Source organism: Lathamus discolor, chromosome 3 (genome assembly GCF_037157495.1).
Source record: "Lathamus discolor isolate bLatDis1 chromosome 3, bLatDis1.hap1, whole genome shotgun sequence".
Taxonomy (NCBI): Eukaryota; Metazoa; Chordata; class Aves; order Psittaciformes; family Psittacidae; genus Lathamus; species Lathamus discolor.
The window spans coordinates 111,028,981-111,171,497 of NC_088886.1; the positions used below are offsets into that span (position 1 = coordinate 111,028,981).

Here is a 142,517-nt window from a genome sequence, read left to right on the forward strand (position 1 = left end):
CTATTTTTTCTGACCCCCAGGATCTGCAAGCCGTGCCAAGGCAGGACTGGTCAAGGTGGACTACAATGAGCAGACAGATGAGGCATCTCTGCTGGGGATGTGGGTGACTCTGTGCCTTTGCCAAGCAATTTCAGATCTCTTCTCCAGCGCTGACCATTTCTGAAGTGATACAGTATTTTTCAATTGCACATAGCTATCATTCTTATAGAATATTTCACTTTGCTCCTAAAATTACTGGGAATTTCGTCTGATGGCAAGATGAGGTATCACAAGAGCAAAAAAAAAAAAGGTGAGGGAGATCTTTACCAAGAAAACAGTCCAAGCACTTTGAAATGTGTGTGAAACATGCTGTCCTTTTGGGCATGGCAGGGCAGCTAGAAGGATGTGGGGATAGATGCGGATCCTGCTTCTGTGGGAGGAGCAGCTGGTGGCTCTCCTGTGTGGGTGCTGTCATGGGACGTGTGCTGACCAGTGGTGCGGGGAGCGAGGGAGAAGGCAGCTCCTCCCTGAAGAGGGGACGCAGTAAGGGCTGGGTGAGTGGTAGTAAGAAAATAAACTTAGTGAGTCAGAAATAGGATTAAAATCAGCTGTGCAAAAAACAAAAAGGCAAACAAAAAACCTCTGTGTTATATAACTCCTAGGAGTTAAATTTTATGTTCCTTTTAGTTGAATGTCCCATCCCACTGTGTTCATTGTTTGACTAACGCTGAGTTTCTGCCAAGGTCGTGATGTGATCTATAGTGCTCTGCAGTCCAAAACCAGACTTGTTTCCAACATAAGAGGAGACACAGGTTTCTTTTTTAAAATTATGCTAATTTTACAGACTTGTTCTGCTTTCCACAGTCCCTTACATAGAAGCTGTTATCTTTCCTGTGGGTGAGCACTCTTGGTCACAGCTGGACACCCATCCCTGCACCTCCTCCATCACCACTTGTAGGGGCAGAGCACTCTAAAAGGCATGCGAATCACCTCTGAATTAATCTGTTGTGACAGCACACAACAGACTGCATTGGCATTCCACAAGGTTAGCAGAGACAAAACTGAACTGCCCTCTCCCCACGGTGCCCCTCTCTCTGGGAGGTGGGTCTCCTACTACTGCGTGTAGCAATACTTCATAAAGGTGCAAAAAAAGTCTCTACTGAGAAAAAGGAATGTAACTTGTATGTTTTTATTACTTTTCTGTTTTGGCAGCAATAGCCACGCTTTTCCCTTGCGAAGGTTCAAATGCCGGCTAAGGTTAGTTGTGAAAAACTCTGGTTCCTTTGTAGAGTCCTCAGTATTTGTCCAGCTGACCCAACAAAATATGTCAGTGTGTTTCAGATGAGTTCCATCAGGATGTCCAGCCTCTCTCAGTGGCTGCTCCTGGCCACTGACAGCAGGCAAGGCTGTCAGACGATAACCGGAATGAAAAAGCAACCCAGCAAAAAATCCTCAATGTGATGAAACCTCCCAAATGAGTTTGCTGCTGGGACAAAATCCTTTGGAAGAGAGGAACCCCCTGTAAGAAAACTTGGTTTTAGAGCAACAGCTTGCCACATGTGTCAGTCCATGCTCTGGCGTGTGCAGACCAGGGCAAGATCCCGGTTGGGATCGCTCTGCTCCAGGGGGCTGGACGGCTCAGCTCCCTGGCTGCTGGCACAGCATGCCAAGCAGGTGTGCAAATGAGGTGTGCATCAGAAGGTCCCTGGGGTGTCACCGGTGTCCCTGGGGTGTCACCCCACCTGCCTGCCCCGATGGCCTCAGTGCATGCGCCTGGCCAGGCACAGTGCAGCTGCCTTCCTGCAGCTCCCATCATCCTCCCCTAGCCCTGGCCAGCCAAGGGAGATGCAAGGATGACATTTAGGCAAGGCTCCCCCTGGCACCATGCCTGTCCATGGCTGTTCTGTGGCAGCTCCTCATGTTCAGATCCTCATGTTCAGACCCAGATTCTTCAGACCCTGCACTTACTTTGGTGTTTGCTCCCAAAACTGCTTTGTTGAGTAAGCCATTGCTCCCTACCAAAATGCAAGCTGCAGACATTGCTCTGCCCTTGCTCTGCAGTGTTTTCAGCTCCTGCTCTCAGTCTGTGGCTTTCAGTTCTTGCTTTCCTCTCTGTGGCTGGAAAGTCATGCACTAACACCATTATCCAAAGAAAGCATTATTTTCCCATCTTTCACAAAGGTAATTTGAGCAATGCAGGCGATGCCAAGCAAGTGGGAGAATGAACAACTGGAATGCAGGCAAGTGTCTGAAGCAAGTAATGCTTTAAGGACAAATCATTGCAGAGAGAAGAAGCTGTTTGGTGAGAACTGTGTGCAAGAATGGAAAAACTAAGCAGATTTCTTTAACTGCCAAACCTAATTCTTAACTCTCCTATGAGCACAACACATACCAAGTGCCCTGGTGACTTGCTCAAAGAGATTTATGTAACATGCACCTAAACCACAAGTCACGTGGCTGGCTTTCCGGTCTTATACTTTTTGATCACGGAGGGGTGAGTGTATTTTAGTTTCCTCAGCCATGCTGCAGCATTTAGCAATGCTGTTTTAAATGACCTTCCACCAACATGGCTCTAAGGTGGCTCAATCAGCAAAACCATAACGCCAACTTCATAGGCTTCAGTGCTGACCCTGCTGGGGGGGAGCAGGCTCTGCCAATGGACAACAGGAGGATCCAGCTCCTGGCCAACACAGTGGGGACACTGCCCCGCGGGCGCAAGCAGGTACGGGGTTGTTCCCATGTGCTGGGAGGGTGGTGGCTCCTTCCAGCCTGGAAAGCCGCTTTCTGCCTGTGCCTGCAGGTACCAGCAGAAAAGTGCCAGTTTCCCCAAGTGACAGCACAGGTTCACAGTGGCTCCTGGTGTCAGGGTGCTAGAAGGATCACCACCAGACACCTTTAGCCTAGCTGGTTTGGGGATTGCAAAAAAATCTTTTCAGCTTCGGCAGTGTGGGAAGCTCTTGAGAGGAGCAAGCAAAGAAGTGTTCTGCCCGCAGGGGCTTGGGCGCATGAAACGCTTTTGCCGCTGAGATCTGCCCTGGCTGTATTTCTTCTCTGTTTACAACAGCACTGCGAGTCAAAATAGGCTCTTGCTGTCCAGGAGTTCCTTTAAACTGCATTTACTTCAGTATAGCAGCCTGGCTGGACTGCCCTTTGTGCTGCAGTGCTGACAGAAAGCACCTGAGTTATTTCCATCTGGCTTTTGGAGTATTTTGCTACAACGGTTGGACTGGTTGGGCTGTCTCTGGCATCCGGGCTTTTCCTCCAGAACAGTATATTTCTGTTTGCAGCTGGAGTTCCACTAAACTCTCTCTTGCTGTTGCTCTAAATTGCCAGGTGAGCAATTCCATCTTTGGTCTATTTGTCTAGCACGAAGGAACCTAAATAGGAAACGTTTGAGACACATTGTAATCTGGAAGTACTATTAGAAAACTGGTACATAGTATCTGTGCACTTAAGGCTTTGTTCAGTAAAGGAAACACACTTAATCCTTTTCTTTGTACAAGTGTGGGGAGATAAAGGAAAGCCAGAGCCAAACTAACCTTGGGAACGCCACTGCTGGGTAGCATCCAGCCCCCACAGCTGCAAAGGAGTAGCCCTTTGTGCAGCAATTGCTGCTGGTGCAAGGGGAAGCTGGCAGTAATGGCTGTGACACTGCTGTGTTTGCTAAAGATGACTTACAACACGGGTATCAGGCCTGACAACTGGTCTGCACAGACCATATGTACCTAATGCTCGCTGGCCTGCAATTAGCTGTTTCACCTGGTGTGCAGTTTATATTACACATGTGGTCTCTCCCTCCTCTTCTTTTCTTTCAACAAGTGAACATATGTTTCTATAGGTGGTCATGCTGTGGCATCATTTTATACTGCTGAAGCCCAAGATGTGTGGCTGCATAGACTACAATCATTTCGGGGATAATGTAATTCCTTATTCGTGTTTCATTTTTATGGGAAAAATCAATGTTTAACACTGATCCTCGCTTTCTCCAGAGAATTCTTCAGGCACAGATCTACCTTCCTTGAAGCAGGAATCCTAGATACTTGTTGCCATGACCATGCACCAATTGGCTCAGAAATGCTGTGCAACTGCCACAAGAAACTGCAGAGAAAATTGTCTGCAGCTACGTTAATTTCTGTGTGCTTTCTGCCTTTTCTGACAAGTGATAACTTTATAAATGCCCACAGATTTTTAGTGGGAAGGTATAAAAGGAAGGTGAGGTCCTAGTATAATAGAGATGTGATTTGGGCGCTTTAGAGATAATAGTTATAGCAGTAATGGGAATGACGGCAATCCCTGCTTTCCAGAATCTTGGAGCCTCACCCATTTCAGCGTTTTGCAGGGCTCCTACTGTTGGAAAGATGCTCTGGTGCTGTGTGCCCATCAGCCTGCCCCAAGAGCAAGAGTGCCTGTGCACCCCTGAGGAGGTAGCAGCCCATGGCACAGGATGGCCACATGCCATGCTGCAGCGCTGGCTGACCCCTTACTCCATGTGGTGCACTGCAGTACAACAAGCTGAATTGTGAAGAAGGAATATTCCTTCTGTTATTTGAAAACACGGGGCTGCTATATAGTGTGTTTTGGGTTGGGTTTTTTTGTATTATTTATTTTTCTTCCTGTTCATTTTGTTTGTTTGTTTTTTTAAGTGTGCAAAATAAGACAAGAGCATTGTTGACATTGCTAGAACCAGTGGAAGGTCCATCTCTGATGCCCTGTTGGATGCAGGGGTTTCTTGAGTGGTTGTGCCTCTTGTCTGCCCCAATTCTGGAGTCCTCAGAAATTACATCTCCAGCACTCCGGGGAAGAGTTTTCTGCTCCAAGCATTTTTGATGTCAGATTCAACCTGAAATTATCACCACTGCACGAGAAAAGCCTTGTGTTTCTTTACTTTATGTTGCCTGGTGGTAGGGCAGCTGTCAATTTTAACTTATTGCAGGGAAGATTGGATAGCTAGTGAGCAGTTTTCTAATGAAGTTGGAACAGGTACTGCATTACCATCTGCCAGTGAGGATGCCCAGATGTTTTCTGGAGGTGAACAACTGAAACAATATCCTGATTTACTAAGAGTACCCATGTTCGTTTTGTTTTAGCTTTATTTTTGGAAACACTAAATTTTGTATTTAAAAAGTTCAGGAAAATAAGAAAAACTGAGCTATAGCCAGTTTTTCAGGGCTTAATTTCCAACATAATAAAAACAAACATGAATTCCTTAATCTTCCTCGTGCCAGTTAATGCAATCCTTCACATCAGAATGTGTTGCAGTTAATACTTTGTCTTACAGCAATATTAGTTAAACATCCTCCGTGGACATTTATGTCAGACCTGTTATGGCTTGAAATTGTTCTCTAACTCACTTGGAAAGGAATGGTAGGGTGAAGGAAGTCTTCTTGGGCAGGAGGGAGCACCTTTTTCCAAGGTTTGTGGACCTGGAGGTCGTTGCTGTTGGCTGCTGAATCCCTGCTGTGCTCGGCTGAGCTTGCCATCAGCATCTAACAGGTGGCTTTGAGCATGATGAGAAGCTGTCTTGAATCCTGGACCATGCTGCTTTTCCTCCCTATCTCAAAGTTTAAGTTCTCATTTGACCGAGGGGGAGGCTGTGTTGGTACAAGCTGGGGGTGGGAAGCCAGCAGCTAGTTTTAGTTTTCTTCTAAACTACTGATTTTAGCCATGTGCCTCAAAGAACCATGAGCCTACTGACCCCTTTTTATTCCCATTTCTAATTACAGCTTGCCTTAGCCAGATCCAGCTCTTTGGGTGACTCCTCCAGGCCACAAAGGTATGATGATATTCCTCTATAATCACTGTTATTTACTTATTCTACATGAAATGTGTGTTTTGGGAATCTTCCCATTTAGCTGCCCTAGTGGGATAAGGGCACAGGGCAAAGAGTGGTACCAGCACCTGGGATGTGCAAGTCAAACTGTTGACATTTAGTCTGAGTAAGGAAAGAGCAAGCACCACCACTGCAACATCTGAAGAAAGGTATGATGACACCCTGCTAGCACAAGGGTGGGCAATGTTTATTTTGGTTGGAAATATGGAGTGCATGAAGTGGCAACCTGGCATTCATTTGGAATTCTGTTCATTCTTCTTACAGACACCTTGTTGCTATATTGAAAAACGATAAAGAGGCATTTGGGTTTGAAATCCAGGTAAGACTTAAATGATAAGCTAATTCATCTAAAAATAAAATATGCTGCAAACTCTCAAGTGTCACATCCTCAAAATTAGGTTAAGACAGCATAAAGCAGAGAAAGGTATCTGCCAGCTCCTCATGAAATCTGAAGAGCTTACAGCAACAACACAGAACTAGGATGCATTTCCAAGTTCGGTTTTGTTTTCACAGCAAAGGTCACAGATGAGGATTTCTGGCCTTCTCACAAGTCAAAGTGTTGAATGTAGGAGAAATCTCATCCAAATCCAAGTATGAGGCAACGGCAATGACTTCTTAGTTCCATAAATGAGTATTTTTAGAAGAATTGTATATGAGACTATTTTAATATAAAGAGACATCCAAAAACCTCTCTCTTAAAAAAATACCTTCTAGTAGCTTTTTACTACCTCCTTTAAGATATATAGGCATACTTATTTTCAAAGTAGATGTATGGTATTGGTATGTTTTTTAATAAATAACTGCTAAGCATCAGTTTTTGAGTGCCAAGTCATATAGGAAGGAGTTCTGTTAGATGTAGAAGTCAGTAAATCATTGCACAGGAAAACCAGAATCTTATCAGGAGCACTGCTAATGGGAGATTTTTGTTCTGTAGATTTTTGTGAGAAAGGTAACTCTCAGATCAGTAAACCTGATAAAATCCTGGTTATGAATAAAAGATAACCTCAGGAATAAAACGATGAAGTTTTGGGAGCAGCGGGTAGTAGCAATGCCAAAGAGCTCTGCCTGCCGGTGGGACCTGCAGGCAGGAGCACGTTTGGAGAGATCCTCCTATGTCACCTCTGTGTTTTGATCACCGTGGCAGCAGGGCATCTTCGGAGTGCTTGCCTGTATCTGTGCACAAAGAGAAAACAGTATTTTTAGTGAAATTAGTGTATTAGGAAAAGCTTAACTTTTTCAAATTTGTTTCTGTGACTAATGAGTGGGTAAGCGTTCAGCTCGTGAACAGTGGAGAGCTTTCAGAAGGGAGGATAATTGAGTCAATTATTGGGCTTTTGTATAAATTGTCAGGGCAGATTTTCATTATATGTGACATTCTGATTAAAAATAATTGTTCTTGGCACATTTTCTTCCTGAACATTCAGCATGAGCAGTTCTCTGGAAAGTCCAGGCTATGCAAAGGCAGCGTTTGTCTGATACTAAGGATTAGCCATTATTTAGAGGCTGTAATTTCATTACTACAAGTTAAAATTAGGCAAACCACAATAAGATGATGTGAAACTTTAGGTCTACCATCTGCAGGGAGCTCATGAGAACTGCAGTGATGGCCAAATGCCAGAGTTTCTCGCGTGTTATCACTTCTTCTACTTCCCACTTGTGGATCAGCGCCTGGGTGCGGCTCCCAAAACACCCAAAGTGCTTGCAGAGTGGACACTCTGGTAGCTGGTCTCTCCCCTCCTCTGCAGCCGTTTAAAAGTTAGGTGTGCCATCCAAAACCACAGCCCAGCCAGCTTCTGCAGTCTAAGAGGAGAAGGCACACATGGGAGGGAAGTCCATTCTCCTGGAGTGCTTCTCTTAGGGCCATCAATCACACCCCAGAGATGCCCGCCTCTCCTGGTGGCTCTTGTGGGGACATCCTGACACCTCTGTCCAGACTCTCCAATTAGGTGTGATGAATCCCACCCTGCTCGTCCCCTCGTATCGCTCAAGCTGGCCCAATCTTTCAGACTGGTAGGTGAGGGTGACCTGCAGCTGCATGTCCTCCGAGACCCTCATGTTTGACTTGGTGTTCTTAATTTATCCAAAAGTTTAATTATTGGTCCAAGGGCTGATATCACTGTGATGGTGTGATTTGGGCAGATAAGCTCTGAACTCAGCCAGCCTTCGTCCCTATTTGTTCCGTACTGATTGAGTAATTTGGGAATCTGACATGACTTCTTATATTGGGGTTAGATGTGGCTGTCAGGTTTTCAGGAAGTTGAGCTTCACTCTTAAATTTTGGTAAGAAGATGTGGCTAAATACTGATACCTGCATGTAACCAAGAAGACATTTCCTGTCTGCAAGATCTGGTCAGGTTGCATTGCCTACTTCTGCATTTTTCTAAATACGTCAGCACTGATAATCGCATGATAGATTTATACTTAGGATTACTTGATGTATATTGAAATGCATAAGTCAATAACAAAAAGCACTTTTGAGACGGTGTGGTGATGTGGGTAATGACTTTAAGAGGCCGAAAGAGCAAAAGTAGGTTCAACTTTTCCTGGTTTTCAGTTGCCCTATTGTGAATAGATCGATCTGGAAGGACCAGTTGGCTTCATGCAGCATTCACAATGAGTAGGAGTCGATCACTTGAAAGCCCGAGTCACATCCTGCCATGCTGTGGCTGAGAACATGAAATATCCTTCCAGAAAGCAATCTGCATCTATGCTAACAGATATTCTTGACTGAAGTTACTGAGTTTTTGATACTGAATAACCAGCTTGCTTTAAAAGCTTGGGGTTTTTTTTTTGCAAAGTCACTCAGGTATCTTTCAGGTGTCTGCTGTTCTCTACCGTAATAATGCAATTTCTAATTGTTAGGTTATAACATTCTGCTGTTTGCACTTGCATGATAATACAGCCTGCTCATCGCAGACTTCTCATTTCAAAAACGTGTAAAAAAGAATATTGATTTTTAAGTTATTTTCATGGCTTTTATATTGGTAACTGTCACTTTGGTATTAACAGACTATAAGATTTCCAAACCAAAATGATTACTCCCTGGAGGTGTGCACTTGTGTCTGCAAAATTCAAGAAGAAAGTCCTGCCTATCTTTCTGGCCTTCAAACTGGTAACTATTCATGTTGTTTTCCTGCTGTGGTGGCCTTACCTTGCTTCCCTCCCACTTAACTTTTGTTGTAGAGCATGTGGAAGGCATGCATGTGCTAATTTTTCTTCTGTGCATCTCTAACAGGTGATATCCTTGCCAGTATCAACGGTGTGAACACTGATGGCTACAGTCACAAGCAAATAGTGGACTTGATAAAGTCTTCAGGGAACTATTTAAGGTAAGCATCTCTCCTTCAAATGGTTTTTAGCTTAAAAGACTCTCCAGCTGCAAGGCAAGAAAGCTTCTGGTGCCCCCCTGCAGTCCTCTGCTGTCTCAGAGGCTGCAGTCGCTGTGAGTCTGTTTGTGCAGAGCCACACTTCTGTTGCATGTGAGGGCTGAAGACAGCCACAGAGGAGAGGGTTCAGCATGTGGGGTGCTCCCTGTCCCCACGTGCAGCTGCTTCCTGAGCACCCCATGGCCCCATGCTCTGCAGTGCGTGGTGGTACATGGCTCAATGCTCCTCTCCACTTCAGTGCCAACATTGCCTGCTCTTCACAGGTTAGAGACTGTCAATGGGGCCATGTTTGTGCGGAAGATGGAGCTCGAGACCAAGCTGCAGCTACTGAAGGTAATGTAATTAATTAGTTGATCTGTTGTTGAATGCAGAGGCCTGTTGTGTTTCACTGCTAATAGAGGTAGGTCCATGGGGCTAGGTGTCCTGGCAGGGGACAAACACCCATGTGTCCCCTGTCACCAGCACCCCAAGCCACAGTCCCTATAGTATTTTCTGTATAGTTTTTTGGTAATATTTTCCCTGACAGTAATTTCTGTAGCTCTCTAAATATTTCCATTTCTGCCTGTGTCTCAGCTGTGCCCAGCTGGTAGGCAAGCTTCCTCCGTAAGAACAGAACAGCGTGTTTTAATATCCTCTGTACTTAGCAGAAAGGGAAGGCAGGCTTTCCCAAGCAGAGCCCAGGCTCTTCAGGGACAGCATGCTGATGGCACCTCTGACTTGTAGAACCTCTCTTCTCCCAGCTGAGTCTGAGGCAGCCAGGCTGGCAATAGGTTTTTGGGTGCCAGTGACCCAGCATGCCTCTCTGCTCACCCCACTGCAGCCACAGCACTGCAGGGGCCAAGGGCTTTCCAAAGCTGGGACTTGGTTGACCTGAGTGAGGGATTTTTCCTTATGGTGACTCTATGCCAAACTCTGCACACAGGAGTATGGTACTTTAAAAAGTTCATTAAAAATTACTCTGGCTAGAATAAGCCTCGTGCCAAATGGGCTAGGCTTGCCAGAGCTGAGCAGCAGGGACAGTTTGCCATGTGTGCCATTGTCTATAAAATGTAAGTCCTGCCACGGGGGCAATTTCATATTTAGCATTTAGCATGTTTAAAACAATGTCTATTTAATTGTCTATTTAATTGGTTTGCACTGCATTTATAACAGTACAGCACCATGTGTTGTAATTCGCTGCATGACACTGATGCTGCAGATGAGCAAGCATTAGTTGTGGGGCTGGAGGGTGAGGAAAGGATGGATTCTTCCCAGCCTTCACTAGTCTGTGGCTGGGGGATGCTGAGGTCAGTGTCTGGCTGTCCAGGCAATATCTTGGTCGTCATCACATCAGCCCAGATGATGGGCAGGGGTGAGGAGATCCGGGTGAGACCTCAATGAGCTCAGTTTCCCCTCCAAGGCTTGTTAAACTGATGGGCACTATGGAGGATGCTTTTGGAAATGGCTACAATGGTTTTAGGCATTGCTCCTTGGCAGACAGCTGTTATTTTCTCTCTGAAGGAGGTAAAACTGACCAGTGGGAGGTAGGGGGCTCTGGGGTCTTGGCTGGTGTGAACAGCTGGGAGAGCTGAGCTTGGAGGCAGTGCTGCTGCTCCCTGTGGGGCTGGGACAAACCCCTGCATGCCCAGTGTGTCCGGTGAGGTGGGAGGCATTGGGAGGCTGGTGTGACTGCAGGCGCCATGCTGGCCTTGCGTGGAACTCTATGTGGCCACATCCCTGGAGCCTGGAGGTGTTTGGAGATGCTGGGACTGACCAGCTGGATGGCTAGTCCAGACATGGCAAGAAAGAACCCAGAGCCAGAGCATTCATCACTGTGCTAATAAGAACACAGCAGCAGGATGCTTCCAACCTGGCCATGGTCAGTACTCCATGGCAAGTCGTTAAGTCTGGTCCCTTGTAAATCTGGATGAAATATCCAGTAAAGTCACCAGAAATTGGCCATTCCTGCCCATACATTTACAGGGAAATCATAAAGCCAAAATCTCAAAATCTGCTGTGAATGGTTCTATTTCAAGAAGGAAGCTTTTACAAAACATCTGGTTCCCAGAAATGCCAAACCTCTGCAACAAGTGTTGCTACGGAGTAAAATAGGGCGTGAGCCTGACCCTGTGCTCTTACATCGGTGTGCTGCAGTGGAAAGGATCTAATTCTGTTTGTCACTGTCTCTAGTGCCTTACTGAAGGGTGTGCCCTGTTGTTGCAAACCCCTGTAACCGCAGTGAGACGGCGATGTGCCTGTGAGTACAAGGCATCACCATAGGCTTGGACATGCAGTTGCACAAGCATCTCTTACATGCAATTTCCTAGGTCTCTGAATTACAAACTTCTAAAACCTACTGTATTCAACATTGTGTAGAGATTGTAAGAGCAGACCTTGGACTAGTTCCCCTCAAAAGCGGTCACTGCTCCTGTTTTGCAGGCTTTCCCACAGGGCATCCCAGTACATTACCACCCTGGTGCTGGGCTGGGGTTTTCATTGTGTGTTTGATTTTTCCAAAGTGAGGGAAAAAAAAAGTGAAAGTGCTGACAGGATTCCCCATGCAGGTCTGGTCAGTTTGGGTGTACAAGTGTGTGATTTGGCAGCCTGTCCGGCTGAACGTCTGAGGTGCAGCAGGTTCAGGCAGGTTACTGGGGAAGTACCTACTGCGACTGTCTCCAGGCAGAGAGGCTCATCAGTTGTTGTTATTTCTTTAACTATTCAATAGTTTGGTTTTACATCAAAAGTTGATCTGCAACAGAGGGAAGGAAAAATATTACTGTGTTGGATGGCATTAGGTTGGATATGCACAGGGTGGTGTTACCCTAACACGAGGCTGGGATGGTTAGCTGGGCTATCCCCACGCTGCACTGCAGGATCCAGGAATGAGGAGCGGGGCGCCCGTTCGTGGCTAGTGGGTTCCAGAGCTGTAGAGGGCTAGAGGAGGGTGGGCTGCAGAGCCTGTCCTGTGCTGGCTGAAGGCAAGCATCACGCTCTACAGATTTCAGACTGCTTCTTTTCGAATCAGATGTGTACAGCACCTCACTGAGCACCCAGGATATGAGTGGACTGTGGAGAAATTTGTTAAACTCCGGGAAAGTTGTCTCTGTGAAAAAAGGGACATAACAAGTGCTGCCTGTAGCACCTGTACTTTCTAAATCGTTTTCTTTACAAGTGTTTTATGCTTGTGCAAACATGTATGAATGACAGAGCCCTCTTCCTCCTCCACAGCAAAGTCTGCAGCAGAAATGGGTGGAGTTGCGCTCTCTGCTCTTACAGGAACAACGCTTGCTGCACGGTACGTCCTTGTTTCCGGGTAGAAAACCGCAGGGCTGATGAGTTCTTCTGTGGAAACAGTGTCTCATCTGTAAAAAGCAATTCTTTAACCTGATTTTCATTTGCTTTCGTTTTCCCCTGCAAACGAAGGCATGGGGCTGCCCCTGGGAAAGCTTTTTTTCTGGGAGTGATAAATTTGGATGTTGCTTGACTAATGCAGACCAAAGGCTCTTTCACATGAGTTCTGGGTTGCAAATATTTTATCCATTCTTATTTGGACTTATCAAGGTTTTTTTTGCTTGTGTTTTTTATGGGTTGTCTAGAGAGTGACTTTGATTCTACATGTGGGGGATGGCAGGGGCAGAGAGCACCCCACAGCTGGGAAACAGCTTCCCTTGAGGGAAAGGGGCTGCTCCCTGCACTGAGATGCTGGGCATGACATTTCCCTGCGCCACTATGGCACATGCATCCTGCTCTCCAGCATTGAGCAGACACCGGTAAATAATGCTCCTCTTTGGCTTCTGCTTTCAGGGGAGGTGAATGACAACGCGCTGCTGGGTGCACTGGAGCTGGAAGAGGCCAGCTTGCTCAGTGGCGGCAGCACGGGAGGACGCCTCTTTCCGGTGAAGCCTCGCTTCTCCAGTGAGAGCAGCTCCCACAGCCGGCTGAGCTCAATGACCGTGGACAGTGAAGACAGCTTCTACCAGAGCTGTGCCTTTGAGGATTCAGCTGCAGAGAGCCTGAGCCGCAAGTCGAGCGTGGATGATGACTGCTTCTTCCCCAGGGATGGAGATGGTGCTCCTGGGAGGTCGTCACTGAGGAGGATCCGCAGTATCAGCCTGGCCAGCAGCGGGTCCATGTCTCCACTCTGGGAGGGCAGCAGCTGCACCAGTACTTTTGGGACCCTCCCGAGGAAAAGCAGGAAACCCAGTGTCCGAAAGAATATTTTGAAGTTCATTCCAGGCCTTCACCGGGCGGTGGAAGAGGAAGAAAGTCGAGTCTGACATTGCGTGTCCATCTTTGATGCTCAGGGCTCTGCACATGGGACTGCTACATGGCCTGGGACCGCAGGCAGCAGCTCAGTGGAGGCACGCAGTGGGTGATGCGTGGTGGCACTGCATGGCAGTCCTCGAGACAACAGTACTGATGATATTTAAAAAGCTCCGGGATTTTTAAGTATTTTAATTCTTAATCAGAGCACACTGTCGACCTCTTCATTAACGTGAAAAATGACTCTGAAATGTGAGAAACCTTTGCAGAACTTCCTCAGCATAGTTTAGTGTTAATAACAGTTTTTAATTGAATGCAACATTGATTGATAGCTATTTATTTCCTGTTACCAAAGTCATAGTCTTCCAAAGGTCTTTAATAAAGCAAATGCTTCTACTAAAACGAGTGACAGGCTCCCCTTAGAAAGAGGCCAGAGGCCAGAGCATATGGCAGAGACAGACCCTGGGCAGTAACATTTTGAAACGAAGGGCAGAGATTTACCCATGGTAAAAAGAAAAAGAAAGGGTGAGCTCCACAACTCAGTTCCCAGTCTCCAAAGCAGGGATCGGTTCTGCTGGACAGCTGAGCTGACAGCACTGATAGATTTACAGAGTAAATGCTGGCTACTGTCAGTTTCTCACTCTTAGCAGCCACTGTATAAACCCTGCAATAAACTGGTTTATTGGTTGTGATTGGACCAGCTGCAATCTCTGCCAGTAGCTGGTTTGGCATGTCTTGCCAAACTTGTCTTGCTCCAGGGATTTGAAGTAGAAAGGAGTCTGCTGAGCATGCACACAGCCCAGGCTCTGTGCATAAGGAGCTGGTGATGTTCATGTGCTTGCTGGTTTGAGCAGCTCCACGTGTTTAGAGCAGGGTGCATCAGTCACTAATGCACCCCTTATAAGCTCTGATGTTGAACGAGTGTAGTGGGGAGCACCAGCAGCATTGAGCAGAGGTGCCAACAGGCTGGTAGCTCTGTGGAGAGAGCACTCCCCAGGGAAAAGCGGTGAGGTGCATATGTCTGTGTGATCTGGGAGGGAGGTAAGGGGGCCGTGGCAGTGACTGCTGTGGGAGGCCGCAGGATGGGCAGCGAGGAGCCAGCAAAGGGTGATGGGTCTCTGCATCTCCTACTTCCCAGCACAGCTCTGCGGTGCCAGCCTTGCTAGAAATAGAGCTTTCTGCAAGGTGTTGGACTGGCAAGAGTCACCGGAGTGTCGGGGTCTCCCTGCACCCCTGGAGGGCATGGTGCTCTGGTTGCCTGGCTGGAATTTTACTGGATTTGAGGACATACTTGTCCACTTATCATGATGTAACGATATAGCTCAGATTGATCTCACCTCTTCAAGGTGAGAGAAGTAAAGGCAGATGATTTTCCCTCAGGGATGAGCAGGATTGCCATGTGCCTGGAGACAGTTGCAGGTTGTACCCTGGGGACCTCCTTAGAGGGTTGTGCCTGGGACATGATCCCTCTGAGGTCCAGGGACCGCAGGAGATGGCCCTGGGGCTGGTGCTTCCACTGCATTGGCAGGAAGGTCATTAGGTGTTCACATTTCTTCACGAGCAGAGACTTCGTCAGTAAGAGTGACTTGATAGCTCATATAAAGTGATTTAATAAATAAGCGCTTAAATGTGAAGAAAAAGAAAAATTGCATTTCCCCCTGAGGCAGCAGGGAAATAGGCTGTTTGCTCAGCCCAAGCAACCTGATTATGTTTTTCAAATACAATTTAAAGAATTTTAAATATAATTTAAATACCTTGTATGAATCATTCATCTTTTGACCCAGCAGACCATGCAGCTGTTTACCACTCGGGTACTGCTGTGGCAGGATTTCCTGGTCTTTTCATAAATCTCAGGCTAAATCCAATAGTTTCCCTCTGAGATGAACCCCAAATAAAAACAACCTGTTCCCAATAGTTCTCTAATTAATGAATGTTGCTAAGCCAGCAGAATCCGTATTGGCGTCTGTAATTTCTCTTAAAAGGATTAAATAGCTGGTAATGCGGCAAGTATCCGGGAAAGCTGAAGGGCAATCAGGAGAACCGCTCACGAGGTTTATACATATGGGAATGATGTTCTGTCTGGGCTGCTGAACCAAACACCTGCAGTTCAGCCTGCGAGCCCTCTGCTATCATTCATCCCCCAGCCCCTGGGCCTGGAGGTGGGCTTTGGTCTGACACCTGCAGGGAGCCAGAGCCAACCTGTCAGCCCAGGCTGGAGCATTTCAGGTGCTGGCCTGGGCTCTGGGGCTCATTTGCTAGACATCATGTTTGTTGCCTGTGATTTTGCTGTCTCAAGATAGAGTTTTACATTTCTTTGCCAGTAACACCAGCTGAAATGAGAGAAAAAATAGGAAATATTATTTTTATTTGGACAAACTGTGGAATTAAATGCAGATGTATGTGTGATCGAAAGCAACTGTGGGCAGAATAACCAGAAAATCTGGTGAAGGCTGTCAAAGGCCCCCAAAGAGAACAAATAGCTTCAGCACTTAGAAAGGAACCTTGAACTTAGTCTCACGTGCAGTTGGGTCGCTTGGCTTCAGGTGCCAGACTGCACTGAGGGAAGAGTGCTCTCCATCACCTGCATGGGGATGTTTCCAGCCAGCCAGAGTCGGCACGCTGCTGCATGTGGCTGTGAGTGGCTGATGGTGGCTTGCTCCTCTCCAGCAGAAGCACTCCTCTCTCTCTACCTGGCCAAGCAGTATTTGGACCCAGGACTGTTGTATGTATTTGTGTCAAAAGACAAAATATCCCTAGCCCAGTATGTCTGATCAGAGGGTTGAAGCTTTCTTCAGTGGTGCTATGGACTCTTCACCTGGGTGAAAGTCAGGGCACTACCAGAGCCAGGCCAGAGCTTTTTCTTTGTTGTGGAGAGCATGGGCTGACTGGTCTGCAGAGACCAATGGAAGCGTGTCAGCCTGACCGGCGCCTGCTTTGCTTTCCCCACCCCCCCCCCCCCCCAGCTCCTGAATTAATGTCTTCTTTTGCTTATTGCAGCTAGTTTGTAGGGATGAAGTGGTAGAGGTGGGGCTTGACAGGGTGCCTTGGTCACAGCCTACATCCTCTGCCTTGATTCATAGAGGAAGGAAAAAAAGGTATTTAAAACACTGTATGAACTCTACTTTCTTAGGCTGCATCTAGAAATTAGTGCAGCTTTGTGGTCCAAAGCAAGATTCCTTTTGGTTTGGAAAGTTGTCCTATCTCAGGAGATACATGCTTGCTTTTAGTGTGGAAAGGCTGAATGAGCCTGGGCATTCAACAAGATTAAGACTGAATAAATGACGATTTTCCAGCAGTTGGAAGAGCACACTTTGGTCACTACAAGACGACAACATGATGTTCATGGCCACAATCAAAAACAGGATGTGGGTGACAGGCGGGCTCCGTGGGGTTGCTGCAGTGGCATCAAGAACAATGGTGCCTCAGCCTTCTGAGGGGAGGAAGGAGCTCACAGGCAAGCCAAATAGCTCAGAGAGCAAAACAAAGGAGAAAGTTCTTTTAAAATGGCATATCTCCTAGCGTGGAGCAGTCTGAAAGGATCCCCGCTCAGCCTCACAGGAGTCATGAGCATAGGAGGGTGAGCATACAGGAAATGAGGTGTGGTGGCACTGGTTCAAGGGCTGGGGCTCCAACCAATGTGTGCAGAAGTGCTCTGGACCTTCAGCAGAGGAGGTATGCTCACTGATCATGGATGGGGTCATTGAAGGGTTTGCTTGATTTCCTAACAGCCAAGGGATTACCTTTTCCCTTCTTATCCCTGTGGATATAAGGGTGTGAGTTTACTGCTGAAAGCAGTGTGGCTGCTCTAAAGAATTCAATTCCTTCGTAAACTTAAAACTTCAATTAATTTGCTGAATGCTACTGAGCCTGACCCTGTAAGGGTTCTTAACTGCTTAACCTGGTCTTGCCCAGATCTAGCCAGCCTTGCCCTTTTTATATGACCTTTGCAATATCTCTTTCCTTTTTTCTCCCCCGGGCTCTCTTGGCCTGAATTTCTACTGTGGAAGTTTTTTTCCACAAAACCATGAAGCACATTGTGGCTTCTGTTGGAAGCATTTCAAATCCAGAGGAAAATTATCCTGGCTTGAAGGCTGTACTATCCTGCAAAAACTCTCCCCCCACGCATTAAAGGTCCAGCCCTGGAAGCTGCTGAAACATGTGAGGAGTTGCTGTGTTTCCCTGTCTGAGCCATATTTCTGCATGTCCTGGGTTTTGTTCCTTTTCAGTTGTGCTCAGAGCAGGTGGCTATCCCTTCAGCGACCACTTTTCCACATGCCTCTTAGGGCTGTGTTTCTGCCTTCCCACACGCGGTTCTGCTCTGCTGATTTCTGCTTTTGCACCTCACATTTCCTTTCTCGTGCAGCTGGTTTAGAAGTTTTCATGCATAGCAGCTGTTTGTACCCAGCTATTGTAGCATTGAAAAGAAGATCACAGCATGTAGTTATTGCAGGTGACTGAGTTTGTCCTTCCTGCCACTTATACATATATAAACCCAAGAATTTATTGCTATGCTCTCAGCACAGAGCTGCTGCTTGTTACTGCTGTCTGCGTAGAGCTATGGTTGTGCTACACACAGATAAGCAAAAGTAAATCAAACTCACCATAGGCACCTGGTCAGCCGCAGAAATCACCGTCACAGTGAGAACAAGCCAGTGAAACCCAGGCAGAGCCCATCCAACAAGCCCCAGTGCTGAGGCCTTGCAAAACTGATGCAAAGCAGATGGCCCGTGACAGAGGATGGCAATGCCACACTGCTGCCATTGGCCATGCTGGTCTGCACAGACAAGAGATGCACCGGTGGCACCTGTGGGCTGGAGCCAAGAGCTTCTCCAGTGCAGATAGAAGTGTCGGGGAGAGCGGAGGGCTGGGATGTTCAGGCAATGCTCTGCTTGGGGAAAGGTCCGCAGCCTGAATTGGTTCTGTGAAGTTTGGCTCTTTTCAGTACAGGCTTCTGCTTTTTCAAAAGCTTGGAGGCAGAAATGACACCACCTCAGGTTTGTGCAAATTGAATGTTTTCATAGCCCTGAGAGCTGGCTTTGCCCAGCTTTGACTATAAATAGCTGCCTGTGGTGGGAAGAACCCACAGCTACTTTTTCCTTTTTCCGAGTCCAGCTGTATTTTTAAGCAGGAACTCTGCCTGCTTAAAAACACTGCTGGGGATGCTGCGGCCTCCAAGCGGCGTCCATGATCTCAGTCACTGAGATGACCTGGGGGTGACAGGTGACCCTGAGCTCCTGGGGGCAGACAGAGGAGAACAACCTGCATTGGCAAACGCCTTCCATCAGGCAGGAGCTGCTCTCCCCTCACCATAAATCCCTTCGGGCTGCTTGCGCAGTGTTTGCCAGGAAGAAAGCAGCAGCTGCCTATTTTTAACACTCTCAAAACTTGAATTACTCTGCCTGTGCCCATTGTTTGTAACTAGCGTACCCTTGTTGCATCACTCTGGCATGTATTCCTGTTTTTCAGAGGAAACATGCTGCTCCTTCTGCAACTCCCCTCTGAAGCCAAGCATGGCCAGTGGGAGCAGCGGGAAAGCAGGAGCATGTGTGAGGGCTGGCTAGTGCCTGACACAGCTCCAGCAGGGGAACACCCCTGCTTCTGCCTTTCCTTTCATTCCTCTGCTGGATGAAAAGTTAAATCCTGAAACTCGCTATAGAAGGGAAATGCCAAGGTATGTTTCTCTTTTCATAAACATAAGGTATTTATCTTGCTGACAAAATGGAAATGCTTGATTGCGTTTTGTTGACACGATTCACAGGAGTTTTTCTCAGGGGGGGTTCAAGTGAAATGCAATCCTTCCCGGCTGTGCTCCGCTGTGGGAACATTTGTCTCCGGTGCCACCACGCCTGTCATCTTGCCTTGGCTTTGGGTGGCACTGCATCTCCCATGGTGACCCCGGCTCATGTGGCTTCTGCTCTAGAGCTGCTCCAGTGACCACGTGTGGTGCATGTGCTCCCCAGGCAGCCATGCGTGTGCGTGAGATGCTCCTGGAAGCTTGGAGCAGAAACTGGGCAGCAGAGAGTTAATGACAGAGGAGACTGCAGAGCTCTGCAAACACCCTGCCATGGCGGCCTCTTCCTATTTTTGGCATGAATTGGAATTACTGGGGCTCAGCGATGATTTACCTCACCGACTCTCAAATCCCTGTTGTGCCTCAGAAATCCCAGGTGCTGTTTCTGAAATTTTAGTAAAGCATAGCTGGAACGGAAACTTCCTGCGCTAAAGGTCACACGGAAAATGATTTATAATAGATTCATGCAAATCGCGCTTCGACCACGAGGTGCTCATTTGGGAAAATGTGAGTTGTTGAGAATCGATTGTGTAACCAATAGATGGCACCAGGAAACACCTAAAATTGTTTCAACATCTTCCTGCAATCAAGAAGTCAGGCAGGCAGGTTCCTGGGGACATGAAGACAGGATCTGTCCCCATTCCCATGGGGGTTGATGTGGCTCCAAGGTTAGCAGGCTGCTTGCTTGCCAACCCTGGTGCCATGTTTTCAGCTTTGTGTGACTTCAAATTAGGAGCCTGGCTGGGAGGCTGTCCCATGCTCAAGCCAGGATTTGTTCTGGCTGCACCAATGCAGACACTGCCCCTTCACCCTGTGAGATGATCACATGCCCACTCAGCCCTTGAGATCATGGTGCAGCAGGGATGCTCCCAGGCATGCTAAGTCCCAGTCATGAAACCATTTTCAGTGGTGTTTCCACACTGGGGGAAACCCTGGGGACAGGACCTGTCAAATGAGAAATCATAGAATCATAGAATAGTTAGGGTTGGAAAGCACCTTAAGATCACCTAGTTCCAACCCCCCTGCTATGGGCAGGGACATCTCACACTAAACCATATCATCCAAGGCTCTGTCCAACCTGGCCTTGAACACTGCCAGGGATGGAGCATTCACAACCTCCCTGGGCAACCCATTCCAGTGCCTCACCACCCTCACAGTAAAGAATTTCTTCCTTATATCCAATCTAAACTTCCCCTGTTTAAGTTTTAACCCATTACCCCTTGTCCTGTCACTACAGTCACTAATGAAGAGTCCCTCCCCAGCATCCCTATAGGCCCCCTTCAGATACTGGAAGGCTGCTCTGAGGACCCCACGCAGCCTTCTCTTCTCCAGGCTGAACAGCCCCAACTTCCTCAGCCTGTCTTCATATGGGAGGTGCTCCAGTTCCCTGATCATCCTCGTGGCCCTCCTCTGGACTTGTTCCAGCAGTTCCATGTCCTTTTTATGCTGAGGACACCAGAATTGCACACAATACTCCAGGTGAGGTCTCACGAGAGCAGAGTAGAGGGGCAGGATCACCTCCTTCGACCTGCTGGTCATGCTAAATCACCTGCAGGGCCCCTTAGATTATGTCAGAGTTATAGAAACAGCTTGATAAGAAGAGAAGGTATTCTTCTTCTCCCCAGCCACCAGTCTGTGCTGGGTACCCAGTCTCTTCTGAAGGTACCTGCTGTTGCATGTTGTCAATTCACTCTCAATCCTCGTTATCTGTTTTCCTGGACACATTTTTTTCCAGCATACGATTGATTTTATAAAGCAATTACACCAAGCTCATTTTCATAACAATGATGAAAAGTTGTTGATTTCAGGATGCTAACTCACAGATGAACAAAACCAGTGGAAAGGTTTTGGGTTCATTTCTAATCAAGGTCAAAACTTGAGAAGTCCTAAAGCACAGAGATGTCAAAAATGTGGTTTTGTACCAACACAAAAAGTCATTCACAACAGGAGATTATACTCTTATGTAAACCTGGTTTTGGGCACAGAGTTGAGACAAGTTCAGCTGCGGTCAGAAAATGCCCCGGTGCTGCTTGGGCAGTCTTCCTACTTCACTTTGTGAAACGTCCCTGTATCACTCCTGCTAGCTTTAGGTCTGACTGATAATTACTGTGTAAGTGCTAATCTCATCCCTCGTCCCATTTATATTCCTCTAAAGAGAGTTTCTACTGCTGTTGCCAGAAGATGCTTCTGCAAAAGGGGGTTGTGTGGTGGATGTGGAAGGGGAAGCACAGCACTGACCTGCCTCGGCACTGGTGGAGCAGCAAGCATCTCATTGCCTGTCTGGCTTGGCCCTGGGGACCTGCCACCTCAGTTCTCATCTTGTCACAAAACATCACATGGGCTTGTGCTTTTGGTTCTCATCTTCTAGTTCTGTCCTTGAGGGCTGATCCCTTGAAGATGCATTTCACTGAGTATGTAATTGCAGCTGCTCAGCATCTGGCAGGACATGGCCCTGCCTGTAAACACGTGTGGTGGCAGAGGAGTGTGGTGTTGTGCCATATGCAGGGCATGTGTCCTTCCAACCAGCCGGTTTGTTCTCCAACAAGTGCAAAATGCTTTCATTGTCTGGCCAGCGGCACGGCAAGGTTTATCAGCACACAAACCCGATGGGGAATGCTAAGCGGGTTAGGTGGCAGCAGCTCTGTGGAAGGTGGTCACCCTCCAGGGATTAGAGGTCAGAACAATCGTCGTCCCTGTGACCAGGCGGAGACACAAAGGGCCATTGTGCCAAGAGTACAAAATCCCTGTTTATTACCGCAGGGCTGACATGCTGAAAGACCCGCTCTCCATGCCAGCACAAAAGCTTCCTTGCCTCAGATTGTTTGTTTATGTAAATTAAAATGGTGCATTTAATTATGCAATGGGACGAGCCTCAGCAACAAGTGAGGTGCTGATTGGATTGCCCCGTGGCCAGAGCCCACTGGCAAGTCCTTGGCACATCTGATGGTGTGACCGTGGACCCTGCTCTGCTGCAGCACCCACAGGAGAGAAGACAGACGTTGACCATTTGCACAGGGGAGCAAAATCCCTGTGGAGAAGGGGTGAACAGTATCGCTCCCCACCCCGGGGCGCAGGACCGGGGCCCCCGGAAGTGCACGGCCCCGGTCTGCTGGCACGCCACAGCCCTAAGCATGACAGAAGAAGTCCCATCAGCATCTGGCATGCCCGAGTGCAACGGGAGTGTAACCCTGGAGAAAGGCCCACTCCAGGTCATTGGTGAAATAGCAAAATCTGTTGGAATGGTCCCTTGCACAAATGCAGAAATGAGCCCTGATGATGCTCCACCTGCAGAAGAAAACCAGGGGGAAAATAGAAACTCGCTGGCAGAGGACACAGTTCATGGGGATTTTGATGAAGAGAAGCAATGCAAAGGTAAGGTACAAGGCTGCCTTTCTCTAAGTGCTTGGAAAGAAAAGCTCTATTTTATGTATAGTCTTATGAATAATGATACGCACTATGTGTGTGAGTCAAAGTTCCTAACCTATGGTAGTTGTTAATGATGAATCAGAATGATTCAAAGTTAGGGACAAATTTGAGCTAGCAGTTATACAGGATGCAATGAAAAGCATGTAACTACAGAAACAAGCAATTTTTTAATCTGCTCTGAAAAACTGCTGCCAATCTGCAACCATTAAAACCTAATTATTCTCACTAACCGCTCCATCAGTCCATTTCTTGTGCTTTGTATTTCCTAAAGAAAAGCGAGTGGAAAACGATGGGACAGTACAGCAGGGATCAGCTGATATCCAGGACACGGGGACTGATGGCCAGGAATCAGAGGAAGGTAATGGAAAAAGCTGTGGGACAGAGGTTTTCCCATAGCATAACAATGAGTGCCCGTCAGAGACAATCACATACAGGTGGTTCTTGGTTTTGTTTCATTCAGTCAGACCCTTATGTCCTGGAGAGCAGTGACTCATTTCTCATCCGCAGAGTTGCTGTACTTTAAGAACACGTTGGGTATCTTTTTCTTCCTGGGGTTTGCATGTGTTTCCTTGACTATAGGATATTGAAACAAAGTGGGGTCATCAGCCAGGAGGTCTCCCAACAGCCTTGTGAGGTTGGGAGATGCTTTATCTTCTGCTTTGGGAAGGGGAATTCAGAGGATAACCTCAGGAGGCTGTCAGTCAAAAATATGTGGCCAAAACCCAACCACATTCCTGCCTGATTCACCAAATGTCTAAATCCCCCTGACACCCAAGCATCTAGCAGAAAATTCCTCTCTTAAACATCAACTCCTGGGTCCCTCTCTATTCATTCCTAGGTGAAAACGGTAAAAATCAGTTGGAGCCAAGTCTGGATCTCACACCTGCCTCCTGCAGTGAGTGGGGAGGCAGGGGGCACTTGTTCCCCACACCCTGTTACAACTTAAAATGTATTGCATATAAATATATACGTAGATAAATCTGTTCAATTAGACCATGCAAAATGCAGCCACTCCTCCAGAAAGGAGGAGTATTTTATTGAGTGTTATTAAAAGAAAGCTACATCTCTCTCTAGGTGGGCTTTCAGCATTGCTGTCCTTCCATGTTTCCTATGTCTTGCTGGTTTTGGCAGTGTGAGATGAGGGGATAACAGTGAGATACTGATAACAGTGGTCTCCCCACCCTGCAGACCCAGCCATAGCTGGGGGCAGAGGGCTGGTGGCTCTATCCCACTCCCCAGCACCCAGCCATGCTGGATCTCTCTTGTCATTTACACATCTACCTGGCTGCAGTAAATTGGTATTTTCTGTATGTCAGCTGCCACATAAATATGAAGCCCCTCCTTGGAGAAGAGGAGATTAACAACTCAGGGCAGCTGTTGCAGTCCTGGCAAAGCTACTGTTATTGAATGTGGCTCTAAAAGATGTATGGGCCATGCCCTGTAAACAGAAACTTTGATTAAGAAAAGGAAAAAATAGGAACATTTGTCATGGGTACAATAATATTTTATAGCAACTGTGAGGAGGTGAATCATGATGGAGGCTTTCCCACTTAGAGCTGACATCCATATTCCAGCTGTGTTGCTTTATGAGAGCACAATAAAACCTATTAAGCACAGCCCTCCCCCCCTGCACCTTTTCCCTCCCCAGCCACAAGCACTTTATCTCTAAATTGCAGGCAGCTTTTTAGTACCTAACCAATTTAGTCTAATTAATACTCAGGACCCCACAGGCAAAATGTTGAATAGACCATTTGTTGTGACACTAAAGCATCATTTAACACAAAGACAAATGCCAAACAGGACAAATACGAAATAGCCATCTCAGCCTGGTGGGCCACCTCGGAAGGAAGGACTATCCCAGGAGGGCTGTTCTGGGGTCCTGCTTCATCATGGGCATAGCTGGGCATTGGGTGCAGAGCAGCCTCTTTCTTTTCCTTTTTCCCTTTTCCCTTTTCCCATCTCTGTATTTCATTTTTCCTTTTCCCTTTTTGCTTTCCCCCTTTTTTTTCCCCTTTCCCTTTCCTTTTCTGTTTCCATTTTCCTTTTCCCTTTCGCTTTTCCACCATATCAGTCAGACCCAGCACTGAGCACTGTAGGAAGATGGGACCCTTGGTCCCATGGTGGGTTCTGCAGGGAAGGGGCAGCAACTCCAGAACAGGGAGTTTGTCTAATTGAGCCCAGCGCCTGCCCAAGGCACTTACCAGAGAGCTTTGGGAAAGTCGGAAGGAAGTTTGGAAGGGCACAGCAGCAGGGCCCTGCGTTGGGATGTTTACCAGCTGTGGATCCCACAGGGAGGAAGCAGATCTAGTGCATGCAGGGAGGCACAGTGCCTCTGGTCCTGGGGTTCAGGGGGGGATGCTATACTGCTCTTCCCTCTTCGAGGCTAGGCCATGGACTTCTCATCACCTCCCCCTTTAAAAGACAGTAGTGGGGAGAGCTCAGTGGGAAAGGTGGTAGAGATGGGCATTAAAAAATGCAAAGGCTGGTGGCCTTAAGGGATAAGTTTGGGAATGTACAATGCCTTTCTCAAGCATGTGCAAGCACCCGTGGTGAGGGGGTTCAGCTTGGAGATGTGGGGCACCACCAGGCAGTCTCTGGAAGATGGGTGCTTTGGTGGCAGGAGCTGGTAAGACACCAACTATGATGATATATCAAAAGCATGTAGGATGGGGGCATGAAGGCAATGCTGAGCCTGTCCTTACCAACACCCCCTCTGTGTTGCTGCAGGGCCAGGCAGCAAAGGGCTGCCTGCGGGCAGCAGGGAGCCAGTGATGGGGATGGCAGCCAGCACTGTCGTGGAGGCAGCAGAGACGCTCGCAGCCAGCACCGATGGGAGGGGAAATGCCACTGAGGAGGAGGAGGAGGAGGTGGAGGACGAGGAGGATGAGGAGGAGGAGGAGGACACTGAAGAGGATGAAGTTCAGGTGATCGAAATCAAGAAGGAGAACAGCAAGGCATCCCATCTAAAGCAGTATGACAGTGGCAAGGAGACATCTCCCCTGACCACCCCTGGCTGCAACTCCCCAGTGGAGAAACCGGGGGAGCAGCTCAGCCTGGGGAAAAAAAATGATATCTCCAGGCACAGCTATTCTAGGTACAACACAATCTCCTACCGGAGGATTAGAAAAGGAAACACCAAACAGCGAATTGATGAATTTGAATCCATGATGCACTTATAAACTGAAGTGGAGAATGCTTAACGAGCCGAGTGTTCACTCTGGTTTTGATTTTCTTGTTTGTTTCCCCCAAGGCATGTCTCTTCACACAGCATGAGGTCACTGCTCTTTTCCTTTTTGTATATGATTTCACAATACACTTAAAATTTAACATCTTTGCTTTGGCAGTGGGCAGAGGCATCCATAACACAGGAAAATAAATAATCAGTTTGCTAAATATAATACCATTTGATTTTAAGTTTATCCTCTTATTTTCTATCCAACTTTTGTAACCATATTCAAACAATAGAATGTCTTGAACTGGCTGGGGTTTCTCTAGCTGCCGACACACACGTGATCCATGCTGTCAGCTGTGCTGGTAATGAGTTGGCAGCAGCAGCTCACTGGCACTGGCCAGGGCAGGGTGAGTAATAAAAGAGACAACTGTTTGCAGCCCCAGCACACTCTGTTTTGCTGTCCGTCCATGCTGGTGTCTCACGGTGCACTGTCAGACACCTCTTGCTAGCAACCATCCATTCCTACCTTGTGCTGGTGGGATAGAGGGATATTTGCGTTCATGGGCAGATGCTGATGTGCAGGAATTACAAAAGATGAGAAGGCATCACAGCCCCTGTTCCCGCACTCCCATACCTAAGGCCTCCAGTGGGTAGCTGGATTCCTTATACAGCACTGTAGTCAGTACCAGATAGGATTGGTACTGTCTGCTGGCCCCTGCCTGCTGGGGTGAGAGTTGTCCATGTGGATGTGTTTAGACATGATGTTGCCCACCCACTGCAGCCCCCACCATGGCCACCACCAGCTCCTTCAGTGCTCCATTCTCGCTCGCCTGCTCTGGGTGCTAGCATGAAACCATGGGTGCAGCCAGCTGGAACAACAGCTGGCGATGAAGCAGCTCCTCTTCCCCACCGCCCTCCCTCCACGCTGCGGTGGCTCCCAGCCCCAGTGCCGTGGATCCCATCAGTGGTGGACAACTGTGGTGCCTGACCCCTCCTGCCTGGGGCAGAGGTGCCTTTGGGGAGGTGGTACTGGTGGCTGGTGCCATCCGCAGTGGCACAGCTGGGCTCTGGGACACCCTGGGGGGCAGTGGCTTGCACAGTGTGTATGCAGGGCATGGCACACGTCTGTGCATGCTTCACCTGGCAAAACTGACCGCCACCAGAAACCTGAACTTTCCCAATGCCACCAGTTCAGACTCTCTTACATGTCTTCTTGATTTCATGCTTAGTTTAGGTGCAAAATTTTAAAGACTTTTTTGTCGAAGCCAGGCAAGTTTTCTGCACTCATTGTTTCTGTGTCATCTGAACACAACATTTTTCCGTTTTTACAATTCTTGGTGTAACTGCAATAACATTGATGCAGTCTTTTTTAACTGTTTTACAGACAGATTTGTCTTGAGTTGGGACTAAGCTTTGCAAATGTCATCCCAGAAATCATCTGGGAAAGTTGAGAGCAGCTGACAAAGGGAGAGGAGGTAAGAATGAGGTTAGACACTGGCTTCAGCTGCAGTGGCCTTCTTCAGCCATAAGTGCTTTTGTAATGATTAGTTTTACGTCTCCAGCAGCACTGAATATCGTTTTGACTTTTCTTGTGCTACATAGAGGCAATTATTTATTGGCAATGTGAAAATAATAAATGGCAATTCTGTATTGTACAAACCAGACACAGCCCTCATTGTGCTATTCAGACTTGTTTATTCGCTCTTCGGGTTGTGGAAGTTCAGAGGTTTGCTTGTATGAACTTATACTGTGGGTTTGTTTGTGTGCTGACAGCTGCCCCCCATCGCTCCTCTTGCAGTGGCTCCTCTAAGAGCGACACATTTCTCTTGAAGACGCGGCCACTGCCTGGGCTGTCGCTGACTTGCCGAGGCTGTGGGTGCCAAAGAGCTGCTCTGAGCTGGCCAAGCTCAGCTTCAAGTACTGGCACAGTGGTTGAGGTGGGGCTAGTGGCCAGTACCTCCCTGCCATGCCATGAGGACTGATTTGCACTGCGGAATGTGAGTGACAAATTTGCTTTACTGCAATCCACAAGTGCAATAGGGAACAAAACAACAAAACCCCACAGCAAAATAAACATCAGAGCTAAAGTGCGCACCTTTGTTCGTTGCTGAGAAGCTGGTGTTTTAAAGGGATGATGTTCCAGCAAGGCCAGGGGCTGATGGGCAGGATCTGCCTGTGACCATCGGGATCGACAGCACATACAGGCGCTTGTGCCTGGCTCTGGAAAAGCTGCTGAGGCTGGATGGGTGGGATGTGAGGCCCTGGTTCGTGCTGATGACCCAGGTGCCTTTCAGCAGTGTGAGACACCAGGAAAAGCCATCTGCACCATAGCAAAAGGCACGGCCGCTGTAGTAGGTACTCTTCAAGGAGGGTGGAGAGATCAGCACTGGGGCTGAGAGAGGGAAAGCCGCAGAACAGGCAGACACCCAGAGGGATGGAAAGCCGGAGTTCAAATACTTCACACAATCCTCAGTGAGGAGAGTGGAAGGAGAGACAGTAGCATTTTGTTGCCCAGGCCTTTGCTGTCGTGATTCCCATCTCCTCCAGGGAATTGTCTGGATAAGCCGGACACCCTCCTGGTCCCTCACACGGCTGCACAGGCTGGCTGGGCCCCCTGCTTGCTTTAGCAACAGGTGGGTATTTTTTCTTTCTATCACACATCTGTCTGTAACAGTTTTAACATCTGGCTTATACCCTAGGTGACAGTTAAAACAGTTTCCAGACATTTTGGGCAAGTGCAGGGGTGAGATGCCTTGGTAAACTGATTGTGGGCTCGGGTTCCAGCAGAGTGTGAGGTCTTGCTGAAACTGTCAAGAAACTTGGACTAGTTTTTTACCTTGGAAAGCAGCATTTGATCAGCTGAGAACTGCAACTCCTTCATTTTGCTTTGCTCAGTAGCTTGAGTCCCGGGATGCTTTAGGGGCCTAAAGGCCTCTCCTGCAAACACTCCCCCTCCCACCTAACCCTCAGGGTGGGTGGGTGCAGTATGCTGATCAAGGGGTTACAGGCGTTTTGCGGTTCAGCCTGGCAGTAAGTTGGGCAGGAGGAAGATGCTTCATCTAATTTTTTCCCTTTTTTTAATCTTCTTTTTTTTCTACTTCTTTTAACAAACCAAATGGGGCCTCCAACCATGCCGCTTTGTTTCAGGGTACTTACGGACAGAAGCACAGCATGATATGCAGTGTCCCTCCCTGCCACAGCATTTGTTCTTGTTCAGAAAAGCTGTGTCTGTTTCCCATTGCCGACATGGGGGAGGACGGTGGTGCCTGTCCCCAGCATGAGTAGTGGTCCTTCCCACCCATGGTACCTTCCTCCTTCCCTCCATGGTCCCAAAGCCTCCTCATGCCCCCCGAGGTGTGATACACACCCAGGTGCCATCAGTGGAGATGGTAAAAGGAGCGGGCAGCTCACTGGGTAGAAGGAGACTCCTGTTGCCACATCCGCTGAGTGTGCTGGGAAAAATGCTCTTGTTTCTGGAAGACTAGGCTGACTGGTGCAATCTGAATGCTTCTTAATATTGTGTAGCAGCAGGGCCACTGCTCACTGCCAGCAGCCCCTAAGGCATGCTCCGGTCTTTAAGCAAAAGATACCAACATGGAAGTGAGCATCTACACAAACAGGGCATCAGAATGCAAGTGACAGGCCTGGCAATGGAATGTGACCATGACATATGACCATTTGGTGCCTACTTGGTGACAAATGATTGAATGTCAGCAAACAGAATTTGATGAAATTCATGCTCCTGATAAAAGATGACTGCACAAACAACATCTGTGTCATTTTTTCTGATGGTGACTGCAGGCTATCTGCACTAAAAGAGGGAGAAAATCAGGAAGACAGTTGGAATAGAAGCCAATAGGGAAAATCTGCTGGGCCAGTCAATATTTTGGCAGACTCAGCCTGTCAGATGCTGTCAGCATTAATCCACCATGTGAGAGGTAACATGAAAAATCAAAGGAAAGGTACAAGGGTTTTGTGAATGCAGGTGGAGCCTCAGCTGTGGTCAACAGCGGCATGAGAACCAAGTGCGATGCTCAGCCCCATGGATCCCCAGCGGTTTGTGCTCCTCACCCCAGCGCAGGACAGCAAGGCATAAGGAGAAGCATGAGCTTCTCCAGTGACCATCAATGTACCACAAGTATGTATCGATGTACAAGGATGTACCACATCCCTGTACATCCCTGTACCACATCTGTACAGGGAGCAGCCTCCCACAGCAGGAACTTCCTGATGGAAATGGGGAAGAAATCCAGTCAGGCACACATTAGCACTAGCCAGGGACACATCACTGTGCTGTCACAGCAGAATTTAGTCTCCTATCAAATCTGTCCCTTCAAAAACTGTATGCCTTTTGGGGATAAAAAGCTTCACAGTAAGAAAAAAACTGCCCTTAACAGTAAGTTCAGAGGGACTTCTGGTGTGCAGAGCCTGGCCATCCTGTGTGGCTCGGGCTGTGCAGCAGCTCATCCCACTGTATTAACCTCTGCAGAGGTCCCTCTGAAATGCGTGTACATACACACGTATATGTGCACACACTCGTGTTCTGCAACCCTTTTTGAATGAAAGCCCTCACTGCGTTCCTCCATCCCAAGAGTCTACAGGTAGAAGTTTCAGGTTGTGAGACGTCCTGGCAGAGGTCTCTGCCCTCCCTCCATTTCCCTCCATTGCGGGAGGATGCCACGATGGGGAGAGCTGCCTGGCTCATGCTGCTGGCAGGTAAAGCTTCCCTTAGGATGGCCCTGGCAGGAGCAGGGTGAGCCACCCTGCTTGGGGCTGCACCGAGCATCACCAGACTCTAGTACAGGCACCAATGCAACACAGTACGCTGGCCAGGGGCCAAGTAAAGTGGCAGTGGTGCTGGGGGAGCCACTAAAAAGCCATCGGGGCTCAAAGACACAGCTGGCCTCTGCTGCATGTCACTGGCAAAAAGCAGGACAAACCCCTGATTTGCCTCCCCAACAGCTCCTTTCACCTCCAAGCAGAGCAAGACAACCACATCCACACTGGGGGTGTGGGCAAGGCATACTCACTGCCTCTTCCACAGTCCCATTTACCTCAGCTGCTGGGCAGCTTATTGACCCATACTTGCCCCCCATTATTAAAAGAAGGCTTTTTCGATAAGCAATCAATTCCTAATGGAACCCTGATACTCATCTGTCAGAGGCAACGCGTCCCACAGGGCAGGATCCTGCAGCCAGACCCAGCACGGGCATGTCAGATGGATTTTTTTTAATGCGTTGGTCAATAAACTTCCATTTTCTGTGGAAGAATAAGCAGCCCCGTTCGCTGTTTACAGACTACTGAACCCTGGAAGTATTCCTGTAGCTTATGCTGTTGTCCGGAGGGAACTGCTGAAGGTTTGCTTACAGTAGGATGGGGGACTTTAGAAAATATTTCCATTTAATAATACAGAAAATTATTTGAGCTTTTGCCGAAGTCTCTCACAGTGAAGGAAAAACACGCCTATGTTGCCGACATCGTTAAAGCAGATGTGCTGCTCTCGGTATTCTGATCTCTCAATATGCTGGTTTAAATTACAGATTTCAATTATCATTTGGAAATGAACTTTCAGTTTTGTAATTGCTGTCACAAGTCACACAGATGTCCTCGCTGAATTCGCAAGATGAAAACACAGTGTTTCTGGTCCAACTGTGCTCCCTTCAGTCTGCATAGTAATTGCCAAACTGCCACTTTTGATAAGGATTTGCAGAGTCACAGGCATTTACCCTCAGGGCTTTGTGAGAGGGATCCACTTCCAAGCAAGCCGGCTGCTGGAGATGCTCCGAGATGATGTGGTCTGTCTGCAGGGGAGAGAAAGAGGGCTTTAGGTAAGCTTCAGCTTTAGGACTCATGTGGCAGCAGCTCTATTTTTCCACTGAGAAAGATTGATTCTTGATGGTGTGCCCTTTTTTCACGTTTCCCTAATACGTAAGATCTCTTTGCCGACTTACAGGAACTTCTGGGTGGGATCCAAAGCTGGCGCCTGTTGCCAAGCCAAGATCATACTACACCTCCTGAGCTTTCATTCACTGGGAAGGGAAAGATTAGTTCTCTCACTGTCCGAGCAGAAATTACCATGCAAAGGAAATCACTCCAGATGGTACATGCTATATAGGGGTACATACAGCAGGAGACTGTTTTTCATATTTTGGAGTTTCTTAGCTGGTGAACTTCAAGCATATTTACTGAATTGAAAAGAATACTAGATAATTCAGTGCTGAAGTTCAAACGCTGGGGCAGTAAATTGGATTGTGAAAGAATGATGAGTCTCAGTGATATCCATTTTCTTGCTTTTCACATCTGCTTGGCTTTATCTGCTTAACCCACATGGCCAGGAAGACAATGCTGCAAGTGCTGCGAAAGGTGAGGACACTTCTACGTCACCGCCTAGCATTGCAGTGTTACTTATGATCAGTTGGTTAATACCTAGATTAAATACTCCTGAAACGACATACAGAGTGCTGTCTGGGCAAAAGTTGGATCTTCGTGCATATAGGAAAGGCACTTCACAACTTTAGTAAGACACAATGACTGTGACATCAGAAGATAAAGCACACTAATTCCTTCAGTCAACATCACCAGGCACTGAGCTGCTCCTCAGACTTCCTACTGCTGGCACCAGTAAAGGCTGATGCAATCACACAGACCGAGGCTGCCTGTCCTGGGGAGGATGGTGGTGCCTGTGCCTTTGGGTGGCCAGACCCATCCCCTGCCACAGCTGGGAGCATCTGCTCATGCCCAGCCCCCTGCTCCGGCTGGGACCACCAAGTACACCCAACTCACGGCTTGAAGGGAGGTCGGCTGAAACAGGACACAAAAGTGTCTGTGCACTGGTACTGCTGCCTGGACTCCTAAGCAGATGACAATTTTAATGTATTTTTCACAAAACACCCAAGGCGAGCCTTGGCACTGCGGCACTCTGGCTTTTAAAGTTTCGGCTGTTCAGACTAAAAAGGAATGGGAACTTTGCAATATATGGTGAGTGTATAATTTAGCTATATTTTTTATTTTAAATTAAAAGTATTTCTTTCCTAAAGTATGCCATTTCATAGCATTTTGGACAACTACTTACACCAGGCTGACTGAGATTCAGTCCTGACTCACTTGCTCTTTTACAAGTGCAGGCAATGAATGTAAGTATCCATTCTTCTCCTTTTCATAAATGCTTTCTTTTAAAAAAGCACTGGTGAGCTGAACACCAATAAATATCAAGTAATATTCCAGAAAGTGCTATCAATGATTTCTACGTAAAACAGGGATGTTTCATTACTGCCATGTCAGAGTGAATCATAGAATCACAGAATGGTTTGGGTTGGAAAGGACCTTAATAAGATCATCTAGTTACAACCCCCCTTCTGTGGGCAAGGACACCTCCCACTAGACCAGGTTGCTCAAGGTCCTCTCCAGCCTGGCCTTGAACACTGCCAGTGATGCAGGATTCACAACTTCCTTGGGGAATGTTTTCCAGTACCTCACCACTCTCACAGTAAAGCATTTCTTCCTCGCATGGCCAGCGCCTCCCCAGCCCCCAGGCACCCAATGTTGAAGCACGCGTCACTTGGATAAGATGCAACCCAACGGCAGCACGTGCATCTCTATCCCATTGAGGAAACGCTCTGGTGCTGGGGGACCAATACCTAACTCCAGGTGAAAAGAGAAGACTTTGGCAAAGCCAGGACCAGAGGGCCAGGGCATATCCTGCTCCTTGCACTGGGCTACAGCTGCCCATCAGTTTGCACACCAGCACCCTAACACAACCCAGGGGCCACAGGCCATGGTGTGGCTGCCCTCACCAGTGCAGCACTTACCAGCTCTGGCTGGAAGGCTGCCAGTGACCTGTGCAGCCATGCCAGGCTGCGACTCCTGCCCTCGCAGCGGCCCAGGCCCAGTGCTCCCTCAGTGCCAGCGTGAGCGATGCAGAGCTCTCCGTGCTGGATCAGCCTCAGCCAGGTGTAGTTGAACTTCTGGTTCTGTGGGGAGAGACCAGGAAGAGCTGTGACCCCACTTACCTTCCATCAGCAGGGCTGGCTGCATGGGGATGGCAGCTGGCAGAGGCTCCCCAGCAGACTCTCTTCTCTCCTTTCTCCTGTCTTCACCCAGAACCAGGGGATAAGAAAAGCTGTGATCCATGGGAAGACCTTTCCTATGGATTTGCAGAGCAAGAAAGCTCAGAACAGCCCTGGTGCAGGCTCTGAGAGTGACTCCTGGCACAGCAGCCTTGACCCCAAAAGTGACTGCTGTGTGCTTCTCTGCCCTGCCATCTGCCCTGGCTGCACCCCAGCACCGAGATGCAAACAAACCCCTGTACATGATAAGCCCAACACACAAGCCAGCCTGTGACAGAGCAGAGAGCAATTAGCAGGGACCTGCCTAAGAAACACTACCTGTAGAGGAAGGGAAAGATTGTCCACAGCGGCGGCTTCCCCCATCGAGCAACAGAGTGCAGCTGGATGTTTTGCAGCAGCACAGAAAGCATAGGCTTGCATTTAAATGTTTCTCCCTATTTTCACATGCAGGCTCATGGCTTTATCAAACTTTCCTATTCCAGATGAATTTGCTGGTTCTGGGGTTGTGGGCTGGCTACAGACTTTGCAAACAGGGAAGTCCTGCCCCTTGCTGTCTGCAGCCATGTGCCCTATGGGAAGGAGTGCTTTAGCTCCTGAGGGAGGGGCAGGTCACCACAGGAAGGTACAGGAGCTCTATGCCACGCACAAAAGATAGTATTACATACTCAGTATGCAGGGTATCCTTACCTTGTTGTTAACGTCACATGCCTCAAAAGCTAGAGTCGTGTTTTCCACAGTGATGCATCTTGCCATGGCTTTGTTAACAAGCTGGAAAACAGAACAAAATTCAAATTCAGACATAAATTCCCAAGAAAGAGGAGAGGCTGCTATACTGCAGTTAACCTCCTGGATTCAGAGACACTGATTGATACTATGCACTTAAGTAAGTAAAGCAGAGATGATGTGTTGGAGAGGTACGTAAATACGTATCAGGTCCATTACACATGTTCTCTACCAATAAAACCTTGAAACTAGCCCTTACTAGAAACATTAAAGGCTGGATGAAACATGCTCTTTTCTGGGTTTGTTTTTTTTTTTGACATAGCTCATGTTCCTGTTGTGCAAATCACCAATCAACAGCTCCCAGCAGTAACAACTGCAGAATCTCTTCCCACTGCTACCCTGTGAAGGAGGGGAGCAACCAACACGTGCAGCTGACACAAATGCCTGGTGGTCCCATCCCTGCCCCAGCTGGTCCCCTCCCAGCTAGGGCACAGACCCCACAGCTGGCCCCAGGGAACAACTCTATCGCTGTATGTGATGTGCTTGATGCCCTACCTCAAGGCAACTCTTCCTGTTTTCCATCCAGGTTGGTTGTCTTGGTACCCACCATCAATGGAGAAACGGAGACACAGTCCCCTAGAGCGGGAACCCTGGCAGGAACATCATCATTAACTGTAACTGAACTGCTGTTACCTTGCCCCGGTGGGTGTAAGAGAGGACAGGTAAGCACTGCACTCTGGGTAGCGCAGAGTTTCCCTCAGCATGTGTATTCAGCCCCCAACTTGCTGCAAGTGAGCATCAGGCTCTGCTCCCTTCCCTGGCTTCTCTTTGCTTTTTCTCCCTGCAACCATCCCTCATGGGTGAGCCAGCACCCAGCAACTGCCCAGCACCAGCATCTGCACAGAGTGAGGTCCGCAAAGGAGCACTTCCTTCACGCTGTTTGTATGGCATGTTCAGAGGTTGCTCAGGAGTACGGTAAGTAATATGGGAAAGCTGAAAACACTGGACTGAGCTCTGCCAGCCCACTCCAGTTCCTGGGCTGAAGTCTACCACGCTGCAGGGATTCATGGCCATAAGAGGACTTGGTCGGCTGCAGTCTGCAGGCACCATCACCAGCTCCTCAAATAACTCCGTGGGGCCACTCACATCTCTAATTCCTTGCAAACGTCATTCCTTCTCTTTCAGAATTTCTGAAGAACTTATGAATTAATCCCCATAAATAAATAGGCTATTTGGAAAACAGTTCTCAAGTAACTTTGGACAGTGTTCAGCACAGCTGGAATTTGCAGAGCTAGCTGAAAAACAGATTTTCTGCCCTATTAAATTTTGAGAATGAAGATAAAAGAGGTGGCCTGAATCAGGACAAAGCAAGGCAGTATCTTGAAAGTTTTCACAAACACCTCTGACAAACTGAGGTTTTGGTTCAGGTGATACATGGTCTCACTGCATTGCACTGAATTTGACATTGTTTTACTGCTCTGATTAAAAAAAAAAGAGCAGAAAAAGTGAATACTTCTCAAAAAATGGGTGGGGGTTTATGTTCTCGGATTATGACTACTAATTCTTTTTCAAAAATGCCACTTAAGCCCATGTTTCACTGAATCCTTCAGTCTAATCCAAACAGTGATTTCTGAAAAATGCACAGACATACAAGTTTTGGAGCCAGAGAGACAGCCCTTGGCTCTTCTGCTTGCAGCCACTGTCACACTGAGATGGATGGATGCGTCTGAATGGATGCACTGCTCATAATCTGCTGAAGCACCCCAAACCTGCAGTTTCCTACAGCTTTTTTGTGAGAGCTGAGAGGTCACCAGAGGAAGCATGGCATCCCTCCCCATGCTCTACCCTCCCACACCTTCATGGCTTGATCATTAAAGCAACACACTGCAGCTGGCAGAGAGCCTGACCTGATCCCTAGGGATCCCTGTGATGGTGAACCTTCACATTAAGCCCTTGGCCCATAGACAAGCCTGAAACACAGCCGAATGGCTGATGTGCTGTTTCCTGGCTCCCAGAAGGGCTGGTGCAGTAACTGTGCCTTGGCAGGGATGGAGGGGACAGGCCATTCTAGTTCTCACTGTCCCAGCCGTGCCAGACCTGTGGTCACCGGCTTCTGGCCACCTCCTCTCAGCAAGTATTGCTCCTGCCATGGCACTGGCAGACGGCAATGGCTAGGACAGGCAGAAAACCCTTTAGCTTTCATTCCTGGAATCATTGAAATTCTTCTGACAGACCAAATATTTTACTTTTGTAATTGCCATTATAAGTATTTGCAATCAAAGCTGTATCTTTTCTGGGCAGAATGTCTGAGGTTTCTGAATGTCCAAAGCAGCAGCTAATATTCAGCTTAGGCTCAAGCCTGGGCCAAATTCAGAACCCATATTTTATTCTTGGCTAATTGACCTTTTAATGTTGGTAAAGTGACACTGAACACCTGAGGAATAGCTACACAAGGAGGACTTGGTGCCAGAGATCTACAGGAGTCTCCCAAAGCAGAGATGGAGAGAAGGCGGAACAGAAATGGAGCCTGACCCACTTATCAGCCAGCAAGAGCCTTGTGGAAGCAGGACTTAACATTTAAGGTGTTTTCTGCCCACTTAGCCTTCCCGAAGCACAGGCTTCTTGTGCGCTGCAAAGATGGGATCTGGCTCTCTCAGGCTGCAGGCATTGCATGGGAAAAGCGGATTTCTGCTGCACTCTGCTGGCAGCAGAGCACCGGTACAAACCTTGCCTGCTCCAGGCCCCCGGGGCAGCCCGATAAACCACTTCCCTTTCCTGCCGCGGCCAAAATGCTGTGCAGGTAGGGAGGATACTGGCTCCTCACCCTGGAGCACATCCCTGAACGTGTCTGCCACACGGGCAGCTCATCTAGGGTTGAAACTCTCAAATGGCTTTTTATAGGGAAATTGTCTCCTGGAACTGTGACCTATTTCTTCATAAAAACACTAGGGAATCCAGACCACCATGACATATTAAATATTCAGTAATGTTACCAAATGCCAGGGAAACAACTCAGCGTACTGGCAGTGTGTAGCTAGCCACTGAAAACATGTTCAAATGAAGGGCAGGAAGTCATCTGGCTACATACCAGACCACTGGCTTTAACCAGGGGAGCTTCCAGGTCTGGGTAGACATTCTCCAGGTACCATCGGAAACTTTTGCACTGAAGCTTCTTTCGCAGTTGGATTTGTTGAGTGAGGTCACCGACATCCACGTTTTTCAAGACTAGATGGTAAGCGTGGCCATAGAATAACTCCTTGTACTCATCCAGCCAGACCTCTGCAACGCGGGCCAAGTTCCTCTCCACTGTTCTCACACGATCTTTTGGGAAGGAATAAGGATTGTCGTTCCTGAAAATGTGCCCAACTCTGGAGCATGGAACAATCTCAATCTCTCCTCCGCACATCCAGACCTGAGAAACAGAGGTTGCTTTGACAGAAACACATGCAAATGTTGGGTGCTGGCATTGTGCAAGCCAGAAGAGAAATAGAAAACTAAGTAAACTGCCAGGCCAAATGGCGTCTCCCATGTGGGAGACCCTGGCTGAGCCCCACCACCAGAGCCAGGGTGGCAGTGATGCAGGTGTATGACAGTGACATACCTTGAATGAAATCTCCATATTTTCACCTCCCCAGACATCCAGCCCTGGGTCATACATTCCCAGCTCAAAAAAGTACTTCTTATTGATGGAGAACAGGCCACCTGCCATGACCGGGCACCTGGGAACAGAGAGCCCACACGGTGGGTCAGCTGGTCAGGGAATGCCCATCCCCTTCCCTTTGCCTTGACAAGGGTATCATTGAGAAGAGGGGCTACTAAATGCTGGGGGACGGTACCTGAGGCTGCACTTACAGAGACAGCAAGACACTACCTGATCAGTCACTTTGCTGATTCTATGATATTTGAGTGACTTTACCCAGCCTGAAAACCATAATGGCACATGGAAGGGAAAAATGCAATGATACGTTCCCCCAGCCCCAGCAGCCCCAGCAAAATTCCAGCAGTGCCACACGAGGTGAGAAAGGCTTGTTGGGCTTTGCCCGTCTCTGGTGATGTGACTGCCCACAGCATACAAAGTGCCTGCCTCGTATCCTTGAAGGCAAAGGAACAACGTTTGGCATTGAAGGAGCCTTTGGCACTAAGTTATTAACAAAGGAACAGGTCGGACGACAAAGCTCTCGCGTTTGCTTTTTTTTTACCTTATTATATCAGTTTCCTGGATTTTATTTTTCTCGATGATCTCTTGCGGAATCTGCTTCCATCCAAAATTCATTGGCCAAGTAAAAATCCCACGCTGAAAATTGTCCACGGTCATGTAACTAAACAGAGAAAAGATTGGGATGACTAATTCTGAGTCACATTCCTGATTGAAATGTCACCCTTAATGAGTGAAGATGAATATCTGTACATAATTAAAACAGGATTTTAACAAATTTCATCAGGAATCCTCTTCATGTACTAAAAGTTATGAAAAAGGGAAAAGGTGTGTGGGATAAATGAAGGGGCTAAGTCCACTGCTGATGTTAAGACCTGGTGCACAGCAACATGACATATCCCTTGTGAGATGCTGCTGAAGGTCAGTTAGGAGGTCTGGACCTGCGTCTTCCTGTAATTAGTATGTTGGTGATCCCAGTAAGAGGTTTCACTCAAGCCACTGGCATGGATTTTGGATATCCCAAGGCCACAGGCCACATTACCTCATGTCCTTGTCACTGATGACCTCGATGACAGGGCAGGCGACCTTGGTCCGGCTCAGGCGGACCCTCTCCAGCAGCGGCTCCAGCCACCCCACATTGCACTCCACATGTGAGTCCAGGAACGTCAGGATGGTGCCTGTGGCAGAGGCCAGGGTAGGATCAGGCCCCGGGTGCCCCTTCCCTGTTCCCATCCTATGCTGGATGGACACCCTGCGAGCTCACGGTAGTGCTGATGGTGCCATGACAGAGCCATAGCTCCCGAAACCCTCCCAGCCATAGCTCAGAGCATGTTTTTGCTACTCAGCCATGGAGGCCAGCAGAGTGAAGTGGGATGGCTCCTAGCAGAAATGGCTATTTCAATGCCAAGACAGCCTGGCCTGTGCAGGCAATGGAGGCAAGGCGGCACGGCTGGAGATCCCAGCTGTGGCTTGCTAGGGCTGTGCTGAGGTGCTGGACAAGACATAGCTCTACTACTTGTCAGATCCTTGTGCTTTACATACCAAAGAGATGCCATTATCTTACTGGGAGGAGACTAAAACTCAGTGCTCAAGATGGCTTATCAGCACCTGTGGGGGTTCCAGCCAAGACTGTGAAATGGCTTTCATCCTACCTTTGGCAATCTCTGCTCCTGCCAGTCTGGCCCGTATTAGACCATGCCTCTCCTTGAGATGGAGAATCTTCACTTTTGGGAACCGCGACATGTATTTGTCCAGCTTCTCCTTGAGGTACTCTGCAGGGAAGGAGGAGAAGGTGAGGTTGACTTAACCAATTTCGCACCCACTTCCAAGGTGAAAAGCAGTGGGCAGAACGTCCCTGGGAGCATCTCCAGACACACCAGGATCCTCTGGGCTGGGGTGTGAACATCTGGGCACAGCTGCAGGGCTTCTGGTGTCACAGACTGAGCCTGCTCTCTGGTGAAACTCCCAGCCACATCAGTGCCAGCAGGTTTCAGCTGGAGTTTAAAAATCTCTTCTGGAGACGTGTGTCCCCAGTACTCTGTGGTGGGCATGCTACTTGGTCCTGGGGACTCACCATGGGCTGTCTGGCTGCTTTGGATATGCCCTTCCAAAGGATGGGCTGCAGGTGGTGGTATCGTCTCCTGCTCCAAGGCACGGACTTGGCTTCTGCACAAGCCCAGTACATGCAGCAAAGGCAGGCATAGCCAGTGTGGGTGAGTGCAGTGTCTTGCTGCACACACAGCACATGGACAGTGGAGAGCAGCAAGTGCAGGGGTTTTGGTGATAGGCCATGAGCAAAATCTCAGTGGCATCACTTGAGTAGCTCATCATCCAAACCAGGTGTTGAGCCGTTGCTCAAAAACTCCAAAATGACTTTATTTTTCTCCCTTGTGCTATAATCGCAAATAAAATCTGGTTCTAAATACTTCTCCTTTGCCTATTTTTTTTTTATGCTCTACACATTTCTTGCTAGCAAGCACCGTATTTAAAGACTTTGCCTGGGTTTAAACTGCACAAGGATTTGCTGTAATGTATCTCCACTTCTCAGGGTGCTTCAGTGATGGTTTCCTGTGGCTGTGGAGGTAGCTGGTGGTGAACTCTCACAAATAAGAGTGTGAGACGTTGGTGAGAAAACTGCTTTGTTCGGAGCCAGACATCACCCACTTACACTGTTCACTCTGTGGGAAGGACCCCCAATCGCTGCCATAGATGGGCTTTATTAGTGCTCTCTAGGTTTTTTTCAGGAGAATCTAACTGTTTGCATTTCAAAACCAGTTAAAAGCTTTGAAAGTCTCCAAAGGTGAAACATCTGTGGACACGTTTGCTGTAGGTTATTGCTGCTGCTACTCGAATTACAGCAATGCTGAGCACAGAAGAACCAGCAGCTGGAAAATTACATTATTCCTACATTTTTAAGGGCTTAAGTCAGCAGAGAGCCAAAGCATTACAAAACAGAGGTTCAATATCATACAAAATGCCTGACTGCATATGCAAAGCTGCTGTGCATGTGCAGATGTCTGGCTCACCACTGCTTTTACTGCAACTATCATGTTCTCTGAGCAACTGGAGAAGTGCAGCACTGAAAACGTGGGGCACTCATCTGGAAGGTGCACAGAGAAGGATGACTGCATCTTCATGAACGTACAAGTCCTTGGCCCAGGATGCCCCAAAGATGGTGCTCCTGGACTGCAGTGCGTCTACCAGCCTCCCGCACATGTGCAAAGCCACGCACATGTGTAAACTTAGTGATGCAGAGCTGTAAACGTAGCAGCTGTTTAACTGAATGGACTAGGATGGGAGAGACGTGAATGATAAAGGCTGGCAGACGGCTTGGCAAGAACTGCAGCTTGATCCACCACAGCCACTCCCAGTGCCCATCTGACCTCTGATCCCCCTCATCTGGAAAGAACAGCGCAGGCTGGGGATGCACTTCAATATAGCGAAAGGAGAAAATGTGATTTCTCTCTACTATTCAGAATTGAATTACAGAGAACAAATTGCATTTTGGCCTCAAGTTATATTAGTTTCATAAAGGCAGAAGAAGCTTCACCTACTTTTAGTGCTGAAGTCGTCCACCAAAATGACTTCTTCAATCAGGTGTGGAGGAGACCTGCTGAGAACGCTGTGAACTGAGCGGAGGAGGGTGGACCACACTTCATCCACGAAGCACATGATGATGCTGGTGTTTGGGAGGTCATCATGAACACGCTGCTCAGAGCACCTGTAATGGCAACACAGGCTCACAGGTGATGGCCATTCACACTCCTGAAAGTCTCCAGGCTTACTGCTTTCTGGGAAAACATGCAGGGAGAGGGGAGATGCCAAATGTGAAATAGATAGGCAATGCCCTGCAACAGGATTTTGTTGGGAGAGGGAGCAGAAGGCTGAGTGGGGGGAACTCCCCATACAGTCCCACAGGGCCCTTCTTGTGGGCAGCCTCATGGGATAAGTTGTGCTCACTCCTTTCTAACAGGGACTTCTTTTAACTCCCTACCCGCAGTGACTATTTCTCCTCTCAATGAGCAAGATGGTTGAAAGGCCCCAAAAGTGAGGCTGATTGCAGCACTGCACCACTGGTCTCGGGGGCTCCTGCATGAAAAGGGTCCTGGTATGCTCCGAACACCCACAGTACTTGGCATCCTGCGCTGCGCGGGGTAGCCCCGTTGAAAGTAAAGAATTGGTGTTATGTTCAAAATGCAGGGAAACAGTCATTTATTTCCATGAAGGGTTACTCAGCACACCAACTCATCAAACATGCAGACAGTGAGGAAGAGTTTCCCAGTCCAACTGCTGCACATCACTCAGGGCATCCTGGAGAAAGGTAAAACACTCAAGCGTACAAATTTTATGTACAATGGTACTGGCAGGTCTGTTCCCTGAGCACCCTGTATCTCACGCCCTGAGCACCCATGCCTTCCCTGGGACACCCAGCCTGGCTGGGCCGAGCCCGCATGCAGCACCTGCTCCCCTCACAAACAGCCAGTGATACACATCGGTGGGTTTGAGGCGTGATGAAATTTCTCCTGTGCTCATGTGTTTGTCACTTCATTCTGCAACAGCCAAAACCTCAACGGCTGGATCAGGCCTGTGTCTTCCATGTTTGAACAAAAGGTCAGTGAGCAGCTTTTCTCATCTTCCATTTGCAAGTTGAGCACTGCTGTGCTGCGCGCCTTGGGGAGCAGGGCTTCCTCACCTCTGCTATCTCCAAGTGGATCTCCAGGCCTGCAGAATGCCTGGCAGAGCACTCCTCTCCGCCAGACTGCTCCTCTTCCTAAGACTGACAGTTTATCCCAGAATATCCATGAATTGCTGGGACTTGCTTTCTCTCTCTTGTCAATGAGCTGAAGGCTGATAGCAGGTTTTTCTCTCTTCCAGAGCAGACCTCTGCAGACAGGACAGACACCAGCCAATCTGCAGATGTGGACAATTTCTCAGTGATGAATCAAAACCACTGTCTATTCTGCTGTTAACAACAGAGAGAAAATAGACAGGTACATGGGAGCATATGGAAAACTGACTTCTTCCATCCCAGTGAACAGTCCCTCGGGTTTGGCTGGTGCTGGCTTGGATGATGACATGCAGCTCAGACCATGTGGTGTTTTGAAGGAAATTCAGAGGCATTTCAGGGCTTCACAGCTAATCAGAATTGCGCCGGTAAGTGAAAATATCCCCAGAATTACTCTCTGTCACAATCCCTGGGATGTGTCTTTCCTTCTCTTTCTGTAGCCTGGCTCACCTCAGACAGCAGCCAAGGCTGGCTCAGCCAGGAGGGGATGTGCTGCCTGATTATGGTTTGGTTGCAAATGTTAAGGGTGTTGGCCCGTGGTGATGTGACCCCTCTGCAGTATGGGGAGGGAGAGTGGTTTGGGCATGCTGGTAGGACTTGCAGGGTTCAATGGAGAGAAGGCAGGGGCTGAACCAGGAAGGTCACTTGCAAGAAGGAGACAGGACAACAAGGGACAGCTAAACTAGGAGAAAATAGATGAATTGTAGTTGCTCCTACAGCGAACCCAAGGAGGCAGCTTGTGGTGGGAGGAGGTACAAGCCCACAGATAAGGTGGCAGCTGCTGAACACAACAGCTTTCATTGCACGGAGAGAGGGATGTGAAAGCAGCTGAGAAAACACAGCCGAGACCCAAGCTACAAAGTCTGCATGCAGTCAGGCAGGACCTGCTATGAGGACATCTCTCTTAGCTCCTTCATCAGCAACAAACAGGCCTTTGGCCAAAGCCTGCACGTACCCTTGGCAGCTGGAAAGCGCCCGTGTGAGAATGAGGAGAAACCTCAAATGGAGGAACATCTTTTCCTCCATTCTTGCCTAGAAAAGTAGGATTTCTGGGCAGAGAGCACTGTGTTTGTTATTGCTGACCCCCAGCTAAAGAAATTTCATCATGTCCTGTGTGAGTTTGGGCTCTGTTTCTTTGCTAAGTATACACATATATATACGTAACTATATATTTTTTAGATATGTATATATAATTAATATATATAACTAAAGGGAAATAGATGTCAAATCCTTTTGAAATTTCTCTCCTAAACAGGCTTTTAAACAAAAATAGCCCACAGCCTTTACATTCTGTTGATACCACTCTGAAAGTCAACAAAATGTAGGCTCTGAAGTTGCTGAAGTTGCTTTGGGAAAGCATTACCTTCGATCTGCTGCCCCTGAGCTTAGAAGCAGCCTGGCCCTGAAGACCTGACCTGCAGGGGTGCCCAGCCCATCTTTTCCCAGCTCAGTCAGGCACAGCTAGGGTCCTTCCCCATGCCTGCCAGCATGGGTGCCAGCTTACCCAGGCTATACTCCGGTATGCGGTGTGCAACATTTTTTTTCCCAGGCCAGGAAATCTTGGTCCTTGTCTAAACCTGGATGACTCAATTGTCCCAGAGAAGCTATGTCAGTAGCCTGGGGAGGGGTCAGAGGCATATGGGGACCTTCACTCACAGCACTGCAGTGTTGGGCTCAAATGGGGTCCAGCTCCTCCTTGGTGGGACTCTTCCTGCATGCACTTCTGCAGAAGCTGAGCAAGCACCACCACGGTAAGAAAATTCAGAAAACAGCAAGCATTGCACACTGGTAGGCATATTGAAGGCTGTGACAGGGCACAGCCAAATTGCTGGCCAAATTTCAGCGGCCTAGTTCCGCACTCCAGCTAGGATCAGAAGAGGAACTGCAGTCTAAACTGGGACAGACTGGAAGCAAAAGCAGCAACATGCTGTTTCATCCCTGAGAGCTGCCAACAGCCATTGGAGTGAGCTGGCCCATAAGGCCTGATATCTGCCATGCCAACCAGCCAAGGGCAGAGCCTGCACAGGCTCCTGCCAGCGCCAGGGCACCCAGGGCAGCTTCCCATGGCCGTGTGCCCCAGCGCAGCAGCATGCATCCCCAGGCAGTGCTGTCAGTGACGTGCCCTGTTTGGCCAAGGCGTTCCCCGAAACGCCCAGACAGCAATGCTGTTTCCTTCTGGGCAGGTGTGTGGCACCCGTGGCATGCAGGCTGCACTTACAAGCATTTCTGGGTTCTGCTCCACAGCTTTCAGGACTTTTGGTCAAAGACCAAAACACAGTGCTTTGAGCCACCATGGCTCCATTTCTCTGCACAGGTGGCTCCTGTAGCTGGCATCCTCCACTCACCATAAACAGTGAGCACGAGCAGTGCCATGGGAAAGTCTGTGCATTGGCCTGTGGGATGGGAGACAAACCATGGCACAACTCCCCTTCCACCACATCCATACACTGCAAGTGTGGGAACAGAGACATGGGAGAAGAGGGTCTCTGTGTGAGGCAGGTCTCTCACTTGCCAAGGGGCTGAGAGACGTCTGCAGTAGGAAAAACTGAGTATAAAGAGATGAACCTGCCATTCATCTGAAGCAGCACCTTCCCTGGACCCTCCCCACAGTGGCTCAGAAGAGAGCCTGACCCCTTCCATCAGTGGGCAAGGCGCTGCCCACATCTCACCCTTTTCCTTTCTATGGGCACTACAGGGAGGGAGTGTCTTTTAAATACAATACTGAGATTTGCAGAATTAGCTATGCATTTCACCAGAACAGCTGTAGCTCAACAATTTTCCAGCTCAAACCTCTGCATTCTCCCTATGTATGCCCACAAACTCGAGTTCCTGAGCCGCCTCCACAGAGTGGGTACCGATGGCAGTGCTCTGTAGCACAATGGCAGCAGACCTGCTGGCCTGCATAAAGGATCGCTCTGAGGCATGTCCCCTGGACCACCTTGACTGCTGGCCAGTGTGTGCCCCTTTTGACCACATCAGCGCTCAGCCCGTGGCTTTGCTTTTAGGGCTCCAGCAGTCCCTCCAGGCAGAGGTGGCTGTTGTGGTGCCTCTACCTTGAAGGAAGGGCAGCGGCTGCTTGGAGGAGCGAGAGCACCTCCAGGCAGGGGGCTTCTACAACCAAGAGAAATCAACTGGTGCAGGGGTGCTCTGGGAGGAAAATGCACAAATACTGAAACCAAACAGTGCTCAGTGTTGCACCTGAGAAACCAGATAAAGTGTTTTAAGGCACAAAGAGGCCTGCGCCACACTGCCCACCTAATGTGCCCCAGCCTCTTTGGATGGCAGGGCTCACGGTTAAGACGATCTGCAAACTTTACTCAGTTTTAGTAAGAGGCTGCTCCTACGTGGAAAGGCAAAAGTGGTCTCACAGCTAGAAGCACAAAAAGAAGGTCACAGTGCACCCTGCAGCCCTCCCCAGGAGCCACTGAGCGCAGCACAGGTACTTGTGCAAGGGAAGATCTTACCCGGCAGGCCTGGTGTCCACTATGGCTCGGTCTACGGGAATCAAATCGCTGAGGTAGACATTAAAGTTTCCTTCTTTCCATCTACTTTTTGCTTCTTCTTGCTTGTCAGCAGGGACTGAAACAGGGTGTCCAAACTGGCCAGGAGCTTGGGGGTCTCTTGGGGAAAGCGTTGCATCCATGGACAAGACCCTGTGGGTCCCCGGGCTGCCGGTGCCCGTCTGTTCCTGTCCGCCCTTGCCAGCGGCACGCGCCCTGGGAGCTGCTCCTTGCGTTGCACCCCATGTCCGGCCACCCAGTGCTGCAGCCCCAGTGGTGGTGTTCGCAGCATGGGTGCTGTCCCCATTTTTGTTAGCAAGCTGCCGCTCTTTGTGCGTTTCTTGTCTCTCTGTGATGTTCCTCGCAGAGTCAGATCCCAGGCGTGAGGCTGCTGGGCTGTCCAGTTTTATCCCCTCTTTGCCAATGAGGATGAAGTGGTTTTCGGAGGAAGTTTCTTTCTTTCCCACTTTCACTCGCTCCCTCCCAGTCAGGGCTCCCAGCTCCGCTGACCGAGGTGGCAGGCCGCCCTTCACCAGCGTGCCCGCGGGCTGCTGCAGGCTCTGTTCAGCGGCATGCCCGGGCCCCTGCCCCGCCGGCCCCCTGACCCCGACCAGCCGTGCAGGCTCGGAGAGCCCCGCGCCCGGCAGGGCTGGGGAAGGGGGCTCGGCGGGGGAGCCTGGCCGGGACGGTGATGCCTTCAGCGACCCAGCTCTGCTCCCGGTGGGCTCCACTACGAACTCCGCCGCTGCCTTCGACCGGGGTCCGCTCGCTGCCGGTGCCGCCACGGCCCCTGCACCGCCCCGCAAGTTTACAACCGACCCCGGCGGGGTGGGCCTGGTCCCCGGGGGAGCGGCGGGGTGCCCCTCGGCGGGCCGCCCCCTGCCCCCGGCGGCCGAGGCCGGGGGGCTGGGCGCCCGGGGAGGCTCCCGGAGGGCTGCCCGGGAGCCCGGCGTCCCTGCGCCCCGGCGTCGCCCGCGGCGGAGCCCAGCGGGGTCGGCCTGGCTGCTGCCCGCCGGCGCTTCGGGGCCGCGCCAGGGGCGCGCTCGCTCCTGCCCGCGGTCCGCTGCCTCCTTCAGCAGCCGCCCGCCGGCGTCGCCGAGGGAGAGGCGGAGCGCGGCCATGTCGAGGAGCAGCCAGACGACGGAGGCGGCGAAGACGAACGCCAGCGCTCGCCCGCTACCGCGGAACAGCCGCCGCAGCCCGCTCATCCCCGGAGGCCGCTCCGGGCGGGCGGGCGGACGGAGCACCCGGACCGGCGCACCCCGTGCCCGCAGAGAGCAGAGAGGCGGGCCGGGCTGGGGCGCCTCTCGCCCCACCCAGCGCCGGGGGCCAGCGCTGTAACCCAACACCGGAGGAGGCTCGGCTCGGCCCGGCCCGGCCCGGCCCGGCTCGGCTCGGCTCGCTCCGGCCGGCGCTCTCCTCCGCCTCTGCACGGGCCTCGGCGCAGCGCTGCGCTCCCATTGGGGACCGTTGTGTGCCATCCGCGGGGGACACCGTGGGGGCTTATGCGGTCTATTCCGGGGTGCGGAGCGTGCGGAGGGTCTGCTCCCGGTGAGACAGCAGGTCTCGGGGCAGGGGCAAGGCACCCCGGCCAGCCCGGGTGGGAATGCGGATGCAAACTGGGCTGCAGCTAAGCGGTCCTTGCACAGAAGTGAAGCAGTGTAAGTAGGTTACGTGGCAGCAGCCGCAGAAGTGTGGAGGTTAAGGCTGTCTGCCGAGTACGGGGTTGTTTTCCCCGTACCTGCTTCTATTCCAGGGTGCACGAGCCGCGGCTGAACGGCGCTGGCTCAAAGAGGGAGGCAGAGCCCGGCAGTCTCTCGAGTTGGGTTAAAAAGAGCCGGGGCCAACCGGACAACGGGCTCTGGTGGGGCTGGGGGCGTCAGGGCGGGGTGGTCATCGCGGGCAGCCCTGGAACACCCCGGGCAGCCCCAGCGCACCCGGTCGGGTCTGCGGGGCCGGTTGTGGGGTAATCCCTGGGTGCAGTGCCTCCGGCCGTCCCCCGGTGTCGGGGTGGCAAGGGTGACACCCGGCCAACGCCACAGCAGCTGGCTGCTCCTGCAGTGGGGCTGGGATACTCAGGAGATGCTCTGCGGGAGGTGATGGTTCGTCTGTCACGGTGAGCTCCGCATGCTGGGACAGCCACGCAGGACCCCCGTGACTGGATTGCACCAACTGAGCAAAACCAGGGCCCGGGGGGCCTTTGCATCCCAGTGCTGCCAGGAGCTTTGCAGTGGAGACCCTGCTACCAGCAGCCATTGGCCCACTGCCCTGCCAGGGAGCCTCTATGTGCCGTGCCAGGTCCCCTCCATTAGCAAACCTGCGGACAACGCTGCCCAACTGGTGTGGCATCCACTGCGCCTGTGCACACGGTCAAGTTAAAGAGCTGTAAGGTCAGCTGTAGCATGTGAGCATCAGCTGTGAAACCCCGGTATGGGCACTAATTGAAAGAGGAAAAAGCCCGAGCTGGTCAGTATTTTACAGCTTGCTTGAACTCTGGTATTAATAAATTTAAAAGAAATGCATGGGATCCCAAATCACAGGGCAGGAGATATTGTTTTGTTGTTTTGTTTTGTTTTGTTTTTTAAATAAGGGGGTCCAACCCACTGCAGTGCATATGAATATTGAAAGGAAAAGAAATGAGGGGTGAAAAAAATACATTCATACTTTAAACCCCCAGTAATTTCGAAGTCCAGCCTATGGTTATATTGTGAGATTGAAAACACGAAATAAATGGCAGTTCTGGTGTTTTTCCAAGGCTTTTCTTTGTAAAACAAACTGTCTTCAGACGTGGCAGGCAGTTCTGATTTCAGTAGGATTTGTGTGTGTGGCTGGTGCATGCTTAAGGACCTTCAGTAAGCTGGAGTGAAGGATAAGATTGCAAAAGGACTGCTAAAAGGGGAAACAATTGAGCAGCTGTTTGGCAGTAAGGAAGCTTGGAGGCAAGATTGAACTTAAATAATACCTTTGGTTTGGAAATAAATGTTTAAGCAAACTATGGACTGTGGGTCCATTCTCCACGCTGGCATTGTTTTTCAATTTCTGTTTTTTCCTTCCCTTGCCGTTCCTGACCAACTCACCCAGCAGCTGGAGCACTTGGATCCCACTCCAGCGTGCCACCCTGGTGTGGCTGGGTTCTTTACTGCTGTGGCTTGGCCATGGCACCAAGGGTCATGCTCTGGGCTTTGGGTGCATGTGCCCTCCCCCCCCCCCCCCCCCCCACCAAGGAGCCAGCCCAGGGGTGCAGTGTGGCTCAGACGCAACTATGCAGGGGACCTGGCTGTGGATGAGCTTTAGCCCCCCAGACCTCAGTCCCCAGGACTGTGGGAAGCATGTTCCTCTGCAGATGGGAAAGGCCAGACAGCCTTTTTTCTAACAGGGAAGCATGTTACAGGCAGCATCCAACCCTTCGTGGGGCAGGGAGACAGACCCTACACATTCCTCTAAGCCTCAGCTTCACACTTAGGAGTTACGACAAAGTTGTTGCTGTTTTGGTATGGTCAGGCATTCCCTCTGCTAGCTCTGTGCTTTGGCTCTTCTCCCTGGCAAGTATAAGTGCTCCAGATAGTTGAACAGATTCCTTGACACAAGACAGCTGCTTTTGTAGGGAGGAATTAATTTAATCAAGGCTACTCCATCATTAAAATAATCCAAAGTGTCAGATGGAAAAGCAGAGAAGGAAGCTAACTTGAAAACTCAACATTTTTTCCAGCCAGAAGTGTCTCAGAAAATGAGCTAACTCTGTAATAAGTCACTCTGTCTCCATATATTTCAGGAATGTAGAAAAAGTACTGTCCAAAGAGAAGTCTTGAAGGACTGATCTCTTCCTGAAGCTTGGTTGGCTTGGTAAATTCTATTTCCTCTCTGGAACATAAGAGACCAGGCAGAGGTGAAGATAACACTGTGGTCCACAAAAGGCAAGATTAGACATGTGTGGTTGCTCCTACCATCCAGATTACAAGGGGCCCTTTTGGCTGAAATAGCAGAAAATAGTGCAAAAAGCTACCAAGCTCTTCTTTTGCTACAAGGCAGGACCTTAATTACTTGGTTACTTAATTACTTCCCATCATAGAGCACAACATGGGCAGCCAGCATGGATGTGGACCCAGGCACTGTGTTAAGCAAATCATGTTGAAAACAACATTTGTTTAAAGAAACCTGCTCTGTGCATGGAAGGGGACAGCAGCAAAGCATCGTCATAGAATCAGAGAATGGTTTGGGTTGGAAGGTTAGGTTGCTCAAAGCTCCATGCAACCTGCCTTGAACACTTCCAGGGATGTGGCACTTGCAACCCCACAGGGTTCAAGGCCATATTAGATGGGGCTTTGAGCAACCTGGTCTAGTGAAAGGTGTCCCTGCCTGTAGCAGGGGATGGAACTGGATGATCTTTAAGGACCTTTCCAGCCCAAACCATTCTGCAATCCTATGATTCTCTGTCTCAGGATGCTGGCATCTCAAATGCTGCAGCTGTCTGAGCAGGCTGGCTCTTTCAGTCTAGCTCACATCAGATCTTTGTACATGGTCCCAGCTACAAAGTCATGCTTTAGTTTCTGAAATACAACCATATCTACCAAATGTTAATAAACTACTAGAATAGTAGTGAATACAATTCACATTTTCTGTTAAATCACTTCCCAGATATAAGTTGTTAATGTAATGAAGTAGTAGGTATGTGCACTATATAAACACAGATGCATCCAACAGCATGTTGGCAAGCGGCAGATAAGCCTCAAAACTTAAGACTTGGTTCTCATGTAACTGCTGGAGAGGGGAGTCTCTGTGCAAATTCCCTGTGCATTTGTTTGACATGTTACTAACTGTAACCTCTGTGGTGGGATATCCTATTTTTCTTACTACGGAAACTCAGTCAGTAAAAGATTAGGAAACACTGAACTTAGAGTACCCTAGTAGTTCATCTGTACTGCCAGAGTATTAGTGATTTTCTTGAAGTCTCCACACCCAGCAATTATACGGTCAGACGAGAATGGAAACTTTGGCTTTGAAACAAAAGTTCATGGTTGTGTTCCGCAGGAAAACCACAAAGATGTAGATGTGGAAAACTGGGAAATACCAGGCAATTGTGTGTTGAATGCTTAAAAATCTGAAGACTAAGACACTGAAGTTTACATTTCTATTTTGAAAGGTTTCTGGATTTTTAAGCTGACCTTGTTATTCTGGGTGTGGGTGATTTTCAGTGTGTGATGGCTGTGGATGTTTTTTAGGTGATGTTTGCTAGGTGGTTGTGTGCACAAAGTATGACTGAGAGCAGCCTTCCCCCAAATGGAGCTGGTTATGTAAGAGAAGATTAGAATAGACATTTATGTTTATCTTTTGTTATAAATAGTGACCTAGATTCACCAAGATTCTCATGAAATATGCTGCTGTTACGTGCATGGTGGCATGCGAGGGTGCGAGGATGCTGGTGAAGGTGGCTGGGGTACCCGCACACAAGGGGGAACGCGCCGGAGTACATTCACTGGGATTGGGAATCGAAATAGCAGCGGGGCTTGGTAATTTGCATAGAGGTCATGTTTTGCTAATACGTGTCTTGTAGAAGCAGACAGCATGTAAAAGAGGATGGTTAAAACCTGACCCAGTAATGTTTTTAAATTTCAAATTATGCATAAAGTATGCATTAAATTAATTAGGGAATTCATTAAGAGGAGAAGAGTAAAGAAACTAGTTAGCAGTGTGCAACATTTAGTAATGTAAGCCATTTTCTATAATTGTTATATATAATTTGTCTCATAACATTATCCTTTGATAAATTATTGCAGCATAATATGATATATGTAGCTTATTAACAGTTTCATTAATTACTATTAGAGGAAAGACACTCTGAAATCTGGAACACATAAGAACAAATGTTGAAGCAGATGGTTGAAATTAGTGAAAAGCAATCGGTTGCTGAACCCTTTTACCTAATTACATTATTACATCAAAATAGTTAAACTAAATTTGTCAAGTTGTCGGCAAAGCGCGTGGATGTTTGGAGCTGCCGCCACGGTGTGAGGATCGCTCCTGGCCCCCAACTCCCTGCGGGGTGCAGGAACCTCCCGGACATCCTCCACTGGCTCCGATGCCCCTGTGCCATCCTGGACCTCCTGGCAGACCTCAGACCTTGGCCTCCTTGCCCCTCACCTGCATCCCAACTTGTCTTCCTCCTCCTTCCTCCTCATGTTCCTGAAGAGCATAGTTTCCTGCACCTTTCCTGCACAGTCTCGCTGTGCCCAGGCATGTGTTCCCAGGAGTGCACAGGGTCAGGTCTAGGGTCAGCAGCTTTTGTGGAGTTTGGTTCAGCCAGGTCAGGGATGGTGAAAAGGCTGCAAGCAGCAGGGTTGGGTACAGGGATACCCAGCTCAGCTGTTTGGGAAGAGATGGACACGCTTGCTAGAGAAGCGGTGCCACCCGTGATGGGCAGCAGTGGCAGAGGTCATTTGTGTTCTTCGCATTCCAGAGAAAAACAGCCTCTGTAGACAGTGCTCCACAAGTACAAGCATGTTAGCAGCAGCAGCCCTGGTGGAGTGATTTCGGGATTCTGAGTTTCAGAAGGAAAGATTTCAACTTTCCAGCTGACTCTGTGAGGAGGAGAAGATCTGTTTGGAGGGAAACAGGAAAGCTGTGGTGGAGCGAGAGTGACTTTTGTAACTCTTGTAGGTACCGATGCTAAATGGGTTTCTAGCCTCTTTGCCCAGCTTGCTGCTGGGCTTCTTTGTTTTCTTGATACAACCCTGAAGGTTCCTTTTGTTTTGGACCAGGACCCATGAAAGGATGTTTGGAAGATAAACAACCCCCAAAGAACTGGACAAACAGTGCCTGAGTCTGCTGGGGTACCTGAAATACAAACCTCGAGCCATGAACTCAGTCAGGAGAGGCACCTTCATTACTGTATGCTGTGAGCTAGAAAGCTTCACTGATTGCCTTTGCACAAAGATTTGTATAAATAGGTTGCAAGGACATAATAGGAGTAAGGACATGTGAGGAATGCCGAGTGTGGCATCAATTTGTTCCTTTGTTCCTGTAGGTCCCAGACACCACATACAGTTACACGGTACATTTTTGCTGGTGCAAACAGATTTACAGCAGCGTTCTGTTTAAGCTTCCTGAATTCCTTCTGTTTATACACTCATAAATACAGGGAAATAGGAAGCACATAATTCCTGTGTCCTTGCAGCCCAAATATCAGGGCCCATAGAAGGGTACCCTTCCTCTTTCCCTAGCTAAAGCGTTATCCAGGGACTTGTGTTTCTGGTATGTAAGGGCTAGCCTCTCCTCGACCTGACCAGAAGAGCTTCCTGGATGGGGAAGATTACCTTCTGCAGAGGATTTTGACACTTCAGTAACTCTGACCTCAATTATCAAATGTGTCCAAATTTGCAGGAAAACTCCAGAAAAAATAATTACTTCAAAATCAGGTATATAAGAGTAATGACTTTCAGAATTGTTAAAGGAGGAAATTTAGTAAAGAAACAACATTTCAACAACAGGGACATGAGTGTGTGTATTTTGATAGGAACCTTTTTTTTTCCCCCTCTTTTTTCTCTACACTAAATTTCAGTAAATGTGGACACCTTCCAGAGGAAGGGGTGGACCCTGCTCCTTACCCCTCCATCCTGCCCACTGCAGCACTTCCCTGGGCTATTCCCACCCTGGCCTGCTGGCTAGGGAAAGCCAATATTGTCCCAACACTTCCAGCAGCTGTCTGTTAGAGTCCTCGGAAGGGGGTGAACATTCCCCCCTTGCCCAGGACCCCCTGCACAGCCCCACAGCCACCAGCTGCTCTCTGCCCTTCTGGTCTCTACACATCCAGGTCCCCAGCTTCCCTTCCTGATGCTCCACCTGCAGAGTGTACCCCAGAACAGTATCTGCCGCCCTGCCAGTGGGGTGGCTGTGGCCATGGGGGTTCCCAACTGTGCCGTGGGGTGGCTGCAGAGCGGGGCAGTCCCCAGCCCTACTGATGGGGCAGACCCTGACCGTTTGTTTGCTCAAGGCAGCTGCTTCTGCATGCCAAGGATGGTGGCCCTACCATGAATGCATTAGCAGCAGAGTTCAGCCTTTCAGTCTCAGCCTGATTAATGCATGAACGGATCCAGATTTTTGTAAATATATACTTCTGTATGTGCTCAGCTCATGGGGCAGAGAGTTTGAAGCCTGTTCAAAATAAGTATTTAATATCTGAGGTACTTGACAGCTCACCTTAGCTATACATTATTTTCTCCGTCTCCTGCCTGAAAGGCTAAACCCGTTAATAAAGATATCAAAAGTGCTGGTTCTATAGAATGAGTTTTAGGTGTGCAATCATGTAGACCTTTGTTAGCTGGTGACAGTGGACATTAGCACCGACTGCAACTTTCCTCTAATATTTGCATGGCACAGCAATGCAAATTTCCTCTAATATTAACAGGGCACACATCTGTTAGTGAACAGCAAATACGAGGGGACTGGGACATTGCTGACCTATATCGCTAGTGGGAATAGAGACAAATGTCTCCAAACCCTGTTTTGGGGATGTCTGGCTGGCTGCAGGCACACTCACCCTGTCGAGGCATTCCTGCGGCTCCTTCTCCATGCTGCTCCCGAAGTGAGACAGAAAGCCTTGGCAGGGGCTCTCCTGCCTGCTGCCCCCTCGCAGCAAGCCAGGGCCTGGAGCCTGGGAGTGCCGAGGCTCTTATCCCACCCTTTGATTTTTAATCTGACATCTGAGTGATGCTGGATGAGATTTGCAAAAGCATGTGAGTGAGGCAGGACATCAGGTCCGGGGCAGCTCCTGCAGGAGGGGCAGAAAGGCCTGGCTGTTGTCCAAGCACGTGCAGCCCATCACCAGAAGTCCGATAAAATAAACTTGTAGAGCTGTTTATCAATATACAGTCAAAGATAACAGCCTCCCTTCTGGGTCTCAGCTTGCTCCTTCATCTCTCTTTGAGGGATAATGTTTCACCATTTGGGGACTTAAGCTTCTGGGTTCATGTGTTAAAATGAATCACTTCTTGTACTAGTTTCTGTGCATAATCTTTTAAGAAGAGAGGGACATTTTCCTCAGTACAGGGTGTGTGTTTGGTCCCAGCTCCTGCTTGTGGTGCGTTGGGAGCAGCTTCCCACTTGTCTGTGTAGCAGGTGGATGCGTACTTCTGGTCTCCCCTGCTCTCTGCACAGCATCACTTTTCCAGTGCAAAGTAAATATTTAGGAATTTGTAATTTTTTTACCCCACACATTTCTGGGAAATGCTTTTCAAATGTTTTGTTCACTGATCTTGCTGATCCCTCCAGTTAGGACATTGGCAAAAATGAAGACTAGCAGGGAGTTCAAAAGGGTTGGCTAACAGAACTGAAATGATTCAGTTCAGATGTTTTTTCCTCAGCACTTCCTTCTCTCTGGCAGTAAGCAAAGGTTTGAAAACCCTTTATGATGTAACAGAGCCCTGCATCATTACTTGGAGCTGCCTATACTGTGAGCATCCTTTCCTCCCCCAGGGGAGATGCTGTCTTGAACCCTGGGGCAGAGCAGAGTGTCTGTGCACAGGTACAGGAGTGCTGCTCTGCCTGAATGTGATCCTGCTCCTCCAATGCTGAATTAACTCTTCCTTTTGAGCATCTGTTCCACCTTTCTCGGAAGACACTAGGCTGCGTGTGCTCTGTATCCTCAATAGCTCATGCAACACATTAGTATTTAAAAAGTACTGTAATTGGTAAAGCAACTGATAGCAGCAAATGTATATTCCTTATATGATATTTTAACATGAGTGATCACAGAAATGGATTAACCTAAAAAAGCCTCGCATAAAATCCAGGCTAACCAGGTGGTCACTGTGCTTGGCAGTCTGTCCTGAGAATGAGTGACGATGTTTTGGTAGTTTGATGGCCGTGAAACAGTATGTCATGTAAAGACAGTCAGCATGGATGCCATAAGGCAGTCTGTCATTGTCTTGCTGAGCAATTCACATGCATGATGTATAAGAAAGTAAAAATAATCAGTAATCTATCGCAAGCCAGGGAAAGTAATCAGTAATATGTAATATATTCTTCTTCAAGTTGTGAATCAAAATGGTTTCCTAAGCAATTTCAAAAGCTCACAAGTTATTTAAAATAGAATCCCTGGTCTGGTTCCTGGTGTGTCCAAAACGAAGCCCCAAGCATCCCCATCACACACTGGTGCCTGTAGGAATGAAGAGGCACATCACACTGCTGCCACCGACCCTGCTATATAGAAGCAGCAAATAACCAGGATCTAGTTCAAAGTTTTTCTCCATCATAATGATAATAAACTGAGAAACTGATCCTCCCACCATGGTTGGTCGGGAATAAATCTGGTGTTGTAGGATACGGACATAACACAGGAGGATGTTTTTGGATGGTGCAGGAAGGCAATGGGGCACAAGGGCAGGCTGCCTTCCTCCCTTTCAAAGGGGCAGAAACAACTGCAGGTTTAGGGAAACTGAAGTAAAATTTCCACAAGTTTTCCTTCATGGCTGACCATGCATGCCGTGCTCCACTAGTGTCCGGGTGCACAGAGCTGCTCCTGGGAGGCTGGGGGCTTCGCACCCTCCCTGTGGCCCACAGCTCTCCCTGGGCATCGCTGCGGTGGACTAAGAGCCCTACCACAAGTGCTTGACTGGGAATGCCGCTTCTCTTACAGCAACACGGTGCATTTACGTGTTTTCCCTCGCAGGATCTGGAGGGGATGTCGGAGAGGACTGCAGGGCTTGGAGGACGTGGGGATCGCTCTGTGCAGCCGCGGGGCAGTGGCGATACACCCTGCTTCGGAAGGAGAAACCAGGAGCGTTCCAGGAAGCAGCGGTGGGGAAAACGGATGCACTTCCTCGCCGCCGCAGGGTGGTGCTTTTGCCTGCAGCATCGCCCGCGGGCGGCACGTAGCTGCAGGTCGGGGCCAAGCCCTTTGGACCCATGGCCAAGAGCTGCTGCTCAGCGCGGGGCCAGAGGCAAGGCTGGGCTCCTGGCCGGGTCTCTGGTGGGTGGGAGCAGCGTGCCTGCCTGCGTGCCTGCCTGCGTGCCTGCCTGCGTGCCTGCCTGCCTGCCTGCCTGCCTGCCTGCCTGCCTGCGCGGGCTGCGGGCTGCAACTCCTGAAGTGATTTCTGTAACAGCAGATAAAGCTGTTTCACATCCTCACAGCCTCTTCCTCGTGGGGAAGTGGGTTGGGTTTTCATAGTGACTGAGCCAAGGTGAGTCGTGCTCTACAAACACAGAAATTAAATATTTTCCATATGTTTTATTAGCTGTGTCAGAAAGTTTTGTAGCAGAGGTGCAATTGCCTATCTGCTTTCTGCAGGACACCTTTAAGTGCTCTTTTTCCCCATTCCACTGCATGTGAGCAGTTTCAGCCAGGCTTTACCCACCAAGGCATAAGCACAGCAGTCCTGTGCTCTGTCCCTTTGAAGAGCCATGCTGTGCTGTGCTGGAGCAAGAGACACTTCTGCCACTTTTTCAGCCTTGGTCAGGCAGAAGACATGAGGACTCACCCAGCCTGGGGACACCCCTCATGAGAGGCTGGACCCTCCAAAATCCCCATGGGATTGTCCCTCCCCAGCACTGGGGGTTCATTAAGGATGATATTAGAGAAGAGGCTGCGGTACCTGGGCTGTGGGCTGGGTGGGTGTCATGGTTTAACACCAGCTGGCAACTAAGTACCACGCAGCCACTCACTCACTCTCCCTGACCCCCAGTGGGATGGGGAGGAGATAAAACCTGTAGGTTGAGATAAGAACAGTTTAATAATTAAAGTATGATATAATGCCAATACTAGTACTAGTACTAATTCCAATACCAGTAATACTGCTAATGCTAATACTAATAACGAAAGGGCAATAGCACAGAGAGAGATAGAACTTAAAAAACCCACAACCAAGCAAACCCAAAACCAAGTGAGGCACAATGCACTTGCTCATGACCCACAGGCTGATACCCAGCCTGACCCTAGCAGCAATCGGTCCCTTCTGGGTGACTCCCCCTAGTTTATATACTGAGCACGCCTGCTGTGGTATGGCATACCCCTTTGGCTAGTTTGGGTCCTGCCTGTGCTCCCTCCCAGCCTCTTGTGCTCCTCCTCCCTGGCAGACCATGGGAAGCTGGAAAGTCCTTGATTAGTGTTACCAGCATTGTTCTCAGACTAAAGCCAAAGCACAGCACTGCACCAGCTACTAAGAAGAAATTTAACTCTATCCCAGCGAAAACCAATACAGCAAGCTTCTGGCTTGCTCTGTTGAGAAATGTCAGAGTGGAAATGGTGCTACTTGCCTCTTCTCACTTGTCCCATGTTTAGCGATATTTCTGTTTTTGTAAGGGCTTAATAGACTTTCACTTGCATTTTACAAAGGTTGTGGCTCTGCCAAGAGTTGGGTTTGTGGCTGTCCCAGGTGGTGGCTGGGGCCACTTTCCAGTGGTTGGGCTAAAGTGGATCAAACAGTTTTATGAAATTCCAAGAAAGATCCGAGCCCTAAAGCTGGGTGCCACTCTGTGTAAAGCACAATAGGTTGTTTCCATGCTCAATGTTAAAATCTGTCATTGGCTGTCCATGTGTCACCAGCTAATACACCACCAGTGCTTAACACCCTGACTTCTTATCCCCCGTTGTTTTCTTGAATTGCACATCCTGCAGATGGAACTGGTGGCTTTGGAAATGGCGTTCAATCGTTTGTCCAGGACGCTGAGGATTTCCGATGTTTGTTCAAGTCTTTCTGACGGTCATGTTCAAAGACTGATTCCCATCCTCCAGAGGTCAGACAGTGTGGAAGAACCTGGAGGATGGATTTTTTAAAATGCTGTTGAAGATCTTGGGGCACAAGCCTGTACAGCCCTTGGCAAGCCTCATCCTAGACAGACCAGTTTCTCAAAGACATGAAGATGGTTTCATTCATAAGTGACTTGAAAATTCATTTGCACAGGTGTTCCTCGTGCTGTCACGGTCCTCGATGCTCAGGGCCAGTGACACAGTGAGTGTGGGCAGGAGACACATGAGGTGCTGGGTGCCTGGGAGATGCGTGGCTGCTGGTTCCATAGCTGCCCATATCCTATCTGTCCACCATTTGATGTGCTGCCATGTTCAAGCGCCTTTTGAAAGTTTGGAAATTTGTGTCTGTTGGTAAGGAGCCGCGCAGAGTGGCCACCTTGGGTGAAATCAAGCAATTCAGCTGGCTTGGACTGGAGCTTTTTTGGAGTACATGTGCATTTTAGCTCAGTTTTTACACTAAAAGGAAAGGAGACTGGGACTGAGAACATATGGCTTAACGATGGATTTGGAGATGGTCATTTGCTCTATTTTCCACCTGAATAAATTTAAAGGCACAGCTGAAATTAACATGTCAGATCTCCATTTGAAATGTAATCTACTGTCATGTGGATGCTATTGAATATGCTAATAATTAGAACCTGACACCTTAGCTTAAGCACAGCCACTAGAGCCAGAGATTCATAGAAACATAGAAGAGTAGAATCAAAATCATAGAATCACAGAATGGTTTGGGATGGAAGGTACCTTAAAGACCATGCAGTTCCAACTCCCCTGCCACAGTCAGGACACCTTCTGCTAGACCAGGTTGCTCAAAGCCCTGTCCAACCTGGCTTTGAACACTGCCAGAGATTCAGCAGCCACAGCTTCTCTGGGCAACCTGTGCCAGCACCTCCCCACCCCAACAGGGAAAAGCTTCTTCCTAATACCTAATCTAAATCTCCCCTCTCTCAGTTTAAAGCCATTCCCCCTTGTCCCATCACTACCTGCCCTTGGCAAAAGCCCCTCCTAAGCTTTCTTGTCAGCCCTTTTAGACACTGGAAGCTGCTCTAAGATCTCCCTGGAGCCTTCTCTTCTCCAGGCCGAACAAGCCCGGCTCTCTCAGTCTGCCTCCAGAACAGTCTGTTCTCCAGCCCACGAGGCATCTTTGTGCCCTCCTCTGGGCTTGCTCCAACAAGTCCACGTTCTTCTCATGCTGGGGGGCCCCATGGCTGAATGCATCATTGCAGGGGTGGTCTCATGAGAGTGGAGCAGAGGGGGAGAGTCCCATCCCTTGACCCTGTCACACTGCTGGTCATGAAGCCCAGGACATGGTTGGCTTTCTGTGCTGCAAGCACACACACTGCTGGGTCACGTTGAGCTTCTCAGCAGCAGCACCCAAGTCCTCCTCAGGGCTGCTCTCAGTCCAGTCTCTGCCCAGCCTGAGTTTGTGCTCAGGATTGCTCTGACCCAGGTGTGGGACCTTATTGCTTGGCCTTGTTGAACTTCATGAGGTTCACATAGGCCCAACTCTCCAGCTTAATTCAAAGTGATGGTGTTTAACTTACTTTACCGCAGTGCTGGAAATAAGGGCACTGAATCTTTTAGATCCATTTAAGCAGATTTATTTACATCTTCCTTAGTTAAAGTGAGTGCAGTTTAGTCACATAGTTCACTTTTATGCGTTCGGAAATGAATTCCTTTAAACACAGTGTTTGGGCCATAACAGAGACTGCCTATATGGTAATTGATTTAGTAGAATGAAATTAAATGGAAGTATTTAAGAGCGTTTATCTTTTTCTCTTCATCTGCATCCCTGACTTCTAGCAGACTTGCTCTGCCAGAGGAGTCACTAAAAGCTGAGGGAAGGGCTGGTCTTTTGTGCCAGCTGGAGAATCCAGGCATCATGTCACTGCCTGCGACCTTCTCTGGTTTTCCAGGAAGACCAAGAGAAAGCTCCTGGTAAATAGCTCCACCAGCCGACAGTTAAGCACCAGACAGCACAAACCTGAGGGATTTGTGAACTACCACCATGCAGATGGGAGAAGGGCTGAGAAATGAATGCAGAAGTATTCCACAGAAGTCCATCAAAATCATAATGAGGATAATTCACAATAGGTTCCAGCTCTGCTCTGAACCCTGAACCAAGTAATTAAATGTTCTCTCATTTTTTTAAAGAAGCTTATACCCATTGGGTACTTTAAATACTACTATGAGTAATGTAAAATAATGATCTTAAAAATGCACCTGTGCTGCTGTGAGTTTTCTCTGCAGAAGGGTTTCAGGTTAGCCAGGATGAAGGCGTCTCTGGTAGCTTTTCAAACCCTCTGTCACGCTGGCGGTGGCCTCAGATGGGCAGAAGGAGAGAGAAAATGTGAAGCTGCAAATACAAAGCATGAAAAAATTCGTAATGGCTTAATTTCTCCCTGAGCATCAGAAGGCGTGTGGGAGGAGAGTGGGAGTGTGTGGACTGAGTCACTGAACATAATTCCATGTGTTTGGGTTTTATTTTAATTATCCACACCAGCAGTTTTCAGGAAATCTCCCACCTTTGTGCTCCTCCCAGCACACCCCGCTGGGTACCAGCGCGGCCGCCAGCGCGAAGGGGAGGCATGGGCTGGCATTGCTGCCGTTGCCTGCCTGTTTGCCCAGCACATAGCCAGCATCCACCTCCTCTTCCGGCCCGAGGCATGGGCTGAGCACAGCCGTGATGGCAGGGCTGGGGAAGAGACTTACTCTTCAAGCAGCCTGGCCCTGTGCCATCCCAGACACAGAAGGTGAAATTACAGCATGAATGGCTGATTTATTAATCACAGGCACCTTTTCATAAAAAGGCAGCTGTATTTAATACTACTCTGCCTTTGCACACAACCTTATACTGCAACTGCGCATGCAGGACATGCAGTGAAGACTTAAGTGTTCAAGAGATAAAAAGATAGATAAGGCTACTGTTCTGCACCTGGAAGAAAGCACCACATGTTTGTGTCATCCCTGCTACAGACAGCAACATCCCAAGGATGTCTGTGGTTACGGGTACCACAGAATTACTGAGAAACCCCTTCAGCAAAAGTGCTTTACAGACAGCAAATACATTTCCTCATGCAAGGTGCTGAAAACCATTATGGCCAGCTCTTCCCTTTGCTTTTCCTAGTGCACCAGCCACTCACTCGCTAGTACTGCAAGGACTGTATCTCAGGCTGTGATCCAAGCCCTGCTATCCTGACGGACTCACTTGTCAGGGAAGCGGGAGGTGGGTGCACCAGTAGTCTCCCAACAGCTCCTCTCATGGCAGGGGTCCTTGCTGGATGCTTCTTTTCTGCACGTTCTCCACTGGCTCATGAGCTTAGTCTGTACATTCTGGAAATCCCTTTTCAACTCCAGCACGAAAGGCGCAGACCAATGTTCCGACTGCCAACAGGACCATCCGTGCCGCTCGGCAGGGACTCACATCCCTCCACTCCAGCAGGAACCATCCTCCCCAGGGGGGGAGGTGGGGGCAATCCCTGCCCCACATGCAGAGCTGCCCTACAACTCCCGCCGGGATGGGGCTGCCAATTTCTGCAGCGCCATCTGTTGCTGTCTCTTCTATCTAGAAATCTGGCATGATGTCCTTTTCCTTTTCCTAGTTAACCCTTTTGCTGAGGGGAAAGAACTAGTGGGAGCCACGGATGAAACCAACAGCTTCCACAGTGGCAAGGCAGAATGACTTCTGAGTTGAGAGGGGCTGAGCTGCAGAAATATCTAACTTCAGAAATATCAAGTTACTTTGCCTCTTGGTAGGGGACCACCAAGGCATATGTAACTCATTTCGGGGCCAAGGGAAAGGGGAAAACATTCGTTAGGATTTGGAAGTCTGGGGAGAGACTAGGGAGTTTGTGCAGATAAGCGGCATGGAGGCTTTTGAGCTTCAAATCCAACTCATTTAGGTGAGCTCAGGCTCAGCACTTAGGGGCTCTGGTGACAAAGTCAGACGTGGTGGGTACACAAATGATCTAAAGATGCAGATTAAAATTCAGTATCATAGTGTCATCTTTAAAATAAAAGTGCTTAATTTCTGAGATAAACTCATGGGTTGGGGTTGGTGACTGACATGAACCTTGGTGCTTGCACTGGATTTACTGCTTGTGCCCCCCAGCCGCTCAGGTGGAGTTGTCACACAAAAGACAGACAAACCTCTGTTCTGTGGCAGCTCGAGCTGGGGACTGGCTTTTGCTACTGATTTCTTTAATTTTGACAACATTTGCTCAAGCTCCTCTTTGCTCCATTGAGCCGGTTTCTTTTGGAAAGACACAAATGGGCCAAGACACTCCCTGTCCCTCACCACTTGCCAGGTGCTCTGTCAACTCCCAGTTCCTGACACTGAAGATGTGTAGGCAGACCCCAGGGCAGCCCAGCACCAACCACAGTTATGCACATGTCACCTCCCCATCTCCCCATCACACCCAGAGCTGTGGGAGACAAGCGGCTTTTTGGCTGCCCCTTGCAAGCTCTCATTCCACCGGGAGATAGCCAGGCTTGCCATGCAGAGCCGAGCAGGGCGAGAGGTCAGTGTGCCCCCCTGCCAGAAGGATGGGTGGAACTGATGGCATGAAGATGGTGCTGGCCGCCCATGAGAGCCGCTGCCAGCAGCATCCCAGTGTGAAACCAACGTACCATATGGTGAGTAGGTATGACAGCATCTGAGTGGGGTGGTGGGCAGCGAAGCGGGACCGTATATGATCATCCCATGAGCTTGCGGGAGGAAGGATTCCAGGCCCAGAATATCAGTGCAATGCTGTCCTGAGCTTGTGCACATATGGCAGAGAAGATATACCATTATGAGTCATTGAGAAATGTAATAAAAATAGTGCTGCTTCTGTGTAAAGAAAATAACAGGTACTAATTAATCTCTATGGCAGAGGGGAGCAGAGAGGAGAGCTGAGGCAGGCAGGGGACTGCCCTCAGCATGTGGACAAGGTGCAAGGGAGCAAAGCAAGGTGCTCCCAGTGCCAGCATGTCGGGAGAGTTGACAGAAAGTCTGGGAAACCCTGTGAGGTCTCAGCTGAAAAGATATTTTCTAATGCTATTTGTAATGCGTATGCAACTGAGCAGGCGCTTTTTTTATTTCTATTCCACAGAAATTAAATTAATTTTAGAAATGGCACTATAACTATTTTCCTGCCTCAGGGACCATTTGTTTTAAAAATCATTAAAGATTTTTATATGACACTGCACTGACATTTGATGTGAATAAATTAAGGGAATTAGTATAAAACTGCGTTCTTTCTTCATAGGCTTTCCAGCACATATCTGGGTGCACGTACATTTGGTAAGGTAGCCTGCGTAAGGGCAATGGTGTCTTCTGTGTCTGGAAGGGGATGAAGGTATAGCCCCAGGGCAGCTCCACCACTGAAAGTATGGTGCAGGATGATATCCCTGTGGCTGTTCTCAGTATCTGTGCTCATCCTTAGAGGGGGCAAAACTCATTACCCCGATGCAGCAGTGTAAAGCAGCCATCACAGGGGAATAGTTCAAAACAGAGACACCATCACTGCATTTCACCTCCTCCCTCTGACTCCACACATTCTGACCCGACTCTGGAGCCAAAGCATCCCTGCTGGGATTTTGCACAATGCCATGGTCCCAAGCAAGCAGCCCTAATGCTCTCACCGGGGGCTGTCAGGATTGCTGCCACATGTGGCAGGTACATGCTCTGCTTTCTCCTCCCTGCCTGCTCTGTGTGCCTGAGTCCTGCTGACTGCCCGCATCCTGAGCATTCTCATGTCAGAGCAGGACTGGGCATTTCCCTGGCACTCTGCAGTGGGATGTGGCAGCACCAGCTCTGGCATGCTTAGCTGCGTGCCACAAATCCTCCTCAGCACCTTCAGTGCTTCTTGGGGACCCAGAGCAGATATTTAGTTTAATTTAAGATGGGTCCAGTGGCTGACGGCTTCTTGGTGCCACTTAGCCACTAGAAGAAGTTGTGCTTCAGGCATGTAAGCGAGAAAATCACTGGTAGACAAACGAGCTTGCAAGAAACAGTGTGATGTTGTGATCAGAATGTAACCTGGATTCAGACTTCAAGTAAGAAGTATTGAAACTTTATTCTTTCCTCTCTTTTAGAAGAACACTTGGTGCCTGTTGTGGTTATCTCTTGGGATGAATACTTGCAGATACTGCCTGTGGAGATGTTACTGTGGCTGTAACTGCCTAGCTAGTCTTTAACTCCAGTTTTGCTGGGGTCTTCTGGAAAGGCATACTGCTTTATTTTCTACAACCCCAACATTTCTGATTGCATATAATTGCCGTGTGCACATTACTGAAACCAGCAGGGGAAATGAAAAGCATCGGAAGGTATGTTAAAGGATGACATACTTTTTTGTGTTCTGACCCCACCATGCGATATTTAAGCAAATTGCATTATAACATTATTATTTTCCTCTGTGGACACAGATGGTCAGGAAGGTTGCAGTGATGCACAAGCCCCAGGGGTCCCAGCCGAGGGGATGGACATGATTAAGACTTGTGGCTGTGGAGCAAACCCAGGGGAGAAGGCTGGGGGGACAGAGGCTGCAGCTGAGCAGTGCAAGGCTTCCCTGTGCACCCTCAACAGCCCAGGCCACCTCGCAGCCGTTAACCCTGCACCATCCTCTGCTTGTCCCCTCTGCCCCCTTGAACATCCCCTCACATCCCCTCCAGCGCTGAGCTCACTGCTGAGCCTACCCCAGCCCAGCTCTAGAAACTCAGGGAAATGTGGCAAGAGAGAGCCCAGGACTTCATTTTCACTTCCGATAGCTGCTGCAAAAGAGACTGCGTTTCACATGGAGAGGACTGGACAGTTCCTGCTGAAATCAGTGGCAAGTTTCTCAGACTTATCATCATCAGTGAGAACACATAGATAGAGGGAAGACACTTAATGAAGTGCCTCTGTATGCAATGCCATTAAGGACAGATTAATGCAATAAACTCAACATACCTTAAAACCATTTGGGAAATGAAGTTAGTGCAGGGAGCAGCTGCTTTTCTGTTAGGAACAGGACCATGCAGGGACAATACCCAAACTGTGTGCTGATCTCCAGTGTCTGCAGGTGGGCTCCCTAGCAGGATCTGCACTCCAGCCTTCACCTGGACAGTAGGGCTGGATTTGGATTCTTGTGAGTGTTTCATGTTCCCACTCCACTCCCAGGATCTCAAACCCTGGCTGTGGGAAGCCTCCAGCAACTGGGTCTCTGAAAATGAATGCCAGTTTTCTGGACGTTAGGAATGAAAGCAGGACTTTACAGTTATTTGCTGAGTCCAGTTTTCAGGGTTCAACCCTGATCTTGTTGAGGACCAGTAGTACCTGTTGGGGGGGGGGGGGGCAAGCCAGACATCACAGCCCCTTAAAGACAGGCTTCAGAGGTCACCTACACTTTGAGTGGTCCTATCTTTTTCTCAGCAGACGTATATCAAGGTGCTATATAAGACAGCTCCCTCTTCTCCCCTCTGTTCTGCAGCTCTCCCCATTATTGCATTCCCCTTCCTGCCTGCCCATGTTTTTTGTGAAATGCCATGGCCCAATCCGGCCACCCCAGCCTGGCCATGGCCTTTCTGATGGGGAAGCGCAGGAGGACTGTCCATCCCACAGGCTGGATGGCTGCCCATAAGCTGGAGCAGCTCATTAGCCTTCTGCATTGGAGAGCTCTGCAGAGGCAATGCCTTTCAGATGCCTAGCTGCACTGCTGTCCTCGAGGCTAACATGGAGTATGACATGTGTCCAGCATTGCCCCATTGGGGCTGTGGAGCTGTTTCTCTGGCTCTGGCTCTAGCTCTGGCTCTGTCCAGGCTCAGGGGACCTGGCCAGGAAGTGTCTGTCTCACCTGCAATGTCACACAAGCCCCTGGTTGCGTTCAGCATCCCAAACCTCTCTTGTAGGGGGTGGATATGGCCCCTTCAATGGGGCTGCTCTGCAAAGCTGTCGAGCCTGAGTTCTACTCGTCCTCTATATGGACTTCAGCAAAAGGGCTCCTGCTGGAAGCAGCAGAGCTGCCTCGAGCCCACCTGCACAGACCAGGCTCCCTTCTGAGCACTACCGTGTGCAGCCACTTCAACACTTCAACACCCCAAGCCCACACCCTGGGCAGCAATGCCAGCTGGCCCCAGCTTGGGTGGGCTCAAACACAGGGGTCTGGGTCAAAAGCTGCTCCCCTGGGCTGCCCCGTCCATGGGCTGGCTGTGCTCCCTGCCGGCCACTGCCTCCTTGTCAGCCTGGGCACAAATCCTGCTGCTCGCTTGGCAGGGCAGGGCAGGACCTGGGATGCTCCAGGATGGGCTCACAGGCAGGTACCCTCTGTTCCACCAGTTTCCTAGGGTTTTGGTGGGTGTCGCACTGTTTTGTCAAAACAACCCCTGACAAACGAGGCCTGGCTAAAGGGGATTAGTTTAAAGCAAACCCTTATCTTTTCTAAATGTCAAGAAAAGGCAGTTTTGGCTTTCTGAGGCAATGTATGACCTGGGCTGCGTCAGTGGGGTCCTCACTCACCTCCGCTTGCCTTACCGCTCCAGCCAGTTCCCCAGGGCTGAGGAGGGACTCCTCCTCCCTTTGGCACCAGGCTGCATGCAAGCGTGGAGCCCCCTCAACACAAACCCAAGACTTAGCAGGCAGGTGTGTTTTTCAAACTTAACTGATATTTTAAAGCACTGGGACCTTCAAATGTAGGAAAATATTTGGCATTAACAGTTTCAGCAACATGTGAATTGGTATTTCACTGCTAATGGTAAGAGATGTGATGTATCTCCAACTGAAGGAAATGGGACTGTGAGTCAGCTCAAGGGCGCAGGGGAGCCGCTCAAAGGGAAGAACAAGCATGACACAAACTGTAGTATCAGACAGGCAGCATTCCAAACTCTAGTGCTTCTGAGGGAAGCAGGCATAGCCTGCTCTAGGGCTAAGGGTGTGGGATGCAGGGTGTTGGATTCAGGATCCAGCAGTGCAGGGTGCAGGATGCAGGGTGCAGGATGCAGCAGTGTAGGATGCAGGTTGCCAGGGTGCAGGGTGCAGGATGCAGGGTGTCAGGATGCAGGGTGTCAGGATGTAGGGTGTCAGGATGTAGGGTGCCCGGAAGTGATCTCGGTAATTGTTGAAACCCAGATAGGAGGGGAATGAGAAGAGGTCGTCAGCTTTCCTTCTGTCATCTCACACTTGTACAGCAAAGTACTGTTAATAATAATTTAAATGCTTTGGTTGTCAGTCACTGCTCTTTCTTTGTAAATGTTACTCATTTCATAAATAAATCAAAACCTGCAGACCCTAGGTTTTCAGAAACTTGAATGCTTTTGTTAACATTGTATGAAGCAAATTCACAAACACATGATTTATATTATCTCAGCACAGCACAGGAGATGATAGAACATACTATTTAAATTAACTTCTCTCCCAACAAATGAAATCAATTCTGTTCTTGGGTTACTTTTCATCTGCCTTTTGTCTTGTTGCTGAATCTTTTCTATTTCTTTCACTCATTCATCTATTGTGCCCTTTCCTTGATCTGATAGCATTAAACATATAATTAAGTCATAAAGGAGGGAACTGATGAGTATAGCAGATGGTAATTGCTTCCTACATTTGAATGAAATGATATGCATTGCTACAATTTACAGCTCTCGCCTCATATTTTATTCAGGAACCTTTTATCTCTTTTCCTGCAGAATTATTCTGCAATAAATTTAGACATCTTATCAATAGCTTGGGTGATAGTAGCAGAAACAGGAAAAAACTGAACTTTGTGCATCTTAATGTTTAAAATGATTTTCTACAATAATTGAATTATCTACCAGTAAATATCATTTATAGAACCTGACTGACTTGGCTGTTTTCCTCTTAAAAGCTCACCCGATGATTAAAGAGAGAAATTGGCTTGTATAATTACAACTTACTGAACTAGGAGACGTTGGGAACCTAATAAAGCTACTTCTCTTATCGGTGAGTTTTATTTTTCCATGCTCTGAGGCTTTTGCTGGGTTAAAGGTGTCAGAGGAAGGGCAGGCAAGACTGCATGGAAGGATGGCATGTCTCATGCCATTAGTGTGTGGTACACGCTCGGAGGATGAAACTGGTAATGTTATGGGAGTTCACGGTGCACTCCCTGTTTCTCTATGCTAAAAATTAAAAATAGCATGTTTAAACTTATTTTGTCTACAAACTAAGACTGTTGGGTTGCTGAGATCTCAGGGCCTGATGGGCCCTGTGAGTGCTCTGGTATCAGCCTCTGGTTCCAGCAGTGCTGCTGGCCCTTTGCCTCTCCATCCGGCTTGAGCTGGGCACAGGCAGGAGGATGCAGAAGCATCTACAGCTGCTGAAGCTGCATGGCCCTTCCAGAAAACCTTGTGTAAAGTGGATTTATTTTTCTATCTGGTTCTTTAGAGTAGGAGAATTTGTCACTCACATGGAAAATGGAATAGGCACATGGACCCAAAAAATGCCAGTAAGGGAGAAAAGGGATGCTTTGGGGAAGAACATGCACACTTTGATACAATTTGCTAAAGAGCCAAAGGGAGAAGAGGCACCGGAGCGTAACTAAACCATTTGGTTTTATCTAGAGGAAAAACTGGAAGAAAAAAGAAGCATCTTATATTGAAGTTTTTGGTTTGATGTCTAAGTTCAGCAAGAAGACTACTTAGTTCTATTCTATTTCTTTGGTTTTATTCTGTTATTTATTAGCTGCAGCCACAGCCCAAAGGGCGAAGGCAAGTCTCACACCAAGGGTGCTTTGTGCCACTTTATTCTTTGAGTTTTGTTTTGCTTTTAATGTTGCTTGTGAAAGCTCAAGCCACCCTTAGGGCTTGAAGGACTTGTTACAAGGTTTCCCCCTGAACCTACTTGGAATGAAACCAAAGTCCCGTCCCATATGCCTATCTCAGACCACAGGGTGCCTTCCTATGCCCCCTAGAGGACCTGTAGAAGAGTAGCGGAAACCACCCCCTGCCAATCCTGTATCATTTTGCACTTAAAAACTGTGATTTTTCAATCATTATTAATTTTAAACCTCCAAACTCAGATTCCCATAGCCTGAAAGTTAAACACAAAGAGAGTGAAAAAGTGAAATACTAATGCAAACCTATGATAGTATTATGGGGTTGATACTAAATAAATACTAATACATTGTGGTTGACCTGGCAGGTAACTTAACTTACACACGTGGCATATCCCAGTCCAATGCAGGGAGGGCATCCCATTCCTCATCTCCTTTTTCCTCTTCGGTCCTGTAAACAAGCTGCTGGAGAATCAGTCAGTCATAGAATAGTTAGGGTTGGAAAGGACCTTAAGATCACCTAGTTCCAACCCCCCTGCCATAAGCAGGGATGCCTCGCACTAGATCGTGCCACCCAAGGCATCATCCAACATGGCTGGCAGTACACAGTGCAGACAAAGTGCTTCTCACATTGGGTGCCAGAAGCCTTGCCCAGCCTTCAGAGATGGCTGTGCATGACCAGCATGAACCAGGAAACCCATGGCTGGGGTGAAGAGTTGGCTGTTGGGCATCTGCCTGCCACTTGTTCTCAGCAGCCTGCAAGATCTTCCCACAAAGGCACTTGGTGTTTGTTTTTTAGGAAGGTTCAGTGCCACACACACCATGGCTGGCATGCAGGAATGTCTCTAGGTGTGGGTGGCTCTTATGGTGTGACGGCAGCACAGGGAGGGAGCCTTGCGGGCACTGTGGCACCACTACTTGGTGATGGCTGCATTGTGCCTTAGCCAAGGCCAGTTTCTGACCTCCTCTTCTGCTATTCTGACAACACTGCCAATGTTTCAAAATTTTCCAGGAAAAAATGGCTCTATTTTTCCTTTTCTTGTGGTGGTGAAGTAGAAATTGCATCACTGTCTTTGTGACAGTCCAGCTGTGAAACAGCACAAGGAGGAAAATCTCATGATGGGGAAAATGAGGAGGGGCTCTACAGATGACTGAGGCAAACCTCCTGCCAGTAAGAGAGAAGGATTGCTCCCTGCGGCAGGACAAATCCCAGGGGGTAATAAGGCAGCGTTTCTGCCGACATTTCTTGAGACAGAAATGGATGTAGCCACACATGGTCATGTTCTTTTTTTTTTCGTAGAAGATTGTTATAATAGTATGAAATTCAACAATATTGGCAAGAAACTGGTCTTATGTCATTTCCCCCGTCATCTTTTTTATTAGGTTAAAAGTATGATTGATAAAAGTAACTTCATTGAGATCACATTCTCAGCTGCAGCATGGGCAGAGGTCATTGCTGTTATTAGACCTGCTTGTGTGGCTGCAGAATGGACAAGGCTTTAGCTACAAAGGCTGTTCTTGAGGTCTGAAACTGAAGCAGGGTACTTTGGGCTAAATATTTGGCCCCAAATGAGCAGCCACCACGGTGTTTCCCACCTGGGGAGGAGAGGCTCAATGCAGGCCAAGGATCTGGCCAACCCGGTAGGATAAGGCAGGGGGAAATATCACCCTGAGACTTGGGAGGGGAAAATCGCACACACAACCCATGAACGATGTGGGCAAAGCCATGGAAAATACTAAATAATGAGGTGAGCAAGCTGGTGGTCGGTGATACACCAACAAGCTCTGAGTGCACCCGTGTCTGGTGGCCAAGTCCACCGTGCCAAAGCTGAGTTGGGGAAAAACTTCTGAGTATCCAGAAAGGAAGGAAAAATGGCTGGGAAAGGTGAAATGAGCCCTGATGGACCGGTGGGAGTGTCATGGGGTGGGTGCATCCAGGTCTGGTGCCTGCTCCTCAGGAAGGGAATTTACAAGTCAGAAAGTGTCCAGAAAACAGCCTTGAGAGTAACCAGAGATAGAGCAAACCTTCCCCAAGGCATGACGGATAGGAAGGTGGTCTCATTTATCCAGGCTAACCCTCCATGCTCTGTGGGCTGCCTGGCAGAGGAAGCCCACAGCTCCAGCTGAAGGAAGGGAAGATAAGGCGACATGAAGGGCAGCAGCAGGAAGCAGAGGCTGGATTATTTCAGACTGAAATATGGTTCAGCATTGTGCAGGCAATGAACCACCAGAACAACCAGTCCCAGGAAAGGGTTGGTTCGGCGCTATGGCAAGACAAGATTTGTTTTTTTCTTTTGAGAGAGAGATGTCAAATCAGGAGATACAATCTTGGTATGGATGGGTGAGGTTTTTGGTCTGGTTTCAAAAAATCTCTGGCTGTGTTATCTCATGTCCCTTAAATCCCACAAGCCTGCTGACGGCTTGGGGTTGCAGATGCTACTAGCTCTCCTGTGCAATGCCGCTCCCTGGGACAGAGGGACAGACTGGGAACGGTTTGCCCCAGGTGAACTGAGCAGACAGGCTGGCTTTACCTTGCTGGCCTTTGCCTTTGTCTTCCACCTGGGAAAAAGATGGGCTCTGTGAAGCCCTGGGGGGACATGCCCGTGAGCAAAGCCAGTGCTTGGCTCTTCCGTCTTCATAGGGTCAGTGCTGTTTTTCACTACTTTTTCTTTCACTACTATTTCTTGGGATTTGAATTTTCAGTACCTAAGCAGGTGCTAAAAAGCACCCAAAATGTGCCACAGTTAGTTATTGCCTTAAAACGTAATTTCTGCCATATTTAGCTAAAATTAGACATTTGTAACAACTTACATTTGAAGCTTCTATCACTCCAGCTGAAGAAGTTTCAGGACTGTTTTATTTGCAATGTAAGCCACTGTTGCAAGATGTTGCATTATAAAGCCGGTATGTCCTGAGTGTATGTGGCAGCAAAATCATGACCTGACATCATGTAAGGCATCTTAACTTCTCATTGCTTTCCTTCTGTGGAGTGAGGCAAGAAAGAGTTGTCAGTAATAATTTCCTGAGTGATTTTTAAAAACCCGTGACTCCTTCCCTTATTAGTTTTAATAAACTCACTGCTCCCTAAGCTTGCTAGGAAAATTATTACCTATCAGCAAGACAGAAGACAAACATATGAGCTATTGACAGCAGCGGAGAGTAAGCCCCTCATGATGGCTATTAAGAGACAAGCATTACCTTTTTTCCACAGCCTACCTGAAATTAAGTTCTTTTTGAACATCGGTGTTCTGCCGAGCCCTGGGAGTTCACGTCAGACAATCTCAGCGTGTCCATACGCAGGTGGTTTGCAAGGGTGTGATTTGGCTGCACCCTGGGCAGGTGTAATCCTTCCGGGACCCTGCTCCTGCTCCTGCACCCATTGCATCCCTATTCCACCCTCTCCCTGAAGTATCTCCCCTTGCTGAGAGCACCAGGAGCAGGGCCTGCCCCTGGGGATGGTGAAGGTTTTGTGATTAGCAATCTACTGAGCTTTCTAATTAGCCAGGTCCATGTGATACAGCATTTCCAGATCCTTGTATAGAAATCCCGACAGTCAGAAAAGGATGTGTAAACCTTCCCCTCTGCCATAGCTCTGCTCGTTTGTGAAGATCAGAAATGCCACAAGCAGGACCAGTAACATCAAAGTCCCATGTATACTCTGTACTGCCTGTTTTCAGCCAGGACACTGCTTTTTCCCCTGACACTTCTGTAGACACCTCTCTGTAAGAGGGCAGTGCAAGGGGAGGAGGAATAGTTATATCCTTCTGGGCAATACACGGAACAGCCCAATGGAAGGCGCAATAACCCTATGCCATGAATGGGGAGAGCAGTGGGACGTGGTGCCAGAGGTGCTGGGGAGCAGAGGGTGCCTGCGCAGAGGGATACCTCCCTCTGACTTGTGGCTTGGTGTCATCAGGCCTGCTCCAGAGTGGGAAATATGAAAGGCATCTTATACACCAGAAGTATTCATGATAAATGCCAGGTTTGTCCAAAATGAAATACAAGGAAATACTGAAATCCACTGGTTTGCTCCAGTGGATGAGGCCAGCCAGGAAGTCACAGGCTGGCGTGCAAGCATGTCCCCACACCACCACTGGAGGGCCTGGGCGGGCATCGGTGCTGTCTGCATACTGTCTCTTGGCTATTATCATGCAGCTGGAGTTTAAGATGACACAAATGATTCCCAGCATTTTATGAAGTGTAACTTTTTCTAACCTTGGTAAAAAATATAGGCATAATGCAGATATCCCACTGTTTGCAGAGAAAGGAAGGGGACAGGAATAATTCAGATTTTGGGAGCTGATAGGCTGAATTTACAGTTGCGTGTGGCCAAGCTGCTACTGATGCTTGAGTTTCCAATTGCTGGTAATAGACTGGGGAAAAAAAGATAATGTGTTTGATCGATCAGCATGGACAAATTTCATTTAGGAGATCAATAACAGTTTATACTTGACAGAGCGGAGGGACCACATTTATTTTTCCCTTTGATTGAATAAATGTTTTCAATGAAACTGCAAATGTAAAGCAATCCTAACCATTTCTTAACTTGAGGCACAGCTTTCTGCTCCAGTGTTATTGCAAGCAATGTGTATTTAAAACTAATATACAGCGCAACGGATAGCCAGAGGCTGGAACTGCTGAATGAAACTAATGTGCAGTTTATTAAAACAGAAGACATGGAAAGTGCACAGGCTAGTTTTCCTGACTCCCAGCAATGTGAAATACCAGAAAGAGACATAACTTGGGCACATTTTTCAAGGTTGGGTAGGAAAGGGAAGATTTTTTTGCGAGATTTTTTCTTTTTTCTGTATCAAGCATAATTTCTTCAAGCCTCTGAGAAGACATGTAGGAGGGTAAACACGCAAGAGAAAACAGCTATGTCTCCACTAACATATGTTGCCTCTTCTCCCAAGCAGCCACCACATCTCCACGCTCTCCTGCAGCAGCATGAGAGACCAAGGGTCCAGGCCAGGGACTGTCCAGGGTGGGTTGCAGCTCCAGCTGCTCCCTTTGGCATGGTCTTTATTGCCCATGTGAACTTGTAGGTGCACACTGCTGGCTAGGAACACACATCACAGCCCTGCTCAACCACAGGAGCAGCTCGGGTACCTGCAGCCCTTGCACAGGCTTCTCCCACCAACGGCGGCCACTCTGGGTGGTGTGGTGACATCCCACCTTGTCCGACATACCCATCACCAGCTGGGCGCCACTTCAAAAGCATCTGCCTTTTCTGCCCAGCAGGCAGCGAGTGCTCCAGCATCTCCAAAATCCTCAAAAATTCCCCCTTGGAGCAGATCCACCCAGGCGGAGCGGGCAGAGCCAGTGTGTGGCTGGTTCCAGCCCCTTGGCTGGCCCTTGAGGGGGAGTCATACATCCCTGTCCACTGCACCTTCCCCTCTTGCTGGGGCTGGGGGCACAGGACACGACCTCAGGAGTGTTATCTGGGTATTACTAGAGGACTGCTGGCTTACCATGGACCCAGAGGTTTGCTGAGGGTCTCTGGGGTTTAACTTCTGCAAGAGAAGCTTTTAATTCACTGTAAGGAGCGTGACAGCCACAGCAACAGGTGAGCAGGTGCTTCTCCTGATGTGCGTGCCTGCAGACACTCAAGGTGAGCGCATATGCTCTGCAGACCCTGCCGGTGGCTATACATCAGAATTGCTCCTGCTGGGCCTGCTTCACTCAGCAACATATGGTGGTCTTGCAGAAGTGTTCCTGAGCAGGGAATCATTAAATAACACACTTCGTGATCACAATAATTAACGCTGATTTTAGCTTTCCTACTCAAGGGAGTTCTCATCTCCCTCCCTGTAGGTTTGGGTAGGCTGAAGGAAGACTTGCAGTAACTGGCTTTTTTGACCAATGTAAGACCTGGAGCAGAACGTGGGCTTAGCAGGCAGACCCTGCTGACCAAGGACCAAAGCTACACAGGGCTTTCAGGTGCAGCTGCTTTTGCAGGGGAAGCCAGTTTTGTATGGGTTTCTTTCCTGTTAATGCAGAATTCTTCCCCCTTTTCGTTGTTGTGTTTCATGAACTCTCTTAGAGAGGCTTAAAATCAAATTTGGCTGGTAGTGGATAGTAATTAAGTTCCAGATGACGCAGATAATAACTTTCCCTTGCAATATGGAGCAAATGCCAATAACAAATGCAGCTAGTTTCTAGCTCCAGATGCATCAGATTGTTTCGTTAGCTGACTTGCTCATCAAGGCGAGAGAGCTGAAATAGCGAGAAGCCTGTTTCAGAAAGGGATCCGTGGCCCGATGATTATTTTAGGCATGCAGCTTGGAATTGTTTAAAATGCATATTGTCTGTGTACATTTCAATAAGGCAAATGCCAAGTATGAACGCCGTAGGGCTCCTTGTATGTCAGATGATTAAGTCTTCAAGACTTGCAGCCATAGGGTCATTATCGATGGTACTTCCAGGTCATTGTGTGCACAGCAAAGTTAGAGGCAATGGTTGACCTTTTGACAGCACTGCAGGGTAACAGAGCTTCGGAAGACATAAATAACTATTTCTAATTTGTTTCTGTGAGGGGTATTTATTTAAAAATGCAAATATATTATAACATATGTGACTTAAGGATATTCAGATGGGAAAGCAGAATGCATTTCCTCCCATTCTTTTTCCCCAGTGAATTTCCAAATGAAATGCTTAATGGGGGAAAAGGGAAGAGATGGAATAAATAATAATAATAATGATGGAGATCACTTACCTTGTTCTTTTTATGATTGTCTAGTACCTTTTTGTCAATGACATGCTCCATGCAAAGAGTCTTCTCATGGATGAATTAAGTTTACGATATGAACAAAAAACATGCAGTAAACTGCTTGTCAGCTTTGTTTCATTTCATGCCTAATGTCTAGCATAAAGATAATGCATATATGACCTTATTTTATACATAATATACTGCAGCACACACACAATCAGGAAGCTTTCAAGAACCTTCTTTCTTTCGTCTTCAATAAACTGTAAAACCAGACCTTTTAAAATCCTGCCTATTGCACTTTGTGGTGACCTGACTTAAATGCAGAAGCCATTGGTTGACTTTATTTTTATCCTTGCAGGAAGAATAGTTGTTTATAAAACTCAACAAGCATAAAACAATATGCTTCAGGATTATAAATAGCATTTGAAAAGGTTTTTAGATTACACACTGTTGCCTGAAATACTACAGGGCAAAAATCTTCATCTTTATTCAGGTATATGAGGAGTTTTGATCAGGGAAGGACAGTCAGAGCTTCAGGATGTGGCCATTAATAACTTAATAAATCAGCAATGATATGATCTGATGGTGTTCAGCTTCCTTTGAACACATAATCAGTAAGCACTTAATTGTTAGAACTTGTATAATTACAGCACTGCCATGCAGGGGCTGCGCATTCTGTAATAATATAATTTCCTGTATTTGCAGTGGCAGGAGCTTTCATCAGAAGCAAGCTATCAAACTGTAGCTCATCAAACTAGCTACGATGTCAATGCATATTTCGTATGTCTGACTGGTCATTTAAAGGAATGTCTAGAGTCCTTAATGCACAGAGCAGGTAAAATAGAAAGTATAGCTATTTATGCGTACATTTATATAGATATTTAGAAACTGACCCTGAAGTTGCAAGAACTAAATGCACATACAAGCGTGGAGGGATAGAATGAATTAATGTCACAAAATAACAGGGTGGTCACAGGCAAAACAATCCCGTCAGCACAGCAGCTGTGTGTAACCATCAATGTGCAGCTGTACATGCCACCCTCAAACTCAGCTGAAGGATTTGCATCCTCATAGCCACATAAATGGGGTAGTTTGCTGCAATTTGGATAGGGCCAGGGTTTCACCTCTAGAAAGTCAATAGTTTGTGTGCTGGTGCCCTGGTGGCATGAGATGGCAGTGTATGGTCACTATCAGATGAGCAACAGGGCTCAACTGAACGAAGACAACACGTACAGCAGGCATCATGATTTAACCCCAGCTGGCAGCTCAGCTCCATGCAGCCACTCACTCATTTCCCCCACCCAGTGGGATGTGGGACGAAACTGGAAGGGTAAAAGCATGAAAATTTGTGGGTTGAGATAAAGACAGTTTAATGGGACAGAAAAGGAAGAAAGTAGTAATAATGATAAAAGAATTAAAATATACAAACCAGATGAAGCACTATGCTCACAAACATCTCAGCACTTCCCAAGTGATGCCCAGCCAGTTCCCCCGGCCAGCTCTCTCTCCTGCCCTCCCCTCCAGTTTATGTATTGAGGATGATGACATATGTATTGAAATATTCCTTGGGCCAGTCTGGGTCAGCTGTCCTGACTGTGTCCCCTCCTGGCTCCTTGTGCCCCACAACCTCCTTGCTGATAAGGCATGAGAAAGCCCTTGACCTAGTATAAACACTATTTAGCACCAACTAAAAACATCAGTGTTTTATCAATATTACTGATAAAGCAGACTGATTACAGCATTGTACCAGCTACTGAGAAGAAAATTAACTCTAGCACAGATGAAACCAGGCCAGTAGGACCCTCTGCTGGATCTCTTGCTCTTGCAGAAAATGTGGCTTCCCTCCAGGTTTGTAAAGAATAGACTGCTGAAGAAGTTTGGGAAGGGGAGCTCTGTCTCATACACCACATACCAATGGGTTGGCTGTGGTTGTATAAGATCTTTTTATGCAGCAGATGGTGTGCTATTTCGGAATGTGTATTCTTATTTCTGGTCCATTTTCCTCTGTGGCTCTTGGTGGTATTTTTACATATTCATCAGAGCAGTCAGAGCTCACTGTTTCTGACACTTGTCTTACGTTGTGAGCATGTGTCACTGTTGTGTTGTATTGCATACGCGCTGATGAGCAGGAGAGAAGGGAGAGTGGTTCCTACTTGCAACGTCTTTTCAGTTGCACGAGGTCATGTCCAAGAAAGCGTGCTGCCAGGAGGGAGCAGGCTGTGCGGCTCTGCCAGCCTCTGCAGGAACGTTCCAGCTTAGACTTCAGTGGTGTGTGTTGCACCAGGAGTGCTAGGCACAGCAAGACACCACGCACGCAGCAGAGTTCTGAGTACGAATACACCTTGCCAGCGTGCCATCATGGCCATCTTTGTTCAAGAGTATCTTCCACTCCTTTGAAGCAAATATAGTGCCAGCAGTGTGTACTGCATGAAGATGACCAGGCGCAGGAGAAGGTGAGACAAAACTGGAGCTCTGCTCCAGGTCACCATCTGCTGCTGCTGTAGAAAACCTGCTAGTAGGGAGCAGCTGCAGCAGGAAGAGCTATCCCACCAAAAGGAATCAAGTCCTGGTGTTAACAGGTTTTGCCCAGCCATCTTTGTTGGAAGCCAGTCCTGCAGGAATTAGAAGTGCAAAAACATCACCCATGTCCAAGGAGTGGGGTGAGGGCTTTTTCACAGACCTTGGGAGGGTTTGGGAACAGGATGGGCTGGAAGCAGCTTCTCTTCCCCACCAGGAGCAGTCCAGGCAACCTCATGTGTCCACAGAAAATGGTGTGCAGTTGTTCTGCAGGTCCTGCAAATAGCAGCTGAGTCGTTAAACATGAAGAGTTTCTGCAAGTCTGGAACAGTCCTTCCTGCACAAAGGACTTCAGATGGCTCTGAAGTCTAATGCACCAAGGACATAACCTCCGTAGGCGAGGCAGATGGGGAGCAACCATCCTAGGGATAGCATGCAAGTGCTTAGGATGACCCAGGACAACTTCGTGATCATGCTGTCTAATCTGGTGGTTAATGGTCTATGAAACGAGAGGTTCACAGCTGTGAGTGTACATGGACAGTGTAAGGGTGAAGGTTCCCCAGCCCTGAGGAGACACATGCAGGCATTTGTTCATGCTTACCACTGTTTTCAGAGTGCTACAGCTTAGCTCTGCCCTTCTAAAATTAGAAGAAACATAGATTAAGTTTGTTTCTTTGTTCAGCCCTAGAAAGTGCTTAACCTCCTTCTGGCCATGTGACTCAATCTAAAAGGGAGGAAGAGCAAAGCTGGCAGAAACAGTGTGCGTCAGCCGCTGAGGGGACACCAGTTGCTCGCCATCAAGCTGGAAAAAGTGAAGGCTGCGATGCACGTGCCTGCCTCAATGACCAGGAAACCTCTCTTCTAATGTGACAGTGTCTCTTCTTCCAGTGCAATGGCAGCTGTGTCCCTCAGCACCCCTCGCTAGCACAGAGTGATGACAAGGGGGACAGCGGATAGAAGTGAGGTGCTGCTGTTCCAAGAAGAAGCTGACGTGCCATTGAAAAGGAGCATCTGCCATTTTGTGGACACTTAGGAAATTGCTGTGACATTTGGGTGACATTTTACTTTGTGCTCTGACCAATTGCCTCTTACCTGGTAGTGTCAAACAGCGAGTCTGCTGCCAAGTCATTAGGAGGGAGCCTGGAGAGGAGGTGATTCCCACTCAGGAGGGCACACTTACGGTGGCACGTGCCCTGCACTCGCAGGGCTCATCAGGCAGCTGGAGTGAAGGCTCATGCTTCACTCATACTGCCTTTGGAGCGTATCTCCAGGTGCAAAAAGGCCAGAAGCACCAGTACTGGCCGAGATGGTGACCCAGTGCCAACAGCTTTGCTTGCCTGCACATAACCAGCAGATCCCCAAAGAGCATCACTTTCACTGCTGGAGGGCTGCAGCAGGGGCACGTGCGGCTGGCGGGAGGGCTGAGCCTCATCTTGGCTGAGCAGATGGCCCAGGGAAGAGACGTTAATTAAGAGCAGGGCTCTGCTGCATGCAGGAGTCTGCTATTTGTGCTCATGAGGAAGATTTGCAGAACGGCAAAAGCTGGAGGGGCCTTCCTTGCCTGCCAAATAGCAGCGAAAGCAGACTTGAAGGCATGAAGCCTGGATCTTGGCTCTTTCCAGATACAAGTTATTCTCCCCAAGAAAAATGTCACTGTGGCTGAGCAGCTCCTTCCCTGAACCCACTGCTTGCCATGTCCATGCCATGTCCCTAAAGAGTGAAGGGTGGAGAGCAGAGATGCCTGTGGAAATAGTGGAGGAGGCACCAGGAGTCATTAGCTGAGATTTGGGGCTCCCCACACCTGGGAGCACCCTTGGGCCTAACCCCCACTCCGGGAGCTGGTGTGGTCACATCCTGCACCCCAGCGCATGGGACCCTCAGGACCCATTGAACACACCAAGAGTGCTTCAACAGGTAGCAGATCAACATCAATAACCAAGGTAAATGTAGAGGAGGAGGCCCTGATTTGCTGGGAAATGGTTGTGGCTGAAGGTATCACTGCCAAGCATGTACTGCTATCCACATCCCTCCTGCATTCTCTTTCTACACAATCACTAATGTTATAAACCTTTGGACAGCCTGGCAAACACAGCAGGAATCTTTACATCCCATTCCCTTTCCACCTTGAAGCCTGAGCCCAGCACTCCCCACATCGCGAGCCAGTGCTATCCCTCATTCCCCTAAACCTACCTCCTTCCAGCACCTCCCAGCAACCCTGCCAGACCCAGTAGAAACCTTATTGAATAGTTTTGGACTTATTTTTTTTCCTGAAATTAGAACCAGTCTGAAATCTTTCATGGGCCAAAAAGGAGGTTTAATCGCTTGCGTTATTGCACAAGAAAAATCCTGCATTTTGTTGGTATTATGAATTAGCAGAAATCTAAAAATAGGGTTGTCTACACATTGCTTGAAAATTGTTTACAGCAAATAATGAACAAAGCAAAGCATATTGCCAGAGGCCTGGCTGTTGAGACACTGTATCGCATTATTAATTAAAATACAAGTCAGCTTTTTCCAGTACTTGTAGCCTGTGGGTATCCAATGTACTCCACTTGATTGAATCAGGTAGTGGCAGCACAGGCATTTTTTATTTTGTGCTGGAAGGGATAACAAAAATGTAAAGCTGTTTTCTGCTACTTCGTTTGAAAAAATATTATTTTGGAATGAAAGCGTAGCAGCTGCAGCAGCCAGGCAGGAATAAGAAGAGGTACACACTTTACTTCTGCACTAGGATTGAAGCACGGGGCTGCATCCTCAGCATCTCTCCAGCACGACAGCATGGGCAGCCGTTTCCATGGCCATGGGATGCAGCAGTCCTTGTTCTGGGGAAGTGCACTAATTTGAAGAGGAGAGCCATTTATCCTTACCAGGAGTTTCCCCCCCTTATTTCCTTTTGGGGATGAGACAGTGAATGGCCAGAAACAAACACGGTTCTGACTGTGATTAGTCACAGGGTCCTGCCAAAAAGATGATAGGATATCAAGGAGCCATAAAATGTAACTGTACTTTGCGTGCACACTCTTGTGGGAATTGTGACTGGTGAGTACAATTAAAGGAAACCCAAAAACCTCACCTACCCCTTACCAAGGTCAGCTACAATCAGAGCTGTTCAGTTCTTCCTGCAGAAAGCACAGGAACTACAGACCTGTCACCCAGTGCTGGCAAGGGGACATGACCCAAAACAGTGCAGGAATAAGATACCGTATACCTGAAATCCCAGTATATTTGAGAGACACACAAACGTGTATATAAAGACACGGTCAAAACATAGCGTGACTTGTGATGATGACAAAATCATCACATGAGGCATCCAGGTCATTTGCAAACCCCATCGATGTCACCAGTAGATGCTTCTGCTGCTGCCCCAGCAAATGCAAGAGGGGTGTGCGAAGCTGCTGTTTTCCAGTGTGTGCCCAGAAAGAGCCTCTCAATGGCCCTCCAAAGTACCTGTGTGACTTGGCATCCTGTCTGTAACTTCAAACATGACTTGCCACCATTGATATTATTTGACTTGCTCCAGGTCTCAGTACCCAACTGAGCCACAGGGACTGCAGGGGAGTTGTGCAGTCCCAGCTCCCAGCACAGGCTGAGCCTGGGCAGTGGGACCAAGATGCCTGGCTGTAGGAGATGACTGCATTCATGCGTTGAAGGGTTTAATTTTTGGCCCATTCCCAAGGGCCAGATGTCTTTTTGCTCCTGTAAAAAAAAAAAAATAATAAAAAAAATTATTTTTTATCTATTTCCAAGATAATAAAGGAAACAAATATTCTTCCCACTTGAAACAAGCAAACAAAAACCAGAGCCTTCTATGTGTGAAGAAGCAGCAATAGCAGGATCATTGTGATATTTGAAGACTGGCAGATGAAGGACAGAGCAGGTTTGGATTAGCCACTGTGTTATGGCCCAGAGAAGGCTGAGCTCCATTACTGAGCTTCGGTAGCTTCCAGCAGCACGCACTGCCCTGCAGCTGGAAAACAGCCCAGGGCTTTTCCCCCATGGAAATGTTCAATTTTGGTTGGTGGCTTTTTTGACCCTCCATTAAAAGGAGGAAACAGGACTACCGCACTTAGAAATACCTCTGCAGCTGGTGTCCCATCTGAGAGGCAGCTCAGCCCGGGGAAGGTGAAGGCCACAAGGTACCTTGGCTGCGTGAAAGGCAGCAGCAGTCCAGCACCCTCCCAGAGACTCTGGTTTTGAGCTGTTTTCCTGCAAAAACCACAGAATTACCATGGTGATCGGACACCTCTCAGCCCCCAAAATGCGCCGCTTTGTCAAAACTCTGGTTACCTTTTCAAAACCTTTTTGTCAGACTTATCTGTTTTAAGTAAGGAGATCTTCAAGGGTCTCCTGGTAGACACAAGGTATTTGCTGCTATTCTTCCCTTTATTTCAGTATTCTGAACTATGAATACTATATTAAAATACTATGAGTATTTTAATATTGCTTATTCATTTAACTATCAATATTTATCATTATAGTATACAAAATATATATAGGATGGGTGGTGTATCAATGCAGCATCGCTGGAGCAACCTCAGGTTCTGGAATTTCCTGACTTTTAAATGCTCTACCTTGCAACATTAACATTGCACTAACACTGGGGGTTTTGCATTTAATTTTATAAAGGCCAGGGGGGAAATAAGCTATTTCCCTGCTGCCCATATTTGAAATCCATGCTTAAGTGCACACTGGGTCAACCCCTAACCAGATGTAAGTACACAACCAAGTTATTGGATTTCTTGATGATGAATAGAGATCAGAAAATGCACCTGTCTGGCTGCAGAGAGATTTGCATAAAAATGAAGATTATGTACACCTGCATATGTAAAATATTGATGAACAGAATCAAGTGTGTGTATGTGTGCAAAACCACAACACTAGCTTTCAGATACAGCACTGCAGAGCTGCTTCAAACCCAAGCCTCCCCTTCACGGGAGATCAGTAAGAGAAGCAGGCAGCTCAGCCCTCATTAGCTGATTTGATTTCCTGGCACAGAAACCTACTGGAAAGTTGCAACAGCTCTCATCCGTCAGTTGGTTCAAGATTAGGCTAGTAAGTGTGCTAATTGCTGCTTGTCTTCTGCACTGCATCCGAAAGGCTCCAGTAGCAGGAGAGCTGAAGAGCAGGATGCCCAGAGCAGATGTCCCAGAACAACACTGCATCCCAGGAGCTCATGCATCACCTCGTTTGCAGCTCCCCAACACATGGGTCCAAGCTCTGTGTGTTCAGGTGCTGGGTGGCCACTGCAGGTCAGGAAGCAACAGTCCAAGCACAGAGAGCCCTTCCAAGTTCTCTTCCACACACAGGCACCCATCCTTTTTTTACATGTCTGTGAGAGGTACAAATACTGGGAGAGAGGAACGGGGTGCAGTGATGTTAAAATCAGACTCCACATACACTGCGTGCTGCCTATACTCACCAGCGCCTCCAGGTGCTGGTCCTTGTGCATTTCTGGGCACTGGAGCATCTGAGGCTGGACAGAGAGCAGCATAGGAGAGTACGGAGACCAATCATGCAGTCACAAAAGTCTGCCCTTCTCTTGGGCCATCCTTATCTGGGAGGCTCTAATTGCAGGTGCTAAATACCAGCTGCCAATCACCTGGTGCCCTGCACTAAGCACACATCCCAGCAGCTGTCAAACAGGCATTTTGCTTTCCGTGTTCTTGTCTTGTGTCCCTATAGCCCAGTTTTCAGCAGAGAGGAAGGCATCTTTCAGCCACCGGCCGGGCATAAGACAGCTCCATCCACACCTGTGCAGCAACACTGGGTACCTGGACATGAGCCATCTGCTCCAGAGACCCACACACAGCTGGTGTGGCACAGAGGGCCACCGTCACCCCACCACAACACCTCTCAGTGAGGATCCACAGCAGAGCTTTTGTCTTGCAGCAGACTGTAGCTTCTGTTGCAGGGACAGGATTGCCTTGGAGAAACACCTGGTCCTTCCCAATGGAGGCTTGTTCATACTGCCAGGGATGTTGCTGTTAATTATCTCTATGTAAGAAACTCATGTATTTGCAATCTGACTGGTGTGGCTTTAGCTACCAGTCCAGGTGTCTTAGCCTGATGAAAGAAAGAAAATGTTTACTTTTAGAGATGCTAAATTCACCTCTGAGCTCCCTGATGCTTGCCAAAGGATTCTGAATTTCATAAACCCTCCAGCCCTCTGAGGTGAGGTTTCCAGCCCAGCCCTGCATCCCCTCCACTCTTTTCCCAGCATCTCTGCTGGGGACCAGCAGAGCTGGGTGCAGCTTTCCAGGATGCAACAGTGCCCAGGAGGCTGCTGTGAATTCCTGGAACCCCTGGTTGTGCTGCTGCCATTACAAGTGGTGACCAGACATGAGAAGCTCTTTCTTGGGTTTTCCTTTCCTAGGTAATATTGCTTGGCTTGAAATTTTATTCTACCCAAAAGGGGGATGCTTCCAAGTTTATTTCTCACCGGTTTTATATTCCCTTTAATTTAGAAAAACACATATAAATAGCAGAAGGTATATTTCGTGTGTATACAACTGCTTCATTATTGTGTATGAAATTAAAATAACATATTGATGATAATTCTAGCCTGCTTCATTGTTAGCAAACAACGTGAGCACTGCTAGATCTGCTGATCCTCAGCCCTGTGCAGACACAGGGACAAGGGACTGCGGCTGGGGCTGGGCTCCCCCTGCCTCCCCAGAGCCCGTTGCTCCCTCTGCATTTGCTGTGGCTGCGAAGGGTGGCAAGGGGACCTGCGACTGGGGCTGTGGAGCTGAGTGAATGCACACATCGCAGTTGTTACTGCTTCACGGGGCCCTGGGACGCTCTGTCTTAATGGCAATATTGAGCCCATAAAAGAATTACAATTAATTAAGCATTATTTTTAAATTAAGAGAAATTTCTTCTGCATCAGGGCAGCCTCATACCATGGCAACCAAGCCTTCCTCATCACTCAACCCTGCAATATTGCTTCCTGGGAATGAATATTGCAGTACTGACAGCAGCCTGCATAGAAAAGAGATGTGGGGGTGCTGGTGGCGTGGTCCCATGGGCCACCCTGTGTCACACTACCTCCAGTCTCCACCTCTGCTGCAAGGGTGTGCAGCAGATGTCTCCCTGGGGATGCATCAGCCCATGCTCCCTGGGGCATGAGGCTGCTTGTGGCTCCCTGTGTATAGTTGCCCTCCATGCTGGAAGGGATTGGTTCCTTTGCTCCGGTCCAGAGCCTTCAGCTGCCATAGGGAGGATGAGAATTTTACGGCTTCATGGCAGGGAGCTTGCACGGGAAAGAAAGTACATATTGTAAAGGGACCTTACAAAATAGTAGGCTAGCAAATACCAGTGATAACTATTTTAATTCATCTCCTCTGACATGAATAGGAACTTTCTTTTACAACTGAATATAAATAGAAGTTGGACATAGCATTACTATATGAATAAATGAATTAATCAATCAATGACAAAAGCATACTATGTAATCAAAAGATTTTTCATGTTAAGATTAATTTAGTGTAATACACGCCTAAATATTACATAAGCCCCCTTGACATTGAGTTATAAGACTCGGGGATGGGAACAGGGCGGGCTGCATGGCGCTGGAAGGTGGGACAGAGCAAGGAAGCGGCTCACCAGCCTGGCAGCCAATAGCATGGGAGATGCTGGCAGCCCCTGCTCTCCAGGCAGTGATGCTCCCTGGGGGGCCACCAGGCCAGGCTGGCAGACCTGGCTTCTCCAGCCAGCTGGGTGTGCTGTGGGCAGCTCCAGTCATTGCGGGGTCCACCCAGTGCTCTGGCCAGGTGATGATTTCCCATGGAAATAGAAACTGTTCCTTAAGGGTACACTTCTTCTATAGGTGTTCCATGTGGACTGAAGGGAAAAACTGTATACTCATTTATACTGCGAACAGGAGGCACAGATTTCGGACTTTGCCCTTGCATACCCGTGAGAAGCCAAATATTCCTACAGCATCAAGCACTCCCCCTCCCTGGGAAGCGCTGGCAGCTCAAGGCCCTTGCTCCTTCCAGAGCTGGCGTGTAAGGCTTCGCCTGCACAAGTTAATTAATCTAATGAGGCAACTTCTTTAGATATGTTATGTGTTCTGTATGCTTTCTCCCAGCAAATGATCACACATCCTAAAAATATAATCTTCATTCTTCACTTGAAGTTATGCTTGGAAGTTGAGGTTAGACAAATCCAGCCTTGAAAGAAAACGCAATTTCCTAGCAGCGAGCATAATTAAACATATGGAGTCGTTACCAGGGAAGGTAGCACACCCCCGTGGCTTAGTCATTAAAACCAAATTACATATCTATCCCACAGATCTGCTTTAACTCAGCTTGATGGTGAGCGTTGATAGTGGTCAGTGTGATCATGTGCCCTATTGTCCCCAGTTTGTGCTGGCATGAAAGCCAAGGTTTGTCCTCGGCAATGCTCTGCAGTGATGCACTCCTGTGGGGCACCAAGGGAAGCTCACCTCTCCCGTGCCTGCATTTATTTGCCTATAGAACATAGAGCAGATAAAGTACTTTGTAGGCTGTTGGGATCACACCATCACTCATCTGGGAAGTACAGAAATAAATGGCCTGCTCCTATTTGTCCTGTAAGACTGGGAAAGCCGCTTATTCTCAGAGATGCACTTTACAAAATGTACCCATTGCCATGCAGGTCTGTGCTGTGCTGACCAGACCAAGGTCTTTGTGATCCTCTGTGTGCCCGAAGCCCACCACCATCGAGCCCATCAGGCTCCAGCATGGTCTCAGGCTGGCTCTGCCCAAGGCTGGAGCACATCTGCTGGAGCCCGTCCATGCACAGATCACCAGTCACTCCTCACGGTGAGCTGCCTGCTCTCAACACTGACCTCTGACATGTGTGTCTGGGAATGCGTGGGCAATTCAAGTAAAGTTAAGGGGCTGGGGAGCATTAAAAGGTGATGTGGGGTTTATTTGTTCAGTGCTGGTAAGATGATACCATCAGGGGAAGAACATTTTGATTTTGCATTTATGTTGTACATTGATTTCCTTTAAAACAGTGACATGGGCTATTGCTAATACCTGTCTAGTTAATACTTAATGGCAAATCCACTCTTACAGCCAAGGAAGCAATATTATAATACATGTAGGAAAACATACTTCTGTACCTCTAATACTTTATTTTCTTTATATCTAATCCCAATTTGCATAGACTTCAACTGAAAAAAAAAATGAGATGAGGATCAAATACACTATCCGAAGAGTCTCTTGCAGGCTAGACTGAGGTTAGACTTACTCTGCTGGTGTTGCAGGACATGGAACACCTTACTTTCCAGTATCTTAGAAGGACTGCCACGACTGAACTTTTTTTGCAACACAAATTATCTGCAGCAAAATGCTCCCCCTAAAACTGAAAAGGAAGCCATGTGGTCAAAAGCCATTGAGGGAAAGCACCACACAAATGAAAGCATCCTTCACAGAGAGGGATGTACGTGATGCTCAGGTGTGCAAGATGCTCTGATTTGAAAACGGGAGGCTCATCCCCAGTGATTCCCAGGAGCTGCAGCAGGGCTAACAGTTCCCAGCCTGATTGCCTGCCTGCCATGCTGCAGCATAAGCAATGTCAGCGTGAGAGAAGGACATAAGGACAATGATGGCCAGAGACCAAGGCAGGGGATGGGAAGGACATGGGTGCACCTCTTGCAGAGCGCTTGGCTGGGTTGAGCCATGAAATAACTTTCCATGCAGCATCTCCTTCAAGCGGGATTCATGGTTCCGGATGAAACAGGAACTCTGCTTTCATTTTTCTTGCTGGTGAGTTTGCCAACACCTGTTTCAATTAACCTGAAATTCCCTTGTCCATTTGCAACATGCTTCTGCTAATTTTCAAACTTTTTACAAAGTGAGGCATTTTGGATAAAGACAGGTGGAGACAATGGATGCGGGGAGGGAACTGAAATTAAAAGATTTGACTATGGGAGAGAAGGAATATGTGGTTAATACCATGGAAGGATGAAATCAGAGCAGCCAGGAGGGGGAGGAAGTGTTCTTTACTTGGGGACTGAGACGGAGAAGGACTTAAAAGCAGAGCCCTTCGAAGCTGTACCGGAGCTTGCTATGGGTACAGCCTGAGCTCCTGGGGGTCTAGGCCTGAGATATTGAGAGATACTAGTTATTTAGCTAAAATAAGGAAGTTTTAAATAGATTGAGTCTATTGAGGGATGGGATGAGCTGCTCTGCTCAGGGCCTGGGCTTGGCTTGGTGAGGGCATGAAGCAGCTTATCAGTTCCATGGAGCCATTACCATCTCGGACTGATCAAACAAAAATGGACTTCCCTCTGGTCCCACATTTACCTTCTGAAGTCCTGTTACAGCTGCTACAGATTTGTCAGTCATTGCTGCAGCCCTTGTTTCTGAGCACAGGAGACTGCCGGAGGTTTTAGGACCATGCTGGCAGGCAGTTCTCACTGCAACAATCCAAATCCTGTGTACAGTCCTGGGACTTCAGGGAGACTCTGGCAGGTTTGTGCACACCACACTGGTTTCAGGTGTGGGCAGTCAAATCTGGAGACAATAAAACAAGCAATCCTGGTCCAAAGGGATGGAGCAGGGGGCTGGGAGGCTGCAGGTATCTGCTGGGACTATGGCACCTCCGTGCTGGTCTGTACAGCATGCTGGGGTCTTCTGTCTGTGCAAGGGGCAGCAGCAGTGCTGAGCAGGATAGCTAGGCAAGGCTGCACATCCTACATGAATATATATGATCTACAAATCCAAGAATGAAGGTGCTGTGTTTCAGAGGCGTTTGGTCCTTGCAGTGGAGCAAAGGGGGTGCTGAAGCCAACGCAGGCTTTGACCTGGTAACTTTAGAAAGAGCTCTGGAGTAAACCACCTCACACTAAAGTACCTGAGAAGTGTTGCCTCCTCCTCGGGCTGGGACAAAGCGGGTTTGGTTCTGAGGGAGAGCTAGGGGCAGTTCCTGTCCCCATTCTTGCAAAGACAGCCACGCTGGCAGCTTATGCAGGCAGGATGGAGATTGGCTCTTGGGGAAGCACAGAACCCTCCCTTTCCCGCTAACCCCAGTGCTCCCACCTCAGTGTTCCCGTGCAGTTATCTTCTCTGTCACCAACAAACCACAGTCCTGCTCTACTCCTGGTGGAAACGCCACCAACCGGCCATCAGGCAGACGTGCCCTCGGGGTGAGTGTGCAAAGGGCACGGCTGACGCTGGCAGGAATTGCTCCTCTGCATTGCAAAAGCAAGTGTCAGTCCTTGTGCTTCCAAATGCTGGGCTGCAGGTGCAAAGCAGGTAGCAGGAAATGCAAGGCTTTGCTTTGCACCTGCAGGAGAAATGAGCCTTAATTTTTTGCAAATTTACCCCATAATGAGAAACATATGTTATAGAACATGATTTTCTACAAACCAAGCATTTGCTGCATAGTTTATGGTTAAGTCTGAATGTAGTCACAGCTGTCATGGGAATTATGGGTTCCTTGATTTTCATAATTAAAAAGAGAGAGAGGGAAAGAGGGTGGAAAGGAAGCCGGAGCCCAGAGCCTGGTGCTGTGGGCACTGCCCGCGATGCGCAGCGGGCGGCTTCGCTGCGGGAGGGAGAATTCCTCTGTTGGAAATTCACTGAAATACTTCCTATAGCAGTAGGTTATGCAGGGAACACCGTCTGCCTGATTTGGTGGTTAATTAAATAAAAGAGATTCCAAATAAAAAAAAAAAAAAAAAGATTCTGGGCTTGGGCCCTTGGGAAATCATTACTGACTAGTGACCTCTCTTAACCTGGATAAGGTTCATGCAGGAGATGTCAAAGCGTGAAGCATAGCAAATATCCGTGAGCATGTACAATTACAGGTTTATTAAAGGGAAACAAGGACCATACAATAAGTGGAAAGGCCTGTTTTATGGGCCCAGCGAGCAGGTGGCTGTTTTCAGCAAAAGCCAAACTGGTTTCTGTAGGGGCTGTGCCCTGGAGCTCCAGCCAAGCTGTCCCACTGGGGAGAAAGTGTTAAGCAGCTCTGCAGCTACGTGCTCCTGCCAGCACTGGAGATGTTTTACCTGGAAACAGCAGGGGATGAAACAGTAGTCAAGGAACATATTGCAAGTCTGACTGGGGAGAGAAAGGGCTGCCTGGGTAGAACTGGACCAGCTCAAAGCCAGAAGAGGCTGGGGCTTCTCCATCAAGGTTATTATCCTAGTGTGACTACAAGGGCTAGAGGAATGTAGGGGGTCCCAAACATCATTTCTCTTCCATTTTTGGTGGGCATGATCCTCATGCTGTATCCCCTCTTTTCCCCACTGACCACGCTTTCCCTGCCTGTTGTGGTACTACCAGCTTCTGTGCCCATGGCGAACGGGAAGGGCAGGGTGCGGGTGGTGGGTGCTCAGCAGAGGGCTTCTTTCCCTTTCAGCTGCCCGCCTCTCCCCAGCATTCTTCACAATTACAGCTCCGTATAATTAATAATGTTTTCATGAAGGGCATTTTCCTTGCATTGGGAAACAACTGCAATCACATTGACTGTATATCAACCAAAATACAAGTCACTTGGGGAATAAAGCAAAGATGTAATTGAGGATCTGCTATTTATCACTCTTCCCAGAATTATCTAATTCACAGCACTAATACTTATGACACACACGCTGTTCTCAAGCACTTGTTTCATTGTCATCAGATTTTTTTTTTAAAGGAAATAAAACATCTAACTACTTTCAAAAGTCTTTTTGACTTTCAATCATGAGCTTGTTGCTTATTAGTGAGATGAATTTATAGGTAAGGTACTAATCTTTTATAATCATCCTTTTATAGGCAGATGCCATCAGGTTTGCCTAAGTAGTGACATTAACTATTATAGCTTTAAGTAGAAATCAGAGTGCAGAAATGTAAATAACGACTGGATTTTTAATAAGTAATTAGTGATGCAAAACCTTAGTTACAATATTTAATTACAAAAAATGGGTATGTTTCAGCACACTCACTCCCAACTGGAGCACTCTGGTACATCTGATGCATGCAGATCTGCTGGCATTAAGCACTTACTCGGCATTTTGCAATCTCCTTGTGCGGATCGGGAGCTCTGGCGTGGCTGGGTCTACACAGATTTGTGCAATTGGATAAGAACCTGAGAGTCAAATCCTAAATCCTATCTCTTCATGGGGATTAGGCTGTTCAACTAATTCACTGAGGTAGGATTTTTAGTTATTCGACTAGTCTTTCAGACTGCACCCTGAGGGAAATCAGGCAACGTCTCTCCAGCTTGTACACAGCAGCAGCCAGCCCAGGCACCCGGCTCCACTGGCAGGTAAGCGATGCCGTTACTGCTCTGGGAGTCAGGGCCGAGCTGCTCAGGCAAACAGCAGCCCTGCCCATCACAAGTTAAGCGAGTGGAAAGCTTTCACACTTTGATGCCTGTAGCCCAATTACAGGGAGATTAGCAAGTTTGTTTTTTCCCGCCTTTAAGTAGCATCCTACCTACCCTCCCCTCATCCAGCTGAATGCCGTACTATTTTATGAAATCTCTAGTGCCACTTCAGCAAGACTGCTGATAGACATAGGAAGGAGGGGATGAAAGAAAAGAAGTAGACAAATAAAGGACAAAGGGTGAAATGCTGCTTGATTTAAGTAGAACATCCTTGGGAGAAACTCCCCTCCAGTTCACCAGCGCTGAGCTGGAGGCCATTGCTAGCTGGCCAGTAAGAGGCCAGCACTGCAGGATCTGTCCTTAGATTTGCAAAGGACTTTTCCTTCAATCCTCACCTCATTGGAGCCTTCAGGGAGCTTCAGTAACTAGGGCTGTGATTGCGTTTCGATTATAACCCCTGCCATGGGAACTCTCTGCCCAGGCTGGAGGTAGGATTTGGGTCTTGGACACAATAGGAAATGTTAGCCTTTCCCCTGCGGCAGTTTGTTCTGGCTGGTATGCATTGTGCAGGCTGTTTGCTGCTCTTTCCTGCAGGAGTCGAGTGTGGTCCTGGGGTGTCCTACAGGGGAAAAAGTGGGATACATGCCCTGGCGTGCAGGGGGAAAAGCCCATACTACACCCACCACTGCCTGTGAGCAAACTGCATGCAAGGGGCTGGAGAGGCTCTGACTCCCACACAGCTGAGTGCATCCCTTGCCCTGCTGGGCTGAGCTGGGGGTCCTACTGTGTGTGCGGGCTAGCTGGCAGGTGGAGAGACAGAAAGGGAGCTAACCTGACTGCTCTGCCACGGGGACACGGCTCAGGCACCCTCTCTGTCCCTCACTGCCCAGAGTGGGACTATGCACAGGTGAGCAGAAAGCAGCCTGGGAAAAGCCCCACAGGCTGCACTGCCTCCTCCAGAATGCTGTCAGGCAGCCAGTCCTGCATCTATGGCTTAGCAGTGGGTGGCTGCACCCCTCCAAACTGCGCTGACTTCAGGTCGGTTCTGGTAAGCTCCCCTTTGGGTCAGCTGTGAGCTGGACAGAGGGCTGGACAGAGAGGCCAGGGTCTGGTTTGAGTGCATTTCTGTACTCTCCCCTGCAGGCAGCAGCATCAGTTCCCCCAGTAACTCGTCAGAAGGAGGGAATGGGAGTGCACTATTGCTCTCTGGCTCCATTTACTATCGAGGTCTTTTATTTTTTGAGTGGATGAAAGAAAAGGGTATTATGAGCATGTTGCAGAAAGTGGGGAATAAGAAGCGCAGCAAGCATAAAATAACTCAAAACAACAGGCGTCTTTCATATGGCCAGTGCGGCCAACAGAGGAGCAGCCGTGCGGCTGTGGAGCCATAAATAACACTGGGAGGGATGAGAAACTCAGCAGTGACAGAAAGAGGAAAAATACACGCTTTCAGATGTTGCCTGGCAAAAGGGGCACCAGCCCTGTGTCCCACTAATGATAATTAGGATTTTGTGGAGTTTTGTAACACACCAATCCCCATTCCTGAAACTTTGGAAGTAGTTGCTGGGAGTTGAACAGTTCTCTGACACTCATTAATACCTGATCAAAGGCCAGATATTAGCTGTGCAAATACAGGCAAAACTCTTTTGCATAAGAAACATCTTTCAAAAGTTGCAAACCTCCCCAGAACCAGCGGTTGGGAGGCATTCATTGTGTCACACGCATTAATTCAGTTGGCACATTACAATGTTAAACTAAATGACATTATTACAAAGCTGTGCTAAGAAGTGTTGACAGGTCCATATGGTAATTTTACAATGTATAATGAACACACAGACTCCTTTCTTGCAGAAATTTATAGTTCAAATCTATACCCAGGATATCCAGTTTTATTTCCAGAAACTTAAATTGACTTATTACGATGTAGTGAATGTATAAATTAGTTCCAGTAGTTAAACTGAAGCATTTCCCTACAGACTCAATTAGATTCATTAATCTACTGTGTAGACCTGTAAACGGTCCATTGTTCTTTTCCCCCCCAAAATGTCAAAAACTATTTCTCTAACTATAAAATATTTTCTACAAAACCTGTTTTAAATGGGAAGAATTATTTAATATTAGGAACCCAGATCCACAAATTATTTCAGCGCCCTTGTTCTTCTTCAAAAGAAAAATAGGGTTCAGCTCTTGCCAGATAATTTAGTGGGACGGAGGCTGAATTCACTCTTCTATTAAGCTTAAGAGCCACTGGCATAAAACAGATCACTTTCTACCCTCATTCAGGAGAATAAATCATCTGCAAAGGGGATCCTCGCATGCTTCTGTAACCTACCGTACATGTTGCTCTAAACATGTGTACATGTGTACAAACATGTTTGTGTACAAACAGATGCTGCAGAGGGGTGGCTGAGACACTGGTAGGGCACAGCACCCTCAGAGACCCATGCCGGGATTGCAGAGGAGCCACTGGTAGATGCAGGCACTTTCCAGCTCCCACAGGGACCGAGCCAGGGAAGGGTGAGCTGCAAAACCCCTGCTCTATGTGGGGACCACAACCCATGTTTGCAGGTCAGAGACGGTTTTTAAAATACCCCTTCCTCAGAACAAAATCCACTTTTTTTCACCTCTATCTGCATGGACCCACCATGATTTGTAGTTTCTTCTTTTCTGTTTCCACTGCTTTATAGAAAGGACACAAACCCAAGATCCAAGTGACCAACAACATGCCTTTTATTGATGAGGCCTCATCATGCCAGTTGAACTCTGCAGCAACAATTACAGGGTACCGCTCCCAGAAAAGAGGGGTCAGAACAAACCTACAGTCCTGACTAAGAGAGCGGGTGAGCTCTGAGCCTGGAGAACTGCTGGGAGCACCTCTGCATCCCAGCCTCTGCGTTGGCATGATCCATCACTGCCGAATGAAGTTACAACTAGCTTCAAGCTCATCTCCTGAAAAAGTGGCTGTGTGAGGATCCTGCATTTGGAAGGCGGGAAGGAAGAGGGAAGGAAAGCAGCAGCTTTTTGCATCTTCAGACTTGCTGGTTTAGCCTTGCCACTCCATGTTCTCATTGTCAGACATCTGATGCCTCATTCCACACATTTCTCACATAGAGAGCCCATTGACTTTGAAGGGAAGTGCTGCAGGGAAGTGCAAGGCTGGAGGTGCACCAGCAGCAGACATGGCACATGCGGTGCTGCTGGTGAACACGGACAGTGTGCATTTGCACTTGTGTTTGCCAAAGATGCTGAAACACAAGAGCCTAGACTATTATTATCTTCATATTCACTGAAAATATTCAAAGATAAAAAGGTTGTTTCAAAATATCCCTTCCAGCAGAAAATTCAACCCTCTCATCCCATAGCATGAAAATTAGCTGGTTTGAAAAATGCTATATTTTATGCAGAAATGGGAGGGAGGGGAATGCACAGCCTGGGGTGCTGGGATATAGCCAGGCAATGCCAGACCTTGTACCGGCACTTCCATCAAACGTGGAAACAGAAACAAAAATGCACTGTATTTTCACAACTGACCACTTACATGGCTAGAAATAGTTATTGTGGAACAGGAGTGTGGCCTCGTTCTGGGGAAACTCAATCATTAGACATGGATTTCTAGAAGACCCCATGAAGAGTAGTTTTGAGACATTCAGAGCAATGTCCTCAGTTGTTGAGGCCTTTGATCCTACCCTGCTCCCTGTGTTCAGCTTTAGTGCTGAAAACTATTAACTATAGGGAAAACTAAAAACCTAAATCAGAACCCAAGCTAGAAACAGGCACAAGATATCTAACATGGAAAGCACTGAGGTTTCCTCTTAAACTGAGGAATATTCAGAAAAAAAGACATAACGAAGCAATTCCTGGCACCTGGTGCCAATCCTGCTTTGAATCCCAGGATGCTTCTCATCCTTGTCCACGTGAGCGGGAGCCACACTGAGTCCACTCCTGCTCCCCGTCCCCTGGTTGGGAGCAGGGACACTTATCCCAGATCCGCACAATCCCTGTGGCACCAGGTCACCGCAATTGCTGTGACATTCCCCATGTGTCAACATCATCAGAGAAATGATTCACCCTCCCAGACTGGAACTGCAAAATCTGGCTGTGATGGAGGGGAGTAAATTGCATTTCCTTCCCTCTCATGAATTAGCAATGAAATTCCCTGGTCCTGCTTCTCAGATTTCCACTGCAGGGAATGTACAAAGCAGGAGGACCACTGTAAGATTCTTCAGGTACGAGGTCGCGTTTGCAGCATTTGTAGTCATAAAACTTTGGCTGTGACTTTTACTCTGAGCAAATTTTATATGGGAGTCACTGAGAAAGAATAAATATGAAAGGCTAAAATGTCATTTGCCATCCCTTGCAAGCATGACCCTGACCCTACATCCCTGCTCTGACTCCAGTGCAGGCGCTGCTTGCAGATAGATTCCAAGTTTGAGGGTTGAATTGTGCTCTACTTTTAAAAAACGTGCAGCAGACACTGTGCTTTCTCCAGCTTTTTAATACCTTAGTATTTCTTCTCCAGTGCCCCTGGCTACATTAGAAATAACTACCATGAGCAAAGAGAACAGCCTGCTGCAAGCTGTGTGAGACTATTTAATAGCAAATATATTCCCAGCGCATCCTAAAATCAAGGTGCAGGAGGGGAGGTAGTCAGGTTGATATTAGCATTTTTCTCCTGGGGGAGATTTCCACCCTGCCTTGCTGCATCCTCCGGCTCAGGAGATCCTCTCCCGCTTCCTCTCTCCCAGGCTGCCTTTTCTTCCCTCACCCCCCCGGAGCAATGGCATTTTAAAAACATCTCTGTTCTGCTCAGAGGGCCACTTTGCCCTGCCCGTCGCTAAGGTAAATGACCTTGGGAGGCTCATGGAAAGGGTGTAAATCCCAGCTGGGACTTGGAGTCCTGTCAGCAGGTAGCCAATAGTCAGCATGAGAAAGCCGTGTCATTTAGCTGCTCGTGCCACTGCCACCGATGCTATTGCTGCCGTAACTTGCATTTTTGCCTTGTCACCAGCCAGTGAGGAATTTGTTGTTGCCTGTTTTTAAAAGCATTCATCTTTGCCAGTTCAGAATACTTCCCTTATTTGACTTTAAAAGTTTGTGTAAACCAAGAAGCGGCCATACGTTCACGAGGGAGTCATTAGTGGCTGAATTTGATCTCTCTGCTTCAGCTGGATCTACAAAATAAGAAGTTTAACATTTTTTCTGGCAAAATAAGAGTATGGACTTAATTGCAGATGCAAGGTGCCAGAGGGCACGCAGCAGGGCTGCATTACCAATGGGGAGGGCTGGATTTCACTCTGAGCAAACTAAGGAAAATCTGTATGTGGAGCTGCTGGAAAGAAGCAGGATGCTCTCTAGAGCTTGGATGTGGCCAGGGTGAGTTTGGAGAAGATGAAGGCTGCAGGGCTGACCCCAGGGACTGCTGGTGGGGGACGCCAATGCCTGGTGGGGGTGGTGAGGCATGAACCTTGCCTGCAATTAAACCCTGTGAGTCAGTATTTCCAGCACTGGCATCGTCAACAGTGCTGTGCTGCAGAGCGAGGCAGAAAATACCCGCTTTGTCCAGCACAGGAGTCATCTGCATCTTGCACGAGGATGGTGCCTCTTGCAGAGAGGAGCGGTCTGTGGGGACGTGCTGGCCCCAGCCCCTGTCAGGCCTCCGGCAGTCCTGGCAGTGCTCCCGGGGGTACCAGCATGGCTTGAGGATGACAAACTCTTGTGAGCTGCAGGGGTCTTGCAGGAGCCTGTTTTCAAGTTGTCCCATTTGCTGGGATCTGACTAGATTGTCATTGTCCCTGGGTTCACGGGTCCCCATCAGCCACAGACACACATCCAGGCGGCAGCAATGTGACCCAGGACCCTGCCTAGGCCATGGTGCTCAGCACTGCTCTGGCCGTGCTTTGGCACCAGCACCAACGGAGCTATTCATGCTCGGCACTGCAGGGTGCATGTCAAAACTCCCATCTCCCCTGCCTCTGACAATATGGACTCACCATGAGTGCACAGACCAGTGCGGGTTTCGGGGTGTTTTGTGGCCAGACGCTGCCCATCCCCAAACCCTTGTCCAGCACTTGGCATAGCTGGTCACCACGGGAGCAGTGGCAATTGTGCTGGATGGGGAACACAACACATCAGCGTTTGTTCCTCTCTAACTAGAATTATTTTCCGTGGAAAGAACTTGAGCACTGCCACCGCAGCTCTGAGTCACTCCCCGGTATTTCTGCTGACTGGTGCCGAAAGAAAGTGAACATTCATGAAGCGGAGCTGGGCTGCTTGGGGAGTCCGCTTAAACACCACAATAGGAAGATTGTGGAGGAAGAATTCGAAGCAAATAATCTGGAAAATATTTAAGATAAATGCGAACAGAGTGGTGGGGGTTTTCCTTGTTTGTATTTTTCCCTGGGAGAACTCAGATTAGAGCAAGAGCAGCTACTGAACTGCTGGAAGGGGCCATGGCCGCCCGGGGTGCCACATGTTTCTGAGGTGAAGAAGTCTTGGGCAAAGTCTACCTGGGACAAGGCAAGCGGCAAGGCAGCAAGTTGTTGGCTGCCAATGTTTGGAAAAAAGAATGATAAAAAATATAAATGTATAAATACACAAATAGGCATGTGTATTTGAGGGGCTGTAACTGCTCTGTAGATGCACCCTCTGTAATGTTGGTATTTAACCAAGTTTAGCCTCTGTGGGAGCACATGGCTGGGCAGCAACCCCATGGCCATAACCACGTCTGTCCTACGGGTGGGCAGGAGAGCTTTGCCATCCTGCTGTGGCCCCGGGTGCAAAAGCTGCCCGGAGCAGAGCTGGGACTGCAGTGGCTCAGTGAGTTGCACAGCACAGGGCACAGGAGAGGAGCAGCAGCACACAAGTGTCACTTCTGAACAACTTCTGAACAAAAACTCATCTGGAATATGGACTACTGCTAAGTGTCACAGCCCAGCTCACTTCGTTGACCCACGTTTTCATGAGATGCAAGTGATTGTCTTGCAGGTTGCACTGAAGCCTTTGGGGTGAAAGGGGTGTTTCCAAACCTTCCTGAACTGTTACAGTGCTTGCTGTCCCTTCCTGTGGCTCAGCTAGCCTGGCAGGGATCGCTGCAGAGATCAGCTGTGTTGGGAGTTAGGGCTCGTCCCTTCGGCTGCGTTTTGAGTAGAGGGGCCATGGGTGAGGCTGGGTACTGCAGGAACAGTAGTGCTGGAGATCCTACAGCCAAGCCCATGTGAATACACATCCCTGCTGCTCTGCCCACTGTGTTGCCCTCATGGTGCAGGAGCAGGACTTTGGGACAACCTGCTTTTGCCTTTGGCCCTGCCCAAGAAGATGTGTCTGAAAGCTCACCCGCTGCCCGTGGGACACAAGGATGCCTCCAAAACCTCTGCTTACATGGCAGAACTGTGGGGCATCTTGCTGCCAGGGAAACCAGGGACAGTTTGTGTCTAATGCTTGTCTATGGGAGGCGAACACTGCTGGGAGCTCGCGCACCAGAGGGACTCATAGCCTTGTCCTGACATTGCTGCGTGAGGACTCATCTTCCAGTTTGATGTGGACAGTGTACACCCTCAGATGTCTCCCACCTGCCTGCTTGCAGGAGACGGTGGTGACACGCTCCGGACTGACCCCTCTTCCAGAAAAGAAAGAGTCCTAGGCAGCGGTCCCCATTCCCAGCAGCTGGTGTGGGGAAGTTGGGAGAACCTCCAGGCACACCCCTAAGAACTGCAGCTGCCCTGCTGGTTTTTAAAAACAGGCTGAGCTGGCTGGGTCCTGACGTCAAAGATAGGGCTTTATCAATGTCACCTTTATGTTAGCAAACAGATTAAACGCTTCTAATATCTCCCATAATGGCATTCTGTATGGTCGAGATCACATTTGCGATAGTATATTTGATACAGTTGTAAACCTTGAAAGAATAAGGGCTGCCTAAGAGAATAGCTTTTTCTAGCTTAAACACATTACAGTTGCGAGTGTAAATCACTTGTCAGTTGATGGCAAATGTAACAGTGTTATAATCGGAGGAAAAAAGAAATAAAGTGCAGATAATCTTTTTCGCCATTTTCCTGGCAGCGTCAGCGGTGGGAGACTGACAGCCCTTCACTTGAGTGGCAGGTGTCCTTTGAAGCGCCTGTGAATCACTATCTGTGCAGACTGTTGAAATGCATATTTCCATCCTTATCGTAAAGGAATGGATGGGCAAGATAGGTGCTGTTAACATTGCAAATAGCTCCAGAATTATTCATTGTCAGCTCTGGGCAAAGAATAGGGGGAAAGTTTTATTATTCACCGTGCACAATAGCCGGATGCTTAATGATTCCCCGCTACCTTGGCAGGATTGTCTGCCGACTTCAGGCGCTCGCGGTGGGTGACACAGGTCTGGCCAAGTGTTAGAGCAAGATCATACGTCCCGGGCCCATTTTAATTTCTAATACATTAATCTTTCCCTCGCAGATGCACAATGAATATTCCGCAGCCCCTTGTTTGTCAGGAGCTGTCTGCCTTTCATCTATTCAGGTGGTTTCATTGACTCTGAAAGCGCGCTTAAAAGGCCTGATCAGTCAATGACAACTGTGGCACAATAGCAGGGGGCCCCGCTCCCCCCGCGCCCCCCGCACCCCGGCACCGCATAGACACGGCTGACACCCGCTCCCCAGGGACGCCCGGGCAGCGGGCGCCTTCCCCAGAGACGTGCCGGGCGTTATCGCACCGGGAGGACCGCGCAGGCGGATGTATCGCACCTTCCCAGCAGCTGAACCTGACCCCGCGCCGCTGCGCTCGCACCACGGGTCCTGCGCTGAATTAAAATGGATTAAGTTGGCTTAGTGCTGTTTTACAAGCAAGCTGCACGCACCGCACCATTCATTTTTAATTTTAATCCTTTGTCTTGGCTTGCTAATTACAATTGTTTTAAGTTCATTATCCCGATGCGCACATTGTTACTGGCTGGATCTGTGAGCTTGTAAGCTGTGTCCTCACTTTTGCAGGTAGTGACCCTTGAATTGTTAAATGAGCCCGTGCCAGCGCCAAGCAGCACACTCCGTGATCTACGATTCACTCTCAGCTCTCGATTCTTTTGTTTCTCATTAATTAAGTAGCAACCCCTCAACAGCAATGGGGACAAGCACTGCAGAAACACCAGGGCTGAGGCAGTGGGGGATAGCTGGGACCCCCCGGAGCTGCTGTCGGCTGCACTTGCCCCAACACTGCAGCTCTCCCTTGTGCTCGCATTCCCATGTCCTCTCTGACACAAAGCCCAGCCCTGGGCAGTGCTGGGAACTGAGGTCTGGCGTGTGCTGCTTCATCTCCCACCAAGGTACTGCTGCCCTAGTCCCTCCGGCTCCAGAGGAAAGCTGGAGACCACCCAAACTAGGCAGACCAATGGGGAACTCATTTGCAGGACACATCAACCATTCATTAAGCTGAGGACACTCTCCTCAGCTTTCGCAGGATCCCTACATTTGCTCAGAACCCCATGCATCAGAAAGTGACCCGATTACCTTTGGGCTTTAGGGTATAATCTCCAATTCCCACATGTGAAATTGGGCAGGAGGGATTAGCTGTGAATACACTGGGCTGGAGAAAACAGGAGCTGACACTGCTTGGAGCAATGTAACCACTGGAATGGGGCAGATGGCTTCCAGAGACCAGGTCCCAAATCCTACCTCTGCCCTCAGGCATGCAGGCATGCAGATGTGCAGGCATGCAGGTGTGCATACATGCAGATGTGTGTGTGTGCAGGCATGGAGCTGTGCTGACTGCGGACAGTGGGGCTGTGGTGCAGGAGGGTGTTCCTGATGCACTGCCAGCACTGCCACAGCCAGGCACTGCCGGGACCATGGGGAGAAAGTTGATGCTGTGAGTTCCCCCCCGACAGCTGCACAGACCTGGGGGCTCAGTGCCCCCAAGAGTGCCATTACCTCTCGGTACTGGAGTAGTCACAAGCACAGAGCATGTCAGAGACCCAGAGAGAGGAATGCCACATGCTGGGTGATGGAGATGCAGCTGTAATATTACAAAAAGATGCTCCAAAAGTGCTGAGCATCAGCTCACCCCTCATGTCTGCCTGGGGCTGCACGAAGGCATTTGGTGCCCAAAGTGGGGTTGGACATCCCCTGAGCCATGGCCCATCTGGCTCCAGGATGGGGGAGCTGCAAGTTATGCCTGACAAGAATTAACCTGCCCGGGTAAGCATCCCTACTAGGTCTGTGTCAGGGGCCTGCGGCATTCCAGATGGAGAAACGTCTCCAAAAGTGGAGTGAAGCCACGTGCAAACCTGCTTATGCTTAGTGCTGCAGCTACAAAGCTGTCTGTGCATGACAGGATGCCTGGGACCGCAGGAGAGCTGTGGGCTGGACCCCTCCAGTGAGAAGGGACCTGGGTGCTGCTTCTTCCTGAGTGCTTCTGTTTTGCTCGGTTTAAATGTAGTTTTCTCCCTCTCATAAGCACAGCACAAACTGGGGCTGCTGGGACCTGTGCAGCTCTGGGGATGCTGCCCCTCTGCCCTGGTTGAGCTGCCCCCTTTGCCTCAAGGGCTGGGAGACCCCCATCCCTGCTCGACAAACCCCAAATCACCCACGGTGCCTTATGAAGGGCTGCATTCTAATAAGACTTCACTGGCAGTTTCTTTTGTAGTGTTGCACTGTGATTAACCAGGCACAGGCACACACGGTTTGAAAAACTCCTCTGTTGAACATTGCACCGAGGCTGGCCTGTGCTCTCAATAAAAGCTCATTAAGAAAAGATTATGAACATATAACAATACATTTTAAGTGCGCTGCAATGATCCATAAAATTGGTGTGGCTAATTAGCAGATCAAATCTCTATGAGAACTGGATCACTTTAATATCCTTGGGTAGTTGAATTCTGTAGGTATTTTACTATCCACACATGTTTAGTAAAATTAAATAACAGTATAAATGTTCAGTGGGATTAAAACAACAGTAAAATGAAACCACACAAAATGAATTTATTTTGTTAATAGAATAACAGAGAATCCCAATGTTGATATAACATTACACAAAATCTAAAGCAAACACAGTCTGAATCCCAGTCTCATTTCACATGTAATTAACCTTTCTCAATCAAGCTAAGCATCCCTTATACCTCCTCCACAACGGCTGTGCACCCACATCTCTTCCTTCACGGGGATGAAAGGCAGGCATCAGTTTGTAGGGCTGCTTCTTCCTCGCAGCACGGCTGGGCCAATGCTGGTGCTGGTGCTGGTGCCAATGCTGGTGCCAGGGAGCACCGGTCCAGCACCAAGGTGGGGCTTGGCTGGGCAGCCAGTGGGTCCCTGCCCAGGGGTTCAGCCCAGAGCAGCAGTGGGATGGGGTGACGGGTACCTGCTGCTGTCCCTTCCGTTGCATGGGGGGTGCTGGAGACTCCTTGCACCCTGAAAAGCCTCCAGCAGCAAGGCCAGGCAAGAAAATGCTGGGGATGGTCAGGGCATTTGGGAAGTTCTTGAAGAGTTTATGTCCCCTGGTGGATACACTTCCCTTTGGGGAATGTAATTTTTCACTTTTTTTATGGTCCTTCATATAAGCATCCAGGCAAAGGTGCTCCTGCAGGAGGGTTTGAATGTGCACTTTTTGTGTAATTCATTATTAAAACAGTTTACCTGGAGTGAGACATCAAAAAGAACCAGGGCTGATTTTTTTTTTTCCACTTTAGTTTGTTTGATTAAACAAAAAAAAAAAACCCTGAAAAAATATTTTAGAGTCCATCAAAAACCAGAGAACACCTTGACTTTCCTTCTATACGAGATTTAAATGCTGAAAAATATTTCCTTTCATCCTGGTTTCAAGGGTTTCTACCTCTCAACTGACCAGTTAAATTACACTTTGGCAGCTCTAGCAAGATAATGAATCCTGAAACTGGCAATCATGGTATTTTTTATATCAATACCTATTGTTTCTGAACAACCATTCTATATTATAGATCCCAATTACATTTTCAGTGAATAAAGAAAATAAATCCAGGGATAAGTGCATACAGACTGTGCTTAAAGAATAAGACCTAGGGCATGGAGAAGGTAACGAATTATTCACTACATCTGGACTGAGGAATGGGAACAGAAGCAAAGCCCATCCCTCCATCCTGTGCCTTGGCTGAAAGCCTCATCTGGCCGAGGGTGCCAGCCCAGGAGGGAGATGCTGGAGGGGGGAGTGGTGGCCCGTCACCCAAGGGACCTGAGCAATCGCTGGGGGGTGACAGCCCCCTGGGCAGAGACCCCACCAGGCACCATACCAAGCTGACAGCCACTCCAGAGCCAAGCTGCCCTTCTCGCATAATAGCACTTGAAGGCAAAAACACGTCCTGTGTGTCCATCCCACCGGCATCTGAACCGCTCAGGTCTTGACTGGTACTTGTGTGTTTTGCAAAACACTGCCCACTTTGTGTTTGCATAGCTGGCTGTTTTTGTAGTACTGACATGAAAAGTCGTGCTAATAAACAGTTCTATTTATTTAAGTATTTTTTATTCGTGTCTCCTCACCACCAGCAGCCTTCTGTTTGTGCTGCTGTTTATCAAGAAACACCATGTGAAAGTTAATAATAACATAATTATAGTCCTGAGGGAACTGGTGGATAAAGTGGCTAAGCCACTATCCATCATATCCAGGAAGTCTTGGCAGTGTGGTGAAGTTCCCAGTGGCTGGAAAAGGGGAAACATAACCACCTTTATCAAAAAAGGAAAATACGAAGACCAAGGGAACTACAGGCTAGTCAGGCTGACCTCGGTGCTGGGCAAGATGATGGAATGGATCCTCCTGGAAACTATGCTAAGACATAGTGAACCTGTTGGAACTAGTCCAGAGGAGGACATGAAGATGCTCTGAGGGCTGGAACACCTCTCCTGTAGAGACAGGCTGAGAGACCTGGTCTTGTTCAGAATGGAGAAGAGAAGGCTCCAGGAGACCTTACAGCAGCTTCCAGTGCCTAAAGGGGCTGACAAGAAAGCTTAAGAAGGGCTTTTTATAAGGGCAGATAGGGACAGGACAAGGGGGAATGGCTTTAAACTAACAGAGGGGAGATTTAGATTAGATATTAAGCAGAAGTTCTTCCCTGTGAGGGTGGTGAGGCACTGGCACAGGTTGCCCAGAGAAGCTGTGGCTGCCTCATCCCTGGCAGTGTTCAAGGCCAGGCTGGACAGGGATTTGAGCAACCTGGTCTAGTGGAAGGTGTCCCTTCCTGTGGCAGAGGAGTTGGAACTGGATGGTCTTTAAGGACCCTTCCATCCCAAACCATTCTGTGGCTCTATGATAATTTAGAGCAATAATTACATTTTTATTCAATAGCTATGGGAAAACACTGAGTTGAATAATGAGATAAAAATGAGCATCTCAGTCCTAACAGGACATTAATCAACATATTAACTGTGTAGGCAAACTGATTTGAGGTTGTTATGGCTTAATTTGTCTCAAAATCATTATTTTTTATGTATTGAGTAATGTACTTCAAAATATGTGTTAGAGTGATTATAGGTAAGCATTGCAGTTGCACAGAATAGATGTTACGCTTTATTCTGCTGTGAATTATAACTTTTTTATTGTACCCAGTGCAAAGTCTGCGCTGCCGACACCCTGGCATTTGGGAGTCAGGCTGGGATAAAGCTGAGATCTTCTACTTTATGTCTTATCCTCTACAGAGTATTTTTTCTTAGCATCCCTGTTTCTGAAGCCTTTAAATTAGCATATGTTACTTCTCTGGGCAGCATCCCATTGGCTATGGAGCCTTTCACCCCTCTTGGCTTTCCCTGTGAGTTTTCTTGGCTGCTGGTCAGGATGACTGATGTGGTGGTACAATATCAGAACCAGTAAGCCCTCGGCAATTCGGTACTTAGCAATGCTAATGTCAGATGCCAGACAAACTGGATATCGGACAAAGAGCAGCAGGATCTCAGCATTGTGTGGGGTGCAGAGCAGGCGGAGTGTCCACATTTCAGGAGACAATGATCCAGGAGATGCAGAACAGCTGGTGGGACACAAGACAGGCAAAGCAGGGCCCTAACAGGTAGTTTGGTGAGATTTCATAAAGGAAATATAAACCAAATTGAATGTCTCCCATCCGGGAAGCTGTTTTTAATACTGAGCACCCAGAGTCTTAAAGTGCTGCAAAACACATATGATGCGCTCAGCCATGAGGATTTTTCCCCTGGTGTTTTATTTCCCCCATTCACGGTGGATGTTTGTGTCCGTCTGACGTGGTAATCCTCACTCAGAGGTGCGAGTCCTGTGCGAACACCACACGCCAGAATCAGGCCACCCCAAGGTGACGGTTTCCCTGGCACTTCTTGAATTCTCAGTGCTCAGTTTAAGGTTTACAAATCTGTCAGGATTTTTCCCCAGGAGGACTGGAATGCTGCCAGAAGCTCGCAGGCACATCCTGGGGAGAGGGGAGACCCCATGCCCTGAGTAAACCCCCTGTGACCAGTGGCCACATCTCCCTGCGCCCCTGAGGATGGCTGGGACTGCTGGAGCATTGCCAAGTCAAGCTGAGCTGGGGAGAGGAGACTGAAACTATTCCTAAGCTCAGGGCAAATTTGGGAAGTGCTTGGAAATGAAACATGGTACATTTTAAATCAAGCTTCTGAAATGTAAGAACCGGGAGCTGGGATTCCTCTGTGATGGTCAGGAAGAAAAAATGCACACCCTGGCACCAAGACACCGCCTTCTGTTTTTGGCTGAACAGAATGGTTCAGGTTGGTGCAAACGGCATTTAGGGACAGGGAGAGACCTGGCTTCTCCTCTGCTTTGCCAAAAAAACCCCGTGTCACAATTTCTGCTTCTATGGGAGCAAAATCAGTTTCCCTGGTGGTGCCAGAAAATCCCCTGGAGCAGAACTCCCCTGGCAGCCAGGCCCCCAGCAGAGGTGCCAGCACTGTGCTCAGAGCACAGCATGCAGCCTCAGAGCCATGTCCCAGTAGCAAAGCCTGAGATGGCTAGGCTAAAGCTTGTCCTGAACCCATTTTCTCCTTCCTCTTTCCTTTTTTAACTCTTTCCCCCCTTTTTTTCTTCCCTTTTCCCTTTTTCCCCTTTCCCCTCTTTTCCTTCCCTTCCATTTTCACTTTCCTTTCCCTTTCCTTTTGACTTTCCTTTCCCTTTCCTTATTTTTTCATCTTTTTTTTTTCTTTCTTTGCTAGAAGTGAGATCAGGTTGCTACAAATAAGATGTGCTACTGCAGCCCTGACCAGATGTGAATGTTTCAATGACAGCTCGGACTTAGCACCCAGTTTTGTGAAGTCCCAGTGCGGGAGGGAGCCCAGCCCCTCTCTGGCCCAGGGAGGGAAGCAGGGCAGGGAACATCAGGCTGTAGTTGGAACTGTTCGTTCCTGCAGGAAGAAAGAACGTGAATTTCAGGGAGCTCTGTCAGAGGCTCGGCCAAGGGCTTGTCTCCACAGTGGCTCAAAGGTGAGCCTGGCCTCCTGGTGAGCCCAGCAGGCTCCTGGATCTGCCCCAAGCCCCTGCCAGAAGCCGGGCTGCAGGAAGCAGGGAGCTGGGCACCCGTTCCTGGAGCAGTGCTGCTGTGCGATCTTGAGTGCGGTCACCAAGCACAACCCAGGGGATACCCAAGTTGTATCCAAAGGGTGTCACAAAGGTGCAGGTTCTCCAGCTGTGGGCTAGGTTCACTCATTACTGAACACGCTCTGTGTCTGGAGGCGCACTGGGGTGCCGCTACCTGGGTGAAGAAGAGCAGAGCCCGAGGGGGACACCCAGGGCTCCAGGGTATCAGCACTGGTGCCAACATCCCTCCACAAGACCAGTGCCAGCCCCATGCCAGCTCTTCCAGCTCCCGGCTCAGGCAGGCGGCTGAGGGGATAGAGGGTTGCCTGCAGCTTGTTTTCCTTCCTGGCACAGCATGGGAGATGCAGATCCCTCCTTCCCAATTAACCATCTGAGTCCCATCCATCCCCATGTGACAGCCCATGCCGCCAGCATGGGAAACCCACCAGGTGAGGTGCTTCATCCAAGCAAAATGCCCTGGCTGGAGCAAACTGAAGCTGCTCCTGCTCCTTCCCAGGCACCAGCTCCCTAGGCCAGGGAGGGAGGCCGCTGGGTGTGATGTGTGACAAATCCAGGCAATGACAGAAACATGTAAATCTCTGGTATTATCGGCCCTCATCTGAATGTCTGTACAAGGTACACAAGTTGAAGGATTAAGTGCCGGAAGAGGTCTCGGAGCCAGGAAGGTGCTGCGGGCTGGCGTGACGCTCTGATTAAGACAGTGACAGAGTGCACAAAACCCCATTTGGTGGCGTGACATGTCAGATGGATGAAGAATCAGTCTTTGTCTGCACCAGTTCAGTTTTCTTTCAAAAAGCCTTTTAGATCAGCTGCAGGAAAAACAAGGAGGTAAGTAGCCCATTGATTTGATACAAGCAACATGCAAAGTACATAATAATGAAAATCAAAATCCTTTCATCGCATCAGTAAGGGCAGTGAACAATGTGAATTAATGCAAGCTGCATTTCCCTCAACTTTTACCTCCAAAAGTACTTCGCATTATATGGCTAATTCTCCTTCTACCCATGACTAAATTGTGTACTGAGCTTTACTTTTGTTTGACGTCAAAAAGTAAATGATAGAAAATTGGATCCAACAATATGTTCTGATTATTCCTGCACTACGGAGTGTTCTCCTAATGTGACAAACCGTGTTTATCCCACTAGGGAGAAAGGGGAGGGATCCCTTCGGATTTATCAGCGTGTGCAGTGCCATTAAGTTAAATAGCCATGTTAGTATTTAACACTGTCAGCAATATTTTTATTTCTCTTTTTCATGATTATTAAGATTTTCATTTGTAAAATCTTACCTAAATATAGTTTTGGTATTGGAGAAACAAAAGTTATTTTGGGAATTACTACTTTAATAGCACAAGCTACTGCAACCTTCAGGTCCTTCTCCCTCCATCTTACTATTTACCTCCCTGGCATGCAATTTCTCTGAGGTCTCAGAAATTCTCCTCTTTGGCCATTCTGCATATTCAGGTCTATAAACTGCTGCACAGGAATTGTTACCGGCTTCTTTCATAATGTGGTCAACACTTACTTGTGCAGTTAAAACACTACCCTGCAATTCCACATCATCATTAGGCAGGTTTTTACGCATTCCGCTTTAATTACTTTTCAGCACGGACGAGGACGCTGGACTCCTACGTGCCTTCTCCGGGTTCACATCAAGCCACCTCAGGCAAAGGGAGAGCTGGGCACTGCCCAGCCCCGGAAGGATGACAGAACAAGTATCTTCTCCTGATATTCCTGCCTGGCAAAGCTCTGTGGCACTCTTGTCAGCTGGACCACATGGCAGGGACACTCACAGCACAACCAAAGCCAGCTGCTTGAGCTGTCAAAGCAGCACCTCCAGGTGCAGTCTGCTTTCCCTGGCTGCGGAGGACAGAGCCTTGCCTCAGTTCTTGCTCTGCTGCTCAGCTCTGCCAGAGTCTGTGTGTGTAACAGCACCATGGCACTGGTGGAACGGATGCTCCCATAGCTTCTCACCAGTTTGTGTATGGCTGTCATGGGGAGTGTCCCCCCACGAGCTGAGTCTCAGGCAGGTATCAGTAAGCAAATTCCTTTGGATCCAGAGAAAATCCATTGAAAATAATGTTTAACAGGAGAATATTATCAGGAAGGTCACATAATGGACGTTTATGCCAGTATGAGGCATGGTGCAACTGCCTTGGAAGCCCACTGAAATACCCTGTGTGGGTTTCTGTACATCAAACTGGGGGCACTGGTGCCTGGCAGAGACTTCCACGTGGCTGGGGAAGCTGCAAGTGTGAGAGAGTGACCCAAGGATGAGAAGAGAAGCAACTGTGTGGTCCTGCTGGACCCTAGATCACACTTCAGCTTCAGCCCCAGCTGGAGAGAGGTCTGTGATGGTCCTGAATTGCTGATACAGAAGAAGAGATGATATTTTCACAAATAAAAAATAGCAGCTGAAAGAGCCAGTGGCAATTGTCACTGAATTCAGAATAGCAGCTGGGCAATGAAAGAACACAGAAGACATCACACAAAATATTTCTGATGTTCAAAAATATTTGATAGAGTATGAAAAGAACAGGTATCATATTCTATTGCAATGCATTTAACCTCAAAGTCAGTAAACATTATGTAGTAATTTTACATTGCTTACCTGTTTCTATACTCTTAAGCAGAAAAACATAACGAATAATGCTGAAAGACTTGTTTTCTGGCAGTGTTCACCTACCTATAAAACACAAAAGTGCAGAGAGAAAACATTCTCAATGAGCACTTGTGCAAAATGCTCTTTGACATCTTACTTTAGGGAACTCTTCTGCTTCCTTTTAAACTTAATGTTTTCCTTAAAATACAGAGTTCTTTCGAATTTTCTTGTGCATGACCTCAAGACCAAAAGAGCTGAGTTGGACCTGACAGTAAATGTCATGAAAAATCAGCTGTTTTCCTAAAACCTTTTTAAAGAAACCTGAAACCTATAACCATGTGAATTTCTATAGGGTTACAAGCAGAAATCGAGTCTAGATGCGCAGCATCTCCTAGGTCTGTGCGGTATGTTATAGCAATGGAGGGTGCTGGTCTCCTTGGTCTGTGGGATGTGTTACAGGGACGGAGGGTGCCCTGCAGGAGCGCTACCCGGGACAGACCGACCGCTGATGCCCTGGCCCGGCAGAGCCGCCACCCGCAGCCCCCGGGACGTGCTGCCCTCACGGGCGCGTTCCTTCGAGAGGAACCAGGGGCGAAGGGAGCAACATTCCCCGAAGCCGTGAAATCGCTTCCGCTCTGCGGGAAACCCGCACGGAGCCGCTGGAAAGGGCAACGTGAAGGTCGCATCTATGGGCGCCGTGCCTCCGCGTACCGCCCGCCCGGGCAGCCGAGGGCGGCGGATCGGAGCTCACCCCGGGGCACACTGCGCTCCGGCGGCTCAGCCCCGGGCGGGGAGGAAGGGGGGGCCGTGGGCCGGGAGGGCCCCGCCGCTCTGCCGAAAGAGGGCAATGTTGCCGTGCAGAACTGGGCAGCGGCCGCGCCGGCTCCCAGCGCTTCGGTGGCGGCAGCCCCGGGCCACGGGCACGGCCTCGGGTGGGTCCCTGGGGCGCAGAGCCCTCGCCGTCGGATTTGGTCCGAGCCCGCACCCGTGGCGTGCCGCAGCGTCCCGATGCGGGCTATACCCGGCGGAAGAGATGAACCGAGGGAAGAGTGGTACCCGGCGGAAGAGATGAACCGAGGGAAGAGTGGGTACCGCTGGCTGGGTCCCAGGTTACGAGGCTTTGCGAAGAGCCGTGTGCGCTGTGCTGTGCTTCCGGACTGCCGCCCTGTACCGCCCTGTAGCCTTCAGGCAGCCTCCGTGCGAAACAACCCCGGTTTCTAGGAATGATAAACCCAGTTTTTACTTCTCTAAGTAACGAGAGGCTCCTTTGGCAGTGCCCAGTGGCAGAACGGGTGGTGCGGGCGGAATGAGGCCTCGTCTAGGGTTTACCGTCTTAGGCAGGCACCAGGGCCTCTGTTCGTCCCGTGTTCCCAGATGTTGCTGTGCACGAAAGGCTTAAGGAGAGCGCACTAGCCCAGGAACATCAATAAAAGCCGGGGGGGGGGGGGGGGGGGGGGCGGGGGGGAGCTGCGGCTGCTGAGGGTAGTACCAGGAAAAGCCTTATTGAACATTGACTTAGTTTACCGGGAGCTCTGCTTTTCATTTCTGGAGTCAAAGCTCTCCCACCAGCCATCTCATTTGTGCTGCCTCCCTGACATCTGTCAGTAGCTGTACCAGAAACAGTCTGTTATTAAAAGAATAATAACTGTATGGCAGGTTTCTGAATCCAAGATCGTATTTTATTTCTCAAATATTCATTAAAAATATAGATTGTATTTTATTGAAAGTGGCTTTTAATGAATAGTATTCTTGTTTGCGTACAAGAGGTAGCTTCCAGTGCAATTCTCTGACAGTAATTGTGGTCTGAATAGAGACTGCACAATAACTGAGTGCAGTTAATGGCTATCCTGTGGATTGAGTGCTCCACTTTTGTCATTATCAGGCTACTTTTTAAAATGCAGGAATTAGTTAGGCCAGCAAAGAGTTAATTATGTTCCTGTGACAGGAAACCCTCAAAGCACATTAATTGTGAGAATTCTTTGTCTTTAATGCAAAGCAGAAATTCGAAGGACCTTGGCAGATGATATCATAGAAGTAGTTACTCAGAGCATCATTGAAAAGAAAGGGAAAAATAAAAGGAACGAGTGCTTGAGGGAACCCTCCTGGTAAGTAAACTCCTATCACTGCAGCAAGCTGGAATAGTTTTGGAGGCATGTACTCATTTCTGGGTTGCTGAAGGAAAAAATAGGCAGCTAGATACAGTCTTTTTGACTCTGCTCATTTTCCAGCCTCACTTTTTCCTGGCATTTTTTCACAGTTTCTAGCTCTCAGGCCTTGGCAAAATCAAGTTAAAAGAAAAACTTCCAAACTTCCAGAGCACGATGCCAAGGCTGTGCCTGCAGTGAGATGCAGAGCGGTGCAGAACACTGAGTGTGCAGACTCCTGGTCTCCAGCCTGAAGAAGTGCCAGCCCTTGGGCTGAGCTCTCAGTGAGGGTCCCATGCACCCACCTAGCCACCTCCTGGGAACGCAGCAGCAGCATGTGTGCACCAGCCTGGGAGGATGCTGGTGGTGTGCGAGCAGCATCACCTCTGTGCAGCGCAGGCAGCTGCTAGCAGCTTGGCAGGAGCTTGGACACCTCTCACCCCTCTGGTATCTGATGGCAGAAATACCACATCCCCTTGCTGGGGAAGGGAATCTGGGAGAAAAACCACAAAGAAGCTGCCTGAGTTGGCTTCACACCAAGAACGAATCAAGTCATCGTGTCCTGTGTGTTGGCGTTGCCACAAGACCTGTGAGAAATTGTTGATTACTGGGCTGAGGAGGCACAAAAGCCATCGGCACAATCAGAGGCGGTGTAATTAGCTGCAGTATGTAAAATATAAATTAAATAACACCTCTCTAATGATCAAACGCCACGCTGAGTTGGGTGCGTTAATATGGCAGGTCACGTAGCTCCCTGCACAGGGAGCACTGACTGCTGCCATGGCTCAGACAGCGTCTGGACATCCAGCAGCCTATGTCCCAGCATCAGCATGGGCTCCAGAAGTAATGGGGCATAACAACGAAGAAGAGCAACACCCTCAACTGCCATGGTGGGGAGAGGTGCGGGGCTGGCTTGGACATCTGGTCAGCTTGATGTTGGGGAGCTGGGAAACAAGCTGGGCCACTTACCTGCCTGTTGCAAACACTCTTTCCTAGCTATTTGACAGCTAGGCTAGGCCTTTAGTTGTGAACAAAAAGGCTTTATCACAGCCTGTTCTGCAATTTTAATACTGTACTGATGCCTTTATTGGAAGAACTGGGCCATGGAAGATTGTGGTTACAGAACCATTCAAAACCTGGAAGTTAAACTGCAGAAGCCCTTGTTACATAAACTTAAGGTGGTGATGGCAAGGATCTGGTCATAGACACGGTGTTTTCATTAATGAAGCAGTGAGCTGCAACAGCACCCAGAAATTCAGTCCTGCCTATTTTAAAATTAAACAAGATCAAATATACAAAAAGCCCGAACCAGTCCTACAAAACAAATCAGCCCTAAAAGCAGCTTGGAAAAAAACACAAGGAATAGACAATAAAAGCATATCAGGTAGCTTCCATTAAAAATCCCCGAGAGCTGGATGTGCAGAAGGGGAGTTGCTGTGTGCTGTAGGCTGTGGTGAGAAGCACAGTTGTTGACAGCAAGAGCCCAGCGTAGCTGATGTGAATGTGGGACCCTGGGGAGTAAGAGGACACAGGAGGGGACATGGTGGGACATACAAAGCCTGAGCCTCTGTGGCCCCCATCCTTCCTGAGCACCAAGGCACAGCAGAGCCTTGGGCAGCTGTGCCACAGGGTGTCGGACAGCCAGTGTGCCAGGCTGCAGAGCACAGAGACAGGCCAGCAGACACTGCTGCTTTCTTTCCAGTAAATACAATTTCCTCAATGGCAGCAGGAGTTTGGAGGATTTTACCCCTTTCGCTCATTACTTTCTTGGCTTTGACCCTACATTATAAATGTCAATAGCGCCTTGACCCTTGCGGGTTAAGAAAGTACCAGAGATTGGGGTTGAATTCTCAACTGCCTGAAAACCGAGTCACGCTCTGATCAATATAGTCCATTCTTCATTGTCAATAGCATTTATGGAATGATAAGGGAGCTGAAAAGTTGGGTAATAGTTTAAGACAATATTAGATTGTTACTTTCCATTATGTGTTAACAGCACTTCTCATCATTACAGCTCGTAGCCAGATTTCGTTCAACACTGTTCTTTTCAGTTGTTGCAAAGTTTCTCCCATTTTATTTGCTAATTTAGCATAACAGTTTAACTATGTCAGAATCAGGTAAGTAATGCATCTTGACAAATAGCCCAGTCTTTTCCTATTGCAAATTGTGGCCATTGCAAGTTATGAATAAAGCTTCTCCCGTTCAAAGCAGGAAAGTTGATAGTAAACACACTTATAAATACAAGCTCTGTAGAAAGAGACAGATTGAGCACTACTATACTTGGGGTTTACAGGGAAAAAACAGGCTTCAATGAACATTTGGTTACTTCCTTTTTTCTTCCATTTGGATTTAATTTGTCAGTTTTAATGCAAAGTGTTAGTGCTGGAATCCAATACTGTCAAGTTACTGCTATGTACATTTCTAACAGGGTTAGAAATACATTACCCTTAAGAGCCAGACAAAACTCTGGATGCTGCCAGGAGCGGCCACTGCCATCTCCCTGCCCTGGCACATCTTTACAGGCAGTGGTAGCACCGGCGTGTTATTTGCTTATGCTGACAACTGGTGTTGTCTCTGGGCTTTCATCAGGACGGGAAGGGCAGCAAATTTCAACTGTCATTCCTGTTCTCTGCTAGAAGATAAAACACTGTTCCAGAGGAGGATACCAATCATCTTAACGTGTCAGCTTTTGGGCTTCTTTGAAGGTAAATTTATGCACTACCGATTGATCTCTGATGTTATTGAACTTGACAGTGAGTCAAAGAGATGTTGTGAAAGTTCAGTGTGGATAGTTCCTGTATGTTAAAATGCGCAGACATACATAAACATATGAGAATTTGATAAGACCTGTGGCTATCATTCACTCAAGGCCAATTCCTCAACCACTGAGACAAAGCTAGGAGTGTGCTGTGGTGTGCGATCTCTAGTCTTGCTGACATCCAGCCTTTTTCAGTAAAGCCATGATATGCATAAGTGATTCTAAATGTTTAAGCCCCATTCAGGTCTGTGTAGAACCCAAAATTCAGCTCAGTTTCATAGAAGGCTTCGCAGAGACTTTTGCACCATTGTTCATCAAACAAATGTTGCTTGTGTTGTCTGATGCCCCTGGACATTTTTCAAGCAGAACTGCTGTAACCTGTGGTTCCGATTGGAAACCATGAGGACTCTGGAGTTAGGAGTTTGCGATGGCTAATGAGCCGTGGAAAATTACTGTGATTTTCTGAGTGAATTAGATGTGCCACACGAGCATTTGGTGCAGTGCTAATGCAGCACATCCTCCATCTCTGGACAGAGACTGCTTGGTCTGTATGGGCAGCAGGGATCCAAAGCACATGTCCAAGGCTTGGGGTGAAGCTCCCAGAGGCAGGAGATGAGCAAGGAGGAAGCATGTGATTTTCATGGTCTGTAAGCTGACAATAAGAAGAAACAGTTGCCCAGGACTGCCAAGCCGTGGCAGACCTGCCAGCACCACTGGCTGTATGGGGTGCTTCCCTGTGTGGGATGTGCGTTATTTAGGGATCTAAATAACTCAGGAGGAAACTCTCCAAAGGTTATGGAAATGTATGCTTCATGCCAGCTAAAACCTTAGCTGTCTCCAGTTTCAGAGCTGAAGGGGGATAAATGGTTCAAAGATATTATCTGAGTTTGTTTCTAACCATCTCTCTTCACTAGAGGAGCCTCCAGTGGTCCCTTTTATCTACGTCAGATGCTGCTCTGTCTGGTGAATGAAAGGGAGGGAGGTCTCCTCACAAATTACACTAATAATTCTTTTCCAGAACTAATTAACTTAAAAGATACTGTACTGATTGCAGAAAAGGTGTTAACAGGAGCTTAAGAAGTTGAAAAACAAAATTAACCTGCATTTGAGAAAGGCTCTCTCTTTAATCTGAAGTTTGTGATGTACAAAATACTCTAAACAGAGCATATTGAAGCAAATTATTAATTTCATTTTTTTTTAATGTTCGAAAAGCCACTGTATCTGGAAGAGGAGTGAGAAGGGATATCAGGAACTTCTGTTTCTGCTTCCGCTTGACACTTTGTTCTTTTCTGATAATACAAGATATAAGTTGCACACCTCCGGAGTGAGGGGCAACGCTTGGTGTTAATTCTCCCTCCCCACCACCCCAGCGGTCCGAGCTGTCGGACTCCTCCACAAGGCAACAGCCCCTGGGGACAAAGCCCAAGGCTTGCCATTGGGGAACCCCTCTATTTCCAGAGGAGAGGCAGAGGGATGGAGACAAAATCCATCCCCAGGTGATCAGCCCTTGATCACATATAGTGCAGTACTGCACCTGGGGCTGCAGCTGCTATGTAGAGTGGTGGAACCATATAATGGTTTGGGTTGGAAGGGACCTTAAAGATCATACAGTTCCAACCCCCTGCCATGGGCAGGAACACCTTCCACTAGACCAGGCTGCTCAAAGGCACTTCCAACCTGGCCTTGAACACTGCCAGCGATAGGGCAGCCACATATTCTCTGGGCAACCTGTGCCAGTGCCTTATCACTCTTGCAGGGAAGAACTTCCTAGTATCTAATCTAAATGTACCCTCTGTCAGATCTCTTTTCCCAGCTAACAGCTTGATAGTTTGAAATAAACCGTGACAGTCTTCTTTGAACATTGTTTTCACATAAATTCCTTACAAATCGTAAAATGAAACTTTTAAATCTGATTCCTTTAAATTTGGTAGCACCCTATATTTTAAGGCATTTTGGACATTGATGGTAATATTTCTTGTCTTTCATCCTATTTTCCCGCACTGTCCCCTTTCTCCTTTTCTATCTATCCTGCTCTACCCTCTGACTGCAGTAATGTCTCTGAAGCTTTGCATTTACACCCACATAGTCTAACGTCACTCTGATTTACACCCAGGGTGGAAGACAACTGAGCCCTTTGAGCTCCCGGCAGGCAGTTTGTGCCGGGAAGTGCGAGCAGCCCTGGGCGGGCTTCAGGACGTTGGTGGCTGGAGAAGGGCAGAAGGAGCTAGGCAGAGGCTCCCCAGCACAGGGGCTATGCAGGGGGCCTGGTCCTGTTTTTCTCCTCTGTGTCCCCTTGTGCCAGCCACAGCTTCTAACGAGTTTTCCGATGGAGGAGGAAGATGGATTATATTTTAATATCTAGAGACTAAAATTAGTTTATATTTTAGCAAGTTAGCACTTCTTAGCAGCTGATTTACTTTTGAAGCTGCAAAACCCTTACGCTCGCAATTAATCACGCGCTGGTCGTTTTCTTTCAGAACCGTGCAGTTGGGCTGTCTGGATCATAATAAGGGCAACTGCAAGTCGTGTGGCCAGGAATTACAGCCTGTGTTCAGCTCTGTCATAACACAGTTCCTCATCTGCTCATTGTTCTTAATGCGATAAAAGAGTGTATCTTCTCATTTATTCATGGATATAAGTGTATTAGGGATTTATTTAGGAAAACCGTGAAAAGATTGTCTATTCAGAAGCAAATTTCTTGCCATTCCATGTGTGGGATAGAGGACTTTAGGATGTTAATACGGTGGGAAGCACAGAGTGGTGGACAGCAAGCTCTGGCCAGTGGTATGCAGAGTCTGTCCGTTGGCCGGGGCTTGGCCTGCGTCCTTGGGCACATCTGGGCACGTCTGTTCGTTCTTGTACAAGCTCCTAATGAGACATTAAGGTGGCAAATATGGCTGTGCATAAACATGAGTTTGTTTAAACACTGTGGACCGTATACTTATGAGGAACTGTTTACTAATAAATCAAAAGTAAATTATTGTTTTCTGCTGATATTAGGTAACCTCTGCCAAAAAATTAACCTGTAAGCTGTTTGACATCATGGAGTAATATATCAAAATGCTGCCAGCATACTGATCCCTCACTACGCTGCTGCAACAAATCAATTAGGCTACCAATTCTGTTCATTAGAATTCATTTAAATCTCAATTAAAAAGTTAATTAAAAGTAAGAGTGAGAAGGAAATCATGTCTAACATTCTTATTAAACTCAAATCACCAAATTAATTTTAAATCCAAATCAACAATCAGAAGTGGAGATATAACGAAAAAGCAAAAAGCCCGATACAGTCTGGTCTCCTGTGGGAAGAGGGAAGGAGGTTGCGCTTTAGTTCTCCCAAAGAGAATGATTTTCTGGACCATAACGCCGAACACAGCCTTGTGCCATGCAGTTCCATCCTTTTTTGTTTTAAAATATAGGATATCTGATTGCTCAGATGAATTTGTCTTTGTCAGACCGATCCTTCAGTGACCCTGCGAGTTCGAACAAACCTTGCCCCCACTCTTTTCTTAACTCACTCCAAACTTCATAGGTTGCTTTTTCCTTCACTCCTGTGTTACCAAAGACTTTCCTGAAAAAAGAAACCAGGCCACCTTCTATGGGATTTTTAATTGCCCTTGCTGCAGACAGCTCTGCTGACAACCTTTCTGTCCTGAGGGGTGCAGGTCAAGGAGGGGGCTCCCCCCAGCCCTGCTGCACTAGGGATCTCTCACCAGCTCTGGTGGGGGGGCAGAGGGACATGGGTCCAAATGCATCCCACTCTAGCCGAGATTCGATGATGACCTGTGACTTTTTTAGAGATGGTTTTTAATTAGGGTGCAGAGCTTTCCTTGGCTGGAAGCCACGTAGTTATTTCTTTTGTTTTCTTAAGGTCCAAAAATAGAGCCCCTCCAGTTGTGAACATCCTCCTGACAAGCTACAAAAGCCTCAGATTAATTTCATATGCAGTTCTTGGCACCAAGGTCTGGGTGGAGGTGGGCAGGGTCCACCCAGCCTTTCAGTCTCATTAATCATTTGGCTCTCCCTGGCTGCTTGCAGCATCTTCTGGAGGAACCCTTCTCTTTATTCATTCAGACAACCCTTTGGATTAAACAGAGCCAGCTAAATGTCAAACCAAATCTGAGTCTTGATGCAGATAATCATTTCAATAATATTTCTCCATTTGTGCCCAAACACCAAGGGAATAAAGCTTTTCTGCTGTCAGGTAGTGTAAGACTGCAGTTGGTGTAAATGCTTGACATTGAGCCAGATGGCTTAGCCGTGCCGCAAACATATGTTCAACAAGCAGGCTTGCACACATTGGAATTTTATTATTTTGAACTGGTGAGGCATGCATATTTATTTACTTGACCCCCCTTCGGTGTCACTTTGGTATTAAAACAATCGGTGTTGGAGCGTCTCTGAGCAGCGGAGCAGCCCTGGTCTATCACCTCCATGTCGGGCTCCCACCAGTGCCCAGCGCTGGCCAGATGCCCGCCACTGGGTGAAGGCTCCTAAATACCCCCCAGCATGGAAGAGTTCACCTTCCCGGACAAATGTTTGCTCTGCAATACACCAGTAATTTTCCCAGTTTCTAAAAGCCGGGATCTCTCGACAGGTGATATATTATGTTCTGTCAAGTGCATCCCAAACATCTTGCTGAGATCACCAAATTGGAAAAAAATATCAGTGCAAAAGGGGAAAAATATGAACAAGATAAAAAATTAAAGTCTTTGGATGGGAGCAGTGGCAGTCAGAGCTGAACATAAGCACTTTTTTTTCCCAGGCTGATATTAAATAACTGGACATAAATCTAAGTAATTTCACAAAACAGCACCAGAATGATCTAGGACACGATCCAGAACTCATTAAAGCTTTAGGAAGCTTCCTCCTGCCTTACACATGCTCTGGATTGGGCTCATGTTATATTTTTGGGTCCCAGTCCTGGATCTGGGCAGAGCAGTGTAGTGCTTTATGACCAGAGTGCCCTAATGCAATAACAGGCGTGTTTATTCCTCTTGTAGAAAAGCACCAGTATACAAATTATGTAGCCTCAGATGGTTGTCAAACCAGTATACAAAATCAAAACATTTTAGGACATTGCCTTTGTGTCATTACCATCTTGTAGCCTGGGTGGGCTCACCCAGCTCTTGCTGCTGCTCATTCCCATCCCCACTGGGAGCCTCACTTGCTCCTGCCAGAGGGTGGTGGGGCTTGCTTGCCCCTGTGCAGCAGTTAACATTCTTAACATGCCTCATCACAATGCTTGGGCGGGTTGGGAGGGCTCAGGGACACTTGGCAAAGGTTGAGCAAACCCTTGCTGAAGATGGTGAGTAACTTCCAGCTGATTCAAGGGGCTCTGTATCCCACCTTGATGGGGACAAGGCCCCTGGGTAGCAGTGCCTGCCTGCTGCCTCTAATGATCTGCATTTAAAAATGCTGCGTGTTATCTATATTCAAGACCATTTTTGTATCACAAATACTACACCATTGTTAAAGTAATTCTAGCCCATGTAGGAATGTGAACAATTCATCCATTGCAAAAAGCAGCAGGCACGATCAGCAAAGCCCTGCTGGCTGGGGCTGCAGAGAGATGTCCTCACACAACAGTGATCCCAAAATGCAAGAGCAGTGAATTAGCACTTGGGAATGTGTTGTGACTCTCACAGAAAGCCGCAAAACTTGCTCCAGCAGCAGGGTAAAGGGCAGGGATTGTCAGCCATACAGGCAGTGGGTGTGCTGGCATCCTCACCTCTGTGCCTGGGCAGCATGGGCTGCCCTCACCCTGCCTCCCACACCAACTGCTGCCACAGCCCCATGGGGCCTGTCCACCCCAGGGAAGCTGGTCCTTGCACACCACTGATGTGTCCACTTTGGTGATGACTCCTGCCCAAGCACCATCTTCAGCTCTAGAAAGATAGACATAACATAATTTAAACTAGTATCCTGTCTTTGCCATTGGGCATTCAGAAAGAATCGGAGAAAAAACCTCACCGTGCCTGCAATTGGAGTAGGTCAAGTGCAAGAGCAGATGTGATAACGGGTGCAGCCTGTGCTCTTTCGCAAGTGCTGCTGCTGCTGCTGCTCTCCAGCTTTCCACAGCCATCGTCATTGTTGTCTGGGGCTGGGTTTGCGCTATTTCAGCTTCAGGGGCAGAGACCGTCAATTATTTTTGTCCATAAAGTGCCATGCGCATCTGGGATGCTCTTTAAATAGTAATAATAATAATGTTGTAGCTCCTGACAAAGCCTTTGCCCATTCTACAGTCCTCAAGCATACTACAGCAAATTGCTAAGCAACACTGATTTCCCCGCTTGTTTGCAATTGTGCGGTGCATTACAGGGGCTCCTGGCCCCCTCTCACCCCAAGGGGCAGTGCTGCTGGATGCTGCTTGGTGCCTGAGGGTGGGTGTTTGCTGGAGGTGCTCACCTGAAGTATACATGGGTCCTGGCGCACTGGGATTGAGTGGCTGCTGCTTCAGGATCTGCAAAACGCCCAGTGATCCAGTAATAGTGGCCAGGGGCCCAAACACCAAACTGAGAGTTGGGTCCCGGCTTTGTGGTGTTTGCTTAAAAGCAGTGATGCTTTCAGAGCAATGGTCTCTCTGTTCCTCCTCCATGCCTTCAGGTTTCATGCCTTCCTCTTTTTCACTGCCACTGTACATCTACTTAATTTATTTATTTACTTTCAAGAAGGATGGAAAAGGATGCCATGGCTCTTGTGGTAAAACGTGAAGGCTGGCAATGCCCCCGCACCCACCATGGCATGTCAGCTTCTCCTTACCTTGGGCAGCGTGATGATGTATTGCCTGTGTCTACAGGAGCGAATGGTGCGATCCTGAATTACACTGGCTGGATTATATATTTGTTGCATATGAAATCGGATTATCCTTAATATGAGATAAAATTCTTCTCTTCCTAATTTCTTAATCTTTGGAGGGACTAAAGGGCACATACAAATAGGCACAGTAAATGAGATATGCCATGCTGCGATAGCGGAGACAGATGTGTCATGTTTAGATGCGGTTCTGATTCCAGAAGTCCTCATTTCGAGCTAATCAGTGCTGCTAAACAGTCATTTTGATTTATATCTGTTGATAAATCATTCTTCCTTAGCACTGTCTGGCTGGGATTCAGTTGGGAGGAAAGGGTGCTTCCTTGATGCTCTAAAACTGGCTCCAGCAGCTTCGGCAGGTGCCCTAAGGAATTGCCATACCTTATCTGCAAATATCATGTCCATTCAGTGGTAACAAGAAGGAGCTTGACCAGCATTTTAGTGCTACTGCTATTACCAGAGTTTGTTTTGGTTTTTTTTACCTTGCAGTCAGTGCTGTCTGGGTGCAAAGCCATAACATCTGGGGCAGACTGAAACTGCTGGCAGCTGAGCCGGGGTATGGGTGGTATGGGCATCACCAGGCAGCGGTGCTGGGCATGGGTCCTAGAGCATTGCACCCATGGGCTGACCCAACCATGGCTCCCGAGCTGCCGTGCGGGCGTGTGGCCATGGTATCTTCATTTACCTCGGAGCAACCATGCAAAAATCACAAGAAAATTTATGGAGGGAGAGATTGCTCATGAATTTTCCCATATATTTTGCTAGGGTTTTAATTACTTTCTTCCACTGAACAAACCCACCCATCCTATTTGCATAGTGCAAGCCGATGATGGTATAATTTAAAATAAAGGGCCCGAGCCACTCTGCTACATTACCAGGGATTATGTTGAATGTGTGAGAACAAAGTACTTATTCTTATCTCTGTATCTTCAAGTGAAGTTTCCAGATCTACTTAAACCTAACAGCTATTTGACCAAGAATTTGTGTTGCGTTAAAGCCTAAATATATTTATTTTCAATTTCCCTGAATTCACATCCTTTCAGTGGAAAGCTAGTGGGTGTTTGTCTTCGATATTTATACACTGTCATTACAAAGTATCTGAGCATAACTTTGGAAAAATAGCTCTGTCATGGAACTGCAATTCCATGTCTGCAATTACAAATGCAGCTTTTGAAGAGTCTCTTCAGACTCCTTGAGAAGAGAGAATCCTTGGCTGAAAAGTGCGTTTATGGAACAATAGCAGTTACAGAATCATGGAGCCAACTAGGTTGGAGAAGACCTTTAAGATCTTCAAGTCCCAGGACTGCCAAGTCAGTAAAGGGATGCTAAATTTGCTGGATGTCATGGTGCTCCGTGTGAGCTGGCTGACCAGAGCCAGAAGGAGGGTAATGGGCTCTCCTCAGACCCTATAAGGGCCCCAGCACACCACTGCTGGCTGCAGCCCATATGTGGTGTGTGCAAGCTACATGCAAATTTCATATTGAATTCTACACATGGTTCATGCTACATGTTCATACTATAGGTTCGTACTGCTGCATGGCCAGTGCTGTAGAAGAGGGAAAAGAGAGGGTTGAACTGCAGGGAGGTGCAGTGCTGGGCTGCCAGGGGAATGGAGGAGCGGCTCACCTCCTCAACAGAATCCTGCTAGAAAATACAGAGTAAATCACACCTGCCAGTGCTTTTCCTTCAGAAAAAAAAATGAAATGGAAGCGGAGTTGACTTAGGATATAGATCTCTATCCTCTCAGTCATTTTTGTGCTATTTTTTCATAAACTTGGCTGCTTCTCGTTTGCCCTCTAATAATTCTCTGAAGGCTCATTTCCCCTGTATAACTCTGTGCAAACACAAAGTGGAGAAAAGGGTATTTAGACTCATCCTTCAGGAATGCTGTTTTTGAGAAAATGCTTGTTTACCTATGTCAGTAATTTTCAAAAATATAATGTGCATTTGAAGATCAAAGATAATCATGTGTGAAAACTCCAGCATTTCGATCAGGTTGAAACTCCTGCAGCATTGCATTTCCACTGCTGCTCCATACGGGCTTGCCTTATATCCTGAAAACAATGAAGAAGCAAGTGATCTGCCAGCTCTAACAATAGGAGGATTAATACTGAACACCTCCAATGGCTGATGGCATGGGTCTTTTGTGACATTATTCTTCATGAGTGAGAAGGGATCTGATAATTCATGTTATTAGGTCTTCCCTCATGAGTAAAGATAAATGTCATCAAAGGTAGGAGCCATTATGTATTCTATACAACGCAAGTTACCTCGCTACAATTTTTCCTCAGTATTTTCTTATTTTTTTATGTATGCAGGGAGGAATGCATTTGTAAAAGCTCATAAAAATTATTTTAAAATCTATTTTTAAGACTACAAAAGAGTGAGTCATTGATGACATGCTTGGCACATATCACATTCTCTTGTCTGCTTCCCCAGTTTGCAGAAATGGACAACCTTGAGGAGAAAATCACAGCTCTGGTTCCTGAGTACCAGAAACACATCAAGTTGGGTGTAAGTGGGCAGTTGGTAGCGAGGCAGGAGGTGACACCTGCACTGCCACAGCCAGTGGCCTGCCCATGCAGAGCTGTGGACGGGTCTCACAGTCAAAAACCTACTAAGGCCAAGGAGATCTTTAAAAGCAACCCTTTGAGAAATCTTAGGAAACTCTTCCTGAAGGGCTGATTTGTGCAGTCGGATTCCAAATATAAGACAAGCCTGAGCTGGGCTCACCAGGGCCACTTTAGTGTTACTGCATCAATGCACATGAGTTTTTTTGTAAAAAATAACTTATTCCATGACATAACACTGAGGAAACTGTTGGGGCATTATGGACATTGGTAATGTTGGGGACTTACAGACCATTGTGGGGTATGGGGGCCAGCTGCTCATCTAGTCTAACTGTGAACCCATTAGCACAGCACTGCATGACACAGAACGGTATGGCACGGCACAGCACAGCATAGCATGGCACAGCATTGCACCACCTTTAGAATAGTACAGCAAAACAGCCAAAAGAACATGATGTGTTGTTTTAATAAGTAGAAGGAAAATGAGGGCACTGTGTTAGTGATTCCAAAGGCAAGATGCCCACACCATGGGGATGTGCTCGCATGGACCTTGTCTATCTTGGCTCTTCATCTGTAGAGCATTCGCTCTGCATTATTTGTCCACATTGAGGCTCAGGTCTGCTGGCACCACCAGCGTGGTGGGTGGGAGATCCAGGGCTCCCCAGAGACTGCCCAGCTGCTATTGCCAAGCTGCAGGTACGTCAGTGAAGCACTAGGGAAGGTATTTGTAGTTTGTGTGCCACACTCAAGGCAGTGGTGCAGGACATTAGGAGCAGATGTCATCCCAGTCGGAGCTCCCAGCTGTGCCACTGCTGCTGTTTTACTTTTCTGTGGCTTTCCAGCCCCTGGGAGCCTGGGGTCGCTCCCACATCCTGTTCCCTGGAAGAGCACTGCGGCTGCACTGCCATACCAGGAACCCATGTGCATTATTTCTATGGGCTTGAGGACAACCTGCAGCATCATGGAGGTGGGACGATGCCTAAATCCCTGCACTGGGGGCTGGGCCTTAGGCGATTCATCAGGTAAGGCAGGAGAGGCTCCGTGCCCACGCCTTCAGCAAACAGGAATATGCACGTACACACAAGAGCAATTACTTTGTGCGAATGTGACAAGGGAAAATTGAATGTAAAGTCTGTTGTAAACAGCCAATAAATCTTGCTTTCTGTGCTCAGTCGGGGAGGAGCCCAGGTGTTTGTAAGTCCCTGTGTAGGTAGCGGGAGCACAGCTAGGCACGTGGTGAAAGAGGACGAAGGGGGGACTGGAGATGTCTGTGCCCTGAGTGCACTCACAGGCATCGCCCTCCCCTCAGGTTGTCAGCCTTATAGCGCCTGTCACTCCTATACCCCTGTGTGGCCAGGTAGAGGAAGAAACCTTTGGAGATGCTCTTGCACCAGCCCATGGCTCTCTGCCAATATGAGCGATGAGCAGGTGGCTCTGCAGAAACCCAGCTTGTTCTCCGAAGCCCCTGCATGGAGACTGAAGGGAGACGAGGAGGATGCACATGGGGGCAGCGGTGGTACTTTAGTGCTGGTATGTGCGTGGTGGTATGTATCAGGGGTCCTGGGTTTCCCCAGGGACATACCCTGCAGCCAGGAGCAGACATGGTGTGTGTCCACTCCTCGTCTCCGGCTGCCCTGGACACAGCCCCCATAAACCATCACATGCCCATGGACCATCCTGGCTCTATTATTGCATTTGCTCCCCTGGCATTTTTCCTTAAAGCCGTAGCAGTGCAAGCAAGCACTCCATCCCATGCCAAGCTGCCTTTGTCCCTTGGGGCTATGGAGGCCACCTCTGGACCCCCTCATCACCTTCCCTGTGCCTCATGGCCCCGTCAGCTTGCTGCCTTGTGCCCTCCAACAGGCATCAGGGTTTGGAGAGAGTGATGCTCTCCCAGGAGCTGCATTTGGGGATCCCATAGGCAGGATGTCCCCCCTGCCACAGCCCAGGATGCCTGTCCTTGGGCAAGGGTGGAAGCAGTGACAGGGCAGGCTGGAATGGTATCTGATGCTGGGGAGGAAAGTTTGTAAAGAAAGTACTGAACACAGACTTCCCAGGGTATCAGAAGGAAAATTTATGCATCGCCTTTGAGTTCAACTTCTCCATTAAAGCTTTTTCCCTATAATCTAGGGAGTTCTTATCTTGGTGACTTATGATGTTATGGAGGGGCTCATGCATGGAAAATGTCAATAGAAATAGTAACTCTAGAAGGGAAGGGCCTCCTAATTAGTCCCCATTTAGATTTTATGATGGCTTTGAGATCTGCTCATCCTGACAGTGCGCACTCTGGTTACATATTGTTCTAGCCTGAGGGAACCATAGGAAAATCCAGATTTATTGTACCTATCATACCAGCATATTTCATTTGCCATTATGAGCAGCCATCTCGCAATGATGCAGGAGTATTTATTACAGATTAAATTGTAGGACCTGGATGGTTTAGTGAGGTTCTTGAGGTATCATTTATGTCATTAACTGGCTCATTATCAGATCTGCAAATCTCAATTCCTTTTTTGTGCCTTGTTTAAGAGCGGGGACCTGGGCTGGGGCTCTGGCAGGCTGTGGGTCCCAGGGTGTGCATGCATGCCTGAACATGTGTGCGGGTGTGCGCACATGTGTGTGTGTACATGTGTGTGTGTGTACATGTGTGAGTGTGTGTGCATGGTGCCAGGGCATGGAGGAAGCAAATCCTTAGGGAGGATGCTCTCTGGGAGCTGGGCTCGGGTGGCTCTGGCTCCCTGGGGACTGTCAATGATGGAGCTTAATAACCAGCTATGCATGTGCGTAAAAGCAGGGCACATACCTGCCCGCAACGAGGGAGGTATTTCACCCTGTCCTCTCTTGTATGCTTCTGCACCGATTCCTCTCCATCAAACTGCAACTTTGAAAGGAAAAGCTGAGAAAGGCGGTGGTAGGAGAGGAGGTAATTTAACTCTAATTATTTAACAAGTCTATTCCAGGCGTAAGCTTATTACCAGTGGCGAAAGAATACGTTGGATTCCACCCCCCTTCCCCCCCCCCCCCCTTTTCTCTCTCTCTTTTATGCTTTATCTCTACTTGGAGAATTATTTGAAGAGGTTTAATCCAGCCTTGATTGTTGTTGTTAATCGGAAGGGAGAATAGGTTATTCTTACATGTACTCGGCTTCTCGGCTCTCCAGAAAAGTCATGGAGAGAAAGGAGCTTTCAGACTCTGCCTCTGCTCTTCGATTTAGTGATATTATTTGAATTTATTGTTCGATTCGACTCACATGTCCTTCCTTGTTGGTATTTGCCCTATTTACTCTCCTATATTGCTTTTTCATAAAACCAGGGAATGGCATTTAAGTTGTTGTGTTCTTTGGTATTAAAAGGCACTCTGTACAAGCCCAGGAGCACATCCCGGATTGCGGGGTTCAGGGCACAGACTGCAGCAGAAGGTGCCCCAATGTTTGGCTGCTGAGATGAATTATTTCATGTGATGGCTAATATTTGCAGGGAAACTAAAGTATGTGAAGTGGGTAATAATGCATGAGAAATACAATCTCTTCCCTCCCTTCACTTTGCAAACCAAAGGCAGACTTCTGAAGGTGTTTGCATGGGTTGATTGCACCTGAGAGTTATTTTTGCAGAAGTTATAATCTGGGGGCTCTGAACTCATGGTGTTAAGAGGACAAATACAGGCAGTCGCCTCCCCAGGACTGCTTACCACAGAGGTGGTTCACTGGGGCACAGCTGATGGCTTCAGGGCTCCGCGGGTGCCTGCACAGCATCTCCACAAAGGGAGCAGCTTCAGTGCAGTGCTCCAGACAGAGAGGGGACTGCTCCTGGAAGGAGGCGGGAGTGAAGTTTGAACCCAGTAAAAGTCTGGCTCAAATGCCTCCAAACCAGATGATTGGCACCCATATATTTTCTGACTGAGACTGAAAACAAAGCAAGCTGGCACACAGACGCCTCACATTAAGCTTGTTGCTCATAGCCCTGAGCTAATAAGGTGGTGTTGGAAGGTCCCTTCCACGGACCAGGTCAGCCCTCCCAAGAGTGCCAGAACCATTCCCCTGAAAAGAAATATGCATTTGAACCTTCAAAGTCCATAATACATTCTGGAGATCTATAAAAAGAGGTTTTGGAGCTATCTGCTCCAGAGTTACAATGTGCAACTGGGTTGAAAATAGAAGGTGTGAGAATATTTAGACTGAAGTTTATCAGAATCCCATAATCATTAAAAATGTTTAAATGAGATGCTTTCCTCTGTAAGTTATAAATGGCCCTGTCCTCTTTATCTAATTTATTTTCCTTTATCAATCTAAAAAAGGGACACTTATAAACTAAAAGGAGAATTGTTGGGTATTTATCTCAAAACAGTCTTCTAACATCTGCCTTCAGTGAATAAAGAAATCTTAAATGAGAATGTAAATATAAGTGGCAAAGTGAGTGTCTTCTTTTAGAGAATATTTTCTGTTCTGAACAGCTGCAGTGCCATTAGGTGATTTAGATATTTGGTGTGCTTTAGAACTGTAACTGCATCTCCAAGGAAGGCATCTGCAAATAGAAATAGTTTGGATGTTGTTTAGCTGTTCCCTCAGTGGGTATTCCAAAATGAAAATGGATTGTAATTATTAAAGGAAAAATAAATATCCCTTCACCTGGGTTGATAGCCAGTTACCGAGAACTTAGTGCTAAACGAGTCGTCTCTCCCAGCCTGTATACTACAGGTACCCTCGAATAAATACAAATCTGCAATGCTATAAATAGGCTTCTTGAAATAAGAGTCTTATCTGAGCCAGCTTTGTAATACTGCTCTCACCAAGCTCAGCCTTTGCAGTATAATCTTAATATTGAGCTTGCTCTTTAATCTCCATTCCTTTTTTAGGGTAGTCTAGACTGCTCCGGTGGCGGTGGTGCTGACCGGGTTGCCGTAGGAACAAGGAATTCAAGTAAATATGCTCACGGAGAAGAAATGTCTACTAATTAAATGTGAATAGCATCGATAAGGTGCCAGATCTGGTAGAATGTAGACCATAATATCCTTCAATGTAATTCATTAGAAAATACATATATATAAAATATATATAGATGAGAGATTTATAAGACATATATGATACATATACCTCTGTAGGGAGGGAGACATATGTTGAAGGCAGCAGCAACATTTTTTTATAGAAGTGACACTTGATACAGTTTTGTTCTTTTTGAGGCTATAAATTCGGTGATCTTGTGCGTATATCCTTTTATTGCATTTACATGGCAGATAAAGAGATTTGGTTCACTGCTGCAAGTGCTGGAAGCCCTGATTAATCCCTCACCAACCCCTAGCTTGGTTTTCATTGCTGGGATATGATTTTTCTTGTTGCTCTATGGGAAAGGGACCCGATGCTGCAGGAGGTGAGGGACTCCCCACCCTGCCAGGAGGATGCTCACCCTGTTGCATCACCCTGGACCCCAAAGTGGGGCCATGCCAGCTCTCCTGCTGCCTCTTCTAGGGTGCTGCCTGCAGTACTGCACCCCAGCAGGTGTGATGGGAGCTGAGGGGGTGCAGGAGCATCATTCTGGTATTGTTGATGCTGTGGCTATTTTGGAAGAATAATTGCATGCCACGAGGCTGGTTTGACACCAGTCGTGGAACAGTGGTGTGCTCCATCCTGGTCTGACCCCCTGGCTATTGCCTGCGCCGGATACAGCCCCTGCGGACTTTGGTGTTGGCCCCCAGGATAGGGATGTGGCTGGGACATGGGCATGGCTTCAGGCGCAGGATGCAGCCGCCCATATACCCTGCAGGGCTCAGCCATACACAGGCCCAGCCCAGAGCTCCCACCTTTCCTTATTAATCTCCAGACTCGCTATTATTGTTCTTATTCTGTGTGACTTGATGCCTCAGTTTACCCTGGGTACAAACGGGATAATAAAACTTCTGCTCTCCCTGCTTCCTCTTTGTTTCCGGTTTAGCTGATTTCTTTCTTTTACAGGCAAGGACTATTTAATGCTGCACACATGAATCCAATCCAGCCACAGCCTGGTAGGTAATGGGCTGTTAGACATGCCTGGCAAAGCTGGCTCATCAGGGATACTGCCAAAATCCCAAATTTTCCAACTACGTAATTCTAAAAACAAATGAACTGCAAGCATTGATAAATACGCTCATGCTACAGATGGGGAAACTGAGGCATAGAAAGAAGACACAGATTTTGTTTCAAAGCCTCTAGTCCACTTCATTAGTTTACCCTTTCCAGAATACTGGGGAAGTGCCCGCATTTGATAAGCACATTAATCACATTCAAGGGGAAAAACAAGGTTCACTTTTCATGTGTATCACCCACTCGCCTGGCTCTTTCGCAGTGCACAAACATCACCCAGTGCTTCCAGTCGTCTTCACAAAGCCAAGGACTCGGGGTTGAGATGCTGAAAGCACACATAAAATGAATCAACCATCAGAACTTACAGCAACACGTAGGAACGTCATTGTTCCCTGAAAACAGTGCATGTAAAGATTTCCCGTGAAGAACAGGGGTTTTACTGCATTTCTGCCAGTTGTGCAGACGATATTCTGCTTGCTGGCAGCAGCTTCTTGGTGGAGCAGAAGGAATATGTATTCTTCACCTGCATAAACACATAGGCTCTGTGAGCACGCTCATTTCATTCTCATTTTTAACTCAAATCCAAGGACTAAATTCACCTCAGTCATGCTCATGCTTAGGTGAGATAAATCCAGTGAGGGTCCCACAGATATACAGCAGTTTGGTGAGAGCCAGATTTTACCTAATTTCCTGACTCCCCTGTGTTTGCTGGGGAAACTTAGTACTGGTTTTTTCTTTTTAACACTTGCCTTGGCTTTTACATTTAGCCGTCTCCCCAAAGGGCATGGGGTCTGAGCAGGGCTCATCCTGCTTCGCTGACCCAAGTGGGTTCTGGGTTCTCTGCTGGTGCACCTTTACCACTATGATCATCAACCAGTGTCATGGCTTGGTTCCTCCCATGCACGTGTGGTATGAACTGGAAATGCTCTTCTTCCCCTTTGTGCCTCGGCGGGGTTCTGGGGACCGGGGGGGATCCCAGGAAGCCAGAGCAGGGGATGATGATGCCAGGGCTACCCGGTACACCCAGCATCCCTGCTGTCACCCAGCTCCTACCCTGGGGACACTTCCTGCCCAACAGTTTTCCTGCTGGTTGAAGGACCCAAGGGACAAGGAGTAGCAATAGCAGGAGGCTCCCATTCTGGCTGCAAGAATTGGTGGCCTGGAGCCTTGGAGTCCTGAGGGACCGGCCAGCGACCCCCTTAAAGCTGGGGGTCAAACCATGCCCTGGGCAGGTGGAATGCCTTCACCCATGGGTTCACCCCCTTGTTCACCCACTGGCTATCTAAACCAATACAGCGCTTATCTGGGGACCAGAGCTTAATGTGTAAGTAGTCACAAGATGAGGCCATCAGCTTTCTGACCTTTCACAGCATGGTCTGCATGGCCTCCTGTCCCCCATCAGACGCAGCCTGACCTTTCAGCACCTATGGGCACACATACTAGTGGGTACAGGGACACTGCAGCAGCCTTGCCATTAGTGGTGTCTGTCAGCTTGTAGCATGGGATGCAGATGATTGCTGGCAAATCGCTACACCGGTGGAAAAGCACCTGGAAGAAAGACAAGCTGATCTTAGTGCCCCCGACCATTTACAATTTATATGTCCTTGTCAGATAGGGAGTTTGATGACTCTAATGTCATGTTTGTCCTTCACCCTGAGAAAATCTCCTTTTAAAGATCACCAGCTCATCTCTATTGACAGTAACTGTGCAGGTCATGGTATTAACATGTGTTGGATTTTCAAAAAATGCTGATCTTTTTTAACCATATAAAAAAAAGAAGAAAAATAAAGCCCTGTGACTCCCAAACCAGTTGGGACTCAGACCAAGTCTGACTCTGGAGAGGAACTGGGGCTGAGTGTGGATGAAGCAGCAGCTGGCATCATGCTGAAGCCTGGTGTACTCCTCCAGAGCAGAATTTTTTCCTCTTCTAAGAAAGGCTTTCTGAAATGAGAGTATTTTCATGCCCTGTCAGAAGACCTCTGCTCAGCCCTCATACTTTCATTTCACATGAATCCTGCATGCGCAACTCCCAGAAAGCTGCACTGCGCTGGAAGAGAAATAGGTCTATCAGACAGACTGTGCAGAACAGCAGCAAGCCTGTTTGAGTGCATTACCTTGCGTTTCCCCCGTGTTCTGAGCTAGACAGGAGCTCTGACAGCAAGGAGCACAGCCCTATCTGCCTTTAGCTCTGCCTGGCAGAGCTCCCCCTGCAAAGGTGGGGTTCGGGCTGTGATCAGGACAGGCTGGAGAGATGAGCACCCTGCGCTCGCAGCCGGCATGTTGAGGGATGCAGCCAGCCATCCCTCCAACTCCACCACGCTTGCTGCTCGTATAATTGCAGTGTGCCAAAGCTGCGCCTGTGCTGAGAGCAGGGAGCTTCCAGGTGAGCATGTGCTTGTGATTCAGAGAGCCCTGTATCCTTTCTGTCTCCTTTCTCCAAAGCAAGAAACTCACATCACCAGAAAATAGAGCTGTTAGGTCCACTGATCCGTCACCCTTGCCAATGCAGGTTTGTTCTCTCCAGAGGTTTACCGAGTGCCTTGTTCAGCAAAGTTTCTGCCATTCAAGTGATGCCGCTTTCCCCACCTCCCATGGGAGACCATGAGGGATGCTCCACGAGACAATGAATTTTGAATTTTGGCCCTCTTTTTATTGTTTTATCTCTCAGTTTCACAGTTTTATCCCTCAGTGTTCACACATCCTTGAACCGCTCTGCACTTGACCACTCTGGTGCATCTACGTCTCAAAACTGCTGCTGTCAAAGAGCCATCAAAGTCAACAGGAGTTTCAGAGTGGGAAACTGAGGAAGCTAACCCACCAGGTCTGTAGCTGCAGTGTGCGCTGTGGCCAGCAGAAGCCAGGGTGCAGGAGAACTCCCCTCCCATGTCCCAGCAGTGAGCTGAGGGCTGTGCAAGTGCTCTGAGCTCTGAGTTAGAGCCAGGGATGAGTCTTTGCTGAGCAACCTGTTGCAGTGGAGACCTGCTGGTAGCTTTCCAAACTCACTCTCTTTCCTATAGGCAGGTCCAGCAAAGGTCCACCGCAGACTGGTGGCTTTGTGCTGGGGCGAAATGTTTTCGTTTGCTTGATCTTTTACAAATTTTGTGCTCATACCTAACCATGCTCAGGCCAAATGGGACAGTGTTGAAGAGGTGACCCCACTTCTGCCCAGAGGACTTGGCCATCCTGGAGCTTTGCCTTCTGCCACCCGGCAGCCCTATGCAGCAGTGGCTGGACCCTGCATCTGGCTGATAGCCCCACTTCAGGCACCCTCACCAGGCAGCAGGTCCTCCAGGGCTTGCAAGGAGAAGGTCACTTTCTCACCCCATGCACCACAATTGCACAGGCTAATTGAGGGCACACTGCTGGCTGTGGCACCAGGGTGGGGGGGCTTGGGGAAGCACTCGGTGTGCCTGTTCCACCAGTGTGCTGCACTCAGGAGAGCAGGAGAACAGGGCTGGGTCTCTGGGCTGGTGGGATGAGTCCTTTGTGGACAAGAACTCAATAAAATACTACATTTATTTAGGGAGACTCCTTAAGACGTAGTAAAATATCTTTGCAATGTGCCCTGTATGAGTGAAAGGTGGCAGATCCCACACTGTGACTGTGTAGGGCACATGACGAGCATCGCCCTGACTCCACAGAGGTTCCTGTCCTGTGGCTCCACCTTTCAGCCAGAAGTCTCCCAGCATTGGGGTCTATCCCCTTAGAGGAATATGTTACATTTTAAGAAGGAAAAAGCAGAGGCATTATGGAACCTAAGGATTTGTCACCTTTTATGTGCTCAAACAGCCATGTTTTATAGTCTCAACTTTACTCTTTGGAGAGCTTTGGAAAAGGAAGTAAGATATAAAACATTTTCTGAAATACTATCCCAAATGTTTAAAGGAACTATGTTAATATCACTTTTGTATTACTTTCCAGTACTGCTCCAGTGATCACAAGTCACAGGACAATATTGTCACTTTGCTCATTTTGGAGAAAGCTTTGAGCCTGGAGTTGTCACGGGAGCTCACTTCAAAGCATTCATGCCCTCATGTTGTGTGCGAGAACAGCAATAGTGCTAGGTGAGTTAACCACCAACTCTGTAAAGTTAAGACATTAAAAAGATAAAATTAAGATTCATAAAAAGTCAAAAGATGCTTTACAGGAGAAAGAATAGGTGTGTTTCTAACAAGAGTGCTCCTCGTGGTTCTCCATTTGGTGCTGTGACTCCTTCCAGCTCGCAGGAGCTGCCCAGCTCTGCGGAGAGGATCATTTCATCAGACCCTGAAATTTAGGGCAAATCATGGGGCAGAGAAGCACAAATCATACCTTGGGACTGTAACCCCTCCCTGTGCTAGGGGGGGCTTCTAGAGCCATGGCATGGGCCAGCCTCTGTGACCCCAGTACCATCCTTATGACTGCAGGGCAGCCTGGAAACGCGCTCACGCTTTGCGCTCATAGCAGGGTGATAGTAGGTAAAATGAAACATGCAAGAGTACTCCCATCTTCTTTCCCAGATGCTGATAGGCCTGTGGCATGGGAAGATCAGTGGGGTGAGTGGCACAGCCCCAGGGGAGCCGGACCAGGAGCTGCGAGCACTCACACCCACCAGCTGCCTTTGCTTGCAGAGGAGCTTGGTACTTAGCTGTGCAACAGAGGAGTGAGAAGAGGATGGTGGCTTTGGAATTTATAAGTTGAACGGACAGTGGCTTAGCTCAGGTTACAAAATGCAATGAATAAACAGTGCAGGAACATACACAAGTATATGCAGTCCAACCCAACCGCATTCAGCCTTAAAATAAAGGAAAACGGAACAACTGCAAGGGCCTGACCCTGCAGCTCTACTGGCTGGGAAGGCAGAGTGCATCGCTGCATTTGTGCAACCAGAGCTGGTGGCTCAGCATCGCATCTGTGGGGGTGCAGTCTGTACCCAGGGCGCACGTGTGACTCCCATTAATTTAAGGGGAATTATATGAATTGTACAGCAAGAATTGACTATGCTCCTGAGTATTGCTGTTATGATGTTTACCATCAATATTCATGAAGTCTTCTTAAAAAAAAAAAAAAGCAGGAGCAGGGAAATTTTGCTCTAAAATAGAGAACTGCAACATCTTCTGGGGGCGCCTGTGAGAGCAGCGTTTTGTTTCCTAACATATTTCCACTCTGTATTTCTCAGAGTGGTGTCCTGAGTTATGAGGACAGTTACCGAAAATAGCAAATTGTTGTGATACCGCACATCATCATTGCTATGTTTGGCCTCTTCAGGAAATCTATTGGCCTTGATTAATAATTTGCTTTGGAGTTTTCCAGCCTAGACAACATCCATGTATAAGCAAACACGTAACTTTAGAATAAAGACTCTTACAAGAGCCTGTTTCTCCTTTGTGTAGTGCTTTATTTGGGTGGATGCACAAACACGGCTTGAATCAAGCACCAAAAGAAAAAATTCTATGTTTTTTTCTCCCTGTTATTGCTGTACAAGTATGTTGCCTCGTATACGTGTCACAGCATCGCTTATGCAGACAGCTGTAAATGCTTTCTGCACTGGTAGGGAAGCAAGGGGCAGTAGGGCTGCGGGTGGGGCTGCCCTACTGTACATGGGCCCACACTGGCCATGACCTGTGCCGGGGCTGTGCCGGCGGCAGGTGGACACTGCTCTGCCCTCTGATTGAAGCCAGCAGAGGGGAAAAAAGGCAGCAGTGGGCCTGCGCCTTCTGTTGCTGCCTCCAACTGCAGCCCCGCAGCAGCCTGCCAACAGGGCACTGCTCTGCCAGTTGTAAATTTTAATTGGCCATCTGGGGAAAGCACAAACCACTGACTAGAGATTAATCAGTAAATTAACCCAGGCATAATACACATTTCCCAGAGGAGCCCAGGCTGCTCGAGGCTGGGGCGGAGCAGCCGGGGATGCGGGAGGACTTGTGCAGGGATGCTGTTATTGCTTACCGCCGTGCCGCCGAACATCTTCCCTGTGTCCCGAAATTCCCTTCAGCGTGACCTTGGCTGTGCCCCTGATTTGTATGGCAGTTGCAGAGAGGTTTCCCTGTAAGTGCTCAACACAGATGGCACAGGTACCGCTGTCACCGGAGGAAGAGTTGATGAATCAGTGAATGTGACAACTTCCCTCTGGTGAGCTGTTCACTTGGCTGTGGAGGCGCCTCTGGGAAGAAAATGCTCGTGTACCTGAGGCTGTGCCCAATGGGGATTGTAGGGGGGTCGGGTTTGTGCAGCCAGTACTCAGCCTGTAAATGGGGTTGGGGATAAACAAGCACCACCACCACCGTGGAGGGCAAGCTTTCCATCTCTTTGTCGTTATTCTCCTTCTGAAGAAAGGTTTCAGGCATCCCTCTCAAAGCAGGAAATTCACATCTGTCTTGAGCATCCTGGCCTGAGTGCCCCTCCGGCTGCAGAACCATGATGCGGGCAGGCCACGCGCAGCAGAACCTCAAGCTGTCTCACTTTGCCCAGGGAAGGGGCAAAAACTGCTTTCCCCCCTGATGGTCATCTCCCACACTCGTGGCATGGGTAGTGGGAGCAGCAGTGGGGAGCTGGAGTGTAAACACTGACTAGGAGCAGCATTGCTGCCAGTCCAGGCTGCAGAAGCCTGCTGGGTTTGGATTCAGACATGTCACAAGGACCTTTCCATCCACAGCAGCATGTCAGCAAACACACCGTGGTGATGCCGGATACCAAAGTCTGGCTTGTCCCAGTGCTGTGGATAGCACTGCAACATCCCTTATGCCTGGTGGTCCTTAACCTTGCAATGGCCTGTGTGTAATGGACCAGGATCTGTCCCCGCTCCCTGGCTGTCTGCAGGCAGCCCCGCCAGGGCTGGGGGGATAGAAGGCGAGAAGGGACATGACCCATGTGGCTATGATGCAGCAGGCGTTCCACCAAGGGAGAGGACCAGCCCTCCACACACCCCTCCATTGAGAGCACCACTTTAGCAAAGGTTTGTGTTTATCAGCTGAATTATCACATGCATTTTACTTGCAAGGAAAATGAGAGGAATCCCACTTGCAGTGTGATGGTTTGGGGCAGAGATAGTAATCCCCTCGTATCACAAATGCTGTGTGCAGCATTAGACCGGGAGGAGACTCTTCCCATGACACCCAGTGGTATTGCATAGGTTTATAACAGCTTTCCTGTCCCTTTCCTAAACATGCACGATAAAAACTGTTTCTGTTGGATTGTTTAAATTCAGGTGGGTAACTGGGGGAGAAATCCTCACCTACTTTCCATTTGCACAATTTCTAGCACAGTCCTGCCGGATGTTTGTGACTCCTGAGTGCTGCAGCTGAGCAGGGGAAAAGAAAAAGAAAGAAGGGAAGAAGGAAAGCAAAAGAGCCAGAGACAACAGGGAAAATCAAACCCATCAAAATCCAGCCGCATAACAGGTAGTTGGTATGTGGCTCATTTCCTCATGGCTAGTGCAGCTCACTCCGGTGCAAAGGCAGCGTTGAAGTGCAGCGAGCTCAGTGTGGGGAGCTGCAGCAGGCGCAGGCTTGTGCCCTTGCAGTGGGTTTGCTACTCCACTTGATGTGCTTGCCAGCTCCCCCATTCCAAATTCCCTGGCCAAATACTGCAATGGCTCCTACAGCCTTCTGGGTCTGGGGAAACACTGGTACCCTGCTGTGCTGAGAAACATGGCATCAGGGACTCTGCCTGGACATGGACTGTGCCAGAATGTCTGCCTGATAAGCGCCCAGCTGCCGCAGAAGACGAAGCATGTTCCTTCCACTCTGTTATCAAAAATCTCCCTCAGTGACAGAGTCCCCTGCCAGACACACACTGCAACCTTCCCAAGCCTGATCCTTAATTAGCATTCTCCTAGTTAGTAATGAGAGTAAGTTTATCCTAATAGATGTCCTGATTGATTGAATAAATGCAGCTCATGCTATCAGGTGAATTGCATCACACACTTTGATTCTTATTTACCCCCAGACAGAAATCTGAGCAAATTCTTTGCTCAGTTTGTAAAGTGCTTTGGGATATTTGCAGAAAACAGCCCTCTGCCCATAGCTTACTATCATCAGAGTGAGTACATCTTTCCTACCATACTTGCTGGTTTGGGGTGAAGGTTTGTAGTACGGTTCAGTTTATTAGCTCTTAGGATTTACTCTGCTAGCTTCTGCTACCATAAAGAATGAACCCTACTCTTCTGAATTTAAACAATTCTCCTAATGAGTTATTCCTTAGCTGTGAATATATGGATGCACTGTTGTATCACGTCTGTGATTTTGCATTTTCCCCACTGTCTCTTCTGTCTGACATGATAATAAGCTATGTGTTAAGCCAGAAAAAAGCAATTTTCTCCTGAGGTTAATTTCTTTGGATTGCCCACCTGAAGTGGGGAGTTGCATATAAATTCTGCTTTGTACTGAAGTGGAGAAGATTGAGGTAGATTTTTGGCAAAGATGATACAGTGCAAATCCTTATTGACATACTGGGTATTTTGTTCTGTCTTCCTAACAATTGCCTTTGGAAGAAAATTATATTAAAGCTGGTCTTTGGCTTCCTTGGTGCCAGAGCCTGTGTGCCCAGTGTGCCTATTCCAGCAGGGAGGAAATCCTCTGTCTCTGCGGAAGATCTGAGCTGTGTTGGTCATCTACCACCGCTCTGGAGAGGTCCATGCAACTGGGGTGAACTATAGTGTGAGATGCACCCAGTGAAGTGGGGCATCACTGCCAAGCTTTGCACAGAGTGGCAGTACAGTGCTGGAGAACACACAAACACTCCGGACAGAAGCAGTCACTCGTTTGTCCATAAAAAACATAGCATCATCTCCTTCTAAGACAAGCCTTCAGAGATACCGTCCTCTTCTGCTGACCGTGCTGTTGTGGTGTGGTCCCACATCACGCGATAAGGAGATGTGCCTTTTCCCACAGCACCCATCTCCCATCTGCTAGGATAGGGCTGGGGCCAAGCAAGCAGCCCTGCTGCCATCCCCACTATCCTCACTCCTGCAGTGCTCACTGTCCTCATGTGGTACATCATATCAGGTTACTAAGCCTTGCAGAAAGATTGAGGGGTGGCACTGGAGAGTGGGGTTACCTCTCTGGTTCCAACTTTAAAATGAATATGGATAAAAAATGCCAGATTAGCAGGTATTTAATGCTACCACTTACAAAAACTTAGCTAGGGCACAGTGTGCAAGAATAAACTAATTTCAAAGATCACAGATTGTGTCCAACGCTTCAGGTGGCTGCTCTTGCTATTGAACTGCAGCTGCTATCACATGAGCTTAAGCACATGCTTTAAGTGCTGCAAAATCACGGCCCAGTTGTCAGCAGGAGGCTTCAACAGAAACACATGCGGTAAAACTATGTCCCATCAGGAGCATGTTTCACCATGGCAATGTTACCGTGACCTGAAGATGAGCATCCCACCAGTACAAGGATCCTACTGCCCCGGTAGTGGGGGCTGCTCCCAGGAGCAGCGGGGAGTTACACCATGTCACTCATTTGGGAAGAGTGAGATCTAGGGGAGCCTTCAACCTGTTGTGATGGCACTGAAGGTACTGCAGTGCTTTGAGTGGGTGTTCAAGGCTCTCTGGCACGGGGAGGTGTAAGGAGAAGGCACAAGCCTGGGGTGCAGATGGGAATTTCAAGAAGTGTATCCTCCACTGAAGTCAGGCAAGAAGATTTCTAGTTCATCCCATTGAAAGAAATACATTAAAATTAATTTATTCAGCTAGGTAAGGGATAGAGGGTTGGAGAAGGAAAAGGAATCACACAGCAAGAAAACAAAATATTCAGCTGGGGAAGGCACTGTACTTTGGTCATGTGAAGAAACATTTCACAAGAGCAGGGACCTGTCAAATGCCAGAGAGAAGCTGGCTTGCTTTCAGACAAAACAAACAGAGGAAAAACCTGCCATCTCCACTACCATGATGGAAATACCAATTCGAGGGTCCCATGCTCTGAGCCTCCTTGCTTACTGTGGCACCATACCATTCAGGTAGCTGGGGAACGGAGCAACTGAGCCTAAGGTCTAGAAACATTCCATCCGTTATTTCCCGGAGCAGCACACCAAGCTGCCCAGCCTCAGCTGTACTCAGTGTTTCATACAGAGAAAAAAACTGTGGGGTTTTTTTCTGTGTTGCGATTAATATGTAAAACTCCTAATTAATGATGGGTCTCATAGCAGAATGCATAAGTAATTCTTTTGTATTTGATAACAGGGTGCATTTGAGGGGCTCTACACCTAATTATTACACACCAATTTCCGTAAAGGGTGGACAGCTCTGCTTTTTTGACAGTATCTGATAGAAGCACTTAACTACATGCAAAAAACTTGGAAGGGACAAGGGAAATGATTCAGACTGGTGATAATTCTTTACCCTTACCAAGAAAATAGAAATGGTAGTGACCAAGAAACGTATTGCACTCCAATGTGTCCATTTGGTGAGGCTGGGAAAGAGCCGGTCCTTCTTTCAGTAGCACCCATGTATACAGGCAGAGTGTTTTGATGGAAGAACATCAATGCTTTAATAACTATGATTATTAAAGTCTGATGAGAGAAGGAGACCTATAAGAGCATCTCCGTGCTCCCTGAGCCCGAGAGCTGCACCATCTACTTAAATTGCAAAACCATCCAAGTTCAGTGCCCAGTTCGATTGCACAAATTCAGTGCCCAATGCAACCGAAAAAAGGAAGAAAAAGAAGGCAGGAATGAGATCATGTGTAGTGCAGATAGGCTGTGATCCTCCTGGACCTCCTGGGTGAGAGTCTCAGGGTGCAATTGGTGGTCCTTGTAGATGCTGGAAGAGATTAGGTTTTTCAGGAGGGGGTTTGGAGAGAAAAAGTTTGTGTATTGGGGAGGGCCAGGCAGACTGGTGTATTCCTACTGGAAGAGACTGTGAAGAACATATGCTTTCATTTAATGCAAGACACTTCGTAGATTATAATTGGGTAGCTAATTGGGAAAGGATGTTAATTGTTTATGAGAGGGAGGGATTAAGTAATTATTCAAAGCTGTTTTAAAAGACTTATAAATACTCCTTGACAAAGGCCTGGGAGCAACCAAAACGTTGGCTCAGTCATGTCCTCACCTCTCCAGAATTAGCGTTTATGCCTGTATGATAAATCAGTAATAAGGTGCAGTGCACTGCGGAGTGCTCATGAGTGCTGTGGGGTGGGATGACAAGGGGATGCCACACACTATGGTACCTGTGCCCAGACCGGCATTCTCATCCACTTCTCCCAGCTGTTGGGAACATGGTAGAAAAGCCTGGACATGGAAATTTGCATGGGGATGTACAAAAGCATGCATGTGCATACACAAAATTATGCACAAAGTCTTCTAAAAAGCAGTTCAAAACAGGGTTTAACCCAAAAGGCACTGCCAGCGCACCTTCGGCGGCATGTGTGCCCTCTGGAAATGCATGCATGAGCACACCAGCACCAGTTTTTCTACAATTATATTGGTTTCTTTAAAGACTGAACATTGATATCAATTATTTAAAATTCTGGACTGTCAAAATATATGTGAATAAACAAATCTGAGCGGGCAAA

At 48.2% G+C, this 142,517-nt stretch overlaps 3 protein-coding genes and 1 long non-coding RNA gene across 5 annotated transcripts; 2 read left to right on the forward strand and 2 right to left on the reverse strand.

The window, feature by feature from the left end:
* Nucleotides 1-2,456: 2,456 nt before the first annotated feature.
* CYTIP (cytohesin 1 interacting protein) lies at nt 2,457-15,349 on the forward strand. Of its 2 annotated transcripts, XM_065671198.1 has the most exons (9): nt 2,457-2,701; nt 3,818-3,898; nt 5,703-5,752; nt 6,074-6,128; nt 8,819-8,921; nt 9,045-9,138; nt 9,459-9,528; nt 12,403-12,469; nt 12,979-15,349. In XM_065671198.1, exons 1-9 carry the CDS (start codon nt 2,546-2,548, stop codon nt 13,449-13,451), a joined length of 1,149 nt encoding a protein of 382 aa, XP_065527270.1. In that variant the 5' UTR covers nt 2,457-2,545; the 3' UTR covers nt 13,452-15,349. The 2 variants fall into 2 exon arrangements, with proteins under 2 accessions (XP_065527270.1, XP_065527272.1); XM_065671200.1 differs by lacking the exon at nt 3,818-3,898 and having other exon boundaries at nt 2,460-2,701.
* Nucleotides 15,350-20,724: 5,375 nt separating this feature from the next.
* On the forward strand, nt 20,725-26,068 carry ERMN (ermin). Its single transcript, XM_065671201.1, has 3 exons — nt 20,725-22,600; nt 22,926-23,012; nt 25,382-26,068. Exons 1-3 carry the CDS (start codon nt 22,360-22,362, stop codon nt 25,831-25,833), a joined length of 780 nt encoding a protein of 259 aa, XP_065527273.1. The 5' UTR covers nt 20,725-22,359; the 3' UTR covers nt 25,834-26,068.
* A 4,972-nt stretch (nt 26,069-31,040) lies between these two features.
* On the reverse strand, nt 31,041-47,899 carry GALNT5 (polypeptide N-acetylgalactosaminyltransferase 5). The gene is made up of 10 exons (XM_065671197.1): nt 46,521-47,899; nt 41,825-41,991; nt 39,923-40,042; nt 39,313-39,448; nt 38,815-38,934; nt 38,217-38,334; nt 37,704-38,027; nt 34,580-34,660; nt 33,635-33,796; nt 31,041-31,627 (listed from the first exon to the last, which is right to left on the reverse strand). Exons 1-10 carry the CDS (start codon nt 47,762-47,764, stop codon nt 31,487-31,489), a joined length of 2,613 nt encoding a protein of 870 aa, XP_065527269.1. The 5' UTR covers nt 47,765-47,899; the 3' UTR covers nt 31,041-31,486.
* A 33,662-nt stretch (nt 47,900-81,561) lies between these two features.
* On the reverse strand, nt 81,562-84,787 carry LOC136011184 (uncharacterized). Its single transcript, XR_010611268.1, has 3 exons — nt 84,686-84,787; nt 82,714-82,962; nt 81,562-82,223 (listed from the first exon to the last, which is right to left on the reverse strand). It is a non-coding gene; the product is annotated as an uncharacterized LOC136011184 (long non-coding RNA).
* Between the last annotated feature and the right edge of the window lie 57,730 nt (nt 84,788-142,517).

Bases quoted from the DNA above. Each gene is read 5' to 3' on its own strand.
- CYTIP (XM_065671198.1), top strand. From the start codon at position 2,546: ATGGCTCTAAGGTGGCTCAATCAGCAAAACCATAACGCCAACTTCATA. The intron at 8,922-9,044 runs GTAACTATTCAT...CATCTCTAACAG, and splicing joins TCTTTCTGGCCTTCAAACTG to GTGATATCCTTGCCAGTATC. The intron at 9,529-12,402 runs GTAATGTAATTA...CCTCCTCCACAG, and splicing joins CCAAGCTGCAGCTACTGAAG to CAAAGTCTGCAGCAGAAATG.
- ERMN (XM_065671201.1), top strand. From the start codon at position 22,360: ATGACAGAAGAAGTCCCATCAGCATCTGGCATGCCCGAGTGCAACGGG. The intron at 22,601-22,925 runs GTAAGGTACAAG...TATTTCCTAAAG, and splicing joins TGAAGAGAAGCAATGCAAAG to AAAAGCGAGTGGAAAACGAT. The intron at 23,013-25,381 runs GTAATGGAAAAA...GTGTTGCTGCAG, and splicing joins TGGCCAGGAATCAGAGGAAG to GGCCAGGCAGCAAAGGGCTG.
- GALNT5 (XM_065671197.1), bottom strand. From the start codon at position 47,764: ATGAGCGGGCTGCGGCGGCTGTTCCGCGGTAGCGGGCGAGCGCTGGCG. The intron at 41,992-46,520 runs GTAAGATCTTCC...TTGCCATTACAG, and splicing joins GTGGACACCAGGCCTGCCGG to GTGCTCTGAGCAGCGTGTTC. The intron at 38,028-38,216 runs GTATGTCACTGT...TCTGTTTCTCAG, and splicing joins ATATGGAGATTTCATTCAAG to GTCTGGATGTGCGGAGGAGA.